Source organism: Tenrec ecaudatus, chromosome 13, assembly GCF_050624435.1.
Source record: "Tenrec ecaudatus isolate mTenEca1 chromosome 13, mTenEca1.hap1, whole genome shotgun sequence".
Classification (NCBI taxonomy): Eukaryota; Metazoa; Chordata; class Mammalia; order Afrosoricida; family Tenrecidae; genus Tenrec; species Tenrec ecaudatus.
In genome coordinates, this window is record NC_134542.1 from 14277238 (window position 1) to 14406245 (window position 129008).

The window sequence follows — 129008 nt, forward strand, 5'->3', positions numbered from 1 at the left end:
ATCAATGGATGGTCCTTCTGAATTCTGGAGAGGCTAGGACAGTGCAGGCAATAGTAGTCGGTGTTCACACCAGTTGCTGTGGGGATGATCCTGACTCATGGTGACATCATAGGTGTCAGAGTAGAAGCAGCTGATTTTTCAGTCGTCGGGTCACCAGACTTTTCTTTTAAGGCCCCTCAGGTTGACCTTTCTCGTGAGCGTGTTAAGCATTTGCTCTACACTTGAACTCCTCTATGAACAGACAGAGTTCATCAACAGCCGACGTGTATGGACCCCCTGATACTTGCTTGCTTGTTTCGAGACTGTTTGTGGGACAGAAGCTGACAGCGCTCACCAGAGAGACATGAGAGTCCTCAGTCCTCCGGGCAGGCCTGTGTGGAATTATTGTCATCAAGTGACAATGAGCCTCCGCGTCCCGTATCATTTAATCATTGGCTTCTGTTCTTGAATATGCACCAGAAGTCTTTCTCTTGGGTTCTCCTAAAGATGGGCCATCATGATCCCTACTAAATCCAAAATGGTGTGCAAGAGGAGGTGATCAATGGAAGCAGATGAGAGAAGTGGGGCACAGGGTCCTTCCCCACAACTGAAAGTCTGGTGACCTAGAAGTGGGAGACACATTGCTCTACAGAAGTGTGAGAAACAGCACACGTCGGTGACTGTCCTGTACCCAGCATGGAACTGCTGATGCAGCCTATGCTTTGGGTTTGTGTTTAACTTAGATGCTATCTTGGGAGTTTAAAGTTTAAGACAGGTTGCCTTCACTCTGTAATCTGAGCAAGATTTGACGATCCCTCCCCTCTATTTTCGAGCCAGAAGCCTCAGGACACTTCTCATTGTCAGCTCCCCCTGAACCTGCTCCCTGAGAACTGGAAAGGTCAATGACAAATGCCACTATGTCTGGATTCAGCAACGAGGGAGGCATTTGCAAAAGGCATTTGAATGAAATGCCAAGGTCGGGAGGGCTCCTATAGGGCAGTCCCAAAGCAAGCTGGACTGCAGACGATCAACAGTGTGCTTCAAGAACCCCAGGAGTAATATGGGTCACCTGCTTTGGACCTTATCGTGGTTTCACCTGAATTATGATACTTGTTTCACACAACAATCCTCCAACAGGCACTCTACTCTGTTACTCCTCTCCACTTATTTATGTATCATAGAGACCCCTTCATTGAGTCTTAAACAGGACAAAAAGAAGAAAAAGACAAAAATGAATCATCCAGATGAGAGAGGGCATCAGCATGGGGCCATAATGGTGTTTGAAGGATTTGGAGTAACATAGCCAAATTGCAAGGGATGCAAAACAAAGGAAATCCATCATGAAGTCATGATTCATCTTGAATTCATCCCAGTTGCCAGAAGGACTGCGGCAGTGGGGACATGGGCCGTGGCTCAGCTGTGTTCACCACTGCAGAGAAAGGAAAACTGCTTAGCACTAGTTCTGGACACCTTGACCAAGACATGGCATGACCACGGGCCCTGGGACTCAAATTTCCACTCAAGACATCCCTCACTGACCCATATCACTATGAGAGACAACATTGGAGGCACAGTGTGGGAATTGTGCCCAATCTGACCCCACCAAATGGGGGTGAAAGGCTAAGGACATGCAACAGGGCAGCAAGGATAGCAAAGCAATGAAGGCCCGGGGAATACCAAAAACAGACTTTGGGGTCAGGGCATGGCACCCCATCAGACTCAACTGGAAAACACTCCTAAAGGTCAGCAAACAGACCTGTAACTATTTATAGACTAGTCTTTCTTTCTTTTTTGTTTGTTTGTTTTGGTTTGCTCTGTTCTTGTTTTTGTGCTTATTATTGTCTCTGCATGTCTATCTAGATGTGGTAGGTAGGTGGGATAAACAATCCAAGGCAGAAAACAATGGGTCTAATGGTTCCAGGTGGGGGGGGGGGGGGCAGGGGAGAGGAAGTGGGTGTTAACAAACCCAGGGACAAGGGAACAACAAGTGACTTAAAATCAATGGGAGGAGGATGTAGTATGCCTGATAGGACTTGATCAAGGGCATTGTAGCAGAGAGGAATTACTAAAACCTGAAAGTAAAAGGAAATAGAGGAAAGAACTAGGAGGCAAAGGACATTTATAGAGATCTAAATACAGGTATGTACATATGTAAATATATTTATATGTGGCGATAGGGAAATAGATCTATGTGCATATGTTTAGTAGTTTAGTACTAAGGTAGCAGATGGACATTGGGCCTCTATTCAAGTACTCCCTCAATGCAAGAATGCTTTGTTCTAAGAACCTGGCATTTCATGATGCTCACCTTCCCGACACAATCTCTGAAAACAAAATGGGTGCATAGCAAATGTGGTGAAAAAAGCAGATAGTGCCCAGCTATCAAAAGATATAGCACTTGGGGGTCTTAAAGGCTTGAAGACAAGCATGCGGCCATGTACCTGAGAAGCACCAAAGCCCACGTGGAGGGAGGAAGCACACCAGCCTGTGAGATCACTAGGTGTCGATGGCATCAGGTATCAGGCATCAAAGACCCAGAAAAAAATCATATCATTGTGAATGAGAGGGAGCACGGAGTGCTCCAAAGCCATCCTTCCGTAGACAATTGGACATCCCCTTACAGAAGGATCTCGGAGAGGAAACGAGTCAGTCATGGTACAGTGTGGCACCGATGAAACATAGAACTCTCCTCTATTTCTCTAATGCTTCCTCCCCACCCCCACTATCATGTTCCCAATTCTACCCAAAAAATCTGGCTAGACCACAGCATGTACACAGGTACAGATAAGAACTGGAACCACAGGGAGTCCAGGAGAGATCCCTCAGAACCAAGATTGGCAGTAGTGATCCCTGCAGGGGAAGGGGAAGGTGAGGGGGAGAAGGGGGAAACCGGTCACAAGGATCTACATATAACCCACTCCCTGGGAGATGGACAACAGCAAAGTGCATGAAGGGAGACAGTAGGTGAGCATGCTACCAAAAACCAACAAACAAAAGAAAAAAGAATAATTTATAAATTATCAAGGTTAGTGAGAGAGGGGAAGTAGGGGAGGGAGGTGGGAAAAATGAGGAGCTGGTACCAAGGGCTCAAGTAGAAAGAAAATGTTTTGAAAATGGTGATGGCAACAAAAATACAAATGTGCTCGATACATTGGATGCATGCATGTATCGTGATAAGAGCGGTATGAGCCCCCAATAAAACAATATTTTAAAAAGCACAAGACTGTCTCTCCCTGGGCTGGCTAGTGCAGTCATAGTAAATGAACATGGTAATAACAACAAAACTTTGCCATGGAGTGAATTATGATACATCGTTACCCTGCATAGGTTTTCTGAAGCTGTAAATCTATATAAAAGCAGACAGCCTCATCTTTGTCCTGCAGAGTGGCTAGTGGATTTGAACCAACAACCTAGAGGTTAATGCCCCAAAACATAACCCACTACACAACCAGGGCACCATGGGAGTTATAGTAATCCCTTTCAAACATACTCTGACTGAGGGCAAATGTTTTTACGTTGCTGATTAATAGTTTAAAAAAATTCAATGGAGGATAAATTTGTCAAGACCCAAATTGGATTTAGGGCTTGCACTGTAAACCTCAGCCTTTAAAGAAGCGAATGGTTAGAATTTAGGCTCTGATGCATTCCCTCCTCTGATCGTGGCTTTATTTAATAGTGTGTGATCACACAAAAGTTGGTATGCTTTCATCTGCATGGACTGGTTAATGATCCCTCAAGAGGCCACTTCATTTAGGACACGGGCTTCAAGACTCCAGACACTATCCTTACTGATAACTGAGAACCAATGGTTTCCTTCACCCAGTTTTATTAGAGCTTCCAAGTCAAGTCATCCGAGATCTCCGCAGGAGGGTACTGTTAGGCACTGCTAAGTAGATTCGGACCCATTTGCACAGTAGATGGAACCCTGCCCGGTCCTGCACTGTCCTCACAGTGGTTCCTATGTTTGAGCCCATCGATGCAGCCACGGTGTCCATGCATCTTGTCGAGGGTGTTACTGGTTTTCACTGCTCCTCTACTCTGCCGAACACGAGGTCTTTCTTCAGGGATTAGTCTCTCCTGATAACATGTCCAAAATGTGTGAGATGCAAAATATGCCATGCCTGCCTCTTAAGGAGCACTCTGGCTACACTTCTTCCAAGACAGATTCTTTGTCAGGTTATTTCTCCTCTGATAGACAAGAGGACACTGCAGCCCGGCAGACTCCAATAGCTTTCTCCAGATGACGATGCAGAAATGAGACAGGAACCCAGGTTAACAGACTTACTGTTTCTGGGCTTCTGAGTTCTGTTCAACAGACAGGGCTCTGTAGAACAGGAGGTAGAAGTCTGAGGATAGACAGGGGGGATCAAAAAGTACATGAAAAAAAGGAATTTAGAGGTAATGAAAAATTGCCACCAACGTTTAAAATACTGCCCACTCACTCCCATCCTCCTATAAGAAAGAGCTAAAGCAGGCAAAGTTGCCCGTGTGCCAACCCACATTTGTTCTTTCAATGTCTGCCACCTTTGGGGGAAAGTAATTCAACCCCCTTTTTCATTTACTTTAAAAAACATTCTTTTTTTAAAAAACAATTTATTAGGGGCTCATACAACTCTCATCACAGTCCATACATATACATACATCAATTGTATAAAGCATATCTGTACATTCTTTTCCCTAATAATTTTCTTTTTTTCTCCTGTTTTCTCTTTTTACATTTTATCAGGGACTCATACAACTCCCATCACAATCCACACATACACATACATCAGCTGTATAAAGCACATCCATACATTTCCTGCCCCAATCATTCTCAAAGCATTTGCTCTCCACCCAAGCCCTTTGCATCAGGTCCTCTTTTTTTTCCCCTCCCTCCCCGCTCCCCCCTCCCTCATGTGCCCTTGGTAATTTATACATCGTTATTTTGTCATATCTTGCCCTATCCGGAGTCTCCCTTCCCCCCCTTCCCTGCCGTCCCTCTCCCAAGGAGGAGGTCACATGTGGATCCTTGTAATCAGTTCCCCCTTTCCAACCCACTCACCCTCCACTCTCCCAGCATCGCCCCTCACACCCTTGGTCCTGAAGGTATCATCCACCCTGGATTCCCTGTGCCTCCAGCCCTCATATGTACCAGTGTACAACCTCTGCCTATCCAACCCTGCAAGGTAGAATTCGGATCATGGTAGTTGGGGGGAGGAAGCATCCAGGATCTGGGGGAAAGCTGTGTTCTTCATCGGTACTACCTTGCACCCTGATTGACCCATCTCCTCTCCTAAACCCCTCTATGAGGGGATCTCCAGTGGCTGACACTTGGGCCTTGGGTCTCCACTCTGCACTTCCCCCTTCATTCAATATGGTATATATATATACACATATATCTTTTTTTTTTGCATGATGCCTTATACCTGGTCCCTTTGGCATCTTGTGATCGCACTGGCTGGTGTGCTTCTTCCATGTGGGCTTTTTTGCTTCTGAGCTAGATGGCCGCTTGTTCACCTTCAAGCCTAAAAAGCATTCTTATAGCCCTCTCTGTGCAAAGACCTTAACCATTCACTAAACATGGTACTTTATTTAACTGGAGGACAGTAAACAAATAAACAAAAGTCACTGCCATCGGGTTGATGCTGACACATAGCGACCCTGTAGGACAGGATAGAACAGCGTCGGTGAGTTTCGGAGACTATAACTCTTTACAGAAGTTAGGGCCTCGTCTTTGTAACCAAGGTCTCAAACTGCACATCTTTCAGATTGAGGGCTAATTTGTAACCACTATACCAGCTGGGCTCCTCTGAGGACGGAATGTAACCCAAAGCCTAGCGACCAAGGTGAGCTGTAATCGTGTGATGTAAGCAGTGCTGTCTAGGAGTTGAAGGAATGCTGAAAGAGGAGAGACCAACGCTGGCTGGGGTGGGTAGAAGGCATTGTGAAGAATGGCATTTATTTCAATTGCGGTGGTCGGTGGCTGTCAGTTGGCTGGTTATGGGATGCATAAAAACGTATTTCTTTGTCTTAGTGGCTGAGATGGCGACCATTCCCATAAAGTACTTAAGGAGTCCAGGAGGAATAACTGATCTGGGAAGGAAGAGAATAAATTTGGTGTTGGACTTGTTAGTTGGAAAATGATGCTGGACTATTAAGTGAACGTGACTGCCAGGCACCAGAACTTACGTAACTGGGACGTTGGAATCAAGGTCATGTCTAGCTGTAGGCTTGGATTTCACCCAGAAGACATGATCCCAAACTTAGTTGGCCTACTGGCCCCTTTTCAGAAAAAAAAAATATTAGTCAGATTCCACCTGGAAATTAAAAAACAAAGCTATCCTATAGCCTAGAATCCAGAATAAAGTGTAGGTATCTGTTTTTGCAGCCCCTCTCCCCATCATTCCACCACCCCCTCCAAGAGACAGTACCGCCCACTATGGGAAATACTAATGAAGAACTAGGCAAGCGTCTCACACTTCTAAGGGGTGTCGGTGAGAGGTACTTGGTTGTAAAAGCAACCTCAACCGCTCACCAACAGAAAAGGCTCACATTAGCAAAGGTTAGTGGTGGATGTCCACTCAGGAAGGTTAGGGACTGTGGACGCTCTGGGGATCCAGACAGGAAGAAATTATTATGTCATGAGTCATCTCCACCTTCCCCACTCCCTTTAAGACTCCAAATCCTAGAGGTTCACTTAGTCATTTGCCTATCCCTTAGCCAGAGGCAACGAGGGTGACTTGACTTTCCCTCCCAACTAATGCTCCAAAAGAAAGAGGTGACTCTCCAAAGGGAACCAGCTTCTGCTACGAAAAGACAAGGAGAAGCAATACTTGCCGATGCTGCGTGGCGCCCCCGACAGTGTTCCGTCCATCAGAAGATAGAGGGTGGAAAAGGTAATTGTGTGACTATTGCATTTGGAGGATACAGAACCAATCATAACCATTTTATCAGGGTGAGGAAAAGACAGGCGAAGACATTGGAGATGAGCTGGAATAAGCAAAGGAGTTTCTGAGATGGGCGAGACAACAGGATGAAATGCTGCCAAGAAACGGGTGATTAAGAATGATGAAAAGCCACTGGTTGGCATGAAGAGATTATCGGCAGCCTTTGAGGGAGAGAGAAGGAAGACAAAATCGGGGCGCGTGCAAGGATGGGAGTTGAAGATGGATTTAAGAGGCGAAGGAACTGAAGTTGGCAACATTGATTATTTGGCAACTAAAGGAGGAGAACCAGGGGGCTGTTCAAAGGGATCAGGGTTACAGTTCTCAGAAGCTAGGGCTTTCTGTCCCCTTGGTCAAATAGAAGTAGAAAATAACACCCAGTTTAGCACTTAGTAATGTCTGTTTTCTGAAGCTACTGGGGAAAAAAAGAGAGATGACAAGGGGTTAGTGCAAATTGATGCTCTGGTTTAATCTGGGTTTTCTCTTTCTTTTGAAAAGTTACAGAAAGAGGAAATTGGATTTATTTGAAGGCTAAGTCTAAAGGGAACTAAAAAGATGAATGATTTTTCAAAGCTAAAAAAATTATTTCCAATGTAACTGTCCCAGAAACTCACTGTATAGGTAAATCTTCATAACCAGTGAGTCGCCTTTTCCCAGATGGAAGAGATCTTACACAACAGCATTTGCATCTATAACGCTGTTTAACAAACAGTGCTCGGTGTCATCTATTGTACAGCAGGGTTAAACAGGCAAGGCGCTGCTGTGATTATCGCCGCATCAGTCATTCTTACAGACACAACACCCGCACCCATTGGGAGCTGAGGACAGCTTTTTACTTAAATAAAAGGTCATCCTGTTTGGGTGCCCAGGGGAGTGGGGAGAGATGCACCAAGTAGGGGAGTTTTCATCTTCTTCCAAGGTTCTCAACATTGGACTTCTTCCAAGAGAGGAAACAAGACTAAATAGATCATTTGTTTTATTCTGTTTGGGTATTTCTTGTGTTTCTCCCAACTGTGGTTTATGGACACAAAGCCAAACTCCGAGCCTGGCTGGAGCTGGAAAAACTCCAGTTCGTTTCTTTTGTCAGGAATAAACAATCTGAAGCTCTAGTTGAGGATTGAGACAGGCTACACAATGGAGGGACGCAATGGCCTTCTGCGATGAACGTGAAGCTGTGAAGAAAGAGCCAGGGCTGGGTGCTGTCGAGGCGATTCTGGCTCATAGCAACCCTCTGGACCGCAGAATGGAGCACTGCCCAGACCTACACCGTCCTCACCAATGTCAGAGGTTTTTTGTCCCTGTAGACCTGGACAGTGTCACCCAGGCCTCTCGAAAGTGTCACTCCAGGCACAGTGAAACCATACGATTGTCTGGTTCCGAATGGTCCGCGTCCTTCCGTTTCTACTCGCTCGTGCGCAGGATGTCGATTTTAGAAGAAGCCCACTCGTTTTCGACGACTTCCCGTGTCACAGATGCACACCTCACACGGTCCACGTTTTCATGGTTAGCCGTTGTGTGCCGCCCTTTCTTCACGTTTTGAGCCAGGCCCCATCAGTAAGCGAAGGTGTCCAAAACTTCGCTGCGTTCACGCCATTGAAGGTCACTCGATTTGAGAGGCGACAGTCGCCCCCATCATATTTTGAGTGTCTTCCAGCTTGAGGGGATCATCTCCCAACATTATATCAGACAATGCTCACTCTGATTCATAAGGTGTTGGGGGTGGGGGGCTAATGTTTCAGAAACGGACCGCCTTTTCCTTCCTCCCAGTCTGTGCCCCGTGTGCAAACTCCACTGAAACCCATTAACGGTGAGGACCCTGAAGACGGGGAAATACGAACGGAGTAGTTTACAGCATCACCACCAGCCGCCACGGTGCAAGAAACAAAGTTACTAGGAAAGCTCTGCGATTTGAGCTTCTGAACAAGAATGAGGTAGGGGTGGTGGGGGAAGTGTCGAGCGGTATTCCATGCCCATGACTGAAATAACTAAATCACTTTAAACAGAGTCAAACACCAGAAGAGGGGCGGTTCGTCCTGGACACCCACTCAGGTAGGACCTCATGGTCTTTGGGACAGCAGCCTAACGACTGGAGTCCACATTCCTGTTCACCGGACACCATTTATGTCACAGCAAGAGTAGCTTGCTTCTTGCTTCTGTGGCCAGCTTTCAGAAGGCCAGTCAACACCAGCCCGACACACTCAGTGGGGAGCAGAGTTGGTATCCCTGCAAATCCCACGGGCCCAATGGGTCTTTGTCTGCCACCTCTTCCCTTTGGGAGTGGCTCAACGGGAGACTCATCCACTGTTCAAGGGCAGAGACAGGCATGTTCTTGATTGGACTTCATTTAGCCTGTTAATTAACACTGCGTCCTGTCGGGTGGTGGCACTGACTAATCACGGACAGGAATGCTCACAATGTCCCTTCCACAGGACTGGGGAGAACAGGGGTGGGCAATAGGCTTCAGTAAAATGGAAACAAGAGAGGTGAGTCCACGGACTTCGGCAAGCATTTCTCTGAAGAAGACTCCCGATGGTAATCATGTTCTTGCTGTGCAAACACAGGATGTTTCTTTATTGTTGTTTTTCTGCAAAACATCACCTCAAACCCAGAGACTGTGACGCTTGACACGGAAATGCGTGCATTTCTCTCAAAACTGGTTTCACTTCAGAGCGTTATTACTGGGGAGGGGGAGGGAGGAACTGGGCAATGTCTGTATTCTTTCTAACAGCTGCATATCAACCTATAATTACTTCAATTAAAATCTCAATTTAAAAGAAAAAGTGGACTGCGATCGAATTGGATATGAAATCAAGCCAGCTTTTACAATCTAGCTTCACTCACTCTCCCCAGTTCCACTCCTACCCACTACCCCTCAGACTGGCTCATGCTGTTTCCCAGAGGCATTCCCACCTCTGGGCCTTCTTCTCCAGTTCCCACCACTCGGGTTCATCCGAGTTCTTCCCAGCACCGCGCAGGCAGTCGCTTGGCATTGTCTACTTGTCGCTTGGCATTTGTTCATCCATCAGTGAACAAATATTGATTGAGCAACTAGGTTAGGGATGAGTTGGCAACAGTGTTGCACGAGTTTCTTTCCCCCAAATCTTGCACCTGCGAGCGCATGTTTTAGTGATGGAGGGTGAAAGAAAGCTAGCCAGAAACAAGTAAAAAAACAAACAAACCCCAAAATACACACACAAAAATCACGTCTTAACAACAACAAACATTGATTGCTGTTGAGCTGATTCTGATTCCTGGGAAACCTCAGTATGTCAGAGCAAAATTGTGCTCCATAGCCATAGGGTTTTTCGATGGTTGGTTTTTATGGGACTAGATCGCCAGGCCTTTATTCCAAAGCACCTCTGGCTGGACTTTGACCTTTTGGCTGGCGGTGGGGTGTCTTCATTGTGGCATTATTGAACTCCAAGTGACGCAGATGACTGGGAAAAAAGCGACAGGGTGGACCAAGAGAAGATTCTGGGGCAAGTGTCTCAGGCGAAGGACACAAGGGAAACGGATTTATGGGTTGCCCAGGGACCCAACATATTCAGTTAGGTTCTGCACAATAATGAAATAGGCTTTCTGTTGTGGCTGGCAATTTCTTCTTATTTTCAGACTTTCTATAGCTTCTTTTCCTTTCCCCCCTATATTTAGTAGCTATACCATTTGTGATATATAGAATCTTTTATATATAAGATTATTCATTTTTGATGAATAAAGGAATTTGTTTTGTTTTGTAGTAAGTCATTTTATTGGGGGCTCATCCAGCTCTTATCACAAGCCACACATGCATCCATTGTGTCAAGCACATTTGTACATATGTTCCCATCATTACCCTCAAAACATTCTCTTTCTCCTTGAGTCCTTGGTATCAGCTCATTCCCTGCCCCCTCCCCACCCTGCTCATGAACCCTTGATAATTTATAAATTATTATTTTTTCACGTCTTACACTGATCGATGTCTCCCTTCACCCACTTTTCTGTTGTACATCCGCCTGAGAGATTATATATATATACATATATATATATATATATATATGTATATATATATATACATATATCACTGTGATCCGTTCCCCCTTACTCCTCCCCTCCTCCCCTTACCCTTCTGGTATCATTACTCTTATTATGGGTCCTGAGGGGTTTATCTGTCCTGGATTCCCTGTGTTTTCAGTTCTTCTCTGTACCTGTGTACATACTCTGGTCTAGCCAGATTTGTAAGGCAGAATTGGAGTCATGGCAGTGGGGGAGAGAAAGCATTAAAGAAGTAAAGTTGTATGTTTCATCGGTGCTATACTGCACCCAGACTGGCTCATCTCTTCCATGTGACCCTTCTGTAAGGGGATGTCCAATTGTCTACAAATGAGCTTTGGATCTTATTTTGTTGTGAGCTGTGGAGTCCATTCTGACTCTTAGTGACCCAATATGATGTCAAAGTTTCCCACAGCATTTTCTCAGACAGCGTGGGCTGGCAGATTCCAACCTGCCACCTTGTCCTCAGCAGCTGTAGGCTGACACTTTTGTTCAACGAAGGGGCTCCTTTGAATGGCATTCAACTCACACTCCATTACCAGTGGAGTCCATTCTGAAAAACTATCATCTAGCGCATTCTGATTCATAAAGGCCCTGCAGAGCAAGTAGAACTGCCTCCTTTGGGGTTTCAGAGACTAGAAATCTTTATAGGCAGAAAAATCTTCATTTTTCTCTACAGAAGAGGCTGGAGACCAGGCGTAACTCAGCAGTCCAACGCTTAAGCCACTCTGCCACCACCAGGGCTTACTGATCAACCCTTAGCCTGGCCCAATTTCCCACTTCTGGAAGCACCATCACACACACACACACACACACAGTCTCCCATGGTCAATGCGAATGGATCCATCATCCAAGTTGCTATAACTGGTAGTCAGCTGTATTTGAAGGCATGGGGACGGGACTTAGATGCCTGATAGCTGGGTGCGTGGCCTGCTGGGTGTGAGCTGCGACTGCCACGGGGTCGATCTTGACTCCTAGCACCTGTATAGGGCAAGGTTGAGCTGACCTCTGAGCTTCTGAGGCTGGAAATCATTATGGGAGTAGAAAGCTTCCTCTTACGAACTGACATTCTTGATCCGGGCAGCCCATCACATAATTCCTATGTCAGCAGGGCCCTCCACACTGACCCCAAGACTCATAAAACTCACCCAAGACTCATAAAACTAAGCCATCCAAGTGCCAAACTCACTGCCGTGGCTTGATGCCAATTCCTAACCGAGCTGGATGCAAAGGAACCAGGCGATTTAGGTTGAAGAACTCGCGGGCAGCTGCACAGTCATCCTCACCCTCTGGGTTTCTGAACTTCTGGATGGCACACGGGATCCCCGAAATCGAGTTACTAGTTTGGGGTGGGTGGGGCGCTGTGTTCCTTAGACTCTGTGGGACCCTCGTGCTCTCAGACCCCCAGCGAAGAATCTAGTTTTCTGGGTTCCCTGCCATCTGCCTAAGGCAACCTGCCGCCCTTCTCTGGTCCCAGAGGCAGCTCTGTGTTACCCTGCTAAGCGCCTTGCGAAGGGCGATCTACCCTCCCAGTCCGCAACCTGGTACCGTTATCCTCATCAGCCAGACTGATGCCCACTATCTCGGGGCGCCCTCTTCTCTCTCCCAGGGGGCATCCAAGACGGTTTGCCTCCAGTCCCAGGGACGCGCCACGAGCGCCACCACGGCTCCCGGCGACCCACGTGTAGCTAAGGCCAGCGGGCGCCGCACCTCGGGGTCCACGAGTGCCCGGGTCCTTTTGGAGCGCCACCCCCCAGGCGGCGGCCGCAGCGGGGGCGCCCCGGAGTCGGGCGCGGGGGCGCAGCGGGCGGCCGGCACACAAAGGCGGCGGCGGCGGGAAGGCGGGGCGGGCCGGGGGGGCGGGGCGGCCGGGCGGGGGCGACAGGAAGGGGCGGCGGCGGCGGCGGCGATAAAGCCCCGGGCGCCCGGCCGCCGGCTCACTGCGCGGGACCACAGCGCTTAGCCCGGCTGCGCGCTCCGCTTTCGGGCCGCGACCCTCCTCGCCCAGCCTTCCTCCCGGCCCGCCGAGAGCCGGCTCCGGGGATCGCCGGGCATCGCCAGCCAGGCCGGTGAGTCCGGGCTGCGCGCCCCGCGGCTGAGCGCGGGGGTCGGGGCAGGGGGTGGGGCGGGGATCGGGGGTCCGGAGGGGACGTCCCCGGGGCTCCGCGCGTCGCAGGCTCCGGGCCACGACCTGGTGTCCGGCTGGGGGCCGCAAGGCGCCGCCGTCCAGGCGGAGGGAACTTTCTCGCCTCCCCAGACTGTCTTGGCCCAGGCGGGGCGCGCGCCCGCTGTGTTGGGGAGCCCGGGGGTGCGGGGGACCCTGAGCGGTCGGGCGGCCAGCTGTGCAGTCCAGGGGTGCCTTCCGCGGGCAGCCTCCGGCTTCGTTCCCGCATCCCCGCCGGGCGCTGGGGACCCCCTTCATCCGAGGTCCCTGCCGGGTCCTTAGCGTGTGCGTCGCGGGAGAGAGGGACAGGCAAAGGCATGGCTGTCACCTCTACCTGAGCGTGTTGGAAGTGGCCCGCGATTTCAGGGAGAGCCCTGACCACAGACTGCAGCCCAGGGTGCAGGGCTGGGCTGGTTCCATCCGCTGTAGAAATGGAGATGGTGGGGCGGGGGGTGACCACAGGTCAAGTCCGAGGGCTCCGAAATCGCCGAGCGGAATCCAACGTTGAATTTGCCTGCACCCTGAGCAGGGCGGGAGGGATGCGGTTACATAAGACAGCGCTCCACCTAACGCTGTGCACGATCCTGTGGAAGGTGTTCGTCTTCATGAAAGGAAAGTCGTCCTCGTCGGTGTCTCTCTGGAGAAATCTCGGATGCTACCGGGGCTTGCTGGGACGACTTTGAATAGAACCAGTCTTTCATTTAGCACCAACATTGCAAAAAAAAAAAAAGTGTTTGAAGGTTTGACAACCTCTTTCAAAGCCAGGAAGCAGTTCACATCTCTCTGAACTGTTCTGGAACATTTAGCATGTTAATTTTGTACTTTGGGAGATTTTTATAGCCAACAGTTGAACACTGATACCGGGAAGAAATAAATGTAAGCCTTGCTGATTCATGGATCTGAAAGAGAGAGAGAGGAAAAAAAGATAGTTTAAACCTCATCTGCATATCTCAATTACTAGTTAAGTAATTAACTAGTTACAATATTTCTGCAAAAAATTTTTTTGCTGCTGCTTTGGAAAGGAAGGTCTTAGCCTAAATTATCTAAGGTTCCTGTCAACTCCCAAGTTCCCATTTTATGCTTTCTTAAAGATAATATTTGGAAATATCCCGAAGTGCAGGGTAATTACAGAAGGCCATGAAGATGCTATTTGTCTCTTTTCCCCGAAAAATGTACATCTATGCCGGAAATTTCTACCTCCCGTGATCTTCACATATTAGTGTAATTTTTTAAAAGACGACAGCTACTCAGTCCTCAAAGGAATTTAATTTTCAGTCCCCCACAAGAGTGATTACATAGTGGTTAGAGATTGTTTGAAGTGGTAAAGTTAGAAATGAGCATGTGACTTAGCCAACCAGTCATTCTCCATAGACTATGAGGCTTTGACGGGCTTTCTTCATGGGGTTCCAAAGCCTGTCTGGATGGTTATGCTAGATTTTTTCTTCATGGACCATCTCAGACCCAGCTCATTTCCTCCGAATTAATCCTTTTTACTCCTCTACAGCTGAGGCCCCCAAGCATACTCAGTTTCTGAAATGTAAATTCCAGCGTCTTCGTCACTGTAAACGTGGCTCAACCTTCCTAATGCTGCGACCCTTTAATACAGTTCCTCATGTGGTGGTGACCCCCCCCCCCCACTCAACCATAAAATTATTTTTGTTGCTACTTCATCACTGTAATTTTGCTACTGTGGTGAATCGGGCAACCCTGTGAAAGGGTCGTTTGACCCCTAAAGGGCTCACGACCTACAGGTTGAGAACCACTGCTCTAAACCATGATCTCCTATCCTTTGAGGTTGACAGCATATACTTTTCTCCCAGGCAGAGCATCTCCAAGCCCTTGATTACCCTTTTCTTTCCGTTCTTCACATTCATAGTCTACCCGGTCTACAGAAAGCAGGCCACCCAGACTGAAGGTTTTGCATGTCCTCTCCGTTCCCTGAGACAAGCTTTCTCTGCTTTGAATCAGTCAGTTGATGAGTGTTTCTATGCATCTGCTCTGAGCTAAGTATTTTGCTAGGCCATGATAATTTGGTAAATATAGAAATCCCTGCTCACTTGGAACTAGGAGAAAGAGACAATTTAAAAGTAAATAAAAATATACAATGTCTAATTATTATTATTATTATTTTGAATGAGCCAAGATCAAGTTGAGGTGGGGAACTTTGAGAAGGTTGGAGAGAGGATCCTCTCAGTGGCAGTAAATAATGTTCCAGCTGTGTCCTGAACCCCAACATCTCTCTCTCTCTCTTTCTCAGAAATCAGCCCTTCTCTCATGTTTCTCTCCTGTTGATCCCTGGGGATGGTTTTCCACTTTTAGCAGTTCTTACAGCCTTACCCCCACCCCCTGTATTCCTGCATCCCTTCATCTCATCTTCAGGTACCAAGTGTCTTCACACAAGTCTTAAGGGAGTTAACTCTTCCCCAATCTCCCTTTCATCCTCCGCTCTCTGCCAAACTGCTTTCTGCTCCCACTTCTCACAGGATGGCTCCTGTGGTTTCTAGAACTGGTCACCTTGGAGAGACACTCTTGGCCTCTCTGTGGCATTCGCTGTGAATCAGATCCTTTTACTGATTCTTCTGGAGTCCTCGTCGTCTTGACCTCTCCACTTCCTCCTGAGGTCACGTGGGGCTCTGGTTCTGTCCCTCTTCTCCCTCAACACAATCCCATAGCCTCAACAGCCATCAAGAAGAGCTCATCCCACATTGGTCTCCAAGCGCAGAGCATTCTCTGGAGTTCCAAATTCATTTCCTACAATGTAGTAGACTTGTCCATTTTCTAGAGGCAATAAATAATGATAAATCCAAAACCAATTTTCATTCCCACTGTTCCCTCCATACCCACTCTGCTCTTAGGTACAATTTGTTCTTTATTTTCTCTTTCTTTCTTCCCTTTTTGGCTCCACCATTCACCAAGATCTTATTTTGTTTGTTTTTGTCTTATTTTGTTTGCTTTTGTTTTTAAATCATTTTATTGGGGGCTCATACAATTCTCATCACAATCCATACATACATACATTGTGTCAAGCACATTTATACATTTGTTGCCATCATCATTCTCAAAACATATGCTTTTTACTTGAGCCCTTAATATCAGCTCTTCATTTCCCCCCTCCCTCACCCTTCCCTCCTCCCTCATGAACCCTTGATAATTTATAAATTATTATTATTTTGTCATATCTTACACTGTCCGATGTCTCCCTTCACCGACTTTTCCGTTGTTTATCCCCCAGGGAGGAGGTTATATATAGATCCTTGTAATCGGTTCCCCCTTTCTACCCCTCCTTCTCTACCCTCCAGGAATCGCCACTCTCACCACTGGTCATGAAGGGGTCACTCATCCTGGATTCCCTGTGTTTCCAGTTCCTATCTCTACCAGTGTACATCCTCTGGTTTAGCCAGATTTGTAAGGTAGAATTGGGATCATGATAGTGAGGGGAGGAAGCATTTAAGAAGTAGAGGAAAGTTGTATGTTCCATTGTTGTCACCCTGAAAACTGACTGGCTCGTCTCCTCCCCACAACCCTTCAGTAAGGGGTGTCCAGTGGTCTACAGATGGGCTTTGGGTTTCCACTCTGTACTCACCCGCATTTACAATGATATGATTTTTTTGTTCTTTGATGCTTGATACCTGATCCCTTTGACACCTCGTGGTCACACAAGCCAGTGTGCTTCTTCCATGTGAATTATGTTGCTTCTGAGCTAGATGGCCACTTGTTTATCTTCTGACCTTTAAGACTCCAGACTCTATCTTTTGATAGCCGGGCACCATCAGCTTTCTTCACCACATTTGCTTACACACACGTTTGTCTTCTGCGGTCGTGTCAGGAAGGTGTGTATCATTCACCAAGATCTTAAAGCAGGAACCCTAACCTTAAATTCACCCATACTACCCACAGCCAATGCCATTCCATTTAAGAAGGAGCTATATCAGAAACAGGAATGGGGAATCCCACAACTATACCCCCCAGAAGAGCCACCAACTGAGTGCTTGTGAGATCCTTGCATGAAGTGGCGAAAACAGCAGAAGGCCCAGAGGCCACAGCACTGAAACCCTGAGACGGAGCGAAGGAACCATTGCAAGACGATGAGATGGAGTGGTGGGCTGTGTTAAATTGGGCTACCCAGAGACACACAAGGAGCGACACTTCTACATGCATACACAGAGGGAAGTTCCTATCAAGAGTGTTGCCCACACAGCCACAGAGTGAGCCAAACCAGTCCATCTTAAGGTCACGAGTGAGATGCTACTCTGGGGGCCCGTACCAACTCACATAAGAATATGAACTAGAGGCTTTTCTTGATTTGAAAGGTTGCTGGGCCAGGGAATCCAGGAAGGAGGAAACAAACCCAGAGGCAGAAAAGCAAAGTTTGAAACTTATGGCTGGTCGATGCAGAGACTAAATGGCAGATCAGATGTTGCTGATAGCTCCCAGGACTGACAGACAATATAGTGGACAGCCAGCCCGTGCCCCGTGATACCAGACGCAGGATCCAGGCCAGCCGGGAGAATAGGAAGAGGAGGGCAGTCAGTCATTCTGTCTCCTTTGTGGATATCAGATAGACTACGCGCCTACGGAGACATCATCAGGCGGTGCCATGCGTGAGAGGGTGCCTTGCTCCATAGACCAGGCTGGAATTGTTTATAATACGTTGGGTCTGCTGAGGATCCTGGGCCAGGCAAATTGATAGAAAACAGATGGACTTCCTGGCCCACCGAACAAGGCAGAAGTCAAGGGATAGTAGCTTGGCTGAGAGGCTGAGCACTAGAGAGAGAGAGAGATTGCTGCTCCCGTGGCTAAGAGGCTCTGCTGTAGCCAAAGGACTAAATCATTAATGTTTTCTGATTCTGATTTTTGATAACCTACTAGCTTCCCTAGGAAAACCCCACCACATTGAGTGTTGTCTGTGAGTTCTGTGTGCCACTACAGGGGATTATCGAACCTACAAGGGAAGTCAGTACCATGGGAAGGATGGTTGTTAAAACAGTAAAGAATGTTTGAAGGTGGAGGCATGTGTGCCCTCTGCCTCATGGGAATCAACCATGGATAGATGTAGAATTGGAATTTTCCTTTCCCTATTGAGGGCAGAGAGAGTCCGACATGTTTCTCATGCCATTTAGTCAGTCATTGCACATCTAGACCTCAATTACACTATCTATTCAATGGGAATGCTGCCTTAAATAATCTCAAAAATGAAGTATATATATAATATAGTTGATATATAATATATATTATATCATTTAAGCTGAGTTAGTGTATCCAGTGGTGTCGTCTGGGAAGGTTCTCTGTGGTCAGTGAATGTTTCCATAAAAGCAATTTGACTCGAAGCTCGGTTTTTGTGGTGGCCAATTTAAGAGAACAGCATGCAGCTGTGCAATTTCATTTCCTGCTTGAGAAAAATGTTGCAGAAACTTTTGTGATGTTGAACACAGCTTACAAGGACAGCGCTATGGGAAAACTCTAGTGCACAAGTGATTTTCTCCTTTCAAAAGAGGTGAAATGTTGCTGGATGGCAAACCTCGTTCTGGACACCTGCCAACTTACCAAATGAGCGAAAATGTTGACTTGTAGTACATTTAGAGTGTGTTCCACCAAGTCAGACTGTTAATCAAGCTTTCTATTTAGAGGTTCTGAAAAATATCAGCGTACCAGTGTGCAACAACATAAAAGCCTGATTTGTGACAGACGATGCACTGGTTTTCCCAACACGACAGTGCACCTGCCCACACAGCATGTCAGTGTGCCAGTTTGGGGTAAAAGCACAGCATTCCTCTTGCCCCATGCTCCTTACTTCCATGTCTTCACTCTGTGAAACTTACTTTTGTTTCCCCTAATGCAGAGGGGCATGAAAGGACAGGGATTTGATAACACAGAAGAGGTGAAGAGAAAAACAAGGGAGGTGCTATCAGCCATCCAAACAGATGAGTTTGAAAATGTTTCTAAGAATGGAATCACAGATGTGATGAATGTATTCAGTGTAATGGAGTGCACGGGAAGGTGATAAGTTTGTTTTGTAAAAAAATTTAGCTCTGAAAAAAAAAATCCAGGCTTGGGAGATACCCCTCATATATCACACTTACTGATTTATTTTCCTTTCTGGTCCCTCTTTCACAAAAATATCCGATTCGGCTGTTTTGTTTTGTTTTTCTTAAATACATTGTTCTGTGTTTGTTTACCACAAAGTTCTTGACTCTCTCTTACTGCCCTGTGAAATTATTCTTTCATTAATCTCTGTTCACCTGGCACTTTGTGACGCAGGAGGGCATTGAAGGCCAATGGGAAGGTTTAATTTGTATTCCCACAGAAGCCATATATTTAAAATGTTAAATAAATGTGGCCCCATTGTTCTCTGGCCTCCTTTGTAAGTCACTGTCCTCTACCCAGAAATGTACCCATCTTTTCTTTCCAAAACATCTTTCCTCGTGAGTGGATTTCATGCTGAGCTGAACACTGAGGTTGGGTGTTTTGAAATCCCCTTCGGTGTGGAATGAAAATGGCAAATGCAGTGAACCCCACCTTGTGCGAACCACTTATGTCTTATCCACGGGCTCACAATTTGGCTCAACACACCGGGAGATTATTGTTTTTAGTTGCCTCTGAGTCAATTCGGACTCGTGGCAACCCTTTTTGTGATTTGCTTTTGCTCTTGAGTAGTGATACCTTGTATCTACAGAGTCTCCTGCCTTGAGAGGACTAGTCTGGAAGTCAGCCCAGGCCAGGGAACTCATCCTTCTGTCCTTGGCTGTTTGTGGACAGGAATGGCCACTGAGTCTCAGCAGTGCTCCAGCTGTGTGCATTCTGCTGTGTGTGTTGTTTTCTGCTGTGTCATTCTGTTGTGTCCTGGGGTTCTTTCAGATGTTGGTCAAAATCAGATCAGGAGCAACTTGTCATCTTGCCTTCGTTTGGCCGGAGACTTTGTCCTTTGGTTTGGAAGAGAATTTGAGAATTAGAAGCTACCATGTGTCTTTCTATCATCCTCACTTAATTCTTGGGAGGAAGATAATGTGGAGGAGATTTTCATGTGAAAACAAAAAGAAAAGTCCTCTGAGAATGGTGAAAGGATTTTTTTTTATAGAGGCTGCAAAGCTTGGTAAATATACTTGGGTTTTGCTTCGTGTTTTCTTTCTCAATGGCGACTTGGGGAAATTCTCTCAAGAGCGTACCAAAAATAGCACCGTTCCCCCTCCTCTCCCCTGCTTCCCTCCTACATGGAGTGCCAGCTCGTATAAATATAGAAAAGCCACAACCACTTGTTTTTATCCCAAGTTTTCATGGGCCAAATCTTGGAGACGTGTGTGGGGATGGGTATGTGAGAGAGTTCAACACCAAAAACAAAGCCCATTCGAAAATGACTACAGTGACAGCGAATGAAATGTATTTTTCTACCTTTTTTTTTTTTTGTAGGAGCTATAAAGGATGGCCGTGTTGGCTTTTCCCACTAAAATTGCACTTTTCCCCTTTTGTGTTTAAATAAGGACTCCCCCAGGGAAGACATTCTTTTCAGTGAGGTTATGGTCACTGTTCAGATTGTATCATCTATTAATGACTACAGTATCTTGTGGTTACAAGTGCAAAAACCAACTCAGAATAACCCAGGCTTACCTTGGTCCGGGGCAGCAAGGGCTCTAGCCCTGAGGATGGCTGGAGCCAGACTGGGGCCCTGGGGGCTTCCTTCTCATTCTCTGTGCCTCTCATCCCTGCTTCTCTCTGATTGGCTGAATTTGGGTCATGAGTCCTGGCCTGCTCCAAGGATTGTACACGGGAGAATGAGATCCTATGATTGGCCAAGTTGGGGCCTGTGTTTGACCCTGTGATTAAGACAGGGAAGAAGTATTTGAAGTTGTGTGCTGGGGCAGACAAATATCCCAACTGCCGTTGGTGTTTAGTTTCTTTTGCCTGAAGCTCAATGGTTTCTCTTTTTGCCTCCTACCTGCCTGGAGAGCAGGTGCTAATATCATGCCCACTCATACAGGTGGGGAAATAAGGGTACAGGGCAGCCATTGTGTCCATGGCCACGTAACCTGTGTTAGTGCCAGTGCCTGAACTCGGGTCTGGAAACGTGTGAACTGTGAGCTCACACCATGAATTTCCAAAGATTGCTATCCCATCGGTGTGTATACCTTCTTAAAAGGAATTCCCATCAAACAACATGTCTCCTTTCAGACCATCTTCTCACTGGCATGCGTAATGTAATCCTCTTCGGAAACACAACCAAACCATGTGAGACAGAAAGAGCCCAGGATATTTCTGTGCTGATCGAAGGGGCGCTATCCCCCCACTCTGCCCCCAGTTCTTTCATTGGCCTCTTGTTCTTTTCTGGAGGATGGAATCTAAACTTGGGACTAACCTTGGGCATGAAAAAGGCACATTGGCCCAGCTTCCCAGGAAATGAACTTACACTTAAGTGGATAAAAATCAGTATGAGCAAACAACAAGTGAGACATGAATTTAAAAAGATATCCCAGAGAACTCCACAGATGTAGGGCGATTTTGCTCGGAATCATGCTTGAAGTTTCACTTTTCTTTCTTTTTTTTTTTTAAGGCATTTTATCGGGGGCTTGTACCGGTCTTATCACAGTCCATACATCCATCCATTGTGTCAAGCACATTGGTACATTTGTTGCCATCATCCTCTAAACATTTTCTTTCTACTTGAGCCCTTGGTATGGGCTCCTAAATTTTCCCCTCCCTTTCCCACACCGCCTCCCTCATGACTCCTTGATAATTTATAAATTACTATTATTTTTTCATGTCTTGCACTGACCCATGTCTCCCTTCACCCACCTTTCTATTGTCTGTCCTCCTGGGAGGGGATTATATGTAGATCATTGTGATTGGTTCCTCAGTTCTCCTCCCACCTTCCTCTTCCCCTCTTGGTATAGCTACTCTCATTATTGGTCCTAAGAGGGGTTATCTGTCCTGGACTCCCCGTGTTTCCAGCTCTTCCCTTTACCTGTGTGCATGCTCTGGTCTAGCTGGAGTTGTAAGGTAGAGTTGGGATCATGATAGTTGGGGGGAGGAAGCATTAATGAACTAGAGGAAAGCTTTATGTGTCATTGGTGCTGTACTGCACCCTGACTGGCTCATCTCTCCCTGTGACCCTTCTGTAAGGGGATGTCCAATTGTCTACAGATGGGCTTGGGTTTCCATTCCACAGTCCCTCCCTCATTCACATCAATATGATTTTTTGTTCTGAGTCTTTGATGGCTGATACCTGATGCCATCGACACCTCATGGTCACACAGACTGGTGTGCTTCTTCCATGTGGGCTTTGTTGCTTTCAGCTAGATGGCTGCTTGTTTATCTTCAAGCCTTTAAGGCCCCTGACGCGCTCTATCTTTTGATAGCCAGGCATCATCAGCTTTCTTCTTGCTTATGCACTCATTTTGTCTTCAGCTATCATGTTAGGAAAGTGAGCATCATAGAATGCCATGTTATTAGAACAAAGTGTTCTTGCGTTGAGGGAGTACTTGAGTAGAGACCCAATGTGTCTGATAACTTTGTACTTAACATATAAATATATGTACATAGATCTATTTCCCTATGGTTATATATAAATATGTTTACTTGTGGACATGCCTGTATTTAGACCTCTATAAATGCCCATTTGCCTTCCTAATTCTTTAGTTAACCCTTATTTTGAAATGTGGCATTTGTAAATAGTAGAGGTTGGTCCTTGTCATTTTTCTTACAGTTATATATTCTCATTCTCTCTCTCTCTCTCTCTCTCTCTCTCTCTCTCTCTCTCTCTCTCTCTCTCTCTCTCTCTCTCTCTCTCTCTCTCTCATAGCTGTTTTGTAGTAGTTCAGCATGTGGAGGATTTGGAGTCCATTGACTTTGGCTTGAATCTAGAGTCTACCAATGACTTCACTGGAGGGCAGGAGGTCAAAGGCAAGTTACTCCACTTCTCCAGGCCCCTGCCTCTTCAACTGCAATTTGGGCACAATGGCACCCAGCTCCAAGCTCTTGTGAGGATGTAGCAGGGAGTAGCCCTTAGCTGCTAAACACAGTGGTTCATAAAAGCTGGCTCGCAGGGCATGAGCGAGCTCCCGTGTTGTTATAATATGGGCACAGGTGAGCAGTTCATGCCGCCTAGTTGAGTGCTTTTGTTGTGTTCTTTGACCTGGTGGATAAACTACTGCTGGTGCATTTCCCGACCTTACTCACGGGTCTGCCTTACTCTCTGGAGGCAGAGCTCCTGGTGGCCAGCTGGTCAGCTGTCCTGCAGACAGGCTTCAGGCTCTTACAAACTGACCCTGGAGCAAAGAATACCCCTTTGGTGAAATGGCCTCTCTGCGACTCTGCCCTTGCTTTTGTGCAAAGTTCTGCTAATGAGAGGTTCTCGGGGCCACTGCACATTGCAGGTGAGCCCCGTCAGGGTGCATGCTTTTACTCATCTTTCATGGGATAGTTTTGAAGGAGGACCCGCTATCTAAGGTGAACTATTTGGTTTAATATTTAGGTCTTTTCAAGGGTAGCATCCAGAGTCTTCTCTCTCTCTCCTTGCTTCGCGACTGTGTCAGTCACTCCGTTAGAGCCAAGGTTATCTACACACCCAAAGTAAGCATTTTAAACACATGCTGAATGTATTTAAACTATATGCTCATTCTTGGTGACTTGATTCCCTCACTTTATAAAAAGAGTTCTATGAAGGTTGAATTAACCTCAGCAAAGGTTCCCAGGTAGGAAATGGCTCTCTGCTGCTGTTCCTGTGAATGTTTAGGAATCCGCCAGCAAAGATCCACATGGAGCTCCCTGCAGCCTCAAATCCGTGGCCACAGCTGGAATGGAGCTTCGAATGAGGGGTGCCAGGCTATTTATCCTGTGTGATGATTTAGTTGGAAGAAGACGCCTTTCCTAAAGGTGTGGATTTTCGCTCTGATATTGATTCATGAAAAGACTCATAGCCGCTGATGTCAACCTGGTGTTAATTTGTTAATTACAGATTAGTTACAATAGCAATTTGGAGGATTGGGTGAAGATGGTAATGCACTTATAACGAACCTGTCCTCGTGCAGCAAGATGATAAATTGTGCATATCAAGATGCTAATCAGACTAACTCGAATTAATTCAGCAAGCACCGAGAGCACGGTCGTTCCTGTGTACCCGTTATCACCGAAAACGAGTCCATCTTTTTCCAGGCTCAGGGGGAAATCGATGCCCTTGTGTACAGTCTGTGAAGCATGCAAACAGCATGATGAAAAAGTTAGAAATGTGAGAATTACCAATATGTGACCCAGACAGAACGGTGCCTACCTGGTCTCTTGTGGTCAGGTTGCCACAAACATTCTGTTTAGTTTTCTGTTTGCTTGGTTTTAAGACAGGGTGAAGCACCATGCAGCGGGGTCTGCCTGTGTCTGTGTGTCTGTATGTCTCAGCTGCCCCAATAAGAACCCTCAAGTACTTCATCGTCCCAGGCTTTCCATGATTCAACAGGAGCTGGATTTTATTTTCCCCGTGTTAGTTGCTGTGTGGCTTAGGGCTACGAATTCCCTCTCTATACTCAAGAATGGAGATGATCATGGTGTTACTACTGTCCCCATAGGCAAATGTCGTTTCCTTTTTTACAGTCTTGGGAATGAGAAAAACAGTGACTAAAGTCACTGGGCCACGTCAGGGATGCAGCAGGTGGAGAACGCACCTCTGTCACCTCTGTAGGCGTCGAGTTTCTGTTCTGCTTGATGACAGAACCGCCATCCTAGTCACCCGTCCTCCTGGTTCCCTGCTGACCTGGGGACTGTCGTCATTCATCTCCCAGAGGCACTTTGCTGATTCCTGCTTCTTCTCTTGCCTCGTCGGTCCCCTGTTCCAGGAGAGAGCAAACGAGATGCCACATGATCGGTTGCTGACGAGTCGGTCCCACACAGCACTTCCAGGGTGGACAAAGGTGGGCACAGCCCTATTGCCTCGGGAGTGCATGTAAGAGCAGTGGTTCTCAACCTTCCTCATGCCACGATCCTTTCATACAGTTCCTCATGTGGTGGTGACCCCCAACCATAAATTATTTTCATTGCTACTTCATCATTGTCATTTTGCTACTGTGATGAATTGGATGACCCCTGTGAATGGGTCCTTTGACCCCTCCCCCCCAAGGGGTCCCGCCCCCCAGGTTGAGAACCGCTGTTTGAGAGCTTGTGTGGAGGCCGTACCCTGCAGTGGGGGCAGCAGGAGTGCTCGTGTGGCTTGCGTGTTGCTAGGAAGAGGTTTCAGCAGACCTTCTTTGGAAGACTAGAGAGAGTCTTGGCCGGAAGGCTTAGAAGTCAATTCAGAAACAAAGAACATGGAGGAAGCCTGTGGATCCCAGTGGTCCAATCACAGTGCACCCGAGGCCCCATCCATGAGTCGGAGGCAGCTGATAACAGCAGCTACGCTGCAGTTTGTGATCTGAAAGGCGCCCACGTGCCCGTGGAACGTAAACATACAAAACAGCATCGAGCTTGCTCTCTTCTGCCTTCACCCAAGCCTTTGAGGACGGTATCTCTATTTAAATTGAAGGGCTCTATCTGTGACACGTTGACAGTTGGAGATAGGACACAGACTACCGACTGCCACAGGCAGTGGGGATCCCCAGGCAGTAGTGGGTATGCTGTCTCCGGGGTGCTCAAAAGTCGTAAGGACATTTCTTCAATGTTCCAAACTCCAAATTCATTGCCACTGAGTGGATTCCAGTTCTCAGAAACCCGATAGGACCGGGTGGAACTGCCCCTGTGGGTTCCTGAGACCGTAACTCTTTACAGGAATAGAAAGTCTCATCTTTCTCCCTCGGAGCGGCTGGTGGTTTTGAAAGGCTGACCTTGCCGTTGGCAGCGTTTTTATTATCTTCATGAATTATACCGTGCCCAACCTACTGCCTTCATATGGACCCCGTAGAACAGAGTCGGATCTTTCTGGATGCAGATCCCCTGAGGCGTGGTGGGTTCAAGCTGCTGACCTATTTGGACTCCCATAGCCCATGGGGCTAAAGTCTGTTTCCCGAGAGAGGACCAGTCCTGGCCCCCGTGCCCACCTGCTCGGCACCCCGTGGGTCCATACCCAGGGCCCTGATGAGGAAGTTGGAGGGCCCACTGGCAGTGAGTGGTCTTGGGTTCTGAGATGGTTGCGGAAGGGGAAAGACAAGTACACTCGTGACTATCGTCTCATGGTTCCGTGAGGACCCCGAGAGAGCAGTCCGTGACGGAGCAGTCACTGCCGCCAGAGCGAGCTGGCAGTGTTCTGCGGGCATTCCCCCACTGCCCCTTCAGCAGCCCCCAAAAGGGGATAACCCAAGCTCAGCCTGTGGTGGAGCCCTCTAGAGGCTCCTCAAGGAAACAACATGGCAAAGGGATCCACTGTCCCAGACCTCAGCTTCCTGCTGTGTGAGCACAGCACAATCAATCATGCCTGGTACCCCGGGGAAGGCGGAGACTCATAGATGCCAACACGAAAGCATCCATGGCCTTTGCTCAAACCTCAGTTTCAGACTAATCACCTGTGCAAGAGGCAAGTGTCCATGCTGCCAGCTGTCATGTGGCTGATAAGGCAGCACGGCAGCAGCCATCCCTGGTAAGGCCATCCTCGTTTGTATTCTTTGGCTTTACTCGCCACAAGCCCTTTTAGCTCTAAGTGTTGTAGAATTGCTATTTATTGATTTTTATCAGCTTGGAGCTGGCCATTATTCCGTTACTGCTTTCTGTGACTGAACACCCCAGGTGCTTCTCTGCATTGGAGAAATGTGTGCTCTTGTTGACCACCCCACCCGGGCCATCACTTCCAACGCAGATTCCATGTGACAGAGTAGACCTGCTCCTTAGGGTTTGCGAAACCTTCACTCTTTACAGGGACAAATAGCCTTCTCTTGGACCCGTGAAGCAGCTGGTGGGTTCGAATCACAGACCTTGACATTAGCAGTCCAGCACTGAACCAACCCCCTGCTCCACCGAAGCTCCTGCCCGTGAAACGGAAGATGACATTGCAATGGACAGTGTTGGCAGATTGTAAAACAGTGGCCGCTGTAACTTTACCCAATACCCTTTCATTAAATACTTAGGGTTACAAGACACCAGAGCACACCAACGTGCATTCGGGAAGGCGTGGTCTCTCTGGGTCAGGCTTTCAAGCCTAAGTGGTACCTTTTAAGTCATGAAAGGGCAGTAAAATGGAAGATGTTGCCCAAGTGTAAAACCCTGACCTTGAACATGCAGGGTCAAGACTAATTCCTCAAAATTATTCCTCAGGGAAAAAAGCACCTGCAACATATTAGAGTCCACCTGAACCTTATGTCCCAAAAGGTGGGACAAGTTCACGAGTTAAGAGTTCACAAAAAGGGCTGAATGGATAAAACCCTGGAGTGCTTGGTCAAGAACAAGTCAAGAAGGTACATTGGCCTGAAAGCCCTGTAGTCAGGACGTGTGGTAGATGCTTGCAGAGATGGTATGATGAAAAGGCGTTTAAACAACAAGCAAAGGTGTTTAACACAGATTTAGCCATTCTTCCTGTGGCGTCATTCCTTCACATGTGACAGATGTTGAATGTTAGATAAAGCTGAAGCTAGTTATGATAACAAGCTAAAACAATGTTGTTGTAGGTGCCGCCGCGTCTGTTCCAACCCATAGCAACCCTTTGTACAAACAGAACAAAATACTACCGTGTCCTGTGCCATCCTCACAATTGTTCTTTGCTTTGAACCCATGATTGCACCCACATGGTCACTCCATCTTCTTCAGGGTCTTCCTCTATGTTGATGCTCCTGTTTTTTGTTTTTTTTTTACTTTCTTTTTTTTTAACGTTTTATTAGGGGCTCATACAACTCTTATCACAGTCCATACATATACATACGTCAATTGTATAAAGCACATCTGTACATTCTTTGCCCTCATCATTTTCTTTTCTTTCTTTCTTTTTTTACATTTTATTAGGGACTCATACAACTCTTATCACAATCCATACATATACAAGTTGTATAAAGCACATCCATACATTCCCCGCCCCAATCATTCTCAAAGCATTTGCTTTCCACTTAAGCCCTTTGCATCAGGTCCTCTTTTTTTTTCCCCCTCCCTTCCCGCTCCCCCCTCCCAATGTGCCCTTTGTAATTTATACATCGTTATTTTGTCATATCTTGCTCTATCCGGAGTCTCCCTTCCCCCCCTTCTCTGCCGTCCCTCTCCCAAGGAGGAGGTCACATGTGGATCCCTGTAATCAGTTCCCCCTTTCCAACCCACTCACCCTCCACTCTCCCAGCATCGCCCCTCATACCCTTGGTCCTGAAGGTATCATCCACCCTGGATTCCCTGTGCCTCCAGCCCTCATATGTACCAGTGTACAACTTCTGCCCTATCCAGCCCTGCAAGGTAGAATTCGGATCATGGTAGTTGGGGGGAGGAAGCATCCAGGATCTGGGGGAAAGCTGTGCTCTTCGTCGGTACTACCTTGCACCCTGACTGACCCATCTCCTCTCCTAAACCCCTCTATGAGGGGATCTCCAGTGGCCGACACTTGGGCCTTGGGTCTCCACTCTGCACTTCCCCCTTCATTCAATGTGGTATATATATATATATATATATATATATATATATATATATATATATATATATATATACACACATATATATACACACACATATTCTTTTTTTTTTTTTGCACGATGCCTTATACCTGGTCCCTCTGGCACCTCGTGATCGCACTGGCTGGTGTGCTTCTTCCATGTGGGCTTTTTTGCTTCTGAGCTAGATGGCCGCTTGTTTATCTTCAAGCTTTTAAGACCCCAGACACTATCTCTTTTGATGATGCTCCTGTTTTTGACGAGTCCAATACCCATCAAGGACTGCTCTCTCCTGCTAACATGTGCAAAGTGACCTTGAGATGAGATCCCACTGCCCTGCCCGCTAGGAGCATTCTGATAGCTGGACTTCTTCCATTACAGATGTACTTGCTCGTTGGCAGTCCCTGGTACTTCCAGTATTGTTTTCCAGCACCATAATTCAAGTGCTTTGATTCCTCTTCAGTCTTTTTTAAAAAGATTTTAAAAATAAATCATTTTATTGAGGGCTCTTACATCTCTTACAACAATCCATACATCCATCGTGTCAAGCACATTTGTACATATGTTGCCATCAACATTTCCAAAACATTTTCTTTCTACTTGAGCCCTTGGTGTCAGCTCCTCTTTTTAACCCCTCGCTCCCCCACCCTCCCATTCTTGTGAACCCTTGATAATTTATAATATTTTTTAATTTTCATATTTTACACCATCCACTGTCTCCCTTCACCTACATTCATCTCCCTGGGGGCAGGGGCGGGTTGTACATTGATCATTGCGATCAATTCCCCCTTTCTCCCTACCTTCCCACTACCCTCATGGTATTGCTACTCTCATTATTGGCCCTGAAGGGGTTATCTGTCCTGGATTCTGTGTGTCGAGAGCTCTTATCTATACCAGTGTACATGCTCTGGTCTAGCCAGATTTTTAAGATACAACTTGGGTCATGATCGTGGGGGAGGAAGCACCAAAGAACTAGAGGAATGTTGGATATTTCATCAGTGCTATACTGTACCCTTGCTGGTTCATCCCTTCCTTGTGGCCCTTCTGTGAGGGGATACCCAGTTGTCTACAGATGGGATTTGAGTCTCCATTCTGAACCCGTTTGCATTAAAATGGTTGTTTGTTTGGCGTCTTCTGATGCCTGAACCCATTGACACCTCATGATCACATGGGTTGGTGTGCTTCTTCCATGTGGGCTTTGATTCTTCCTTGCCAGATAACTGCTTGTTTAACTTCGAGCCTTTAAACCCCTAGATGCTATATCTTGTAATAGCCGGGCACCATCAGCTTTCTTCACCACATTAGCTTATGCACCCATGTTGTGTTCAGTGATCGTGTCAGGAAGGTGAGCACCACAGAATGCCAGGTTATTAGAACAAAGTATTCTTGCATTGAGGGAAGACTTCAATAGAGACCCAATGTCCATCTGCTACCTTAATACTTAACCTTTAAATATATGTACATAGACCTATATCCCTATCATATATTAATTATCCTCATATGTATGTGCCTATGGTTATACCTCTTAAATGTCTTTTGCCTCCTATTTCTTTTGTCTCTTTCCTTTTACATTCCTCCTGTCCCGCTGTCATATTCAGCCGTCCTTCGGCTCTCTGTACATCGTTACTCAGTGTACAACTTTCGCATACATAGGAGGTGAATGACAATACCATGGCTTGGGTCAGGCACCCCTGAGTCCTCAGAGTCACATATTTGCTTTTCAATACTTTAAAGAGGTCTTGGACAGCAGATTTGCCCAATTCAATGCATCATTCGGTCTCGTGACGGCTGCTTCCATGAGCATTGATTGTGGATCCAAGCAAGATGAAATCTTTGACAGCGTCAACCTTTCCTCCATGTCTCATGATGCTCCCTATTGGTCCAGGTAGGACTGTTTGGGTCTTTCTTACATTGAGTTGGAATGTGCACTGAAGGCTGTGATCCTTGCTCTTCATCAGCACGTGCTGCGCATCCTCCCTTTCCACGAGCATGGCTGTGCCATCTGCATATCGCAGCTTGTCGATGCCTCCCTCCAATCCCGATGCCACATTCTTCTCCATCTAGTCCAGCTCCTCTAATGACGTGCTCAGCAGACAGATTGAACAAAACAAAATAATAAGAATGGCATAAACATGAAAAAAAAAAGTCGAACCAAGCCGATTGTCAGTGCGCTGATTCCAACTCCTAGTGGGTGGTGCTTTAGCAGGGGGTAGGACGACTTCATGAAACTTCTGAGGCTGTAAAGCTTTGTGAGTTACCGTCAGCTAGATGGCAGTGAGTTTGTTTTTTGGTTTAAACCTTTATAGAAACAAGACTGTCACATCTTTCTCCCACAGAGGGGCTGGCAGGTTCGCACTGGCGCCAGCCTTTCGTTTAGAAGTCGGACACTACGGAGTCTGCCGGTTGGAATGTGACAGGGACAGGGATGTAAAGCCCGCACTCTGTGTGACTCTAACACAGGTGCTGAGTTCATGCCCCAGCCTCCTTCCAGCTGTGGCTCCACCGTGTTCAACAGGCAGTTGCTAAGGTCATGCATGGTGCTTGTCAGCACCCAGCTGGCGGAAGCAGGAAGATGGTGCAGGATTACCTAGGGGAGTCTCCTGGGCCAGGCCTGGGAGTGACATGTCCCTTTCAGTCATGGTTCATTAGTGACAGTTCAGTTGGCTACAAATCTTATGACCACTCCCACCAGCAGCCAAGCCTGGGACACGTAGTTGTTGGTGGCAACGCAGGTGGTAGGACAGAGGGTTCTTTCACCTCTTCCTCTCCAGCCTCTGCATCTGTCGCCAAGCCTGAGGGGCTCGTGTGAGAGTGTGGGCAGAGGCCACGTTGTGCAGGTGACGTTCTCTGTTTGCTCCCCATCTCCTGCGCCCCATCCTCTCCCCGCAAAATGTGGCTTTGTGAGGGAGAAAACGAAGCCCCCTCTCATCAGTAAGGATTCCTCCGTGCGGCTTCTCATACCAGAGGTGAGAGAGAGGTGAAAAGGGGACATTTCATTAAGTTAGTGATTTTTTTATTCCAGAATTATTGGCTCTTCTCTGTCCCTTTGAATTGATATCCTAATATCGAATCCATATTTTTTATTAGAACTAATTTTGGACACGAGTTCCATGAGGAAACGTCCCACGGAGCCTGCCAGGTCTCAGGTCACTTTCCCACAGAGTAGCTCTGGTCCCCGCAGCAGCTTGCTGAGGTGCAGCGTGGGCGACGGGGCATCTGATTGCATAGCGGAGGAAACTGAGTCACAGACAGGTGGCCTTTCCCAGGTGGGCCGCCTGGGACTAGACAACAGGCCTGTCTTACCGTGGTCTCAGAGTGGACACAGGCTTCTTCAAGAAAACAACCAAACTTTTCCCTTCCTCCATCCCTCAGATTTCCTTTGGTGCCAAGCTGGAAACTCTTCTGAAATGATGGAAAGGGGGATTCCAAACTTGGCTTTAATCACTCAAGTTGGTAGGCACTTCCTTGGGTCTGACTCAGTTTCCACTGCTGCTGTGTGCTCAAATAATCCCCAAAGGGACATTGCTAGGGGCCATCTACTTGGTGGTGGCTCATGGCAACCTTGGTGCCTCAGAAGGGCCTGCCGCCCAGTTCTGCCCTGTTGTCACCATGGTCCTTACGTGTGAGCCCCTTGTTGCAGCCACTGTGTCCGTCAATCTTCTCAAGGACCCTCCTCCTTTTTGCTGCCTTCTACTTTACCGAGCAGGACGTCCTTCTCCAGGGACTGCGCTCTCTAGAATACATGTGCAAAGTACGTGAAATGAAGTCTGCGCACCCTTGTCTCTAAGGAGCATTCCTAAGAGGCCTTATTCCGATACAGACTTATTTGTTCTTTTTGCCCATGATGTCTGCAACTTTCTTCGCCAGCACCGTAAATCAAATGCATCCGTTCTTCGGTGTTCCTTATTCAGTGTCCAATTTCACATGCATAGGAGGCCACTGAAAATTGATGTCTGTATATCCCCACTCAAGGGGAACAAATGACAGGATTGTAGGTGAACCGATACATTGGATTCTGTAAGATAGGGCGATAGATAGATAGATTGATTGATTTCCCTTGGGGGGTTGGGTGGAGGAGGGAGGGGATAAACGGGAGCTGATATCAAAGAGTTCAAGAAGAAAGAAAATGTTCTGAAACTGATGGTGGAAGCAATTGTACATTTATGCTCAATGTAATTGAATTATGGATTGTTATAATACCAGTAAGAGCTCCCAATAAAATGATTAATTAAAAAAGGAAAAAGAAAACACCATGACTTGGGTCAGGGACACCTTAGTCCTCGAAGTAATTCTCTTGCTTTTCAACACTTTAAAGAGGTCTTGTCCAGCAGATTTACCCAGCGAATGCTTCGCAGGATCACCTGACTGCTGCTTGCATGAACATCGATGGTGCATTCACACAAGACGAAATCCCTGACAGTTTCATGCCTCTCTCCATTTGTCATGATGTTTCCATTTGTGGGGATTTTATTCTGCTTTATGGTGAGTCATAATCCATACCACAGGCTTCAGTCCTTGGCCTTCAACCACAAGTGCTTCAAATCCTCCTCACTTTCAGCAAGCAAGGTTGTGTCGTGGGCATATCTCAGGTTGTTAATAAACCTCCCTCCAATCCTGATGTCACCTTCTTCGTATAGACCAGCTTCTCTGATGATTTGCTCTGCTACAGATTGAAGAAGTGTGGTGAGAGGTTACAACTCATTCACCTTTCCTGATTCTAAACCATGCAGAATTCCCTTGTTTTGTTCCCACAACTGCCTCTTAATCCATGCCCAGGTTTCCCCATGGTCACAATGAGGTGTTCTGGACTTCCCATTCTTCCCAAGGTTGTCCATAGTTTGTTACATTCCACATAATCAAATGCCTTTGCGTTTTCAATGTAATGCAATTAAACTTCGTCCTGGTGTTCTCTGCTTTGAGCCAACATCCCCGGACATGAGCAATGATGTTCCCTCTTCCGTGTCCTCTTCTGAATCTGGCGTGAGCTGGTAGCTCCCTACCATTGTACTGCTGCAACTCTTGTGGGATGATCTTCAGCAGACTTTTACTTGCCTGTGATGTCAATGATATTGTTTGACATCTTGAGCATTCTGTTGGGCTACCTTTCTCTGGAAAGATTGCAACTCTGAATCTCTTCCAGTCAGTTGTCCAAGTAGATGTCTTCCAAATTCCCTGACATAGACCAGTGAGTGCTTCCAGCGTGCTTCATCAGCTCGTTGAAGCATTTCAACTGGCGTTCCATCCATTCCTGGAGCTTTGTTTTTGGCTAATGCATTCAGTGCAGCTCGAACTTCTCCCGTCAGCACCACTGCTCCTTGCTCATATGCTGAAATGGAATGTCTACCTTTTGGTAGAGCGAGTCTATGTATTCTTTCCATCTTCTTTTGATGCTTTCTGCATCATTTAATGTTTTGTCCATGAAAACTTTTATACCAAACTTGATTTTTTTTCTTTAGGTTTTCGGTTTAATATATGCCCAGAGTCCTGTTCTCTCTCTTTTTTTTTTATGTTCTAACTCCCGGTGTTTGCAAATTTCATTATAATGTTTGACTTTGTCTTCTCAACCTACCCTTTGAAATTTTCTGTTCAACTCTGACTTCATCATTCTTTTCCATGTGCCTTAGCTACTCTGGGACTAAAAGGAAGCGCCAGAGTCTCTTCTGACATCCTCTTTAGTCTTTTCTTTCTTTCCAGTCTCTTTAATGACCTTTAGCTTTCTTCATGGATGGTGTTCTGAATGTCCTCCCACAGCTCATCAGATCTTCCGTCATCAGTGTTCAGTCACTCAAACCTGGTCTTGATATTGAAGTGGGATGTACTCAAAGAAGTGTTCTGGCTTTTGTGGGCTGGTTTTCATTTCCTTGAGCTTCAACCAGACATACACAGGAGCAATTGATGGTCTGTTTCACTGTCAGCTCCTGGCCTGGTTTTAGCTGCTGATCCAGAGCTTTTCCATCGTTTTTTACCACAGAGGTAGTCAATTTTATTTCTGTGTATTCCATGTGTATAATTGCCGTTTGTGTTGTTGAAGAAAGGTATTTGGTATAAATAAGTCATTGGTCTTGCAAAATTTTTCTCGTGATCTCCCACTTCATTTAGATCACTAAGACTATTTTCCATCTACTCTTCCTTCGTCTTTGTTTCCAACTTTTGTATTCCAATTGCCAATGATTATCAATGCATTTTGATAGCATGTTTAATCAATGACAAACTGAAGAGGTCAGTAAAATTCTTCAATTTCTGTATCACTAGCTTTTGTGTTGGTGCATTTTATTTACTTGAAGGTGAATCGATATAATTCTATCCCAGAGAGCATTGTGCTTTAAAGTAGATCTTGAAATGTCCTTTTCGATGATGAAGCCATGCCATTCCTCTTGATTGTGTCATTCCCAGCATAATCAATGATATGATTTTCTGATCCAGAATGTCCAATACCAGTCTAGTTAAGCTCACTAACACCTAGAATATCGATCTTCATGCATTCCATTCCATTTTTTGAAAACTTCCCATTTTGCTAGATTCTTCCCAAGTTCTGATTAGTAGTCGATTTTTACAGCTGTTTCTTCTCGTTTTGACTCAGGTCCCATTAGCAAATGAAAGCTTGACTTTGTTCATGTCGTGTGGTTGATTCTACTCTGTGAATGCGGCCCTTTCTTAGTCATCTGTTGAGTGCCTTCTAACCAGAGGGGCTCGTCTTCCGCCAGTATTTTTGACAATGTTTTGCTTCTGTTCATCAGGCCTTCAGTATCTAACAATGGTTGCTAGGCTAAGGTTTTCGGTGGCAGATTCCTCCAAAGTGGACAGCTGATTATTCCTTCTTCATAGTCTGTTTGTAGCTGAGAAGCTCTACTGAAACCTGTCCACTGTAAGTGACCCCGCTGGTGTTTGAAATACTAGTGACGTCTCTTCCAGCGTCACAGCAACACCCAAGCCACCAAAATATGACAAACCGACGAGCAAACGGTGGTTATTCCTTGGGGATTTTATTTGTTTATAAACTCTTTGTACTGAAATAAAAGACTAAAGAATCTTAGACAGAAGCCCTTTCTAAAGGGGAAGTTACTAACCAACTTCTCATCTCTCCCCTTTCCTCTGTGTCCAGTGTTTCCTGTGCCTATAGATACAGATATTCCTATTTATATGCTTTAAGTTATTTTAGAAGTTGTTTCATATATAATTTCCCCCCAGAAGTTAAAAGGAAGGAACCAGGGATGATTTACTTTTTGTAGTCAGTCCAAACTTCTTCTGAGTCACAATTTTACTTGTAATAACTAGTTGTTACCCAGTCAACTCAATACTCGAAGACACCCTGAGTGTGTTAGAGTATAACTGTGCGCCACAAGGTGTGATTTTTCGGAAGTAGAACACCAGGCCTTTCTTCTGAGATGCTTCTGGGTGGACCTGAACCTTCAGCCTTTTGGTGAGCAACTGTGAGCATGTGTTACCCATTTGCAACTTCCAAGGACCCCACTTTTAATACAGGACAAAACGCATGCTGATGGATTGGGATGTGCCAAGCCTATTTGGGTGTGTTGGGCCAAGGCTGGGTTAGAAAGGAGATTTGATTACTGAATTTGATTAAGAACTTGATTACTGAACTTGATTAAGAACTGGCATGAGAAACCGAAAAAGAAAAGATAAACACACTCTCAGGCATCATAGGATTCCTTCTGTCGATGTCAAAACTTCTCTCAAAGTAGGTTCAAAGTCACTAAAAAAACTTCAAAACAAATGGTTCCGTGTTTATTAGTAGGATTTATGTTTGTGTCGGTGTGTGTATGAGTGCACAAAATTAATAGATTTGGAGAGAGGGGAGGAAAGGTATTGCTCATCTATTTTTTCAGAATCTTTTTTTATTTCTGAACTGTATAAAGTCTGGGCAAAAACTAAGGAAGACCGAAGGATCGGGGTATTGACAAAGAATAGTGAGTAGACTTTGGCCTGCCAGAAGATGAACAAAACTGTCTTGGAAGAAGTACCGCCAGAATGCCTAGAAATGAGGATGGGGAGGCTTCCTCTTATGCACTTTGGACATGTGACCAGGAAGGCCCAGTCCCCACAGAAACCCCTCATGCGTGGTACAGGAAGGTAAGCAGTATCCCGGTTCATCTCAGAGAAGACCCTCACTGAGAAGAACGGACAGCAGCTGCAACAGTGGGTTCCAGCATAACAACAGTCGAGAGCATGGTGCGGGAACTTTCAGTCGGGTGTGCACAGGGTCACTATCAGTCAGAATTGACTCGATGGCATCCATTCACCAACCTTCCTAGAGACACGGGTATATGAGGAAGCTGTTTCACCTGCATTTCTCAGTTTCGGTCACACGAGCTCAGCACTTGCCTGCATTTTCTCTATTCCCCTCTAAATAAATAATGGTGCCAAAGGAAGAAGAAAGGAATGTGGGATGGGCCAGCCAGTGGAACTGCCTTTTCTTCATGTAACATTGGAGAAGCCGACTCTCAGCCATGGACGGGCAACACCACGGGTGAAGGCCAGCAATAAGCACGGAGGAGAGACTCAGATTTTGTCAGGGCACCCATGGCCATTGCGGCTCAGAGGGATGGCCTCACAAATGACCCCTCAGAGGGTCCTTGGTCAAGTACATATCTCTGATCTTAACGAAAAACACAGGAAGCCGAGGGGGTAGTCCTAGTGAGCAAGAGCACAGAAGCTTTATCGAAACAGCCAAGTGGCCCCGAATGCTACGAGCGCCTGAGATTGCAGATGGTATAAAACACCAGCCCCTGGGGGTGGGCGATGGCGGTGGGTGCTCTCTAATTATTTCTCATTCTGGTTCTTCGGTAGAACAAAGGGTTAAAGGGTCACTTACCAGAGGGTTGGCATGAAGTGATTTCGTGTACTCTCTAAATAGTTGTATGACTTTACTGTAAGGTTTTATCCTCTCCAGCCCTTCCCTCGTGGGGCCGTCTTTTGGGGATGGCTCCCATGGCTGCTCACTGTCTCGCCGTGGCTGCTGGGGAAGGTGTGTCTTCTGGCTTTCACTCCCGTCTTCCCACGGTCTCCTCCCACCGGGAGGCTGTAATCAAACTTACTATGTCGGCAGCTAAAGTTCAAGGCAATCGGTGCCTTCGTCTTGTCACTCAGTTCTTCATACTCCCTGTCACTTGCTCCCACCTTTCCAAGTCCTTTGACTACTTCTTCTATTGTTCTGGATGTCATTTGTGTCAGGGGCCCCTTTGTCTGTGGTGTCGTTGACGTAGCTAGGCTTGTTGCGATTTCCTTAACGGCAGCCTCCCCTTCAGCACAGGGGGCCCTTGTCCAGTCTGCGTCATCCTCCCAATCACAGGCTTGCGCGTGTCCATCGTCCTAGCCATGAGGTCACTCCATCTCACTGAGGGTCTCCCCACGCTCGACGGCCATCTCCTTCACAAAACACCACGTCCCCCACCAGAGATTGAGCCTTTCTGCTGATACAGCCAAAGCAACCAAGCCAGACCGGGTTTCTGTTGCTATCTGTTAGGTTCCATTGCCCCGATTTCAGAAGTAGAAGGCTAGATCTTTCTTCCTTCTCTGCCTTAGTCTGGAAGATGCGCTGAAACCTATCCAGTAGGAGGGGCCGTCCTGGTCTGTGAAATCCCAGTGACATAACTACCATCACCACCGCCACACACAAGACACCACAATACTGTGAACTGCCAGTATCGTTAGCTAGGAAAATCCATGTGCTCCCTGTACAACCTCTGAACACTCTTAAACACTGAGCGCGATCTTGACTCTAGTTACTTCCTGTCTGTTCCAGACCCCTGGCATGTTGGCGTTCTGCCTTGAACCCTTGTTGCTTCTTCCTCACCACGCACTCTGCCAACATCTCGGGTTTCTGTGTTTCCATCCAGAAGGCAGAAGCGTTCTTCCCAGCTCCAGGCCAGTGGCTGGGGGACTTCTAGAAGTCGCAGTTTTCGCTCCTGGATGGACGATGTTCGGGCGCCGGCCCTTCCTCCTCCTTGCTGCTCTTGTGGAGGTGGTCTGTGTGCCGCAGGTCCTGGACTGTGGGTTTTCCGGGGGAAGCCGCCCTATGAAAGCCATTGTTCTCACAGTCACCAGGAGTGGTTACAAAAAACCTCAGGTCATCACTCCTCGGTATTAATATTTAGGAGCGATTGGGGTTTCCGGCAAGCAATATTGAATTAAGTGTGGGGAGCCCTTTAACACAGCATTTGATTGTACGTCTTAAAATAGAGACTGCAAATTGAAATTCCTCCTGGGTGCTTTAAATCATGCATTACATGTGCAGTATTTTCAATTAGCTTCAGGGGAAAAATAGGTTCAGTGTGGCTCTATTTTTACAGCTGGGAATTGCTCTGAACACACAATTGACTGTTTCATATATGTGAGATTTATTTAAATGACTGGTGGGGCATTTGCTGTTTAGCCAGTAATTGGAATTAGGGTTGCAGCATGGCAGGGACACCGGGAAGCCACTAGCATCAGCTTAGTCGTGGGGACATGGGGTTGGATGAGTCCTGGGAGCCAGGCCTTCACGTTTCGTTCCCGGACTGTGCCACTGCGCCGAGAGGAAGAGAAGGATCGGTTGCCTGGGGACTCTGGGAACGGTGTTCTCAGTTCTTATCCTTTGTCTCTACTTTCTCTTAGGGGCCAGACAGCAAATGGGTGGTCAAACAGGCATGAGGAGCCCTTTCTTCCCCCCCACTTCCTGGCCCCCTGTTCGTTTCCCAACGTTAACCTGGGTGGGACACTGGGTTACATTGTTTGGACCCAGAAGCTACTCTGAGGGTGAAAGAGGAGACAGTCCACTCCAGGTTAAGATTTACAGTTTGGCAATCATATCGATGTGAACAGTGGGGATTGGAGTGGAGACTCTAAGCCCATCTGTAGACAATTGGACATCCCCTCACAGAGGGTTGCAAGGAATGGACAAGCCAGCCAAGGTGCAATGTAGCACCAATGAAACACACAACATTCCTCTAGTTCTTTAATGCTTTCTCTCCCTCACTATCATGACCCCAGTTCTAGTCCAAGCCCATAAGTATAATATTAGCCCATATTCCGATTCCAATCTTTAAAGGCCTCTTCAGATTCACGAAACACATGCAATGACATGGAATGCAGGGTGATCACAGGCCAGCGGGTAGAAAGTCTTTGGATCCTGTGGCAGTGTACGCATCTCAGCGCTGTCAGGGGTCTGTACGTGGCTTCTCCAGCTTCAGAGGTCTGGCTGCATCAGGGTAGTAGGTCCATGTGGCTTCTCCAGCTCTGGGCACTAGCATAGTTCCATGTGTCTTGGCAGCTGCAATGTCTCCCAGGGAGTGAGAGGTGTCTTCTGTCTCCAAGGAGGAAAATACAGGAATACCCAGAATCCTCAGGGGAAGGCCATGCCCACACCGAGGCCTCATTGGCTATAACCCGATTGACAGACTGGACTCCACCCCTTCACTCTTAATCCTCTCCAGTCCCAAATTGACACCACATTATGTAACTACTACAGCCTCAATCAAATGATTTATAAAAAAATAAAAATAAGATTTATAGTTTACAAACCCTCTAGACAGTTGTTATGAATCAGACTGGACATGATGGCAGTGGGTTTGGCTTGCTTCATTCATTCCCTAGGGCCAGTGGTGATAGACTTCTTGCCTTTATGTAGGACACCCCAGGTTCGATTCCCAGCAATGCACCTCATGCACCAAACAAACAAACAAACTCACTTCCCATCATGTTGACTGCAACACATAGCTACCCTTTGGTCAAGGTGGAACTGCCCCTGTGGGTTTCTGAGGCTGCAGCTATATTCAAAGTAAGAAACCCTTGTCTTTCGCCCGAGGGGTGAGTGGTTTCAAACTACTGGCCTCTTTGGTTAGCATTCCAATACGTAACAAGGGCTCGGACCTCCTACACAGCCACAGCATGTTTGTCATTGGAGGCTTGTGTGTTTCTAAGATGCTGAACAGGATTTAGAAGAGTTTACACACCAAGATGGGCTAGGAAGAAAGGTCTGGTGATCTACTTCTTAAAATCGGACAACGAAACCCCCATGGATGACAATGGCCCAATCTGCCATGGGTCATGGGGATGACACGGGACTGGGCAGTGCTTTATTCCATCATGCATGGGATCCCGTGTTTCTGTGTCGCTCATTTCACGTCATACATCACCCAGAGTCCTGATGTGATTCATGGAGCGAAGTCTCAAAAGGGATCAGGCAGTTACTCCAAGGTTGCTCTTAAACCTTACTGGGAATTTGGGAGAGACACGCCCACTGAAATGACCTTACTGGGAATCTGGGAGCGACACGCCCACTGAAATGGCAGTGGTTAGGGGACACTGTCATACAAATTACTAGCCATTATTTTCTCACTACCACCCCTGACTGGAACGGTGGTTCTCAGCCTGATGCCTCTCCTCGCCTTCTGAACATGGGTCAGTGCCAGGGCGCATTGGCACAGCCGACATCCGGTGAGGAGAAGCCAGAGCTGTTGTTAAATCTCCTACGGCACACAGGTCAGCTTCCCTAGCCAAGAGTTATCCGGCTCAATTATCAGTAGTGCCAAGGTTGTGAAGTCTGCACTAGAACAGTGGTTCTCAACCTTCCTGATGCCGCGACTGTTTCATACAGTTCCTCGTGCAGCCATAACATTATTTCCGTTGCTACTTCATCGCTGTCATTTTGCTACTGTGATGAACCAGGCGACTCCTGTGAGAGGGTCGTTCCACCCCCAAAGGGGTTGAAACCCACAGGTTGAGAACCGCTGCTCTGGACTATAAGCTGTGTTCTTTCATTGGGGGGGTAGATGACTTCAAACTACTTTAGCCTGCAGCCTGTTTTTAAAAGACCGCCGCTGTGACAGCTGTGTGCTGTCGAGTCGAGTGGAGCACAGGCAGGCGCCCTGTCGAATCAAGTCGGGCTGCCCTGTGAAAGTGGTAAGGCTATGATTTTCGCAGGAACTGATCAATGGCCCTCCCACGGAGCTTCTGGTTGAACCTCGGACCATTTGGGTCGCAGCGGCCTCCTCTCAATGCCTGTCCACAGTGCGTGCGCACGTCATTGCAGGTCTGACCTTTGCATCAAGCAGCTCAGGGTCCTGGGGACCGTGTTTGGCTCGGCAGTGCAGTGGTGAGCAGGACAGTCAAGTTCCCTCCAGAGGGGATGAGTGTGTAGGGACCTGAGGGCTGGAATGAGCCTGGCAGGTCCTAAGAACTGCAAGAAGGCCCCTAGATGGGAAAAGGAGGGCGGGTTCCCAGCCCATGGGAGAGGGCTTGGGTTTATGGGAAGCTGTGCCACGGGGGATGGTGTGGAACCAACGGGATCACATACCTGTCAGCATGGCCACTGGGTGCAGAGCAGGCAGTCAGCTGGGCATCGCACATGAAGGTCCTCTTCCAGAAGTGGTGGCGGTGTGGTGCAGGCTGGGGGGCCGAGGCAGGGACACGGGGAGAAAGAGGGAGACGCTCTGGGAGGTGGAAGGATGGGGAGTCAGCAGTAAGATATCGGATTCCCAATCCTCCCAGCGGATGTTCAGAGGGGTGGATGGCTGGTGACGCCACTTACTGGGACGTGGAGCCTGGCGACCTGCAGACTGGGGAAGATTTCGTCCTTCTGCTCACATTGTGAGGACAACCAATGAGTGGACTGACTTCTCTTTCTCCTTCTGGCTGGTGCAAGGCTTCCCCCGCTTGGCTGGTAACTGAGAGGCTGGTCACCGCAGGGCAGGCAGAGGCTCCATGGAAGAAAGGGCTGCGGGGACACTTCTGGAACAGATCTGGACATGGGCCTCAGGGTGCTTTGTCACATGTGCGTTTTGCTATGAGTCGGAACCGACTGGACAGGAAGTGGTTTTTTTGTTTGTTTGTTTTTAAGTATTTATGTCTATTTCTACTTTAAAAAAATAAGGAAACACTGTATTTAGGGTCTGCTTGCTAAAAATTTGCATTTTCTTCTGGTTTTCATCTTCTCCCTAGTTAGGACGACCGGAGGCTTCCTGAGGTAGCTCAGAATTATTTCTAAATAGCCTCTTCAGGCCATCAGCAGGCACTTTCGGGATTTGGAATGTGCTTCATCTAAGCAGATCCACTCGCCATGATGAGCATGGGTTTATGGTCCCTCCTCCTCCATCACAAGAGGGCTCATCTGCTTTTGCCACCTGGACTATTTTTTAAAATTACTTCTGTCTTAACCGGACCTGTCTCTGTTGGGGCTGGTAGAAAACTACTTTTCCTTATCCATGAACTCGGCAGCCTTGGAAAGAACATGAAGAGTCGGAGGCCCATTCCCTAAGGTGGCCGTGGGTGTTGGCATCTTCGGGTGCCCCATGTAGACTTTTCAGGGTGGCTACCTGAGGCCGGGCTGCAGTGGGGCCGACCACCACACCGGGGGACACAGCCGCTGAGCTCAACTTCTGCAGACTCACACCAGACATGGAGCTCTGATACGGTCACACCCCAGCCCCTTAGCTGGGTGCTGTGCAGGGAGAACTGCCTCAAGGGTTTTCTTAGGGTGTGTCCTGATCGTGGGAGCAGATCATCGGGCCTTCTTCCCACCCAGCTGCTGGGGGACCTTGAACCACCTTTGGGTTAGCAGCCAAGGGCTCATGGCATGCTAGTTCCCTGAGCCCCCGGTAAAACAAGGAAACAAAGAAAACGCCCCCAGTTGAGCTATCACTACTGGTGAGCCGAGAAGGTGGCTTCTCAAATTCCTTTGGACTTTGAGATCGCAGGCGACTTGTGCATTTTGGTGTTGAGAAGAATGTCCAGATGGGCAGTGGAAACCATCCCGGGCCCCAGCTTAGATGTAGTGCTGGTGCATCATGGGTCAAGTCCACCACCCACTGCCTGGGATGAAGACGAGGCCGTCAGCTTCAGTAAAGAGTTCCTGTCCTGCGGGTTCTATGAATCCATTTTGACTCGCCAGCTGTGGGCTCTTCATAGCAAATAGTGTTGGACATACTATTTTAGGGAGTTGTCTATTTGTGTCTTGTGTCCATTTTTAATAGGTTTGGTTGCACCTTGTGTTGCGTGTTAAGGGTTCATTCGGTAGTTGGGATACTAGTCCTTTGTCCGGTGTGTGGTTTGCAAACACAGCTTCTTCGCCTAGAGTTCTTTTCATCATCTGCACTGGGACTTCGGCAGAGCAAATATTTTGCATTTTGATGAAGTCCCGTCGATCCGTTTTACCTTCTATGGTATGGCCCGTGCTTTCGGGACCTGGCTTAAGAAGGATAAAGGTGTGTGGCTCCAGCCTCATCTGATGCCCAGAGGCTGCTGAGTGAGAGGAAAGACAGCGGAGCAGGGTCGTCATTGAGGTTTCTGTCCAGTGCGTCCTGTCCCATGGTGCCACGGTTGACCTTATCCCACAAGCGTTGTAAGATGTTGATGATGGTGGTGATGGTGCGAGAAGAAAAGTATTTCCAGAATCTTCGTTTCCAGAATGATGTGTCTTCCTTGCTAACACGAGGCTTTGTGGTTGTTGCATTTGAGAGCCTCTGTCTAGAACATTCTTCCCTGCCCACACCTCCCTAATCCACTTATAGGCAGCTCATCCTGCCCCCTCTCTGCTGGGTCCCCATTCAAGGTCCCTATTCCCTGTGCCCTGCCCAACCCTACCCCTCAGGTGTGCCTTGCTTCCTTTGTTGCACATTCCACTAGCTTCCAGAGCACCTGGACGGAAGTGTCAATATCAGTTTAGTAATATGCTTATTAGATAAAAGCCCATTTCCCCTGACAACCAGGGTTCCTGAGGCATAGTACCCCTTAGGGCTGGATAATCCATCCTTGCAGGGGCCACCCTGTACGTCGGAGGATGGTGAACAACTTCCCTGGCCCCTACACACTAGATACCAGTAGCTCCCATCCTCAAATGTAACATCAGAAGTATTTCCAGATGTTGCCAAATGTCCCCCGAGGGACAGGATCACCCTGGATTGCGAATGGTTGGTGTCTGGTTAGCTCTGCGCTCCCCTAATAGTTCGGGTCTAAATGGATAGAGGACCCATGCTTCTTAATACGGGCTCTGCTTTACCTGGCAGCCTGGGGCAATGCCACCCACCCTCCTCTCAAAGGGGTGAAGTGAGTTTTAGTGGCGGAGTTGAGCCCTGGAAATCTGGAGTGCTCTCTACCAGCATGAATACGGTTTCCTCACCCCTTCTCCCCAGGCAGCTGAAATGAGGGTGCATGAGCCTTCGGGTTCCTGCCTGATTAAAGCCCACATCCTCTGGGAAGGCTTCGGGAAAGGAGGCCTCCTGCTGACGCCGTGCTCTCCTCCGAAGAAGACACGGGCATCCCTGCAGATGGCACAGGATCCCTCAGGTGGCATTTCTAGGGTAATTTGCACAGGTCAAGCTGAGTGACCCCAATTCTGCATTCACCTGCTGAGCCTCCTCTCTCTCTAGCAGCCCCGGCTGCCTTTCCATGAGGGACGGGAGGAAGAAAAGCAGGCGTTTGGGCTCAGTGTTGCTTAGGCAAGCATGCGACTGCATATAATTGGTTTGGAAAGTTCCCAGAGAGTAAACACAGTGGTTGGAAGAATCATTTGAGGCAGTGTGTGTGTGTACATTTACATTTTCTCTGTGTACCTTACAGTTCTGTTTCTGAAACCTGCATGATAGCGCCTGCATCCGTCCATCAAATAAAGAGCCAGCGGGGAGAGTCTTGCTTGCAGCTGGAAGGGGAAGATGATGGCTGGGGATGTTGGCCAGGTCTCCCTGGTGATGCTTCCCTGGGGAAGAATATCCTGTGGGGGCATGGGAAGGAGCCGGGATTTTGTGGTACCCAGTGTCTCAGCCTGCTGCCAGTTCAAGGTCATAACTGAAGCCTGCCCTCTGGAGCCCAGCGGTGACATGAGTGGTTGATGGGCTTGGCTGCCAGCCAAAGAGGTTACAGGCTTCAAACCACCCATGAAAAAAATGCTTAGAGATCTGCTTCCCAAAACACAGCCATTGAAAACCCTGTGGGGCATAGTTCTGCTCCAACACACTCGGGGTGAGTGGATCAGAGTGACCTCAACCACAACTGGTGATCCTTACCTTGGAGCAGGCCGCTGAGGACGTCAGCTGATCAGTGCGATAGGAGGGGTTGGTGGGCCTACACTTCAGTGACTGATAGCGCAAGCCTTCCTTTCTAGGACGCGCAGAAGCAATTGGCTGGTTCCTTCACAGGGAGCCAAACACAGGGAAGAGGGTTGGAGATTTCCGTGAGACCCTGTCAATTGGTGTTGGTGCAGGTGTGGCTTCGACAAAGAGCCTGTGACTCCAGACGGAGACCTGGAATCGAAATTAAGAACCATCAGTGACATCCTCGTGTGACGCTCTGGGTCGCAGGGTGGTGCACAGTATGCGTGCTTCTGCCTAGAGCAGGCTTTCTCGGTCTTGATGCTACTGATGGCAGGCTGGATCCTAGCTCTTTGTGAGCGGAAGGAGCTCTCCTGTGCATTGTGGGAAGGTCAATAGTGACCTCTGCCCCTGGATGCCCGGAGAACCCCCCTCAACACACAGACACACACACACACACAGACACACACACACACACACCCCACTCGTGACAACCGAGAAAGTCTGGAGACTTTGCCTTATGGCCCAGGGCCTGGCTGACCATCGCAGCTCTAGAGTGGCAGCCGTGGGGTTTACTTCGTCTTGCGGTGGTTGCTACTTAAAACATTTGGTTTTACGCTTTAAGCAGGGGACAAGGGAAGAGAGCATGAGCAGTACGTCCTCATTTCTTGCTGGGTTGACCCTCTGAGCTCCCTCCACAAGGCAGCACGAGGAGCATGACTATTGACTTTGAGGCGGTAGACCCTCTCTCCACCCACCAGCTGTGCCTTCTGGGCAGGTTATTTGCATGTTCTCGACCTTCGTGCTTAACCATTGCTCCACCAGGACTCTGTATAGGGAGCCAGAAGTCAAGATTCTGGGCACAGGCTGTCGGGGACGGCTTTGTCTCTCTGCCACCGCTGAGGAACGCAAGGTTCTTGTCTCTGCTCAGCTTCTGTTCCTTGACAGTCTTTAGGGGCGTGGCATCTGTGCTCTCTGCTTCGTTCTGTGCCCACCCTGCTCTTGTTTTTTCTCACAAATGATTGGCTTAATGCACACTCTACCCAGAGAAGACTTCATTAATGTAACAAAGCCAACCTTATCCCAGTGGGATCGCGTCCACGGCTATCGGAGTTAGGATCCCGACACGTGTGTTGGTGAGACAATCCAATCCATAACACAAGCAGTTAGACTACTCAGGTTTGATTTGAGCACAAGCAATGACCCACGGCTGAAGAGTCAGCCCCGACTCCTGTCAACCCAGCCTGTAAATCTTTATGGAGGAGTGAGTTCGTCTTTCTCCTGGGGAGCAGCTAGTGGGGCTGAACTGCCCACCTGGCGTTTACAGCCACCAAAGCTACCTAGATATGAGTTCAGACTGAATACATGCTAGATCCACATTGGAAACGTATTGACATGCTTTTATAGATGGAGATAGTTTGCCTTTCATTAAATGTTAATGAATTCGTTGTGGTTTTTATCATGTATTTTTCTCAGTCCTAAAACTATTAGTCTCTTTTCTGCAATACTTTTCTTATTGTGGTAAAACATGATATATACATTCACATATATAGATGGATACACACACACACCCCTCATGGAACTCAATGCCATTGGGTTGATCCCAACTCACAGTGACTGTATAAGACAGGGTAGAACTGCCTCTGTGGGTTTCTGAGACTGTATTGAACAGTATCATTAACATCTCCATGAGAATAGAAAGGATCATCCTTCTCCCATGGAGCCGCCCCAGATAGCAACCTAGAGTGTAACCCCCACACTACCAGGGCTCAAATGTCATTTCCCATCAGCCATTGTAACGTGGCCGACTCTGTCACCGTGACATTTGCTGTCTTATGCAACCATCATCACTAGCCATTTTCAGCCATTTTTCATTTCCGTAAACAAAAGCAGTTCCTCTCTGGACACCCACGACTAAACTTCTGCTTCATACATGTGCCTTGTCCGTTTCAGACAGTGATGACGGCGTGTCTGCCCTTTTGTGCCGCCTCTATTTTCCTTAGCATGAGGTTTGCACGGTTCTTCCCCGCCGTGACCTGTATCAGAACTTAATTTCTCTCTGGGGCTGTGTAACATCCCATTGTTTGCCTTTATCACAGCATAGCCATGCCTCTGCAGGATGACACGGGGGGGGGGGGGGGGGTTGGGATATTTCCATCTTGATCTTTAAAGGCAAGGGGGGGGGTCCTTTTGTTTTTTAAAAGTTGGAAGTCCCTGGTCGATATCATTATAACATCTTGGATAATCATCTCTTGGCTTTGGGATGCGGACTTCACACATTTGAACTGTCTAGGGGACTTGATACCCTGATTAAGATTTAATGACCAGATTCAGCAGACGGATAAACTTTATCCTGGAATAATGAACTGCTCGTTTGTTTTGGTTTGGGGTGTGTCCATCTAACCCTTTTGTAGTTCAGCCCATTCGCCCTCTAATAGGGATCAGGTAGCTCTAGCAAGAGTCTCTTGGTTCACTATTATTTAGTCAAGAAGGGGAGCTGTAAGGCCCAAAGAGCTTTAGGGAGGTGAAAAGGTGGTGTTGGAGCATCAGAGCTGCTGAAATAAGAATCTTGGTGTTTGGGGCCTTGAGCACCGAGGCAGGGAGCTGATGTCAATCAATTAAGCACCAATTCTAAGCCACGTCTCTTATTTATTATTCTGTTTATGCTTATTTAATTTCTGAGGCTGCCCAATGAGATACGGTTTGTAATGTGGAAGCTGAAGCAGATACACACTTGGGGGCTTCCGTGGATCGCTTGACTGGTAAATGGTAGAATCGAGATCTGAAACTTAACTGAATTTTCCTTAGAGAAAAGTCGAATAAATGGCCCATCATTTTCCAAGTCAGACAACTAGACTTTCTGGAGCCATCAAGGCTCAACGAACCCTTGAAACTATTGCCCTGAGATCATCTTTAAACCTTAAACCAAAATAGCCCCAGGAATCTTCTGACAACTAAACCATAGTTTGATTGAACTCGCCAAGGAGTCTGTCTTGAGGTCTTTCAAGAACGATGTGTATTGAATTAAGGAGACAATTGCAACAGCAAAGAACAGATCAGAACTGCAGGGACATTGCATTTGTATTGGGGAAGGAGGAGCAGCTCAGAAAAGGAAGATGTGAAGGGTTAAACAAACGGGGGGGGGGGTGTCACCATGTCACCCAGTGCTGCCTGTAAAAACTATTGAATTATTGAATTGCGGTATGTTATGCTTTGTTTGCTCAACAACAGCAATAAATAAATGGCAACCAACAAAGCTTCAATTATCCCTCTCCTCCTAGCCAGCCAGCTTCCCTGCAAAAAAAAAAAAAAAAGATTTTAAAATGAATGATACATAGATGAAAAGCCTGGGGTGGGTGTATGTCCCTAGACCACCCCTTCTGATTAAAAAAAAAAAGCCTGGGGTGTCAGTATACTTAATAATGACGGTTAAGCGCCTCCACTGAAGAGCCTTTCAGGCCGAGTAGCCACACATTTGAGTGGATGATGATTTGTGCAGTTGCCTTCTTAAGCATTGTTGGGTTTCCTTTTTGGCCAAGTAATTTAGGGTCGTGGAAAGACTGCTTAGAAGTAAAAACAAAGCCAAGAAAGCTTCAAAGAGGACACTACATCTATCCCTTGCGATCAGAGAATACTTACAACTTCCAAGCTACCAAGCCACTGGCTCATTTGAACCTTTGTTATTTCCTGTTGGCCTTTGACGTTGTCAAGATGCTGACTCATTTCTCACTTTGACAACACTGCACATTCCCCCGGGGTCTCAAAGATCTGATTTCGCTTGGCTCCTTTGTCTAATTTGTCATCCTAAGAGCACGTGGTATCTGATTTGCGAACTAAATATAAGTTTTGGCGAATGAACATAACTTCAGTGGTGTCCCTAGAGGTTTGAGAGGCCTGGGACCTTGTTTCTCTAGCCATTGTAGGGACTACTTAACTGAACATTGATAACTGCTGTCACTTGCAGACGCAGCTGAAATCTCCCTAGGTCAAATTCGGAAGTGTCTCTAGAGTGCTTTCTTGCTAAGCATCCTTAAGAATTGGGCCTTGGTCTCTTGGCAGAGTATTAGTGAGAAATATTTGGCCTAACTCTCGAACACCACTATTACTGAAGGCGACTTCAGCAGCCTCAGTTTGGCTGACAATATATTTTCTGCATGTATTTCTTTTGGGAGCTGTTATAAATAAGACTAAAATGTCGTGATGGATGCTGCTTCCTGTAGCCCTCTAGGAGACATGGCAAGCCTAGGCAGATTGACAGAGACCTTAGAATCCAAGGACCAGAAACACGGGCACCACACGGATAGTACCCCTTTCTCAAGGCCTGAGAAAATATCAACGGACAGAGAAAAGACTGACTGCTAGCCTTTCCCACCTGAAAAGAAATTGGGGTTGTTTTCTTGTCTGCTGTGTATCAGTGGTTCATTCTGGGCTCCTGCGCTGTTGCTGTCCCAGCTCTCAGGAAGGGTTTGATTTTTCAACTCTTTGCATTACCATGAGGATGAGTGAGAACACAGTGTGGGGGCCACAGCTGACCTCCTTTGCTGTATAAGAGAGGAGGAATATCGCTCCCCACACCAGTCCAAGGCCAGTGGCCATGAGGAAGAGATCTGCCTCTACCCTCCATTTTTCTTGACCTATTCCGACATCAACCATTTCTCCCACCCCACTCTTCTCCTCGGTTCAACAGTCTGCTGCAATGACCACACCGTGCTCACAGACAACACACACACAATTATGGGAGTGTATTAGGAAATTAACAGGTCCACACAAGTCAGGATCAGAAAATATGGTGACCTGCAGATTGGGACGAGAAGCAGCATATCATGCCCACACAGAAGCAAACCAAGAAGGAAAAAGAGAAAGGGACGGGCTAGACCCCAGATCAGCACACCAAGCCCAGAGGACAACATCCCAGCACGGAACGGCTAAGGCACAGGGAGGACTGTAGGGCCGACAACAGCTCAAGACATGTTGTCCCCTCACCAGAGCACACTGTGACAGAGGACAACACTGGGGACACGGCGGGGAGTGAGTCCAGTCTGAACCCCCTGCAGTGGGGCGAACAAAGAAGGAAGCATAACAGATCAGCAACGGGAGCAAATCCAAGCCACAAAGCCCCTAAGGAGCCCCCAAAATAGACTTCAGGCTAGCTGGGGCAGCTCCCGGAATTCCCCCAGGACCAGTGGAAAGACAGTCATAAAGTTCAGCAGACAGACCTGGGATTATGTATGTTGGTTTTTTGTGGGGCTTTTTTCCCAACCTTTTGTTTTCTTTTTGTTTGGTCTCTGCTATTGTTGGTTTGCCTTCTTACATAAGCTAGGCCTGGGAAGCGAGCTCGAGGAGAAAGCAGCAGGACTGATCAGCATGGAGGGACTTGGGGGAGAAAGAGGCAGGGGCAAGGGCGCGATGAGCAAACAACGCCACAGACAGGGGAATAACTAGGGAATTAAAATCAACAACAAGCACATAGAGATCCTGGGGGTGTTAGCAATAGCAGTCTAGCTGAGAGGAATTACTAAGAGGCAGAAGTAGGGCAAGCATGATGATGAGTTAGCAGGGAAGGTAAAAGAGAGAAATGATCTAGGAAGCAAAGCTATGGATAGAAGTATGAGCATAGGTGTGTACATATGGAAATACATCAATTCACAAAAATAGAGGTCTTGGCTTAGGTACATATATTTATATGGTAATACAATGAGGTAATGGACGGACTTCGGCCCTCTGCTCATATCCTCCCTCAATGCAAGAACACTTTATTCTAACAACCTGGCATTCTGTGATGCTCACCATCCCGGCATAATCGCTGAAGGAAAAATGGGTGCATAAGCAAATGTAGTGAAGAAAGCTGATGGTACCCAGCTATCAAAAGCTGTAGCATCTGTGGTCTTAAACGCTTGCAGTTAAATAAGCGGCCATCTAGCAGAGAAGCAACAAGCCCACATGGAAGAAGCACACCAGCCTGTGCAATCATGAGGTATTGTTGGGATCGGGTAACAGGCATCAGAAGACCCCAACAAACAAACAAACAAAACATATTGTTGAGAACAAGGGGGTCAAAACAGAGACCCAAAAACCACCTGTAGACAATGGGGCATCCCCTCACAGAAGGGTCACAAAGAAGGGATGAGTCAACCAGGGTGCAGTCAAACACCCATGAAATATACAATAATCCTCTGGTTCCTTGAGGCTTCCTCACACCCCCCCCCCACTATCATGACTCCCATACTACTTTTCACTGTGGGCTAGACTGGAGCATGTACACAGGTACAGATAAGAGATAAGAGCTCACAATACACGGAATCCAGGATCAGGAATGGGAGTAGTGATTCCAGAAGGGTAGGGGCAAAGTGGGGAAAGGAGGGGAGGAAAAAGGAACCGATTGCTATGATCGACACATAACCACAGAACACCCCTCCTTCCTAGGGCGACGATCAACAGAAACTGTGGGGGAAGGGAAACAGCAGTCAATGTAAGATATGAAAATAATAATTTATAATTTATCAAGGGGTCATGAGGGTAGGAGGGGAGAGAGGGATAAAAGAGGAGCTGATACCAAGGGTTCAATAGAAGGTAAATGTCTATGAAATAATGTTGGCAACATATTTACAAGTATGCTTGATACAATTGATATATGGATTGTTATAAGAGCTATAAGGGCCCCCAATAAAATGATCTTTTAATTTTTTTTAAAAAAAGAAAGAAAACATGGTGAATGCAGTCATTGGTCTACATCAGGGCCTCTCCTCAACTCAAGTCTTTTTCTGGTCCTCAGACTCTTGGCCACGGTCCTTGGCCTTTGGCTTGTCCCATGGCTCGGGAAGCCCACCCGCTGCCCTGCTTCACAGTAGCATTGTCTCTGCTCCCAGCGGTGCAGCTCCTCTGCTCTGGTGCCTCTGGTGCGGGTGTGGCATGGCCTCTACTGCCTCCCCCACTTCAAATGGATTTCGAATGTGCCTCCGCTGTGCCTCCTCTTCCTTAATAGCTCCACGAATTCTCTCTGCTCCTATTTCTAAGATAGCTCTCTTAGACACAGGGAAGGACTGACAACAAACACTGGCCAGGCCCCTCTCTCACTGTTTTCCCACATCCTGTTGGCATAATCCCAGGCAAGCATTTGGTAAGAGCCACATTGAGAGACTTCTCTCCAGCAGAGTGGGGTACTTCGATGATCCTAGGCCAGAGTTCAATGCCCAGCTGACTTTCCAGAGACCTCCCCTGTCTTTGTGTCCATGAGAGAGGAACCGAAGGACTTAGCGACATCCGTAAGAAGGAAGCCGTCTGCCCTTCATAATTTCAATTTCAATATTTGGCTAGAGTCCGAAGAGTGACAGAATGAATGTTGGATTTTCCGTATTGCTGTTGCCCAGTATTTTCATAGGGAACTAAGAGTTGGGGGCAGTGAGTATGCTCAGATTTTGTGGTCTTTGAATTCTGTTTCCCACCTGAAGGAGCCAGGGCGGTTACGAGAAGTGGCCTTTTCTATCTGAGGCAGGAAATGAACAGAATAAACCGGGACATCTTGTCCAACTGGAAACAAGGAAGCTGTCAAGACAATAGGGCTGAGAGCCAACCAGAAGAGGCCCCTTTTGAACTTCAATAAAAATGATATTTTCAGTGGATTAGGACTCTCAAAATAATGTTAAAAAGCATACGTTCATAATAATACTCAAAGACAAACAGAAACCTCTATCCAACTCCGAATGCTCATTGACCAGCTCTATCTGTATTTTGAGAAGTGATACAGAGGGAACTACACCTCCTGCCTTTGCTCTATTCAAAGTGCACCACCAGGTGACCAAATAGCGATGGAGGATATCTTCTGAGAGACATATTCCAACTAATACACCATGGAGGAAAGTCAAGATTTCAATGGCACCATAGGTGTCAGAACCTAACAACAGCAAGTTGGCAACTGAATAGATCCCTAGGCAAGTTTGAAATCTCCAGCCACTCTGTGAAATATGAGGTTTTCTATTCCTATAAAAAGTTAGTCTTTAAGACCCCAGACACTATATCTTTTGATCGCCGGGCACCATCAGCTTTCTTCACCACATTTGCTTATGCACACATTTTTCTTCAGCAATCGTGTCGGGAAGGTGTGCATCATAGAATGCCAGTTTAATAGAACAACATGTTCTTGCATTGAGTAAGTACTTGAGTGGAGGCCCAATGTCCATCTGCTGTCTCAATACTAAACCTATAAATATATACACGTAGATCTATTTCACCACCCTCCTATATAAATATATTTACATATGTACATGCCAGTATTTAGACCTCTATAAATACCCTTTGTCACCTAGTTCTTTCCTCTAGACATTTAAAAAAAGAAAAAGAGTTACAGTCTTGGATTTCTACTGTCACAAAAGAGTTACAGGGGCAGTTCTTCCCTGTCCAATAGTCTTGCTGTGATTTGCAATTGGCTCGGCAGCAGTGAGATTGCATGAAGATTGGAATAAAGCCATGCAGAGAGACTGTTGAACATTGTATCTCTGGGTTCCACCAACCTGGAAACAACCCAATGAATTATCTTGCTAAAAAAGAAGGAAAGAAAGTTGAATTTAAACCTGAAAAAACCTCTAGAACAGTGTTTGGCAACTTTCCTTGTGAAGATCCAGAATGTGTTTGACTTTGGATGTCATGGGGGTATTGTCATGGGGCATCTGTTGCCGCCAGATAACTCTGCAACTAAATTGGCTTACATAGCAGCCTGATTGCTGCCATAGACAAAGCATATGTGTACAGGAATAGCCAGGTATGGCTGTAATTTGAGGAACTCTGCTCTAGATCTAACTAGGAATTTCTGAACACAGGAACTTGTTAAACAGCAGGACTGGGATGCAATTAGAAAAATCTAGACTGTGGGAAACTGTGGAACAAATGACCTGGTTTCTTCAACAAGTAAATTTTGAGGAAAAAAATTAAAATCAAGCAAGTAGGGGAAGATTAAAGATCAATAAGAGACTGCAGGAGATATATCAACTTCATGGAGTAACATATGAACCTTAGGTTTTGATTCAAATAAATTTTAAAAATTTAACAATCAGGAAGTCAAAACAATTGCTAGTTATTTAACATATTTGGGAATTACTCATTTTAGAGCATAATAATAATGTGAACATATATATTTCTAAGCCCTTTAAAGCATGTGGCAATATAGTTGGAATGATACACTTGCATGATTTCCTAGATTTGCTACAAAATCATCTTTTTTGCATTTAGAAGAAATAGAATAAACCATAAACCATGAGTTGATCACTGTCTCATCTACTATGATTTTTAATATACAGTCATATGCCACATAGCGTAAATTGGGGCCATTTCCTATCCCATAAGGTTCTGACCAGACTCAAACTCACTACCATCGAGGAGATGCTGACTCATAGCAGCAACCTGTGGGGCAGAGTAGAACTGTCCACCTGGGTTTCTGAGACCATAACTCTTCCGAGTTAAGTTATGAGACTAGAAAGCTTCACGTTTCTCCCTCAGACCAGCTGGTGGTTTTGAACTGCTGATGTTGCGATTAACAGCCGAATTCATAACCCACTAGGCCAGCAGGACTCCTAAGGTTACAGTAGAGTTGTAATAGAGTTGGAGATGGAGATGCAGCAGAGGGAACCAGTCATACTGAAAAGAGCCGTGTCCACACATGTATCCTATGCCTCTTGCCTGTGAGTGATTGTGCTGCCACGCCTTCAAGCAGGATTTTAAAAGTTCACGGAAATTCATGGAGTTAAAAGATAATGTGATTAGTCCATGAACTTTTTGGAGACCCCCTCATACATCTGTTTTTTTAAGAAAACAACTTTATATGGTGAATTGGATGTTGGTCTAGAATAAACCATCATTTTACATTCAACAATTCGTACACATTTTCTTTCATCTCATTCTCTGTAGGTCCCTCCATGTACCCTCACTTAGCCCTCATCCTCCCTCGTTTCCTGCTCCCATCCTCCTTCATCCCTGGCCCTTCTGAACTTTGTCCTTTGGTCTCAAATTTTGCCCTTTGGGTCTCAAATGTTTGATTAAGGTGAGGGGAACGCATTCAAGTTCTTGTTCCCCATATAGCCCTGACAGTCATTATAAACACCTTTGGCGGGTGTCTGTACTGTACTTCTATCACTATTTTTCTATTATTAATCATTTTATTGTGGGGGGGGCTCTTACAAATCTTGTAACAATCCATCATTCAGTTGTATTAAGCACACTTGTACATGCTGCCATCAACATTTCCAAAACAGTTTCTTTCTACTTTAGCCCTTGTATTCAGCTCCTCTTTCCCCCCTCCCCCCTCATAAATCCGTGATCAATTATAAATTAATTTTGTTACTTCATGTCTTACACTGCCCATTGTTTCCCTTCATCCACATTTCTTATTATTTGTTCTCCCGAGTGGTGGGCTATATGTCCAACCTTATGCCGGGTTCCCCCTTTCTCTCCTTCCCCCCCAACCCCACCCTCCCCTTTACACTCATGATATGACATCACTACTCCCACTACTGTTCCTGAGGGTTTTATCTGTTCTCAATTCCATGTGTCTAAAGCTCTTATCTGTACCAATGAGTGTACTTCAGTCTAGCTGGATTTGTAAGATAGAACTGAGTCATGGTAGTGTGGGGAGGAAGCATTCAAGAACTAGAGGAATGATGTGTGTTTCCTCAGTGCTATACTGTACCCTGGGTGAATTGTCCCTTCCTTGTAACCATTCTGTGGGGGATGTCCAGTTGTCCATAGATGGGCTTTGGGTCTCTACTCCAACCCCTCTGCCCTCTTTCACATCAATATAATTGTTTGCTTTGGATCTTTTGATACCTGATCCCGACGACACCTCATGATCACACAGGCTGGTGTGCTTCTTCCATGTGGGATTATTTGCTTCCCTGCTGGATGACTACTTGTTTAACTTCAGGCCTTTAAGACCCCAGATGCTATATCTTTTGATAGCCAGGCACCATCCACTTTCTTCAGCACATTTTCTTATACACCCATTTTGTCTTTAGTGATCATGTTGGGAAGGTGAGTATCAAAGGGTGCCAGATTACTATAACAAAGTGTTCTTGTGTTTAGGGAGGCCTTGAGTAGAGGCCCAAAGTCTGTCTGCTATCTTAATATTTAATATAAATATATGTACATTGACCTCTATCCCTTTCATTATAAATGAATATATTTACATATATACATGCCTATAGTTTTACCTCTATAAATAGCTTTTGCCTCCTACTTCTTTCCTCTGTTTCCTTTCACCTTCCTCCTGTCCCACTATTATGCTCACCCTCCATTCAGTTTTCAGTAATTCCTCTTGGATACATTGCACTTGATTAACCCCCACCAGGCATTATACCTCTCCTCCCATCTCTTGTTGTTCCCTTATCCCTGAGTTTGTTGGCTCCCCAGAGCCCCTCTCCTCCACCTCCTCTTCTGTGCCCTCCCTACCCCCAGGACCTCTGGTCACATAGTTTTCTCCTTGGTATTGTTTGCCCTGCCTATCTTATATAGATAGACACAGGATGACAGGGGAAAAAATAGATAGATAGATAGATAGATAGATAGATAGATAGATAGATAGATAGATAGATAGATCCAGGTCTGTCTGCTTGTCATTCTCTCTCTCTCTCTCTCTCTCTCTCTCTCTCTCTCTCCCTCCCTCCCTCCCTCCCTCCCTCCCTCCCTCTTTCCCTTTTAGTTCACACCCATGTGGTCTGAACGGTGAGAACAGCACTGAGGATATAGTCGGGGGGAGAGTGGCAGGTCTGTCTATCACTATTTTAATAAGAACTTTTCCTACTTACAAATAAAAAGTGTACTTTATAGCAGTGTCTTCTTTAGGTCAGAGGCATCGTATCTATCACACATCTCTTGAGTGTGGTGCCATTGTGTCTAACTTTGCCTGCAAAGTATTACCATGCAGTGTGCTATGGTTCCCCAAAGCATCACACCCAGGGCTAATGATAGAGGCAAAGAGAAATGTTGATGTGGAAGGGAAGCAATGGGTTATTAAATAATACAAAGGTGGAAAATACGTGAAAGTTATTACTCAAGATTTAGGCGTATCTCTTTGCTAAGTATTGGCATAGTGGTTACGCGTTGGGCCGCTAACTTTGAGGTCAGCAGTTCAAAACCACCAGACAAGCCACTCTGTGAAAGACAAGGCTTTCTCGCCCCTTGAAGCAGTGGTTCTCAACCTATGGGTCGCGACCCCTTTGGGGGCAAACAACCCTTTCACAGTGGTCGCCTAAGACCATCTGAAAACACATAAATATTACGCAATATATAATTACATATTGTTTTGTGATTAATCACTATGCTTTAATTATGTTTAATTATGTTCAGTTTGTAAGAATGAAAATAAATCTTACATATCAGATATTTACATTACAATTCATAACAGCAGCAAAATTACAGTTATGAAGTAACACCGAAAATAATTTGATGGTTGGGGGGTTACCACAACATGAGGAACTGTATTAAAGGGTCGCAGCATGAGGAAGGTTGAGAACCACTAAGAGTTACAGTCTCAAAAACTCACAGGGGCAGTTCTACCCCATCCTGTAGACTCGCTATGAGTTGGCATCCACTCGATTTAAAATTAGGTAGTAAGGTGTTTGACCAGTGTCCAAATCACACAATGCTCTATTTCACAGAAAGTTTCTTGGATGATAAGTGAAGTCGATTTTGTAGAATTCATTCCTTTAAAAAAAACTTTTTAAGAGGATGGAACCTTTTCCTTTTGGTGAGATATTCTTGAGTCCTTCTAACTGGGAGCTTTGATAGTACAATGGTTAAGCGCTCAGCTGCTAACCAAAGGTAAGGGTTTGAACGCACCAGCTGCTCTGTGGGACAAGATGTGACAGTCTGTTGCTATGAAATTGTACAGGTGGCAGACCCTATGGAGCAGTCTCCCTGAGCCCTACGGGCTTGCTCTGAGTCAGATCCACTCAGCACTAGATTGCGCCGGAGCTGGTTGCTGTGCAGTGCTCACCGTGGTACGGAAGGCCCACCACTTTTAAAATTCGGGTTCTGTGTCATGTTTTCCAGAGAATCCCTCTAGGTGTAGATCTGCGTGTCATGTCTCCTGATCGTTACTGACAATATTTGAGAGCACGCTGACCCTGAGGCGCCTTGGGAGACGGGCCTGCAAGTGTGCTTCTGAAAAGGCAGATCCCTGAAGATCTTGTGGTGCATACTCCTCCGATGCACACGGGTCCCGGGAGTCGGAATCCACGGGAAGGCAGCTGACGACAACATTGTCGTCCGAACCACAAACACTTGATCGGCTGGATCAAGCTCAACCTCTGATTTGGTATCCATCAATGGGCAAGACCCAGGAATAGACCCTGTGGGCACTGGCATTCTAAAGTCTCGTGGCCCTGCTTTCTAAGAGCTTCCAGTCTACCTGGGAAGGGAAAAGGGAAAAGAAAACAACTGAAATGAGAGGCGCTATGGCAACCAAGAGCGGGGATGGGTAACCCCATGTAACCTTCTCATCGCCAGGGAAAGGACTTCGGTGAAGTGTCAGCTGTCGACAATTGGGGAATGAGGTGAGAAGACACACCAGGCAGGGGCCATGAGGAAGCACGGGTGCGGGCATGGGAAAGACCCGGGTGTGGCAATAAAATATGTACCCAGAGCATTGTAGATATGCCTGAGTAGGAAGTCTGCATAGCCACCGACAGAGCGGGTGTTCTACATCGTTTATTGTTCAGAACAATCAGAAACAACAACAACAAAAAACAGGCAGTGAGGAGTTGAAGATGTGACACAAAAACCCTGGAAGAGTTTGGAGGATATGGACCAATCTGGGCAGACATGGCGTGGGAGCCTTTGAGTCTGTAGAGCCTGCTCACCTCTCATGTCTCTGCCTTTGGCACGTGGGGCAGCCCTCAGCATGGAGATGTGTTTGGAGTCTGGCATCTGCAAAACTGTCAACCCACTGTTAACTCTAGGAGGTCTCCCTTAGACCCCAGAGCTTTACCAGGTTACTTACAGGAGCATTCCCCGCACTGGGAAAGGGGCAGATCTGCAAGAACTAGAAGTACCGGGAAAAGAGAACATCAACATTTGGAAGGAAATACCTGTGGAGCTGGCTTTTGGGACATGTTTCTGATTTCCCTCCAAATGTGGCCTAAGCTGGAGACATTTTTTTCCCTGTGGCGAAAACATTATTCAAGAAATGAAAACATTTTTAACAGATGTATGATTCTGTGTAGGGATGCTACCCAACGCACTTGGACCACGCCTGTATTCCTACCGCCCGATATGAGAGATGCTGCTCTTAAAACCAACGGGCATTACAGTGTTCGTCCGGTGGGGAAAAATAGGCTTGATGAACGTATTTTGAAAGCTGATCACCCTGCAAATATTTGACACTAAAGATGATCCGTGTTGAAGGCTCTTGATGGCAAAGCCCCAAATCCATTTGCAGAGGTGAAGCTGCCATTGAAGTCCCATCTCTGACCAGGGGTGTGAGTAACCTTTGCCTCAGACCGAGTGCATCCGAAATTGAATGACAACGCGCTTGTGGTGTTTCCCTTTCCCGTTTGACCATGTTTACCTTGTTCCGTTGTTATCATTTTCTGCTTTCTTTGGGGTCGAGGTTTGCCTGTGTGTTATTTTCTTGTTGGGGAGGGAGTGGTTACATGATTTTCCTTCAATGAACTTCAGAAAAGGGAAATCTTTGGAGACAGTAGCTAGATTAATAGTTTAGGAGGAGTAAGACAGGGGAGGTTGGGGGAAAATAGGAAGCTGAGAGCCGTGATCACAAAAAGTGAAGAAGAAATTGATTGTGGAGATAATTACATAATTCTTTTTCAAAAACTCAAACCATTGAATACTAATGCTCTGTGAGCTATAGGTCAATAAAACTTTTTTAAATTTAATGAAAATGATCTATGTAGACATGGCACATGTCAAATTAGGAATGTCATAAGCCTAAAGTGACTTCAGAGCCGTGTTTGGGGTAATGGATGACACATGGGCCTGCCAACCTCAAGGTCAGCAGTCGGAAACCCTTGGCTGCTGTGCAGGAGAAAGGGATGACTCTCGATAACTGGATAGAGTCTGGGAAACAAGCGGCAGTTCTACCCTGCCCTGGAGGGTCCCCCTGTATCTGACAACCTGATGGCTAGGAGAGAAAGAAAATTATTTATGTCTACTTTGAAAAGAAGTGAAAGCTTCGGCCAGGACAGCGGTTCTCAGCCTGTGGGTTGAGACCCCTTTGGGGTTCAAGCGACCCTTTCACAGGGATTGCCTAAGACCATCTGAAAACACATAAATATTTCACAATGTATCATTTCATACTGTTTTGTGATTAATCACTATGCTTTAATTATGTGTAATTGTGTTCATTTTGTAACAATGAAAATATATCCTGCATATCAGATATTTACATGACGATTCATAACAGTAGCAACATTACAGTTATGAAGTAGCAACGAAAATAATGTGATGGTTGGGGGTCACCACAACATGAGGAACTGCATGAAAGGGTCACAGCATTAGGAAGGTTGAGAACCACTGGCCTAGGACATTTACATAGGCAGGCGGCTTTAGACCACTGGTCATTATGACCTAGAAAACTGAATCCAAGAAATTATGCCCACAATATTAATCAAAAACAGCTTTAATTCCAAGTTTCTGCCCCACGCTTAAGAATATCCCAGTGTACTGTTAGAAACTGCAGATAGACATCTTCCAAAAACTTCCCCAAGTCCCTGAAGCTAAGAAAACACCTCTGTCAGCCTTCCCTCCTGCTTCACAATGGAGCTGTTCTTTGAGCAGAAATTCATAACCCAGCAGAATCCTGCCCAATAAGGTGGCTGTTGCTTTCTGAGCCTGCCCTTCCTCGAGATGTTGGAGCTGTGAGATTCCTTTCTGCTACTCATCTCTCGATTGTATCAGGCTGAATCAACTTTGAAGACATCAGGCAAAGCCAGTTGCATCCCTTGTGAGTGTGCAGATTCCAATGCTTGGTCAGATCTGCCCTAACCCAGAAATTTTCTTTGGGAAGATGGGCAAGTGTAGATGATGGTGTGCCGAAACCAGGCGCCCGCATGGATGATAATGCAAAAGTCACGAATTCTGATTGATGGAGTCGGTGCTAGCTCCTGGATTTTGACCAGTTGGAGCAAAAACTGTACAAATGATTTGATACTTATGAAGCCTTTGTACAGTATTAAAGAAGGTATTTCTTTTCTGAGAGAGGGGGAGGAAGGACAGACACAATTCCTGGTTTTTAAATGAAGTTAGTAAAGCTTCCATAGTCAGGATTTGGAAGCTCTCCAGGATCCAACAACCTCAATGAAACTCAAGAGGATACTTTTAGTATTCAAGCCAGTCCTGGTGCCAAAGTCCAAATAGGCCGTGCTGGGAAGGAGCGTATGTGGGTCACTTACATGTCTTGAATTTAGACAGGCTGAGTTTACATAATTTTCTTACAATGAAGTCCAGGAGAAACCCTGACTGCTCCATTTGCTTTTAATGTGCTCCTTGATGGAGAGAAAATTACACCATCCATTTGAAGGATCGTGAGGCAGGCCAACTCACCATGAGACCCTGTTTGCACGTGTGAGCCACACTGCCCCACTCCTCAGCCCAACGCTTTTGGCTTGCCGAGGAAAGTGGGTTGAGCTAGCAGTGAGGTTGGGAACTCAATGCAGTCATTGTCTTCGTCGAACTCAATAAAGCTAGGTTGCTATAGATGATTAAGAAGTTAATCAAATAAGAAAACTCCTAAGCCCGACCTGATGCCAGTGCATCCAATTTATTCTGACGCATCGGGAGCCTATAGAACAGACCGGAGGGACTCCCCCACCTCTCTCTTGGGGTCTGGTTTCTGCTGTCAGTCCTTGGCGTTTCTTGGCTCGCAAACAGATTTGCAAGTGCCACCTCCCCTCCACATCTCTTACCCTCCTTCTGCCTCCGTTGCTCGGTTTTTCCAGACATCGCTCAGAAGGGAGTCAAATAGGGCTCATCCAAGTCGGGAGTGACTTTGTCCACTGAACGCATCTAAAAAGAAAAACCTGGATTTTCCCAAACAAGGTCACATTCAATGGCTCGGGGCTGGGACCTCAACTTATCCTTGCAGAGGGGATGCATCCGATGCATAACACCCTTCTTACAATCCTCTCACTGCATGATCTCGTCCCCAGAGTCCCTGAGTGGCTCAAATGGTTAAGCACTCCACTGTGAGCCAAGAGGCTGCTAGTTTGAACTCACCCACGTGATTTGCTTCCAGAAGGCCACAGCCTTGGCGACCGGGTGTAGCAATCTTATAATACCCGCATCTGGTCACTGTGAATTGAAACCCATCGGACAGACAGTGACTGGCACAGCATTAAAATTCCCGAGAACAGTAACTCTGATCTCAAAAGCACACCCACGACCATCGAGTTGTCTCTGGTTCAGAGCAACCCTGGAGGACGGAAGAGAATTGCCCCACTGGGTTTCCAAGGCTGTGATGCTTTACCGAAGCAAACTGCCTCATCTTTGTCTTAGGAGCAGCTGGTGGGGTTCGAACGACTGACCTTTTGGTTAGCAGCGGGAAGCTTAACCACTGTCCCACCAGCACAGCTTAAATCATCCCTAGCTGAGTATCCCCAAAGGGTGTTCTATGAGTATCATTAAGAGATTGTTTTTAATCTTATTTTTCAGGTCGCTCTCACGGGAAGGAGCCATGGATTGGCATTTCCTGCTCTCTCTCTTGGCCACAGCGACTCTGCCCCTGGCCTGCTCCCCGTTCAACCCCCTGCCTCTCGAGGAGCTCGGCTCCAACACGGGCATCCAGGTTTTCAATCAGATCATCAAGTCCCGGCCTCATGAGAACATTGTCGTTTCCCCCCATGGGATCGCCTCAGTCCTGGGGATGCTGCAGCTGGGGGCGGACGGCAGGACGAAGAAGCAGCTCACCACGATGATGCGATACGGTGTCAACCGTACGTGTGCTCTCACCTCACACCTGGGGGCTTTCGTGGGGGGACAGCACAGCAAGGCTCTCTACTTGGTCATAGATTCTGGCCCGAGAACCCAAGCAGGCTGGCTTTGGGGTGGAGTGGTGCTGGCGCAGGGGACTTGGGGGCCAGTGTTGAGGTGATCGTGGTGAAAATGATGGCACTCTGGTCTCTGGGGCAGGGCTCTGCCTCTTTGGATCAGTCACTTGATCGTACAAAGTCTAGTTTCGACTCTTATCTAAAGAAATGCTTTCCCACTGACCCACCTCGGTGGGAGGTGCTGGCTACAATAGACATTCTGTTGTGAATGTGATCTTAGTGTAAGTTCTCCAAAGGAACAGAGCTGGTGAAACATATAAATATGTGTATGCATAGAAGACAGGTGGATGGGGAGTACGTCTAGGGCTGGGCTAAGGCGGTTGTGAGGATGGGCAAAGGAGAGAGATCATTCTGCCCAGGTATAGGTGTCCATTTCTAAGTTGAAGGAAGATCACTCCCTAAGGAAGCTTCCCTTTTAGCTGACAGATTGATTGCATTACGTTAGATTACGATATGTAAAGTGGTGACATTGTATTAGACTAGCTTGCATTACGGAGCAGCAGCTCGTGGGCTTTTGGCAAAACCACTGGGAAGCAAAGCCTAGCCAAGTTGGCACATAATATTTACCATCTCCGTTAGGCCAGGTTGACTGGAGAAACAAATTCAGTGACACTCATCTAGATGTGTGTGTGTGTGTGTGTGTGTAAGAGAGCTTTATATTAAGAAGTAATCACATATCAAACAAACATCCCAACCCAGTCCAGATCAAGTCCATCTGTCCAGTGGTAGTCCTTAAGTCTGCTACTAGTCTATATAAGTCCCCCTTCATACTCAGGCAACGATGCAGAATGCAGGAACATCACCCGCTGGTGGGTGCAAAGTCTTGTGGATCTAATGACAGTGGCAGGATCACAGGGCTCTAGAACCTTCCATCTTGCCTTTTCAACAGGAAGGGGAAGGCAGAGCGAGGAGAGGGAGGTTCCCAAGACCCTGCTTATGAGGAGGTCACACCACAAGGAGGCACCATCAATATTGACACAAAATTATGTAATTACCACACTATCATACATGTGCTTGGAAAATATATAAGGCAGAGAGGACTGCTCCATAGGGTCTCCAAGGCTGTCATCTTTACAGAATCAGACTGCCACATTTTTCTCTGACAAAGGGGCTGGCAAGTTTGAATCGAAGGCTTTTTCATTGGCAGCCAGGTAACCACTGCACCACTGGACTGCGTTCAACCAGTCCAGGGTCTGCCAAACCACTAAGAGTTATAACCTCGCCAGGTTGACACATATGTTAGCCATTACACTGGGCAAGTCATGTTTCGAATCTTGCCCTTTTTTTTAATCCAACTTCTTCTAACCCTGTTAGAAAAAATTCAGAGACTTTTTAGGTTCATGTGACGACTGCAGATGGAGGAGAAGTGGGGATGCGTGTATGTCAAGGGACCATCTCTTCGTATAACACCCAACTGCCTTCCTGCCCTGCCCCAACTCCAAAAACCAAACTCAACTGCATCCGGTCCATGCCAGCTCATGGTGACCCTGATATCGGGTAGAACCGCCCCTGTGGGTTTCCGCGACTGTAACTTCTTGTGGGACTAGAAAGCCCCACCTTTCTCCCTCAGATCAGCCGGCGGTTTCCATCTGTTAACTGTGGACGTCTAGGAAACATTGAGTGACTTATCACCTGTACAATTTATGGGCTTTCCTAGCTCGAGCCAGGCCCCTTCAAGCAACACACTTCCAAAATAGCAACTGGATGCTTGTTGTTTGTTCTCATGCTGAGCCACAGACAATTTAAGTGAGGATTTCTAATGTGTTGGCAGTTCTGGCCTGTCGGCACCTCTCCACCTGTAACCCTGCCCTGCTCACTCTTTCCTTCTTTCTTCTCTAAAGTAGCAACAAGCAAACTGTAGGTCAGCCTGGTTTGCTTGACAGACTCACCCAGGTGGGTCAAGCATGGTCTGGGCGCAGCCTGGGAGCATTCACGTAGGGATGCTCTTATTGTTGTGGAAGGAGAGGCTAGTTTGGGTCTATGGATCAGGATCTGGCCTAGTACTTTCACTGAAAGACCCTGTAGCTTGTGGAAGCAACAGGTCGGCTAAAAGACTCGGAAGTGTCTTTTAACCTCTGAAAACGGAAGTCCCCTTCCTTCCACCTAGAATAGGATTTCTGGCACTCACTGCGCCCTGTCCCCGTGTGCCATCCCCCTCCCCATCCAGAGCAGATGTGAAGGGTACATTGCAAAGCCCTGTAATGCCCCCAGATCTCTGGCTAGTGCAAACAGTGTATACTTGGTAACCAACAGGTTGATGGTTCAAACCCAACCAGAGGCAGTACCACAGGGAAAGAAGCCCTGGAGTACTACTTTGGTAAGGATTATAGCCATTACAGCTAGGGAACATTTTGATCAAAGAATCCTGATCAAGGGGTGAGAAATCTAGAGTTGAATGTTGACTGCTCACAGATAGCAGATTTGATCTCCTGGAAGAATCTTCTTACACGCAAGTAATAGATTTGCTTCACTTGTAAGTGTGAAGGATGTCAGCCTTAAGCCTTGCGCTCTTTCAAACTCTATGCGATCAAATTGATGACAGCAACTGGGGAGACGGGACAGGACTCGTAGGGCAGAGTGAGTTTATGTTAACGAAGGAGGAGCAGCTCAAAACGGAAGGCGTCCAAGGTCGCACGACCTGAAGGCCACACTCAATGTCACTGCAGTGTGCACAGAAGCCATTGGTGTACATCCGCTGGGCACATTCTCAACCACTGGCACAGAGTGAGCATTTGGAGAGCAAGCACAGCCAGGACAATGCTGTGCAGCTCTCTTCTCTCCAGCAGCTGGGTTGCCATGAGTCGGAAGCAGCTTCACTGCCATGGCTGTTCTGATGCTATGCCACCCTCTCTGGACCTTGGGAAGCCTTGCTTTTCCCTCGGTCGGGAATTCTGAAGCAGGTACAGAGTTTAGAGTGACAGACAGCTAAGTTCAGGAGGCCAGCAGGGTGACCTACAAGACTGTTTGGGAAGAGTGTCATTTTGGAAACACCCCCAAGAGCTTACAAAGGAGGTCCAGTTTGAGCCCCGGGGAAGCACATTTCATTTTTACAATTTATCTTCCACCACCACCGCTCCCCCAAGGGCTCTAAAACCAAATGGGGCAAAAATAAAGGGCTCAGGGCTCATGGGAAATAAAGCTTATGTTGCCATAAAATTAATCTCCTTGCGTTTTTGAGCTTGACTACCAAGCACAGATCACATTGTGCTGGATGATGACACATGACTTTTTATAGCCCGAACCCTCCTTGGAGGTCCCCTGGTGGCATCGTGGTTATGTGTTGAGCACAAGATCAACAGTTTGAAACTACCAGGCACACCAAGGGAGAAAGATGAGACTCTGCTCCCATAGTTACAGTCTCAGAAACCCACAAGGGAAGTTCTACCCTGTCCTGTAGGGTCGCTATGAGCTGTAGTTGGGTTTAATGCTTCTTATTCTTTTTTTTTCCTTTTAAAATAGAAGAAAGCTTTCTGTTAAATCATTGGCAGAAAAGGGGAAAGTGTTTGAGGGATGGGGACAGAGGGGCTGAAGGATCCAATGGATAGATTTCTCCTGGATGGGATGATTAAAGTGCCTTCGTAGGATCCAGAGCCCAGAAGGGCCAGCAGGAGATTGAGACCTAGACGGGGATGGTGGTGAGAATGCCTTGAATGTGTTCATCATAAGGAACCTTGCTAGCTATTTATTTTTAAGCGCTACTTATAATTACAGTTACTTCCTTTTACTTCTCCTGATGCATACTTTTATTTATTTTTTTAAAGAAAAGACCACTGAGAAAGCTAAAGACTTTGTCTCCTCCTATTCCAACTTAACTCGTTGGCATTCGTCTTACTTGCCATGCTCTGAGAGACTGTAAGCTCCCCCGTAGCACGAATGGTTTTGCTAACCTACCGGTTGGCTGTCTGAACACACCCAGCGGGGAAAGGGCTGGCAGTCCGCTTCTGTAACGATTACAGCCAAGAAAGCCCTACAAACTGGTCTACTCTTGACCCATGCGGGGTCCCCGTGAAGCAGCATCGACACGATGGCCACTGGTGCTTGCTTTGTTGTTGCTTTGTCTCGTTTTGTTTTTCTGAGATGAGCCTTGAGGAAAGAAAATTCCTAACTTGTCAAGGTCATGTTGTTGCATGTTCTGCCTTCTCCTTTAGGAGTCGGGAAGGTGTTGAAGAAGATCAACAAGGCCATCGTCTCCAAGAAGAATAAGGACATCGTGACCGTGGCCAACGCGGTGTTTGTGAAGAATGGCTTTAAACTGGAAGTGCCCTTTGTCACGAGGAACAAAGATGTCTTTCAGTGTGAGGTCCGGAATGTGACCTTCCAGGATCCAGCCTCCGCCTGTGACTCCATCAATATGTGGGTGAAAAATGAGACCAGGGGTGAGTGACTACGGGCCCCTGGAAGCCACCCCACTTTGGTGACAAGAGTCTGCTTTTATGACACACACCCCACACACACTCACACAGTTGCTCTTCCTGTACTACGAGATGGCTTGCTTTCCATGCATGTCTTCTCCCATTCAACTGCGCATGTCTCCTGTGAGTGTTTTCCATGTGTACTGTTGTAAACTAGAGATCTACGTAAAGACAATCTTGAGGGGAGGTAGGTCCAGAACTGAGATCCGCAAACTTATTTGACCCACCCCACCCCTCTTTACAGAAACACAATTCTTTAGCACCCCTCTGGTAATTGAAAATGTTTGGACTACAGCCCCCAATCCTACCTTAAAGTGTAGGTATCCACTTGTGTAGCCCCCTAGATCATTCCTTGGCCCACCCTCCACTTCAGTAACTCCTGATCTAGAAGGACAGAGGAAAATGAGGGATAGAAAGACAGAATTCGGAATCATTTTTCATAGAAGGGAAAAAAGTTGAAGGCATGAAAGTTGAAGTTTAAATAAATTCATAAATAGAAGCCCAAGGAAGCCCAGCCTTTCAGGGTGTGCTGCTTCGATGGGATTCCCGGCAGCCCTGCATCCAAGTCCTCCCCAGTGATGACATCACCACCCTTCTAGACATGAGTCTTTGGGAGCCACTGGCGGAACTAGTGATGCCAGAGAGAATGCTCAAGTTTGCAGGTGAGTTTCACCTGCTAATGGCGAGGGCGCTCCACACAGTCTGGTGCTCAGTACAATGGGGAAAAATAGGCAGCAAGCAGTGGAAAGTATGGCACACCAATCCAGGTGCTGATTGGAGGGTTTGCATCATGGGTGTTGAGGGCTGTCTGTGTAGAAGTGATGGCGGAAGCCAGTGGGTCTGTAGTTTCAGCTCCTCTCACTTCTGCCCTGAGCTCGTGGTGCAGGTATAAACCTAGACATGTGTTTTTGAATCTGGCATCTCCACAGACATCAATCCACTGGCTACCAAATTATGCCTCACTTTGAACCCCAAACAGTCCCTGGTTGCTTAGAGGAACACTCCCCACGCGGGAAAAGTACAGGCATTTGAAATAAGAGCAACTAGACAGACAGACCTGGAGAAAGAGCAAACCTACATGTAGGAGGAAATGCTTGTGGACTTGGCTTATCTGTCTTATAAGAAGTACAGCCAGGAGGCTCTTTGGCAAGGAGGATGGTGAGACTGTCTCCCAGACTTCAGACATGTGAGCAGGAGAGACCAGTCCCTGAGAAGTGCACTGTGCTTGCTGTTGGCAGTGCAGAAGGAGACTTGAAAGGAGATGGCTTGACCCAACGGTGGCAGCCGTGGGTTTAAGCAGCAATTATTGGGAGGCTCACACGGGACCAGACTGTGTTTCAGTCTGTTGTGCAGGGGTCGTGATGAGTCGATGCTGACTTGATGGCATCTAACAGGAATAATAACAGAGCCTAAACCAGAGAGATTTTTTATTAGTTGGGATTTAATACATAGATCATTTCAAATTTTAATGAAGTCAAGTAGAATGTACCGTTGCTACCACAATCCATTCCCAAACATTCCTTTTCTACATGCACTCCTTGACTTCGGCTCCCTTTACCCCAACTCCAGCGCTGTACCCCACTTCCCCTGAACTCCTTATTCTACCTGTTACCCCTCAGGGTTCATTGCTCCTGGGTCTCATGTAGGGAAAATGGAAAAGCCTTGAACTCAGCTTCAAGAGGGTGACCTCCATTGACATAACACCAGAGGTATTTTTTAAAGTGTTGTGAAAACATTGCTCAACCCACTGAAACATTTTTAACGGATTTAGGATCCAGCATAGAGATACCAGAGGAGACACAGGGTGTATGGGTGGGTTACATATCGGGCTGCTAAGCCACAAGGGCTGCAGTTCAAACCCATAAGCTGCTCTGCAGGAGGAAGATGAGGCTGTCTGCTCCTGTAAAGATGTACAGCCTTGGAAACCCAAAGGGGGCAGTTCTGCTCTGCCCTGTAGGGTCACTATGAGTCAGCAGTAAACCCATCGCAGTGAATTTGAGGGATGTTGCTGATGCCCACTATATTTGTGGACTGTTTCTTTCTTTTTCTCCCTCATTTGAGAGCCGAAAGATGCTGTTGGTAGCCCTGGGATCCCTTCTCAGCAGGGCCCTGGATCCTGCAGCATTGCAGGCTCCTTTCTGAAGCCTCTGAATGACCAGGTGTCCTGCAAAGGGGAGGGGTTTCAGTGGCTCCCCTGAGGACAGAGGTAGGAAGAGGATGCCACTTGGAACTCTCTCTGTGGCCGTGCGATCGTTTATTGTGTTGAACAGGCTTCTCTAGAGAGACAAAACCAGATTGCTAGTAATTATATATAAATATATTTATAAAGATAGATGTATAACACAAGAAATGAACCGTTAAATTATATACAGATAGATAATACAAGAAATTAAGAGTTAAATTATAAAGCAGTGAGACACTAGCAGTCCCTTAAGTCTTGAGAGCCGCCAGTCATCAGTCCCTTTCTGTAGAGAGAGCTGGGCTATATATTATATATACCCAGGCAGCAAACAGCAAGGCAGGTAGGTCGCCAACTGTCATCAACTGTCGGTCCCCAGCTCCAGAGATGAACATTCCAATCGTGTGGGTTTAAAGGGACCTTAACTTACAGCAACACAGTCCACAGGCTAGGTGTCCCACAGGTAGTGTGCCCCTTTAAATTGAGGCACAGAACAAGCAAGGCAGCTGCACGCAGGTCCAATGATTAAAGAACGAGAGACAAGCAAGGCAAGGCTCACCGAGCCATTTATCTCTCAACCCTTCAATTAATCCTACTTGTGTTTATCGGCCGGGCTGGCACAGTAAACTATCACAGATCATCACCCGACCGTCAACCACCTTCCTCACCCATTGTCGTTGCTGACTCCTCCCTAATTCATGGCGACCCCAAGGGTGTCCCCAAGAGTAGAACTGCCCTCCGGCGGCTGTTTCATGGATGGTACTTCGGATGGCAGGACCTTTTCCCTGCATAACCTTGAACCCCCAGCTTTTGGTTTAGCAGCCTAACGCTTAACCATTCGTGCCACCCAGCGACTCCTCCTGACCTGTAGAATGGGAATGTCAGATCACAGTAGCTTACCCCCCGCTGGCTTTTTTAACATTTAGGAGCATTGTGTCACTTAACATTTACTTCATCTCCGGGGAAAAGAGAGCAGTTCGCCCGAGCCGTGATTTTCTTCCCCCTAATCGGATCCAGTTCTGTTTAAAACAAATTCATCCTCAATAGTACTCTCATGAAATGAAACTCATTGATCATGTAACCTGAGCACCCATACACAAATGTGTTAAAAAAAATTCATATTGTGCCTGGGCTGTAAAACCAAGGCAAAGAATGAGCCCGAGCAGCTCGCTGGGTAAATGCTGAGCATGTCGTGAGAGACATCATGGCCCAAGGATAAGGAGCCCTGGTGGCGCAGTGGTTAAGTGTCCGACGGCTAGCAGTAAGGTTGCAGGTTGGAACCTAGCAGCCGCATGAGAGAAAGAGTGGGCGTCTGCTTCTATAAAGCTCAACCACCTGGGCAACCCTACGGGCAGTTCTCTAACATCACCCTGAGTCCCGGTCAATCCAAAGACAATAGGTTTGGGTTCCTTAGAATAACTGGGAGCTGACAGCTACAAAAGCGAGCCAGCCAGGTGTGTTCTACTGGTCACACTGAGAGCACAACCTGCACCACCGGGCCTGAGGCTGTTGCTCTGACACAGGGCACGAGTCTCGGTCAATTCCCGGAGCAGAACACAAACTGCTGGCTTCATGGGATTTGAGCGGCGGGGGCATTACTGGCAAATTCCACCTAATGAAAAGCATGTTTATCTGAGAAGTAACTGATGAAATCACAAGAAAGGAAAAGCATGCAGAAATGCAAGGAATCGTTTTCTATGCGTTGACCTGCAAAAGGAAGTGAGTTTCTAGGCTCCCTTGGTGACGAGCAGGTTCTTCATCAAGGTAAATATCCAGCAGATGGTTTCAGCATCAGGCAGGAAGAAGCACCATTCGTGCATGTGCAGGACATGGAGTTTTGAAAGTTATAGGACGTGGAACAACTCTGACTCTGGCCCCCACCCAGTGACACATTCCCTTCCAGCGAAGTGCTTGGCCACATGATGGGGCTCAGCAGAGTCCTAGAAATCACTGTATGGGTCCAGAAGGTTGCCAAGCCCACTTCCTGCAGATAACAAGAGCCCTGTGGCACGGAGGCTAAAGCACACCGCTGTTCATCAGAAGGTCAGCGGTTCGAGCCCACCAGCCACTCCAGGGAAGAAAGATAAGGCATTCATCTTCTTATGAGGTAGTCCTGCTCCATCCTATCAAGTTGCTGAGCCAGAGCCTAGTCAACAACAGTGGGTTTGGGTTACAGATCAAATACAAAGGCCCATGCTAGTGTGCCAGTGACATCTCCGTGGACTACATATTCCAGCCACCCTGGCCTCCTGCAATCCCGACTCCCTGTCTCAATGATGTCACAGCCCTCCATGGCTTGGAAGGCTCTCCCTTCTCCTAGTCCTTGTTACTATTTGAGATTTCACACCATCAAATCAGATGCCAGGAGGCCGTGCAGATTGTCAAATTTGAATCATAGTCTTGTCCTTCACTAGCTATGTGACCTTGGCCACGTTAAATAGCCTCAGGTTCCTCACCTGAAAAATGGAAGCATAATAGTGAGATTTACTAGAATAAGTATGGCACTTATGCTAGTGTCCACTAGTGACCACTCACCGCCAGCCAGTCAATTGTGGGTCACGGCAACCCTACAGGACGGAGGAGAACTGCCCCATAGGGTTTCCAAGGCTGTCATCTTTTCAAGAAGCAACTTCATCTTTAAAATTAAAAAAAAAATTTTTAAGTTCATTCCAAATGATAGTGACCCTAGAGGACAGTCTTCTCCATGAAGTGTTGGTGGACTCAGACGACTGACCCTATGGTTCTCTGCCAACCAGGACTCAAAACTGTGAAACAGATAAAAAAGAAACTCACTGTCAATTTCCATGGACCTAGGCTGTTAAGAGGCTATAAATAGCCCATGTAAAGCAAGGCGCCCTCTGCCTGATTCTTAGTAAACACTCAAGTGTGAGCTATTTTCAAACACTAGTGTAACTAGCACTCTCTCCAGGACCTCGTCCATCCATGAACGCCATGACCAGATCCAATCCCCTGATACTTGCCCTCATAGCCTGAGGCCCTTCCACTTGAAGGCATCGGTCACGGTCCCCGCCATGGATGATGTCAGCCTCTGTCTCAGATCCATCGGTAGCTCTTTGAGGCAGAGTTCGTTTCTGTTTATTACCTAGAAGAGGGCCTGCTCCGTGGTAGGCTTCTGAGAATGAGCAGGTGGGTGGGTGGATGGATGGATGGATGGATGGACGGACGGACAGATGGAGATTGTTGGTGACAGATCCCCCTGTGACCCCTTGCCTCGCTAAACAATGTCTTATCTTTCTTGGTCCTCTTTCACTCTTTAGTCCAACCTGCCCCCTTATTCTATCTTCGTCCTACTACCAGTGCCAGCCGGAAGCATTTTTTGCTTCTGCAGAGAAAGTCTGCTGAACTTGGTGGCTTCCAGTCCGTTCCTGACTCACAGCGACCCCATGGGACAGAGTGACACTGTGCCACCAGCTTTGGTAGCCTGTGTTCTTTATGGGAGCAGCTTTCTGGCTTGTTCTCCTGGAGAGCACTGGGTGGGCTTTTGAAGCAGCTAGCCTTCGGGTGGGTAGCCCAGCACCCACTGAGCTGGGTGCCAGAGTGATAAACACAGAATAGCCGGGTTCTTGCTCTCGTGAGATACCGCGTTGCGCTGGAGGAGACAGACGCTCGCTGACTAGCATCAAGTGGTGCTGAGCTTGGGGCTCGGTGCCCATGGAAAGGGAGGTCTGTCCTGGGAGATGAGTTGAGAGTCAAAGGGGGTTAGAGGAAACGAGAAAAGGGTATGGGTCTTTGAATCAAAGGAGGGAGTGGACAGGGTCAAGTTGCAAGGCCCCAGACAGACATTCCCTGTTGGGAAACCACTGCAGAGGGCCTCTGTCCCGGGGAACAGCGTCTGCCTGCAGAGATGGCCTTCCGGTCACTGTGGCTGTTTGACAATGGGCGTCAGTCTCTGGACAGTCCTGCTCGTTAGTGGGCTCACTTGCTAACCAAAAGGCTGGAAGTTTGAGTCCATCCGCTACTGCTGTTAGAGAAAAAAGGCCTGGCTTTTGACCTCAGAAAGCTCCCCCCCCTGAAAAGCCTGTTTGTTAGGCACAGACTACTTTGACATCCTGGGGGCACCCTGAGTCGGAATCACCTTTAAGAAACAGGGGTTACTTCATCACTCACAGGTTTTGGATATCCTGGACAGCGGTGGCCTCAATGCCCTCTTGAGTGAGTAGCAAGCAGGGACGAAACTGTCCTGCTCGGCACCAAGTCAATGCCAACTCATAGCAACTATAGGACAGAGCAGAACTTCCCCTGAGAGTTACCGAGACGATTATGGCTTTTTACAAAAGTGGAAATCCCTGTCTTCCTCCCTTGGAGCAGGTGGTGGTTTGAACGGCTGAGCTTGAAGATGGCAGGCCAACACAATGCCGCTATACTGCGAGGGCGCCTGGTTTGTTTACACTGCACCAGAGTCTTCTGTTGGTCTCATCCAATGGGACGGAAAGCCTTGCTGATGCTCTGCTGAACAAACAACACACCCTTCCTCCCCAGAAACGGTTGTGTTTATTCTCTGTTTAAAGGGTCACTTGCATTTATAGCTTTTTGCACACTATAGAAATGATCCCTGAAAGTATAGTCTTGCATTTATAACTTTTTAAAAATATATTTGGGCTCAAAGCTATACTAGATTAGCTTTAAGTATGTAAGTGGTCCCCATTCCAAAAAAACCAAAACACTGCTGAATCTTCAAAGACCAAGTAATCCCATGACAGTGAGTTCAACCCACAGAGCAGCTGGTGATTTCAACCCACTGACTTTTCAGCTAGCATCTGAGAGTTTATCTGCCTAACCAAAAGGTGCCACGGGGGTTTCTTTAGGACCAAGCAACAAAAAGCCTAAAGAATAACCAAAGCTTCTGCCAGCGATAGCACTTTCAGAAGAATGGGGGGGGGGGCTGACTTGAGCATCCTGAAAGTATCTGCCAGTGAAGAACCTGTTCAACCCTAAATTAGGAGTTCTTCCAGAGCCCTGGTGGTGTAGTGGATCACATGCAGGCTGTTCCCCACAAGGTCCGCTGTTCATGGGAGAAAGATGAGGCTCTCTGCACCCACAATGCTGCGCAGCCTTGGAAACCAAAGGGGCAGCACTACTGGGGTCGCTAGGAGTCAGAATTGCCTCGGTGGCAGGGTTTCCTAGGAGCCACCCTACTTCTCTGCATCCCTGCAGTGTCAGCGCCCTGCTCAATGTCTAGCCCAGAAGTACAGACACCACTTTCTAGTCTCAGTTCTTGTAAGTAGCTCTGGGGTCTGTGGTTGCCTGAGATACCAAACTAGCGCTCGGTAGCTCAGAACCCTTCAGAGAAACGGTGCATTGACCAGGCATAACATTGCAGGGGCCGAAGGGATGATGAAATCAATTCAGCTGTCCAGAAGAAAACGAAGCAAAAACCAGCTTATAGGCTGACCCCAGAGCCTTCCTGATCCCTGCCATGGGTTGGCCTTGAGAGTTTACATGTCCGTTATCAAAAATTGAGGCATTCGTTAATAATTATTACTTCGACAGAATTAGCCATGGAAGAATCTCTCAGTGAGAAGTTTGGAAACCCTGATGACAACATTGGTAAAGTGTTTTCCCAAATCTCTGGTTTTTAATGTCTTTTTAACTCTCTTCTTTTAACAGGAGGGGAGCAAATATAAACGTGTTTTGGTTTTGTTCTTGTGATTGTGGGTTGGTTTCCAAAAGGGCTTCTTCTTAAGATCTCTCCCACCACCGCCTTTGGTTTTCCATTTTGCGTGACCAGCCGCTGCCTCTTCTTCCCCCTCCAACTGGCTTCTTCTTTCTTTCTGGCTCTGCAGGTATGATGGACAGCATCCTGTCCCCGAACATGCTCTCTGGCGGGCTCACCAGGCTGGTCCTCGTCAACGCCATATACTTTAAGGGTCTGTGGAAATCACGGTTCCAACCCGAGAACACAAAGAAACGAACCTTTCTGGCTGCTGATGGCATGACCTACCAGGTGCCCATGCTGGCCCAGCTCTCTGTGTTCCGCAGCGGTGAGTTCGGGCCTGGGGAGGCCTGGCGCAAAAGGGCAGCCAACCGAAAGCAGCTGGAGCGCTTTGACTTAACTCCGAGGAAATAAATGGTGGAGGGAGGGAGGAAAGTGGGATTAAAAAACATGTATGTGTGGGTATATATATAGTCTTTGTATGACAGTTTAAGTATGAATACTTAACGTATATAAGCTTTTAGAATGAACACTTAAAGATGAAAAGAATGATTCATCAAAGAAGAAATGTAAGAGGGTCTGAACCTATGAAAGCACTTTCAAATCTTCTCTTACCAAATTAAAAATCAAAGTAGAAAACAGTAGGCTTCTCCCCCCCCCACCCCCCCACCGAGCACGTTAGCAAACATGACAAAGATGGCCAAAGCCCAGCCCTGGCTCTTGTGTGGAGGAAGCGGGCGCCCTGGAGACCTGCTGGGCCCTGGGAGCTTTGCTGGAGTAAGATGTCCTCAGAGTTCTGGAGCCGGCAGGCCCGCCCTGAGGAATTCACTCTGTGAAGCTAATCACACCCTGGCTGGTCAAAGAGGAGCCACGCGGGCAGAATGTGAAGCACTCAGCTGCTAGCCAAAAGGCTGGCAGTTCAAACCCACGGAACATCTCTGTGACTGACAGACTTGGCAGTCGACGCCTATAAAGATGACCAAAAAACCCAAACACATCTCATGGCCATCGTCAATTCTGACTCATAGGCACCCTTGGTAGGGTCCCCGGTGCTATGAGTCTTCACAGGTGCATCTGCCTCAGAGCAACTGGTAGACATGAACCGTGAGAACAGCTGGTAGGTTTGAACCGCCAACTCTGCAGTTAAAGGCCCCATGCCACCAGAGCGCCTCTTGTAGAGATGACAGCCTAGGCAGTGCTCTGGGAAGATCCACCTGTCATGTGGGACCATGGTGAGTCAACATTGAATCCACAGCACTTGAAAGCAACAGTAAACAAGTAAATGGAAAGCCAACATGTTTCTACCTACCAGTTGCCATTAAGTCCTTACTGACGGCTCTGGCCATGCCTGTGTCTGGGCTAGGACGTATGTAGTGACTGGATTTAAATTTACTCCTGCAGAAAGATAGGTCCTCTACGAGGTTGGGTTTAGGCAGCAAGGCACAGACTGACTGATGCCAATCCACCTCATTGACATCAAATAGGATATACCCACGCATCGAGTGATGTATCTCAGAGGAGGCCCAGTCAGATGTTAGCGGGGAACATATTCCAAACAAATGATCTGAATTTGAGCTTTCATTTGTTTATCATGAGCATATGTGGGTTTTACTTCGGAGGGGTGTGACTAATTTCGATAGCTTGCATAATTCTGTTTTATATGCCTACCTTCATTGAAGTACCTGTGTTTCAAGCTAAATTTATCCTTTTCCTTCAGTATAATTTTCTCTCTCTAATCTCCACCAGGATGTGTGGGTTGTGAATGCTGACTGTCTTTGCATAGTCAGTGGGCGGGAGCCAGATGGAGCTGTGGCTAGAGGTCGGCAGTGGGAACCTTGGCTATTCCTTAGGAGGAAGATGTGGCAGTCTGCTTCTTTGAATACGACAGCCTTAACCTTAAGGCTGCTGCCCTATGATGATACCCTTCTAATGTGGAATGCCGTCTACTTCCAGAGGTCACCTTTCAGCCAAAGGAGACACTGAGTTTATAATATACACTTACTTCCCAGTGATGTGGTCCTTGGAGACCACAGGGCACCTGCACACCTGTCCGCCTAAAGCTGATAAGGGTGCCCATCGTTTGCAGGCTCCAGAATGACCCCTGGGCGTTTCTCTGTCCTCTGATGTTGCTGAGTGCCGCTGGGTGTTCTCCGGCTCATCACAACCTTACGTACAACAGGACAAGACACCGCCGGATCCTGCGCCATCCTCACGGCCATTACCTTGGAGACCACTGCCGCAGCCACTGTGTCAAACTGTGCCCTGCCTCCTTTTCTCTGGCCCCATACTGGGCTGGATATCCTTTTCCGGGCACTGATCTCTCTGGATAACGTGTCCAATGTGTGGGAAATGCAGTCTCTCCATTTGTAATGACAGGATGCTGTGGGTGTCCTTGTAAGACACATTTTTGGTTCTTTTGGCAGTCCATGCGATTTTCAATATTCTTCACCGACACCACCGATGCAATGCACCCTTTCTTCACTGCCCTTCCTTATTCGCTGTCCCGCCTCTGCGCGCTTTATACACACGGAGCTCCCGTATCAGTTCAACTTAGATGATCCCATCTGATGGCCTTTTTCTGGCCAGACTATGGGTGTCGGAACCTTGTCCCCGCCATGCTCAGTCCCCCACTTGGAAATGCTGTCAGCAGTTTGCTTTCATCCTCAAGCCTTTCTTGTGACACCTGCTAATTGGGTCATTACTGAGTAACTGGAGTCAGAACTTCTCCCATGGGCCAAGTGTCAGGGACGGAGTGTTGCCAGGTCTCAACTTCCCAGCCTTTGCCGATTTCCAAGCTGATTTCCACAGCACAGGAGGCTGCTTTTGTAAAGAAGGCCAAGCTGCCTGCAGTGGCCTTGAGCAAACATTTATTTCCAAGAGTGCTGAGCCCATCAGCCTTCTGGTGCCTGTCTTCACACACCGGACCAGACGGAGCCTCAGCCTGTCCTCAGTGTGGTCACAAAGTTCCTACACAGACTCATCCTGCCTGGGGGCCTGAGCCAAGCTGACTGCTATGGTCTGTTTGCCGAAATGTTCTCATTCCATTTTTGTCTGGACTTTCTCCCCACGATGTCACCAAACACTCCGAGAGTATCCCTTCGTGACACGAACCAAGTGAGGGAAATAGGAATAAGTAACCCTTGAGACCTAGCACCTCGTGGCTAGAAACTTTTCTATGTTAAAAAAGGAGGGTGTCTCAGATGTATTTTGTCACTGGGGTGACCCTCCTGAATTTTTGCTACAGGTTGTTCTGTTTTTCAGTGTATGAAACTGAGGATTGATGAACCGATAGAGACAGCACATAGACTGAAGGTTCCTGGGGGTTACGGCGGGGGGAGGGGGAGGGAGGGAGGACTAAAGGCCAGCTGAGGTCAAGGAGTTCAGGAAAGAAGAGAATGTTTTGAAACTGATTGTGGCTGCAATTATAAAATATTGCTTGATGTGATTGAACTGTGGAAGGAAATGATATCTGTATTAGATCCCAATAAAATGTTTGTGGGGGAACAATGTGTCAGCCAAAAAATATTGATGCATTTAAAAAAATGGTAGGTGGGGGACCACTTTAAAACTGGGGGGGGGGATCCAGTGTATTATTTTTTTAAGTCCTTAAAATCTTTTTTCATAGAAATGTTGTTGGATTTTTTTGCTCATTTCACAATCTTCTACTCCAACAGAAAGTAAAAGTTCTCTATAATCTCACTTCCCCTATTAAGTTCTTTTTTTCCCCCCTATTAAGTTCTAAAGGAGCCTTGGTGGTTCAGTGGTTAAGCACCTAGCAGCCAACAGAAAGGGCAGCGGTTCAAACCCACCAGTTGCTCTGCAAGAGAAACACGTTACAGTTTGCTTCCCAAAAGACGTACAGGCTTGGATAACCTATTGGGAAGTTGTACTCTGGCCTATAGGGTGGCTGTCAGTTGGAATTGACAGTGGAAGTAGGTTTCGTTTGGTTGTATTTAGCTCTATGTTTCCAACCTTTTTTGGGATATCTTAAAAATATACCCATGAAACTGGATACACATTGGGCTACACTGTAAACTCCCTTCTATAATTTTTGTTTATTGGACAGTCTGCCATGCAAGTCTGTGTTGGTTCATGTGAACCTATTGATCCTTTTATCAAGCTGAATCGTAGTTCAAGGTATAAATGTACAGTGACATCCTGTGATGGCCATTGACGGTTTCCTTCTGGCAACACGGGGTGCATATTCTTGCATGTGAATCTTTTGATACTTGTTATTAATACTTATAAAAATAACAATTTCCTTGCGTAGGATTGGCTGAGCCACAATGGTTAAGAATTTCATTTATGGCCGTGGAATTATATATTAGAGGCTTGTTTTCTTTTGAAAATTATCAAAAGTCTTTCCAAATTAATGATTTCTGTATACCTCTCTCCCTGAGCATCCTCCCTCAGACTTGTCTTCCCGGGACTTCGTTTCTGGTTTGACCATTACATTCTGGCTCCATCCAGATCCTTTACTGCCATTGACTCTGACTCAATGATCTCATAGACAGGCTAGAGCTGCTCTTTGGGTTTCTGAGACATTCGATCTTTACGGGAACAGACAGCCTCATCTTTCTCCCAAGGAAGCGGCTGATAGGCTTGAACCACTGGCCTTGGGGGTTGCCATTCAATGTGTAATCCACTGTGCCAGCTCATCCTACTTTCACAGACTCAACAGAGTGTTGCTCTCGAGAGCAAGACTCCTAATTCTCCCCTCAGTGCCTCTCAGCTCAGCAGATGAACCAGTCCCCACCCAGTTACTTAAGTAATACCTTCTTCCCAGCCAACTCTCGGCTTTGCACACTCTCAACTTTAGGTGAGCTCCTACAATGGTATCTCGTCCTGAGTTCTTTGGTTGCTGCTTTGTACATGTCTGCGTTGAAGTGCCGCCTGAGCAGCGGCTTAAGAGCTCATGAAATTCATAAAGCAACTTGTAGTAGAGCATAATTAGGACTTTCCTCCCAAAGATCCATTCTCCCTGTTCCTACAAGCCAAGAAGCGTGCTCACTGGCGCTTTCGAGAGCCCCTGCCTTCCTCCTTTGTCAGAAGGAGAGGGGGCACCAGGGCCCTTGGGGACGGGGGACATTCCAGAAAAAGCGGTCTCAGCAAAAGTCCTAGGTCTGCTCTCTGTTTTCCCTACTTGCGTGATTCTTCACCAACTACTTGCCAGGCGAGGTTCTGTGGGACACCATTCACTTCCGAGAAAACCTTCCTTTCTTCCTTCGGTCTCTGCCCTTTTCAGAATGGGCCTGCTTCCCACTTGCGTAGACTGGGGAAATGTTCCTCATAAGGCAGCACTGGGTCCGCTTCTAGCAGGCTGGGCGGAGCAGGTCTTTGAAGGTCCAGAAGGAGAGTGAGCTCCTGCGTGCACTTGCCCTTCGTGGCGCTTCCTGCAGCGGAGCCCACTGCAGCAGGTGTGGCTTCCCATCTGCCAAATGGAGACGTTTTCATTCAAGAATGGAAACCTTTCCCAAAGCTTCGAGTAGCGGCAGATGAACGCTCATGCTGTGTGTGTGTGTGTGTGTGTGTGTGTGTGTGTGTGTGTGCGCGCGCGCCAGGCTCCGTGGTGTGCCCTGGGAGTGAATTCTCTCCTGTCATTTTCACAACTCAGTGGGGCGGGGTCTTGTCACTGCCTCATTTTAGAAATGAAGAAACCAAGACTTGGGAGTGAAGAAATGGGCCCAACTCCACAGTTAGAGTCCCTCCAGCCAGGCGTTGACTCTACAAAGGGTGTCTGTCACCTAAGGGAGCATGAGCCCCTGGCCGCACAGTGGTTAGTGGTCATGACGGCTTTTCCCAGGAGGATGGCACGAGCCACCTAGTGACCTGTCCAGGCGGCAGGAGTGAAGCAGGACAAGTAGAAGGCGTCTCTGCGCCTCTTCTGCACCCTGCTTCATCACTCATCATCCAGCTAAGGATTGGCCTAAGACCATGCCCCAGGACAGTCATTGATGAACTGCTTCCCAGACGTCCACGCGTCTGAAAGCGAGGCCCGGGAGACCAGGGACCGAATGTTTTCTTGGAACACTTGGTGTCGTCTGTGTCGTGGATTTGGTTCTAGCGCATGGCAACCCCGGTAACAGGCCTGCCCCATGGAGTTCCTGGGCTGTAGTCTCTACAGAATCAGATTACCAGGTCTTTCTACTGAAGACTCCTCCCCTTTACACACACACACATTGGGGGGCAAGGTGACAGAGAGGAAGGCTCCTCCAAAGGAATGATTCTAAGAGAAGGATTTGTTAAATCCTGCTCCACAGACTAAATTGGATTTCAGTGATGCCCAAAGTTAGACGGTTATGACCAATACATCTTCTCGGGGAAGAAAGAAACGTGGCTTATCTCGTTTCCCTTCTAAGGAAGCTATTTTTGGAAAAGGCAAGTTCCCGGGTGAAACTTCTCTCTTCTCCCTGAAAGCTCTGTTGGCCAGCTGCTGCTCGTGCCACCTCTGGGAGTTCCTGAGGCCACATTGACGTGCCTTCTGATTTCTTTAGGGTCCACAAGCACCCCCAACGACGTGTGGTACAACTTCATCGAGCTGCCCTACCACGGAGAAAGCATCAGCATGCTGATTGCGCTGCCGACCGAAAGCTCAACGCCCCTGTCGGCCATCATCCCCCACATCAGCACCAAGACCATCGACAGCTGGATGAGCATCATGGTGCCCAAGAGGGTGCAGGTGGTCCTGCCCAAGTAAGTACCGTTGACCTCGAGGAGAGAGCCCCAGGTCTGTCCACCAGGATGGACTATGTCAGGGAATTGACAACGTGTGGCAAAAACGTGGCCTATCACGAAGCCCCTTCTGCAGAAGCCACGTGATGCCTGTGCCACGCTGTGCCTGTGGGAAAGCTCTCTTTGGGACGCCGGTGCCTTTTGTCTGGCAGGATAATGATGATGGGAAAGGAATAGCAGGGCCTTGTTTTCTGAAACTCACAAGACCCAAGCTCCTCCTGGTCCTCCTAATTCATTCTGCTCAAAAGACGGATTCGCACATGCAGAACACCACGTGCCGTGGTGGAAGTAAAGTTGTCTGCCCTGTGAGCTTTCCTAAACTCAACGCATCGGCAAGTCGGATCTGACTCACAGTGATCCGATAGGAGAGGTTAGAACTGCCCCCGTGCGTATCTGAGAAGGTAACTCTTTATGGTAGTAGTAAGCTTCATCTTTCTCTCAGAGAGCACTTGGCGGTTTCAGTCTATTGACCTTGAGGCTAGCAGCCCAACACATCATAACCCACTGTGCCACCAGAGCTTACTAGAAATTTCTGGAAACCATGGCCAAAATAGAGGTGGTAAAGATATATCTTGAATCCACCCAAGAAAAATGTTTACGTGAACATGTGGGGCAGTGTTCCTATTACATCCTAAACGTGTGATACAAATGGAATTTGATCTCTGAGGAAGTAAAGTTCACTGCTGTTGAGTTGATTCTGGCTCATGGCAACCCCGTAGGACAGAGAGAACTGCCACTGTGGGTTTCTGAGACTGTAACTCTTTGAAAGAGTGAAAAGCCTCGTCTTTCTCCCATGGAGCAGCTGGTGGTTTAGAACCATCAACCTTGGAGTCAGCAACCTAAGGTGTCATGTGCTACACCATCAGGACTCCATTTGCCACCAGGACTCAAGGAGACTTCATTCCGCATTATGCCGAAGCTTGCATTTCTAATAGGTTAGAAACCAGTTTACCCAAATCTTTGAAGGAAGCCGTGAATATTGTCCCCTTTTTTCTGAATGTTTCAGCATAACTATTCTGCCAGCACCTTTCTTCCAAGGGGCCTCTGGATAAAGTCAAGCAGCACATTATCTGCATATAGCCCCCAGGGACTCCACATTCATCTATTGAGTGCTAGTTCTTTATTGGAGATTAAATCTTGGAGTCGGCAGTACTCTTATACATGAACAATATGGTGGTATCACAGGCCTGGGTGGGCCAAGAGCAGGTAGTTCTTTACAGCCCATCAGTCATGGGGATCTACTCACCTCGCTGGTTGCTCTTCCATCAGGTTAGGTTAGAGCTGATGAAACATCTTCTCAGTGGAGTACGAGTTGAAACCTGGAAGCACTTTAAACCATCAACTGTCGTGAGACCACCACCACCTTTTATCCAGATGTAACGATCACCTCTTGCTTTTAACCATGAAACGCTTTCAGAGTCTCGGTGTGAACTAGACTGCTCCTGGAGGCCCCATGGCTTAAGCCTCATCGGGCTGCTTGCGGCCACTCTGGAGAACCAGGAGGCCCTCGGCTCCTGTGAAGACGTGCAGTCTCAGAAACCTTTTGAAGCAGTTCGACTCTGTCTTGTAGAATAACTAAAAACCAAACAGAACAAAGCAAACAACCCCAAACGCACTGCCATCGAGTCAATGCCAACTCTTCGCGACCCTGTGAGACAGGGTAGAACTGCCCCTGTGGGTGTCCAGGACTAGCATCTCTGTCCTGGAGTAGAAAGCCCCATCATACTGTGGCGGAGCAGCTGGTAGTTCCAAACTAATGACCTTGTGGTTAACAGCCCAGCATTTAATACTTACCCCATAGGGTCACTAGGCATCAGAACTGACGCAAAGGCAGTGAGTTTGGCCATTCGCAATAAGGACAGCGGGCTCTTTAGTTGGATGTGGGGAAGAACAGTAATGCCCTGCATCTGCACACCAGCTCAAATGAAGGCACTTTGGTAGCTCTTCCTCAGCCCTGGGGAGGGGCACCTGCTGTACCTGTCGGGGAGAGGGCTCCCTTGCTCTCAAGAGGGACTGTCCATTTTGCCCGCTAAGTGTGTGAGAGATGGAATGCTCTCTCTCCACATGGTCGTTGAATCTGGGGATGAAAGCGTGTGGAGCGTTTTAGAGGGGTGTTCACATCCTTCTTAAGAATCGGTTTTGTGCCCATTCTCCCTCCACCACTGAAGAGACTTGTGTCTTCTGCCTTCTGTCTTCTGCCAGGTTCACAGCTGAAGCCCAAACAGATTTGAAGGAGCCGCTGAAAGTTCTTGGTATTACCGATATGTTTGAACCATCAAAGGCGAATTTTGCAAAAATAACAAGTATGTTTGATTTAAAACTTATTCTTAATCTTTGAAGAAAATGTTAGGACTGGCATCTCTGATTTTGCTTGGGGGCATGGGGGGCATGAACGTGACATTTGAGAATGAGTTGCCCCTCCGCTGTCCGCTGTTGGAGTTGCTACATCACTAAATGATGCTATTGTCTGTTGGGCGTTTCCGTGCCAGGACTCCATGCCTCCTCACATTTCACTTGTACGTTTCATGTGAAACAGCTGATCCCACACAGTCAAGGAAACATTTCAGACATGGTCTCTGTGACCTGACATGACTCTTAATTGGAGATCTGCTTTAACTTTCTGTGACATTGTTTATAGGCTTTGCAATATATCTTTTCCAAATTATTCCATCATGATTAACATAAACTCACTCCCCGCCCCTGCTGCTCATCTAACCTTTCGAGGGGCTCTTTTCCATTTGATCCCGCGTAGATAAAGACTTAACAGAGCAGAATGCCCAAGGCAGACGTAACTTCACCAATTCCTCTGAATTATGGTTTGGAACTCTAAGCAGACTTCCAGCAAAGCTTTTGGTTGAAGGGCTTGATTCAGGTGCTTGTCTGGTTCTATTTGAATGTATCCTTCTGTGCCTCCCCATCCCCGCTTTGATCAGGATTCTTGTGCAGAATCTTAGATCTGTGGGTATTCCTGATGCCCTTACACCCCTTCCTGTTCAAAAACCTGATCTCCAGCAGTGTTGTCATCATCGGGAACTTGCTTAAAGTGCTCAGCTTGGGTCTGACCCAGACCTACTGAATCAGAATCTCTCCCTTAAAGAGATTCTTCAGCCCAGCACAGCTTGAGAAGCACAATTTTGACAGAGCACGCACCTTTACAGTGACCCTTGGTTGTCCAGACATGTGGTATTGACGGGGGAGGACCAGCTGCCCAGATTCCCCTGGGAAGCACCGAGAAGCCCAGGGGCTTGGTGTCACGGTCAGTCGTGGTGGAGCCAAGCATCACTAGGCGATGTAAAACCAGATGGCATGGAAAGCACCTTGCTCCTTTGACATCCACACCTCTGTCCCAAAAAGGCTAACATTAATTTCGGTTCAGAATCTTCTTAGAAGCTACACCCCTTGGGTGTTGCGGGGGTGTGAAGATTTGCGGGTGAGGGAAGGGAGTTGGCTAGCAGGATCCTAGCGCACAGCCGTCTTTGGGACCTGGTTCTCCAGGAGAGCCAGGCGCGTCTCCCAGTCTACACCGCCTGTGCGCGCTTCCTCCCACACGCTCTTCCGCACCCTCGCGCTTTCTCTCCCTCCAACGTGCCTCAGAGCGGAGCAGCTTCTGGAATGAAAAAGCAGTAACTACTTCACCGGTGCCTGACAGTGTGGTTTGCAGACAAATTTCTGAACATTCTGGGCCTCCGTTTCCTTGCCTGTATATGCAACCTGCAGTCCTTGCTGGGATACCAGCGTTCCCAACATTCCCAGAAAAATGCTCCTTTGGGATGTCTGGGCTTGCTTTTGAAAGTTTTTTCATTGTTGTGGTTTTATTTTTATTTACCTATGTAGAAATGTGTGTGTGTGTGTGTGTGTGTGTGTGTGTGTGTCATTGTTAATGAACTGAATTGAATGGATTCAGGCACTAAAGCATTTGGGGCCTGGGCCTCAGGGATGGTAATAAACCAGAATAGAAAGAGATCACGCCTGCCACCTTCCAAGAGTTGGGATTTGGAAGGAAAGCTGGAGGTTACGCTCCAAGCGTTGTTTTTCTTTTTCCTTTTTGGAAAACAGGGTCGGAAGGCCTCCACGTGTCTCACATCTTGCAAAAAGCGAAAATTGAAGTCAGTGAAGACGGAACCAAGGCTTCAGCAGTGACCAGTAAGCACGGGGTCCTGGGCGGGTGATGAGCCTCCAGGGCCCTCAAGCACACACACCCCCGCTCCTTCGTGGGGCCGGCATGCCCCATACAGTTATAGGCTGCTGTGGTGGCTATTCTAACTCATGGGGACCCCAGGGCACCCACAGAGTACCGCTGCTCCCATCGGATCTTCAAGGCTCTGAAATTTTGGAAGTGGATCACCAGACCTGTCTTCCGAGTTACCTCTGGGTGGGTCCAAAACTGCCAACCTTCCAGCTCACGGTAAAGCCCTTAACCATTGATGCCATCCAGGAAAAGAGGTAGTGAGCCCTGTTTGAGACTGGCACTGTGGGTTCCCCCTGGGTCCACAGCGGTGAGTAGGCACAGGTCAGGACATGTCCCCAGGAGACTAGGATGGAGTCTGTTGAGTTAAAGAAACGCATCTCCCTGAGGACGGAGTGAACAGACATTTTCTCTCCAGAGCTGGAGAGCAAGCACATGGTTTCAGCTCTGTGCGCCATACGGCCGCTGTCATAACATCACAGTTCAGCATCGCAGCAAGAAATAGCAGCCCATCAGCGACAGAGCGAAATGGGTACAGCTGGCTTCCTATAAAACTTTATTGACCAACACTGGATTTGGCCCCACGTGTTTGGCCCATGAGCAGGGGGTTGCTCATTCTGACATCTTCTTAGTCACAAACACCATTCTTCGGACGGCAGCAGAACATCACGAAACCCGGTGTCCAGAGGACGGACTGAAGCATCAGCTGCCGTCTGCCAACTGACAGTAGCCTTCCTCGATCAGGACAGCACCCACAGATGCTTTCCCTCAGTGAGAAAAGATAACAGAACAACCTGACGTTGTTTTTCTCCCTCCTAATTATCCATACGAGCTGGGAGGAATCGATTTGCCTAACATCTCAGAGCTCTCTTTAGCTACACTTGCAGCTTGGCTGACTCTATGTGATCATTATAAGGTACATTTACACTCGCGGCAGACCCTTTATTATCTTTCCTGCATGAGCATCGATGTTTTATTACTTGAAAACAAAGGCGCACAACAAGAGGGCATGGATATTTAAGAGGCCTTCTTTTTTTCTAGGCAAAATACAAGCCACGTCAAGAGTTGGCCTAACGAGAGTAAACTGTTTCGCCAACCAGTGTAGCTATGAGGACTAGCTACATCATGTGTCCAAACACAGCAGTTAGTGGGTGGATGGTGCAGGACAGGGCAGTGTTTATGTTGTGCTTAGGCTCGCTGAGAAGACAACACCTAACAACAACATAATATGCAGGGCCCAGCGCAGAGTGAAAATGCAGAGTCCCTCGTCAGAAACTTCGTTAGACTTTCAAGAAGCTAAAAACAGTGGACTAGACTGAATGGGGGACCCTTGTGATTACTGGGCCAGTGCCCTTGAAGCCAGCCTGGCTCAGTATTAATATGTTCTGAAGAACCCGGGTTGAGTGGCTTACCCTGGCAAAGCTACATCTGTTTCCTTCGTAACATACATCATGGATACTTCCTCGGGGGCTGTCTTCGCAGGCGCAGAGCAGGACTGATCACACCATGCACCCACCGAAGCATCCCTTTCTCTTCCAGTTGCCAGCGAGCCCACTCTGACTCGTGTGTGTGTCAGAATAGAATATGCTCCATAGGACTGCCAATGGCTGAATCCTCAAAAGGGTGTTGCCAGACCTTTCTTCCAAGGCACCTCTGGATGGGCTTAAGAGTTGCTCACCTTTTAGTTAGTACCTAAAAGCCATTGGTACCACCCAGGCACCATCACTATCAAAGGATGATAAAGCAGAAGTCGCCGTGAGGAAGCATGGCAGAATAAGTCAATCGGAGACCCAGGAACCTGAATGAGTTGGCTTAGGGGGTCTGGTAACTACACGTGATGAGTTGAACCATAACATAAGGTACCAGGTCCCCAATGAGGGCTCCCCACAGGCAGTGCAAAGGAACCCCGGGTGCGGTTCTGGGATAGCCAGAGTTGAAGGCACACCAGTCTTTAGTCAGCCGAAAAGACCGGAGCCTTCATCAGCAGGACACAAGGAGCAAATGAAAGCCAGCTAATGACAGTGGCGAGCAGGCCCTGGGCACTCGTGACATGGAAACACTGTGACATGGTAGCTGACATTCCGTCTGCATAGAAATCCCAGGAAGAGCTTGCACCTTTCATAAAGAAGTTACCACTGGTGTAAAGTAAATGAAGCGGTGCGTGTGACAGACTCAGCTTGTGTGGGTGCTAGCAATGGGGACCACGGAGCCTGCTGCAACTAGTGTCTGCGGGGCCGGGGGCTGTTGTGTCTTGAAAGCTCAGTGTTTGAGGATGGCCTGAGCAAACCACGTGCCCGACCAGGCCTTGTGTGTTACATCCTTCTCCTTCTCCCCGTAGCTGCCGTTCTGATTGCGAGGTCCTCGCCGCCCTGGTTTATCGTAGACAGGCCCTTTCTCTTCTTCATCCGACATAACCCTACAGGTAAGAGAGTCTCCTCTTCTGCTACTTGTTGGGATTCAGAAATGTTCTAATCAACAGCGTTGGTCTTAATTCCTCTCTCTGTGCCCACAATTGCAACACTGCGTAATGTATAAACGCTCATCTTTGGTTGGTGTGGTGGTAATATAGACAGCAAAATGCACAGCAAGCCAACGTTTCTCCTTGTACGGTTCAGTGGCATTGATTCGTCCTTAGCGATTCTGCTTTCATTAGCATAAGTTCACACACACACACACACACACACACACACAAAGAGCCCTCTGTCAAGTTACTGTCACCACTTGCATCCCATGTAGAACATTCTTAAATGAGTCGCATGCTTAAGCTATTTTCCATGACTTAAAGCTGAATCGGTGTTTGCGTTAAGAAGACGTCAGCAGATGTTTTCCATAACCATCCGCGGTGCAGAGACAGGAGAATCAAGGCTGTGTGTTCAGACACATGCAGGATCTTGGAAACACTGCAGGATTTTAGGTTTGGGGTGGTTAGGTCTGGGACCCTGTCTGTCTGGAGTTTTAATAAATGCAGTCGTGCCTCTGTGCAAGTAGCTGCATGTCTTCGGCTTTGGGCTGTTGTTCTCACCCGGGAACTGCTCGTTCAGTTGATCCTGACTTTCCGAGTCATGGGTTAAAATCTGGCTCTGTCCCTTAGCTTCCTCTTTAAAATGATTCCAATAACTTCTACTTCTTAGTACAATTATGGGGAATCAACAAGATGGCCCAAGGAGAGACTTTGACTTCATGTTGGTACAGGGTAGGCACTTAATGCATTTTAGCTTTTATGTTGTTTTTTTACTTTTTTTTTAATATCGTTTTATTAGGAGCTCATACAACTCTTATCACTATCCATACATACATCAATTATGTAAAGCATATTTGTACATTCGTTGCCCTCATCATTCTCAAAACATTTGCTCTCAACCTAGGCCCCTGGCATCAGGTCCTCATTTTCCCCTTCCCTCCCCGCTACCCCTCCCTCATGAACCCTTGATAATTTATAAATTATTATTTTGTCATATCTTGTACTGTCTGACGTCTCTCTCACCCACTTTTCTGTTGTCCATCCCCCAGGGAGGAGGTCACATGCAGATCCTTGTAATCAGTTCCCCCTTTCCAACCAACCCTACCTCTGCCCTCCCAGTATCACAACTCACACCACTGGTCCTGAAGGGATCATCCGCCCTGGATTCCCTGTGTTTCCAGTTCCTATCTGTACCAGTCAGTGTACATCCTCTGGGCTAGCCAGATTTGTTAGGTGGAATTGGGATCGTGATAGTGGTGGGGTGGGGGAGGAAGCATTTAGGAACTAGAGGTAAGAGCAGCCCCACAGTGCCACCCAGGCGCCCTCACGTGTCACTAGCGACTCCCAAACCGGGCAGCAGACAGACAGGAGGCCCTTCCTATCATGGCAAAAAGTCCTCTCAGTCAGTGCTGCTGGAGAGTAAGAGGTTCCCAGTGCCTGAACTATGAAACCTTTAGCCCCCCTTGCGGAGCGTGCTGTCTCAGTTCCACACTGTTTCGGTTTCCTTCTGCAGGTGCTATCTTGTTCATGGGGCAGATCAACAAACCTTGAGGCAATGTGGAAGAAAACCTGAGCGAAGGCGGCTTGCCTCTGAAGACACCTTTCCTTGTTGTGTTACCCGTTTCGGTGCATCGCTTCTTTCTTCAAAAGCAGTTCTTAGGAGCAGACTCCGTGACACTGGCATTTCTGTTCTGGGATGTGTTTTACGGGGAAAGCAGGCCAAGAGGGCTGGAATGCTGTGCTGAGAAACGAATAGAACCATTTCGAAATGTCTCCAAGATCCTTTCAACTACTGTATGGCGATGTAAGCTAACAACTCTCGGGAGTATCGACTGGCCGGTTCAGGGTGTTTATGTGGTTTTTATGTGCGGCTTCCCAGAACAAATTTAATCAGTGTGGCAGGAAATAAAAAGGACATTTTATGGTAGCTTCAATGTTTTTATGGAAGAAATATATTATTTGCCTTAAAAAAAAAAAAAAGGTTTGTTTTGGGTTTTCGTTGCCCCATCCAAAGCCGTGACGGCATGTGTTGTTTTGCAGATCAGAGCCTCTCACTTCTGTGGTCGTCGTTTTCTATATGTCTTATATCCACTCAAATAAAAGCTCAAAAGCTAATGTCTTGCTAGACAAGGTTTGCTGTTGCGCAGTCTGCCTGTCGTGACCAGTGTGTGCTCTGAGGGCTTGCATTTTTTGTATTTTGTACAAAGTAAAAAATAAAGCGTTATGAGTAGTAAAAACAAAAAAGTCATTTCTCTTTGATTTAGAAAATCCTTCTCTCACATAATTGCTGAAGATGAAAGTGTGCATAAGCAAGTGTGGTGAAGAAGGCTGATGGTGCCCGGCTACTGAGAGATATAGCGTCTGGGGACTTAAAGGCTTGAAAGCAAACAAGCAGCCATCTAGCCCAGAAGGAACCAAGCCCACACAGAAGCAGCACACCACCATGGGTGATCGTGAAGGAAAGAGGAGACCAGGTCTCAAACAACAAAGGCAGGGTGGTGGTGAGAATCACATCACTGTGAATGAGGGGGACCCAATGCCCATCTGTAGACAGCTGGACATCCCTTTCAGAGGGGTAGTGAGGAGGAGATGAGTCACTCAGGGTTCAGTGTAGCAACAATGAAACGCAAAACCTTCCTCTAGTTCCTGAACGCTTCCTCCCCTCCCAGTTATCATGACCCCAATTCTACCTTGCGGACCTGGTTATACCAGAGGATGTACAGCAGTGCAGTAGGGATCTGGAAATACAGGGAATCTAGGACAGACGAACCCCTCAACACCCACGGTAGGAGTGGCGACACCGGGAGGGAAGGGGGTGTAGAAAGGGAGAACCAAACTTGGAGATCTGTGTATAACCTCCTCTCTGGGAGATGGGCAATGGGGAGGGGGGTGAGGGGAGACGCCGGGAGTGTAAAATAAGATATAATAATTATTTATAAACTATCAAGGGACCAGGGGGAAGGGGAGGAGCGGGGAGGGAGGAGGGGGAGAAAAAGGGAAACCTTGCTGATTCCAGGAACCCAAGTGGAAGGTGAATTTTGAGACTGACGAGTGCAACAAATGTATAAGGGTGCTTTGCTCAATTGATGTATGTACGGATTGTGATAAGAGCTTTATGAGCCCCAATAAAAAGATTTATTAATTAAAAAAAAGAAAATCCTTCTAAAAACTGCTTTGACCTCTTCGAAGAAGTGTTTGCACTAACACTAAAAAAGCCCAAGCTGCTGAGCTTCTCCAGCCTTTTTTCTCGGAGCCAGACAACCACCTGGTCTCTTCTGCGCGTCTGCTTCTCGGAGTAGTTGTCGCTTCAGAGAAGCCGCTTGTCTGGTACAGCCAGCTCCAACCGCAGCTGCATTTGACTTCTCACACGGTGGCTGACTGTGCTCAGCCGACGGCATGGACCTGGCACTGATGGACTGTGGAACTAGACGTGAATGACTGCCTCTTTGGGGTGACGGGTTGGAGTGTGTGTTTCTGGAAATGACAAGGGTTTTTGTTTGTGGAAGAAGAAGGCTATGCTGCATGGAACTCAGAAGCAATCGTCTACAAATAGAGCACTGTCACGTTCTGAATGGCCTGATTTTCATTTTCACTCAGTTATCAAGGCATGAACTGTACCTATTAGGTCCCATTGAGGTGGTTCCGGCCCATAGCGACACACAGCAGTGTCACGCGCTGCCCGGTCCGGTGCCACCCACATCGTTGTTCCTGTGCTTGAGTTCGGGGTTGCACCCACAGTATCAGTCCATCTCCTGCAGGGCCTTCCTCTTTGTCACTGCCCTTCTACCAAGCATGAGCCCTTCTCCAGGGCCTGGTCTCTCCTGACAACATGTCCAAAGGAGGGAAGAGGACGACTCACCATCCTTGCCACTAAGGAGCACTCTGGCCACACTTCTTAATGAAATCAAAATAGTTCAACATACTTCTTTTTCTTCTTTTTTCTTTTTTATAGTGGTGGGGGAGCATTTAAGAAATAGAGCAAAGTTGTGTGTTTAATCATTGCTACCCTGCACCCTGACCGGCTCGTCTCCTCCCTGCGACCCTTCTGAAAGGGGATGTCCAGTTGCCTACAGATGGCCTTTGGGTCCCCACTCTGCATTCCCCCTCATTCACAATGATTTTTTTTGTTCTGATGATGCCTGATACCTGATCCCTTCGACATTTCATGATCACACAGGCTGTTGTGCTTTTTCCATGTGGGCTTTGTTGCTTCGGAGCTAGATGATTGTTTGTTTACCTTCAAGCCTTTAAGACCCCAGATGCTATATCTTTTGATAGCCGGGCATCATCAGCTTTCTTCACCACATTTGCTATGCACACATTTGTCTTCAGCAATCATGCCGGGAAGGTGAGCATCATGAAATGCCAATTTAACAGAACAAAGTGTTCTTGCATTGAGTAAGTACTTGAGTGGAGGTCCAAAGTCCGTCTGCTACCTTATTACTAAACCTATATACACATAGATCTATTTCCCCATCATCATATATAAATATATTTATATATGTACATGCCTATATTTGGACCCCTATAAATGCCCTTTGCTGCCTAGTTCTTTCCTCTATTTCCTTTTACTTTCCTCTTGTCCCACTATCATGCTCAGCCTTCATTTGGGTTTCAGTAATTCCTCTCCGTTACATTGCCCTCAATCAAGCCCTACCAGGCCTCTTACACCCTCCTTGCCACTGATTTTGGATCACTTGTTGTTCCCTTGTCCCTAGGTTGGTTAACACCACTTCCTTTCCCCGCACCTCCCCTCTCCCATGTCGAGTTGAACATGCTTCTTATCAAAACCTAAACCCTTGCTGCCCCACTCTAGCCATGACTAAAACTCGCATGCACTCTTCAAAGGAGCATGAGCTCTCCGAGTGGGAGAATTGGGATTGGGAAGCTTGGCTGCACGGGGCCACCAGACCTTGAGAAGCATGTCATTTGAACAAACAGAGCACACTGCAGTTTATGTCGGGGGCATCCCTTAGCTGAAACCGCTGGTAGCTGTGGAGACACTGCACAGGTCTCCTGCTGCAGGTGCCTGGCCGAAGGCCAGCCCCCGCCCTCTGGCTCTTTGACGGTGTGAATTTAAGCCACATTTCACCTGAACCACTCCCAGCCCCTACGTGCACCCAGTGGGGTCACTAGCGCAGGACAACTGCAGGCAGCGGGGGTTCCTAAGACACGGCTCTAACTTGAGGACTCCCCTTCAGCCTGCCCAGAGTTTACTTAGAAGCATCATCTGAGACCTCCATCCTGACATCCGTCTTTCTCCACAACATTTCACAGGTGTCAGACCCCCACGGTGGTCTGCAGAGTCTCCCTACCCCTCTGTATCCTTCACACGCTTTTTGCCTCGGAAGTCTTTGGCTTGTCTGATCCTGTGGGGCACCTGCCTCTCCAAGGATCGGAGCTAACACCCAACCCCTCCCACTCTAACGGGGTCCTTTGTATCTTTGGAAGCATAATCATCAGGAAATGGTATGCCTATACTTTTATGAATGAAACTGTGCTCCCGATAAACTACGCAAACCCCCTCACATTCAATCTGCCGCCAATTTGCCATGTACAGTTTGGTCCTGGTGGGAGGAGCTTGGCTGCTGGTGAGGAGCGTATACGTTGGTGGATCGAGAAAGAAAGGAACGGGAGATGCTTCGCCCTCTTTCAGAGGGCTGTCTCCCTCAGACCACTTGTTTTTGAGAAACCATGCTAGTAGGTACCAATGGCTTTGAGAGCCTGCTTTACTGGGCCCGATTCGGTTAAGTTATTTGGGAAAGTTTAAAATAGAAGAATCCCCGAATGACACGCTCCATTCATTCGGCCATGCAGCTTGTAGCCCCACACATAAGTGAATACATGCTTTCCCTAAGAAACTCAGACCTGGAAAGGAGACACTTGCCACGAACAGCTCAGGGACAGGTGTATTTACAGCATGGAAGTGAGACAAAGTGGGTCAGAGTGGAAGGTAGCTGTCAAAGTGGCTGCAGAGACAAGGCTGGCTTCCAGGGCCCTGACTTCTGCAGAGCTCAGTCCTGAAGAAACGAGTTTGCTTCACTTGGTCTGTTTAGGGAACTATCCTTTCCCAGAGACACTGCAGTGCAGTGAATTACTTCCGTATGACTCTGGTAGCTAGGGATTTGTAAATCCCACAGAATAATCGAGACTGTGCATTTTGACGATGGGTCCGTGAAAAAGAGGAAGACTTCATGAGCTGAGTCGATACAGTGGCTGCAAGGACGGGCTTCAACACCCAACAGTAGCGAGAAGTGGGCAAGGACGGGCTTCAACACCCAACAGTAGCGAGAAGCGGGCAAGGATGGGCTTCAACACCCAACAGTAGTGAGAAGCGGGCACTACTTCCTTCTGTTGCCCACAGCGTCACTATGGGTCAGCGCCGACACTGGCACCTAACAACCTGCAAATACTGTGACTCATGGAGGAGGGGAAGAGTTCTGCTAATGTGCATAATGTTCGTGGACCCCTTGTACGAGAAGAACGATGCCAACCAGTTCCGTGGAGCCTTTCTTGGGGGTCAGTCAGCCTTGCCATCTGACTGGGCTTAAAGAGAATGAATCTGCCAGGCTGGAGGGGAACCTCAGTCCCATCAAGAATAAGAGTCAAGAGTCAAGCACATCCTTCTGATATGGTCGCTACGAAGACAATGTCCTATACCCGTGAGTCTCAGGTGTGACTCGTAAGACAGCACTGCACTGCCTGAGACCAGCCCAGGACCAGCAGCCGAGGGTCCCAGACTAAGGGAGAGAGTTGGGTGCCTTCAGACAGGACGGTCCTGCCTGAGTCGCTTGCCTCCACTTATCAGAGGAACTAAAGAGCTTTAGAGCTTGCTCAAACAGAAGGTGAAGGGCTGGGGCTGAGAGACCTGCCTGAGGGTTGACTTAGAAGAAGCTGCCCTGATGGAAGAACTGTCTGCTGAGTCATTCCTGTTACTTCCAAGTTGATCCAATTGTAACCTGTTACTTCCCTTGATAAACACCTTAACAGTGTGCTTAGATCTGTGAGGCCGTTATAGGGAAGTGCTGAAGCCAGCAGAAGAGTAGAGGGAGCGGTGGGAAGGATGGCTGGTTTGGGAGGCTGCACTATGCCTGACCTCTACCTCATAGTAATCACCTTGGGCTGGGTTTGATCTTGATTTTCTAACCCCCTTCCTGAAGTTAGATGACCTCAGTAGCCACACTATTTTTATAGATTATGAAGGAGCTGCTTTCCAAGAGTATCAATTGATCATGTTTCATCAGATACATTACATCTTCACGGATCGGGTCATTTGGGGAATTTTGCTTTATAGATCGCAACATTTCAAATTTATGATATACATCATAAATTGATCTATCATGAGAAAAGTCATAATGTCAAGGTCTTAAACCATACACTCTGTAAAATCTATGTGACCCAACCTACTTCTCGTTCCCCTTTCCCAGCCCTTCCCACACAACACCCAGATTCTGACCACAGCTGACTGTTGAAGCAAGGTTATACTCTCTGGATGGAGAAACAAGTGTCTCTCAAAATAAATATTTGTATGTCATTCATTGTTTGACTTTTTTGATACACTCGAGTCATCAGAGTCCGTAGGCCTTGCCTTAAATCAGAAAGATCCATCTATGAATGCTCTCCTTGAGGGGGCGCTAAAGTAAATCCAAGATGAGGAGATTGGCCATCGAAGTTACAGGCTTGTTGTGGAAAACCAATTCTACTCTGTTTGAGCAAACAATGGATCCTACAGATTAGCTGTTACACTTGGTTCCAACAGAAGAAGACAGAATGCAGTTCCCCCAAAGAGACAAAATGGTAGATTTCGGAGGAAACAGGACCACTACCAGCAATTGGTTCTTTCCATTTTGCCTGAGACATCATGGAAAACACAAGAAATGGGCATGGACCCAACTACGTTAAAAGCCTTATCCCCCTTGGCCTTTGAGTCTTCGTTCTGGAAAGATGGTACACCAAATGTCTGGATAGTGGGAATATCCAACTAATCAGAACTTTAGGAAAAGACCCCACGGAGTGAATTTTGTACCAGGTACACTTTGCTTTCCTAAGAATGAAAATTGAAAGATACATAAGCTTTACCAAAAAGGGGTCTGGCCAATTGAAGAAATGTGCTCAGAGGCACTTGTGGCTGCTGATTGATAGGTGAGCACTGGGCACGTTTGGCTGATGACTCCTGGGTCCTGGACCTCTCGAGGATGGTTCAGTGGAAGCACACCGCCTTTCAGTGTCTGGACAGACAGTCCAATTTGGGAGGACAACCTATTTCGTTGGAGATAACTCAAGCCGCCCCGTTGGCAGCCCCCCTCCCTCCTGATGAAAAGGATGTGTTATTTAAAAGGAGCGCCGGAGGTGTAGCAGTGAAGCGTGCAACTGCTAACGGAAAGGGTAGTGATTTTTACCCACCAGCACCTCCATGAGCGAAAGATGTAGAAATAAATCAGTCTCCATAAAAATGGATAGCAGTGGTTCTCAACCTTCCTCACGCTGCAACCCTGCCATACAGCTCCTCGTGTGGTGGTGACCCATCCGACCATAACATTATTTTCGTTGCTACTTCATCACTGTCATTTTGCTACTGTTGTGAATCGGGTGACTCCTGTGAAAGGGTCATTTGACCCCAAAGGGGTCGTGACCCACAGGTTGAGAATCACTGATAGATAGCTTTTGCAACCCCGTGGAGTAGCTCTGCTCTCTCTGCTACGGTCACTGCATTGGAGTCCACAGACAATGAGATATTGAGGTTTATGCTTTCATTGTACTGCACACCACGAACATTATTACTCTTGGGGTGTTAAATTAGTAAGGACTCCTCACTGCTATGAATCGATGCTGACTCATGGTGACCCTGCAGGACAGGGGAGACCTGCCCCTGTGGGCTGTCGAGACTGTAACTGTTTATGGGAGTAGAATGCCCCGTCTTTCTCCCGAGGAGCAGCGAGTGGTTTCCAACTTAGGACCTTTCGGATAGCAGCCCAAAGCACGGTCACCACGCTGCCAGGGCTCCTCTTCATAAGGAACCGGTAGAAAAAGCAGGATCCCTGGTGGGGCTGTGAGCTGGGCATTGGACAGAGGTGCTAGTTGGCTGCTCTAACCCATCAGCTCCTTTGAGGAAGAAAGAGGAGGCTGTCAGCTTCTGTAAGGATTCAGTGTTGGGACGCTCTGCAGAGTCACTGTGATGTGGAGGTCACTCAGTGCCAAGGAGTATGCGTTGACTCCTCCGTCTGACGTTCATGAGGGGCTTCTAAAAGTTCTTGGCAAAACGCCACTCCTTTCATGCCACAGACTTGTTGAAGCCCCTCGTCTATTCTAGCCATTTAAGGGAGAAAGAAGAGCAGGAGGTCTTCACACCTGCCCTGGCAAGAAAAGCAGACAATCAGGACTGAAGACAATCTAGTGGCAGACCATCAGGAGCCCCATAGACGTCACTGTCAAGTCAGTTGATCTGATGCCGGTCAGCGGCGGTTGGGCTATACTGATGAATTGCATAATCTGCTTGCCCTCGCATTCGAGGGGCTTTTTAAAGCTTGTGGACAACTTCTATTGTCTCTTCATTCCTTTTTGAAATCCCCTTCATATTATCTTGGTGTACAGATGTTGGCAGCATTAATTTATGTAGAAGAAGGCACAACGGTTAATGGTATGTGTCAGCTTGGCTAGGCCATGATTCCTTATGGTTAGGCATCATAATGGAAGCCTCCTGCATTTGCGATCAGTTCAAAAGGGAGTTTCCTTAGGGACCTGCCCTACATCACACTTACGGATGTTCTTACAAAGCTTAAGTGCTCTTTCTGTTCCTGCTTCCATCTAGTCATCTTCTGACCTCTGGGTCTTGGCATGTAAGTAGCCTTCCGGCGGCTGCCTGGCTGCAGATTTTGGATTCACCAGTTCTGGCAAACCCTTGAGCCAGCAGCCTGTCACCTGACCTGTAGAATACGGATTCAACAGCCCTGCAACCATATTAATCAGGAGAAGACATCAGCCTGCCACCTGACTTGTCAACATCCACAATTGCATGAGGCACTTCCTTGAAGAAAAAATATATGTGTGTGTATAACACCTATAAAGGGGTTTATTTGTGTTATATATATAAATCCCTTTATATATATTACACATAATATAATATATGCATAATTATAGGGAGTACCCCAAAAAACCAAAAATGGATTTTTTTTGTTGTTTTCAAAGCTATGTATTTAAATCTTTTTTTTTTTCAAACAAAACAACTTTATCACCTTCAAAGTACTCTCCATTACACTTAATACATTTGTTGAATCTGCAATTCCATCCTTGGAAACATTTTTCAAACTCAACTGTTTGGATGGCTGACAGCACCTCCCTCATTTTTTTCTTCGCCTCTTCTATGTCATCAAATCACTGCCCTAAAAGAGCCCCTCTGCATTCATGGGGGGGGAAAAAAGAAGAGTCAGAAGGATTGAGGTCAGGTGAGTAAGGTGTGTGGGGCAGAAAGGCATGCTGGTTTTTGCCCAAAACGGGCATGCTAAGATGGTGGTGTGCGTGGGTGCATTGTCATGGTGGTAACCAGTCCTCCGTCTGCCACCAGTCTGGCCTTTTTGGTCACACAGTTATGTAATCTTTTCAGAACCTCTAACTAGAAAGCTTGATGAACTGGTCTGACCTGGTGGAATGAACTCCAAATGCACTGTCTCTCTCACAACAGGGATCTCTTTCCCAGTTTTGTGGGTACCCCCTCATATGCTTATAAAAGTTTGTAGGAAATTTACACTATCTTTTCATCTCATTTCCCCACAAACTCCTTGAAGTACCTTCCAATACACACGAGGATTTCAAAGGCTCCTGAACAAACTCCCTTCTGATTTCATTCAATTTATCATCAGCGTTTTAAAGCACTCCTCGTGTACATTTACACAGTGACATGCCATTTAAAAGAAAGGAAAAGGGGTAGGCTAGTGGCTTAAACCGGATCCGAAGCTGATGATCTGAAACGTAAACCCCTACGTAACAACAAACTGTTATAACTACAACACCACTGACTGTCAGAAGAGACTCTACAGCTTGCTCTTGACCCCAGGGAAGCTGAAAGAAATGGTAAAGAGCTCAACACAAGATGTCAAAGAAGAGCTCGAGGAGACTATGAAATAGGTGAAGACCTGGAGTTGGAAAGCCACAAAGGGAGAACACATTTGGCATTTCTAATGGTGAAACAACCGAAGGGAAAACACATGCCTTGAGTTACAATATTGATGGATTGTATAATCGAAATATTGAATGATGCAGAAGCATCCAACGAAAATGGAAAGAATGCAGAGAGTCACGGTACCAAGGAAAAATGGTCTACACTTACCATTTCCAGAAGTGGCATAAAATCAAGAGCCTTTTGTATTAGAGATCGAAGTCCAAACTGCACTGCAGGGACTGGAAAGTAGGGGAAAAATCAGCTCTAGGGATTGACAGAATGAATGCCCACTGAAGGGTGACGGCCAACGGATGCAGTGTTGGAAGGGCTCCCTCACCTATGCCAAGGTGTTTCAAAGGCAGCTGCCTGGAGGAGAGTCACATTTAATGTCCTCTTAAAAGAAAGGTGATCCAGCAGAATGTACAATTACTGAACAATATCACGGATATCACGTATTCGTAAGCTTTCGCTCAAGGCAATTCCAAAATAGTTTGAAAATTCAAAAGCCATGCATTGATAACCAGCTGTCAAAAATTCCAGGCAGATTCAGAAGAGGCAGGAGAGAGACCGCTGCTCGTGTCAAATGGATCTTGACCGAAAGCAGAGAATGCCAGAAAAAGATGATTACTTGTGTTTTTTTGTTTGTTTTAAACGTTTTATTAGGGCCTCATACAACTCTTATCACAATCCATACATATACATACATCAATTGTATAAAGCACATCTGTACATTCTTTGCCCTAATCATTTTCTTTTCTTTCTTTCTTTTTTTTTCCTTTTCTTTTTTTACATTTTATTAGGGACTCATACAACTCTTATCACAATCCATACATATACGCCGGCGGGCGCTGCCCGGCCTGGCGGAGCTTCCGCGGCGCCCGCGGGAGGAAGAGATGGCGCGGGCAGGTGCTTGTCCTCGCGGCAGGAGGATGGAGAGCTAGCCCTCAGCAATCAGGGGTTCCGGGAACCCCGCCTGCTGGCGCCATGGCTGTCCCAGGTTGCAACAAGGACAGTGTCAGAGCAGGCTGTAAAAAATGTGGCTACCCTGGTCACCTGACTTTTGAATGCCGCAATTTCCTCCGAGTAGACCCTAAAAGGGACATCGTTTTGGACGTTAGCAGCACAAGCAGTGAGGATACTGATGAAGAGAATGAAGAATTAAATAAATTACAGGCATTACAAGAAAAAAGAATAAATGAAGACGAGGAGAGGAAAACAAAAGGCAAAGAAAAAAATCAAATTGAAAAAAAAAAAGGAAAAGGTCCTACTCATCCACTTCTACTGAAGAGGATACTTCAAAAGAGAAAAAGCAAAAATCTCAGAAGAAAGAAAGAGAGAAAAACAAGGCAGAAAAAGCAAAATATCATAAGAAGGAAAAAAAGAAGAGAAAAAAGGAAAAACATTCTTCTGCGTCCAATAGCCCTGACATCTCCAAGAAGTAACTGTGACTTTGGCCTAAACCACTGCATTTTCAAACTTGTTTTTAAAAATTATTTGACCATGGGCTTTACTATATAATAATTCTTTGCAATAAATCATGGTCCTTTCCAAAAAAAATCCATACATATACATACATCAATTGTATAAAGCACATCCATACATTCCCCGCCCCAATCATTCTCAAAGCATTTGCTCTCCACTTAAGCCCTTTACATCAGGTCCTCTTTTTTTTTCCCCTCCCTTCCCGCTCCCCCCTCCCAATGTGCCCTTTGTAATTTATACATCGTTATTTTGTCATATCTTGCTCTATCCGGAGTCTCCCTTCCCCCTCTTCTCTGCCGTCCCTCTCCCAGGGAGGAGGTCACATGTGGATCCCTGTAATCAGTTCCCCCTTTCCAACCCACTCACCCTCCACTCTCCCAGCATCGCCCCTCACACCCTTGGTCCTGAAGGTATCATCCACCCTGGATTCCCTGTGCCTCCAGCTCTCATATGTACCAGTGTACAACCTCTGCCCTATCCAGCCCTGCAAGGTAGAATTCGGATCATGGTAGTTGGGGGGAAGAAGCATCCAGGATCTGGGGGAAAGCTGTGCTCTTCATCGATACTACCTCGCACCCTGACTGACCCATCTCCTCTCCTAAACCCCTCTATGAGGGGATCTCCAGTGGCCGACACTTGTGTTTTATTGACTATGTAAAGACATGTAATTATGTGAGCTATAGCAGATTCTGGATAACCTTGTGAAGAATGTGCATTCCAGAACACGTAATTGTGCTTAGGCAGAACCTGAGCACAGATCGAGAGGTAGTAGTTCAAACAAAGCAAGGGGATGCTTCATGGCTTAAAACCAGGAAAGATGTGTATCAGGGTTGTATTTTTCAGCACGCTTATTTAACCGGTAGGCTGAGCAAATCATCCTGAAGAGCTATATTATAGGAAGAGTGTGACATTGGAATTGGAGGAAACCTCATTAACAACCTGAGATATACCGATGAAACAACCTTGCTTGCTGACAATGAAGAGGGATTGAAGCATTTACCATCAGTATTAAAAAACAAACAAACAATAAAACTATAGCTTTCAGGGTGGATTACACCTCAATATAAAACAAAATCCTCACAATTGGGCCAGTAAAGCAATATCAGGGTAAACAGAGACAGAGTTGAATTTGTCAATTAATTCATTTTATTTAAGCCCACAAGCAACCCTCGTAGAAGTAGTCAAGAAATCCAGCAACGAATGGGACACATTTGACCTCGTTTCAATCTGGCCCTGGGTGACCCAGGCTGTGTGCCATAAACCCCTGGAAATTTAGACAGCATTCCATTGGGGAGCATAACGTGCTTCTTAGGCCACACCAGCAGGACTCGATGTGGAAGTGTCACTGCGGGCACTGGGCTTTACCTCAAGCTCCTCTGTAGCCCTTGGATCCAAAGCTAAAGCACCTTAGTGTGCAAAGATGCAGCCGGCTGCCATTCCAAGGTCAAAGAACTGGTGCTTGTTGGGCTTTGGTTTAGATCTCTTACCTTGAGGGTGCCCAGTGAAGGGTGACCCAGGACTACCATATACCAACTCTGTCAATGCCCTCCTTGTCTTATTATGACATGTCTTAATCTGGTAGGCTAGGTTCAGCCGGTGTAAGTGAATTATTCAAAGTTTTCAGTTCTCATTGTTTGTGTAAATTGTGTCCGGTCACTTTAGAGTTTAATCCTTACACGTTAACAATTCATTTGTTGTGGCTCTTAGCTGTCCTAAATTTGTATCGTTCCTTTTAAAACGGTGTTTTAAATTCTATACCACTGGCTAAATTAATCTATAGAATTACCACAAGTCCCAGGAGGATAATTGATAACACTCTGTAATTTAAAATGGCAATTACATCTCTAATGTGAAACCGGAGACCTATATAAACCATAGATATATGAATAGATTTGTGGCTTACACTTAAGACCAGCCCTAATCTAAGAACAATTAGTTCTGTGACATGGCCCTACCTGATGCTTGCCCTCATGATCACTCTAGCAAAGTATGGCAAAGAAAGTAGATGGTGCCCAGCTATCAGAAAGAATAACATACTGGGTCTTAAAGGCTCATCTTCAAACAAGCAGCCATCTAAGAGAGGCATCAACTAAGTCTACCTGGGAGAAGCATACCCGCCAGTGCGATCCAAGGACTGTGAATAATAAAATCCAAATCTGAAGGAGGGAATGAGATCAGACCTTAAATTGTGAACACGTAGTTTTCAGAAGGCTATGAATAACAGTGGATACCTAAAACCATTTGCAGTGTCCACACATGGAGTAAGCCTCCAGCCACTCTTTCTGAATGTAACGGAGATGTCGATAGCCTTGTTATCAGACAGAGAACATTGTAACATTGATGGTGCCAGATGTACTTGGATTGCAATGTATTATCATTTGATCTCCCTTTGACCCATGACAAAATTGTTTCCATTTTAAAAAAATTAAAGGGGTGAAATGGGAATAGCAATACCAGGAGGGTATGGGGAAGATGGGGAGAGGAGGGAGGAAGAAGTCACAGGGGAAGGGAGACAGTGGTCAGGGTAAGATGTGAAAATAATAATAATTTATGATTTACCAAGGGGTCACAAAGGTGAGTGGGGAGGGAGGGAAAAAATAGGAGCTGATACCAAGGACTCAAATGTTTAGAAAAGAATTATGGCAACATATGTACAAATTTGCTTGATACAATTGATATATGAATTGTTATAAGAGTTATATGAGCCCCCAATAAAATGATCTTTAAAAAAATGAAAGGGGAAATGCACATAGATTAGGCCTCTGGTGAATCCATGCCCTCTGACCCTAGGACAGGCATGTGAGAAGCCCTGCGATTGGAAAGTGGGTTATTGACGATACACTTTGGCTAAAATTTAACACCTTATCATTTGATCTCCCTTTTGACTCACTTTAAATTTGTTCCACTTTTTGACAGATATGAAAATATAATAATTTATAATTTATCAAGGGTTCATGAAGGTGGGAGAGTGGGAGAGGGAGGGGGAAAATGAGGAGCTGATACCAAGGGCTCAAGTAAAAAGAAACTGTTTTGAAAATGATGATGGCAACCAATGTACAAATGTGCTTGATATAATGAATGGATATATGGCTTGTGATAAGAGCCCCAATAAAATTATTTAAAAATGTGTGTTTTGTTCTTCTTTTTAATATTTTCTGCTTTCTTTTCAATGAGGGTTTTTTCTGTCTTACTTTGTTATTGTTGTTGGTTTTTTAAAGTGTTGGGTTTTTTTGGGGGGGCAGAGGGTTTGTACGTTGTTCTTTATATGAAATCCAGAATAGAGATTTCTGGCAAGATGGTGCCCAGGTAAGCAGTTTGCATTGATAGCTTTGTGGTGATCAGCAAATTCACCAATTAGGAGACCAAGTGGGGGATACAGAAAAGGGAGAGAGGGACCAGACTTTAACCTGGTGCACCAAGCCTTGAGGACAACATACTGGCTCGGGGAGAGTGGCAGGTCTTCCCAGACCACATGGTAACAAACTAAAAGGGAGAGCGAGAACAGCATCCTGGCTAACCAAGCTTCTAGGACGACATTCCCGCTCGGAGCTGCGAATGCACAGAGAGGACCATGAGGGTCGACCTCACCATAAGACACCATGTCCCCCTTACTGACTCACAGTGTTGCGGGGGGCAGCATCAGAGACACAGTGCAGGAATTGGGCCCGGTATGACACGCCCCCCCCCACACACACACCAGGGCATAACGTGAAGGGAGTGCAACAAAGCAGCAAGGGAGCAAAGCAACAAAGTCCCCAAGGAATTCTGAAAATAGACTTCAGACTCAGAAGGCAGGGCTTGGCACTGCATCAGACTCAATTGGGAAAAAAAATGTATAAGGGTCAGCAGACAGACCAGGAATTATTCATAAGCTATTTTTTTCATGTCTATCTATATAACATAGGCAGGATAAACAATCCTGGGGAGAAAACAATGGGACCAATGTTTCTAGGAATACAGAGGAGTGGAGGAGGCGGGGCAAAAGAAGGGGGAACCAGCAAACCCTGAGATAAGGGAACAATAAGAGATCTAAAATGAGGAGCATGCTCGGTGGGATTCAATCAAGTGCAATGTAACTGAGAGGAAGTACAGAATTGAATGAAGGTTGAACATGAGAGTAAGACAGGAGGAAAGTAGAAGGAAATAGAGGAAAAGAACTAGGAGGCAAAAGACATTTATAGAGGTATAACATAGGCGTGTACATATGTAAATATATTAATATATAATTATAGGGATATAGGTCTATGTACATACATTTGAAGGTTAAATATTAAAGTACCAGATAGACAGTGTGCCTCTACTCAAGTCCTCCCTCAACGGAAGAATTCTTTGCTCTTATAACCTGGCATTCTGTGATGTTCACCTTTCTAACATGATCACTGAAGACAAAATAGGTGCATAAGCAAATGTGGTGAAGAAAGCTGATGGTGCCTGGCTATTAAAAAAGATAGCTAGGTCTTAAAATCTTGAAGGTAAACAAGTGGTATCTAGCAGGAAGCATCAAAGCCCACATGGAACAAGCACAGTAACCAGTGTGATCATGAGGTGTCCAGGGATCGGGTATCAGTCATCAAAAGACCCAAAACTGGCTCATGCAGAAAGAAAACATTTTGAGAATGATGAGGGCAGCACATGTACAAATGTTCTTGACACAATGGATGTATGTCTGGATTGTGATAAGAATTGCACGAGCCCCCAATAAAATGATTTTTTTTTAAAACCCAAAACACAATGATTTTTTAATGTGAAAGAGGTGGGGGTCATAATGGAGACCCAAAGCCCATCTGTAGACATTTGGATATCCCCTCACAGAAGGGTCACAAGGAAGAGACAAGTCAGCCAGGGAGCAGCATAGCACAGACAAAACGCACAACATTCCTCTAGTTCTTTAATGCTTCCCCCACCACCACTATCATGATCCCAATTGTATTTCACAAATCTGGTTACACCACAGCATGTACACTGATACAGATAAGAGCTCTCAACCCACAGATTCCAGAACAGATAAACCCCTCAACACCAATAATGAGAGTAGCGATACCATGAACGCAGGGAAAGTTGCCATGAAGGTAGGGAAGGTGCGGAGAAGAAGGGAGAGAAAACGGGAACAGATTGCAATGATCAATGTACACCCCACCCTCCTCGGGGACAAATGACAGAAACATGGATGAAGGAAAGCCAGCGGGTGGTATACAATATGAAAATGACAATAATTTATAAATTATCAAGGATCCACGAGGGTGTGAGAGTTGGGGAAGGAGGACAGGAGAAAAGGGGCTGATACCAAGGGCTCAAGTAAAAAGAAACTGTTTATAAATGTTGATAGCAACATATCTACAAATGTGATGATACAATTGATATATGGATTGTTATATGAGCTGTAAGAGCCCGCAATAACATGATGTATTAAGATTTTTTTAAGAAAGAAATCCAGGATAGAGACAGTAACTGGATTAATGTTTTCTTGGGGCGTGGCAGGGAGGCTCAGGGGGGACAGGAATGAATATAAAAATGATTTAAATGTCCTAACACTCATTGTGATAATGATGATACAACTCTGCTTAGTACGATTGCACTACCGGATTCTATGATAGGCAAGTTACTGTATATGCCAATAAAACTGCTGTTTTTAAAAAGGAATCCAGTAACGTATTGCCTTGAGTAAATCTGCTGCGAAAGACCTTGATTGAAGGGTTAAAAAGTCAAACCGCCACTCTGAAGACCAAGCTGCGCCTGGTCTATGCCACAGCATTTCCAAGCGTGTCGTACGCATGTGCAAAGCGGACAGTGGATGCTTAGGACTGACGATGGATGTACCTGAATTATTGTGTCGGGGAAGAACAATGGCGGTGCCCTGGATGGCGGGCGAAAAAACCAAGTTGTCTTGGAAGGAGTCAAGTAGAAGCCTGGATGGCAAGACTTGGTCTCACACAATTTGTACAGTCTCAGAGGAGAGCAGGTCAGGAAGCTGGCTCGCAGGTCAGCCAGCAAAAGGAAGGCCCTTCATGAGGCGATGGACACAGTGGCTGCAGCTGCGGGCTCAAGCTTAGCACCGATTGCGAGCATGGCGCAGGATCCGGCAACGTCGTGTTCTATTGGATATCGAGGGTCACTGTGAGCCCAAACCCATCGGATGGCCCCTCACAGCGTCTGTGTGCTGCAGGAATTTCCTCCTCGAGGCGCCCAGGATAAGGTCGAGGTGCTAGCGAGCAGCTAGGCAAACCTTTCCTTTGACTAGGATCCATTTCTGAACATTAGCTCCCTGCTCTTCTACAAAAAGAGGATGAGAGAGAACAGGAGTGTCCGTTAAGAAGGTGTCCTGCAAATGACCGAGTAGTGGTGTTCGTCACCTACAGGATGAAGTGACTCTTTTCCCTGGTCTCTATTGTTTTTCTCCCAGACGTGTCTCTGCGATGGGTAGTGTTCTGTTGTTGGCCGGTGCTCACAAGCACCAGAGAAATGACAGTGAACGCGTGTTCATGGAAGGGACCCAAGGCAGGGTCTGGGCAGCTCTTGTTCTAAGAGCACGTGTGATTTTTTGGCTGCATGCATTTCCTCCTGGAAAAACTCTCATGAGTTCGAAAGGGCAGGCTGACTCACCATCAGGAAGAGCTGCTTTTCTCAAGGCCTCTGGTGCCCAGAGAAGCTGCAGGCATAGTGCTAGACCAGATGTTCTCAACCTGTGGGTCGCGACCCCTTTGGGGGTCCAACAACCCTTTCACAGGGGTCGCCCAATTTGTAACAGTAGCAAAATGACAGTGATGAAGTAAGAATGAAAATAATTTTATGGCTTAATTTTAGGGTCACCACAACATAAGGAGTGGTATTAAAGGGTCATAACATCGGGAAGGTAGAGAACGACTGCTCTAGACCCTAAGGGAACAATGACCAGATGGTCTGTAGAAACTCAGATTTGGAGGACAAAGATCAGCTGAGGACACTAAACCAAGTGGATGGAGGCATACAGGATGTGGGCAGCAGGGCATCGCCTTTTAGTGGCCACCTCCTCTCCATTCCCTGTGGCCAATGCTGTTGACTGGAATGTGCACACAGAAGGGTCATGGGTATAAGACACTCATGCCGAAAGGAGCCCCAGGAACCAGCAGAGGTCCTGAGTGGGCTGAGCAGGGCAGGAAGGGGTAGCACTGAGACCTTCAGTAAGAACTTCACATCCAACCTGCTGCCTCTTAAGCAGCGGTGCATCCACCTGGGGAAGAAGCCTTCTGTGTTAGTCTGGGCAGACTAGAGAAACAAATTCATAGATGCTCATATGTGTATAAGAGAGTTTTATATAAGAGAGGAATCGTATATTAAAAAACCTCCCAGCCCAGTCCAGATCAAGTCCATACATTCGATATTAGCCCATATGTCTGATACCAGTCTGTAAATTCCTCTTCAGACTCATGCAACACATGCAATAATGCCGAATGCAGGAAGATATCAGGCCAGTGGGTGGAAGTTCTTGTGGATCCAGTGGTGGTGGAAGCACCTCAGCACTGGCGTGTGTCTCCACGTGGCTCCTCCAGCCCCAGGGCTCTGGCTCCATCAGTGTAGCTCCATGTGGCTTGTCCGCAGCAATGTCTTGCAGGGACAGGCAGAGAAAGTGTGTCTGGCCTCCAGGGAGCTATTTATCTCCATAGCGCCTCCAAATGAGGTCATCAAGCTGTGACCCGATTGACAGGTTAAACTCCACCCCTTCACTCTGAATAGTCTCAAGTTGACACCAGATTATGTAACGACCACACGCTCCAAGAGCAGCAAGTGTGCCCAGGCCTTCAGGCAGAGCTCATCCTGGGCTGCACAAGTGCGGCCCAGCCTTCTGCTGAAGGCACCACGGATCAGAACACCCCAAGGGCGAGTCACCCTGCCGTGCGCAAGGATTTCAGCAGCTGGCTCCCTTCTGGACACAGCGGAGCCACGGACTGGAGCTCTAGAGGACTCACCAGAGGACCCACAGCATAGGAGGTGAGGCGGCTGGGCAAGGGTGGCGAGGGCACGGGCTAACGGCAAGGCTCCTGACCACCCGCCTGTCCAGTTCTGCTTGGCCTGCCTGTGCCCATAAGAAATGCTTCCTGGTTACTGGGGTGGGGGTGGGGGGTACAAGACTTAAATGGGACCACTGATGGTGGCTAGGCAGTTGGATGTCAGAATGGATGTTAAATGGCCCATCTTTGTAGTTTAATGGGGGGGAACGAACAAGGTGTCTTTTACTTCCATTGCGTCACGCAGCCAATGCGCCTTTTACTTCCATTGCGTCACGCAGCCAATGCGCCTGTGTTCTTTCCCGTGTCGGCAGAGAAAGATGGGCTTTCTCAGCTTGCAGAGTCTCGCAGCACCGCAGGGCAGTTAGACTGGGGTCACCAGTCCGCAACACCTCAATGGCAGTGAATGTGGTTGGTTTTGGGTGTGGGCAGAACATCTTGTTCGCGGTGGCCTTGTGCATATTACTTAAGGGTGAGGCAGGATTAGATCCCCACCTGGTGGCAGAGATTTGTAATGCAACGGTAAATCAGGACAGCCCCTATTGTTCCATTCTGTCATACAGCACTTCCAGAATCATGTTCCCTAGTTCAGACACGCAGAGTGAAAGTAAATGTATTTTTACGACCACATCCCAGATCTTACCCACACAATGTTCAAAGGACCATGGTTTACACCACTGAGCATACAGACAGCAATCTTAGAGGTTAGGCTAAGAGGCAGTTATCCTGTAGGCTCAGAGGAGCCGCGTGGGGAAAGGTGGCAAAGGGTATCAGACTAGAAAATTACTCTGGTGCCAACCCAAGTTCAAGTCTCAATCTTTTGCATCCCAGCAACTTCCAAGTGATAGCGGCGTTCTTATTGCCATACGTTACCCGTCGGTCAAAGAGCCAGCCAGCTCTCTAGGCGGTCACTCAATGCCCGGGGCTCTACACCCCATTTGCCAACATCGTGTAGCATGTTTTCCCTACCCCCTCATCAGACTCACTCATCATACCCGCCCCCACACACACACACTACACCACTGACCTCGAGTCCATTTGACCTAGAATCTCCCTGTGGAGGATTGCTACAGCTTTGTGATTTGTTGTTGTTGTTGTTCAATTTGGTGTATTTTTTAATGGGATGCTTTGTGCCTCTTTCTGGGAAGGCAGCCTCATCGTTTTCCCATGAGGCAGCTTGTGGGAAACTGAGCCCTGGGGTAAGAGTATGTGCAAATTCTTTATTCTCATAATTAAGAAGCCTGGGAGGCCAGAATTCTGAGTGGAGGAAGGCCTTCCCATCAGTGAATCGGAGAAGGGTCCCAGTCGCATTCTCATAATTAAAAACAATCTCCACAATAGTCTCCCGTAGTAGTGCTGCCTTAAGGTTATGTCTTGCAAGCACGTGGCAGATTGCTACCTGACCGGCAGCTTTATCCAGAGGAGCAGACATGTTGCTATTGCTCTCTCTGCTCAGGGGACAGTCACTCCCCCTTCCCTGCTCCCAGCACTGGTGTTCGGTTACTCCCCCAAAGAGCAAAGGGGTCTCTAGGGTTAAGTTACTGCCCACTTTGTTACATACGTGGTTACATGTAATTAGGGGGCTTGCATACCCAGAGACTATGCAAATTGGTGTAAGAATATAATCTCTCTCTCTCCGACTCAGGCCTGGTACCTGATACCATGGAGCTGAGCACCCCAAAACCTTTGTCTGCCTCTGAATCTCTTCCTTTCAATTATACAACCCTTACAACCCTTCTGGATGTGGGCTGGATCCCACAGGAGCTAGTGGGTGTGAGCCACCAAGCCCGGGGCTAGCATCCAATGCTCACCCATCACGGTCACTAGGGTTCGCTCCTTCACATATCCCCCAAAACCAAAAAACATCCAAACTCACTTCTGTCAAGTCCATTTCATTCACAGCGACCCTGAAGGACAGTTTAGAACTGCCCTAGTGGATTGCCCAGACTGCAACTCTTTATGGGAGTAGAAAGCCCCACCCCTCTTCTGAGGATCAGCTTCAAACGGCTGGCCTTGAAGTAGCAGCCCAACGTGTAACCTCTATCCTGACTTAGCCCAGAGGCTGGTTCCAAGTTTCAAGCAGCTTCACGCGGAACTACAAAAGAGCATGACTAGCTCTCCCTGCATGGCAATCCGCTTTATCATCACCCTGATGCTTCTTAGAAAGCATGACAGCAGTTGACCTTGAAAGACCTAGCAACGTCTTGAGATCATACTCTCACTGAGAAATCCAGATCTCACTTGCAATGATACAGCCAAAGGCATTTGAGGGTCAGAAACTTGTAAACCTGCCAAGCAGGACCACTACTTTCCGGCTGGGGGCAGAGAAATTGGGGGTCACATTATCAGCAATAATTTGGGGTGAGGAGGGATGACTGGATTTGCAATTGGATTCTCTCAAGATCTTTCGAAACAATGATGACTGATAAAGGAAACAACCGGGCACCAGCACTCTGACTCCTAGTGACCCTACAGGGCAGGGTAGACCTGCGCCTGGAAATTCTGAGACTAAATCTTCTCAGGAGTAGAAAGCCTCATCTTTCTCCCTCGGAGCAGATGGCAGTTTTGAACGGCTGACCTTGTGGTTATCAGCCTCTTACAAATGCTGTGAGGGTATAGTGATGAGAGGGTGCTCACTGGGTCCTACTCTTCTCAGAAAGTCCTGTTGTCTCTTTGGGATCCGTGCGATGCTGATCAATGTCTACTTGTAGACACACATAAATTAAGGTGATCAGATGTTCCGCTTTTGGCGGGACAGTCCCAATTTTTAACAATTTGTCCTGTGCCCCGTCGCATTTTTAAAAAGTCCTGATTTTTGGAAAGAATGCACAAGTTAAGGAACGGCGGGAGAACGGGAAGGGAGCGTACAGTTTTCGTCTGCCATGTGGCTATTTCGCCAGGATATGAGTTTTATATTATTTCTGTTTTTATAATGTTAAACTTTAAGAATAACAAATAATTGTTGAGAACTGATTATCGAGAACTGCTTATTAAAGTTCGCATTGTCCATCAGTCATTAGAATTCAACCAGCATTGTTTGGACTTAATGAACGATGGCATTTTTTGGCATTGGCAACGACGAAAACATTTTGTACCTGTCTCCCAGACGATACACATCGTACTGCGTGCTAGTGCTAGTTAAACAGGGGATGTCAACAAATCAGCTATTCTGCTAATGCTGATTTATTTTCTTCATCTCCATAAGTTGTTTTCCAAAAAAATTCCTGTATTTTGGAGGAAGATGCAGCAGTATTTAAATATCTTTTTTATGTTTCTGTGTCTCCAGGTGCTTTGAAATATCATTTTTCCCGCCGTGCAAAAATCATTCAATCATATTACTCAAAATTTCCCATATAGTAATATTTCCTAAAATGATCTTTTTAATGAGGTATCGTTATTAAAAATATGTATTGATAAGGAAAAGGTTAACTCTTGGGCACCAGTAAAATTCGCAATAGAGAACAAATGGTTAGAAATATTTCATCATTTTGAAACAAACCATGTTCCATACAATAATGCACTAGAAATTGTGAAATATGCGCTGTCCTTACCAGGAACTAATGCTGCGACTGAACGCGTTTTTTCTACAGTAAATTAAGTGTGGACATCAGAAAAGTCACAATCAAGTGTTGAGACTTTGAAAGCCATTTTATGTGTGAAATATAATTTAACAAATTCTTGTGAAAAATTTCATGACCTTTTAAATGACAGCGATCTATTAAAAAATTCACTGAAATGAGAAATATGCCAAAGAATAAAATAATGCTGTACATAATTTTTAATGCATTATATTTGTAAATTGTACTTATGTTGAAATTTTAAAAATATATTGCATACTATTTTTGCTTTCTATGAAAATTTTTGTTGCTCCATACAGATCAAATTTTTAATCAAGAACACCCCCCACTCCCCTTCGTCAATGGCTTTACCAATGTTAAAATCTGGTCACCTTAACATAAATGGCACTTGACTGCTGGATTTGACCTTATCTGTGTTCAGCTTTTAGGACTTGGGGTAATGTCCACAGGCAGTCTGTTTTACCTGTGATGGCTTGAAACCTTCTTGTGTGTGACAGGCCTGAACCCCCGCCACGCCCATCTGTCCCGGGAAAGGAATTTCAAAGATCCTGAAATGCGTTCCTTCATCTTCAGTGCTAAGACTTCTCGCGCAACACGCTGTCTGGTTATTAACATTCCACCTTTTGTTCTCTGTTCTCAACTCCCAAGTCCCGCCTTTCTCTTCACCTGAGAGTGACTATGGGCAGATGGAAACATCTCTTTACTGCAGCCAGTTAAAAAGAAATCACCGAAAAATGGGCTGTGAAGGGTGACTGACATGGATGGACACAAAGGATTAAAGAGCCAGGCCCCCTTGGTCAGGTCCTCCACGGAATCAGATGCATTTATCCCAATAAAACACACTCGCAACCGTGCTCAGGAGATAGTACTCGTTATGAGGATCACCGAATGACTAATTCAACTCGTGAAGAGATGTTATTTTTCCAACAACAAATCTGCATTAAATCTACTGCTGCTGAATTGGCTTTGACTGGCAGCAGCTCTGTGAACCCAGAGTAGCCCTGTCCCTCCGTCCCCAAGACTGTAGTCCCCAAGACGGCCAACTGGCCCATCTCTCTCTGAGGGGGTGACTGACTGGTGGGGTCAGACCAGCGGTCTCTCAGTTAGCGGGTCTGTTTAAACATGAAGCCCCCAGCGCTTCTTAAACCTACACAAGTCCAGTATGTTGGCCTCGGGTTGAATATCTTCTTACCAAAACATTTAACGCTTCTGCCAAGTCTCTATTTTATAGAAATTGAAATATCTACAAAATGTACTAGAAATTCACATAATTACAAAGCTAGCTAGAATTTAGGGCCAACATACCCGTTAGCATCTGCAACTTATCTAGAAATGAGCTATACTCTTACTCTTTAATACTATATCCGGAGAGGCAATGCTCATCAGCTTAACATTTCCTGGGCACACCAGATTAAATGGCAATACAGGATCTGGAGAAAGAGCCCTTTTATTGGTTATTAAAGCAACCTTCCCATGAACCACATATTCAGATTCCAATGCCTCACTGTACAAGTTCTAGCGCCCTGGCTTCACAGTGGTTAAAGCATTTGGCTGCTAACTGTACGGTGAATCCAGCAGCCACTCTGTGGGAGGAAGGTGGGACAGGCTGCCTCCACAAAAACTTCTTACTCAAACCAGGAGGCAAAGGGCATTTAGAGAGGTCTAAAAACAGGCATGTACATATGTAAATATATTTATATATGATGGGGAAATAGGGCTATGTGCATATATTTATAGATTTACTATTAAGGAAGCAGATAGCCATTGGGTACTCCCCTAGTTCCATTAAACCGGCATTCCATGATGCTTACCTTCTGAACACAATCGCTGATGACAAAGCTGGTGCATGAGCAAATGTGAAGAAAGCTGATGGTGTCCAGCTACCAAAAGATAAAAAAGTGTCTGGGGTCTTAAAGGCTTCGCGATAAACAAGTGGCCACCTAGCTGAGAAGCAACAAGACCCACATGGAAGAAGTATACCAGCCTGTGTGATCACAAGGTGTCCAGAGGATCAGGTACCACTCATCAAAGAACCAAAAATCATAACACTGTGAATGAGGGAGTGCAGAGTAGGGACTCAAAGTCCATCTGTAGGCAACAACTGGATATTCCCTTACAGAAGGGTCGCAGGGAGATGAACCAGTCAGTGTGCAGTGTAGCAATGATGAAACACACAGGTTTCCTCTAGTTCTTTAATGTTTCCTCCTGCTATCATGATCCCAATTCTACCTTACAAATCCAGTTCGACCACAGGGTGTACACTGGTACAGATAGGAACCAGAAACACAGGGAATCCAGAACAGATAATCCCTTCAGGACCAGTGGTGAGAATGGTGATACCAGAATGGAGGGAAGGTGGGGTAAAAAGGGGGAACTAATTACAAGAATCTACATATAACCCCCTCCCTGGGGGACAGACAATAGAAAAGTGGGCAAAGGGAGACGTTGGACAGTGTAAGAAATGACAAAATAAGAATAATAATTTATAAATTATCAAGGGTTCATGAAGGAGGGAGAAGGGAGAAAATGAGGAGCTGATACCAAGGTCTCAAGTAGAAAGAAAGTTTTGAGAATGACAACAAATGTACAAATGTGCTTGACACAATGGATGGATGTATGGATTGTGATAAGAGTTGTACAAGCCCCCAGTAAAATGATTTAAAACAAAACGAACTTCATACTGACTGCTGACTCATAGCAACCCTATGGGACAGAGCAGAATTGCCCCAATGGATTTCCAAGACTGAAACTCTGTATACGAGTAGAAAGCCTTGTCTTTCCCCCCTAGAGTAGCTGCAGCCCAACCTGTAACTCACTACCTCACCATGGCTCCTTCCTTAAAGACTTACCACCTTGGGAACCCTCTGGGGCAGTTTTACTCTGGCCTACAGGATGGATTGTCAGTCAGAATTGTCCCCAAGGCAGTGGCTTTGGTTGAAGTATAAATTACAAACAAGAATCAAATAGAGAGCTTCAGGTAACAGTTCTTGAAAGGAGTTAAAAATGTTTTGACAAGAAATGATCAATGGAAAAAAAAAAATTCAAAACCACTCAAAACACACTGGTTTGTTCTGGAGTCGATTCAGATCCAGAGTGACATGATTAGCATTTATTTAAGAACACCAGGTGGAGAAACAGACATACTTCTTTACAACATAAAGCACGTCTAGCTCAGGACATCACTGATGTTTGCCTCCTTGTCTCCCTCAGCAATGGTAAGCTCCACGTCTCGGCCGTTAGCTGGCAGCGATGGACTTCTCCGCTCTCGGTTTTCCTTGGGGCCTGGAGTAGTCCCAGGGGCGCCTGTTCTCCGTGAATCCAAACAGCTTCCGGAGTGCCACCCGAGCAGCTTCTTCCTCTGCCACCAACACTGTTTCCCCAGGTCCTTCCGCAATCAACTTCTTATCACTAGCAAGAAACCAGCAGAGGCCTTTAGTTACATGGTGCAGCACCACACCCGGCACAAGAATCGGGAATGCCTTCTCCATCTTATTGGGGGCAAGGACCACCAGACACAGCACAATGTGTTTGAGCAGAGTATCCTTTGGATTTCATCCAATTCGGTTGCAAATTCATTATATATAGATTTTATAGAGAATTTACATTTATAAAAAGAATAAACAAACCACGCCCAACATTTTTTCATCACAAAAGCAAGGCATGCCGATGTATGTATGTTTGTTGCTATTTTGCTTTGTTTTTAATTGCTGATGGAAGAATTCAAAGGACAAACATTTTGCTCTAAGAATATGAAATTATTGTAAATATTCCTAGGAAGTATGATTATTTAGTTGTTTTGTTGTGGGGTTAGTGGCGGTGGTTTCTGTGTTTTGTTTGGAATCTGTGATACAACTTGAATAAATATCTGGTTGTGGGGCGGAGGGGAAGTGCCTTTCAGAATGTCGTCTAAGCTGGAAAACTAGTATGTAACCACTGCTACATTGTACATTAAGAGCTATACATCCTAAAACCTTACTGGGTTTAAGGGGGACATGGGGGAATACATTTATTGTGCATATTAATGACTCACACTCATTTGTTTTCAGGAGCTACTAAGGTAGCTCAGTAGGCACTTACTGAATGCTATCAGGGTTCTCCGAGGATAACTAAGTAAAACAAAATGAGAACCCCTCTGCTTCACTGATAACTAACAGATTCTTCTTTGAACATGTACAACTGTTTCTGCAAGGGAGGAAATGATGCGCCCTTTCAACAACAATAACAGCCTGCTAGTTTACAAGGATGGAACGGACGTGCTGCATTTTACACCAATCTACTTGCTGGAAGCACCGTGGCCCACAGTGTGTCTCAGTCGATGTTTCTATTCTGACACTTTAAGCCCACTGAAGTCAGCCTAGGGCAGGCCTACTTTTCCCCACAGCAAACAAGCTCTCAATCCAGTTGGTTTAGATATTGTAGTGGACAAGAAGCCATTTGTAGTTCTGGGCTCAGCTGAGGCTGTTGACAGCTTGGGTTGGGGTCACATCTAGGAAATGTGTGATCCCAACTCATTCTTTCTACAGAAAAGCTGAGGTTCTGTTCACGGACTCCCCCAAGCTCTGCCGTGAACAGATAGATGGCTAGCAAAACCTCGGGCTTCCTCACCTTCTCCTAAGCATGACATTCAGCAAGGAAGTGGTACACAAATAACCATGGGGGTGGGGGTGGGGGGATTAAAAACGATCCTTTTGAATTCGATTACAGTTACATTAAGGAACTGAGGGAAGTCTATTTCCCAGGCTGTCCGTCAACACAGTGGCATTTCACCAACCAGTATAAACCGACGAAGTACAGAGGCACGGCTGTGCTGCTTCCCGACTGCCGAGTCAGTCTGGATTCGGGGGCAGGCGTCTTCCTTTTCTTCAGCTCCTCCACCAGGAGCCCCATGGGGTCGACGAGCTGCCACATCTCAAAGAGCTCTTTGCCAGTCAACTGCGTTATTAAAAAGTCCTGGAATATAAAAGCAGAATATGTGCTTTTAAACTAGTACAAAGAAAAGCAGGACCATGACTTAAAGTATATTTTTAACAGAAATGAAAAACTTAACGGGAAAGAGGAAGGCATTCACTATTCTTTTTTATATTGTTTCTTCTTGTAATAAAAATGTTGTTTATTGACTTGGTCCAAAAGGCATTGAATTAAAAAAAAGGACTTCAATGTCTGACAAAACTGTCCACTTCCAGCAACATTCACACCAAAATTCTACAGAACTCCAAACCCTATTTTACAATTTAGATATATATTTTATCAGTAGAGGAAAATAATTTTTTAAGCTGGTTTAACTTGTGGCCAAAACTCATGTAAAAATCACTTGGGGTCTCTAGACATTAGAACTTCATTATCAAAGTCAGTATTTTTAAAAATCACTCAGAGCAGTGGTTCTGAACCTTCCTCATGCTGTGACCCTTTCCTACAGTTCCTCATGTGGTGGTGACCCCCCATCCATAAAATTTTTGTTGCTACTTTCTTTATAAGTGAAATTTTGCTACTGTTATGAATCGGGGGACCCATGAAAGGGTCGTTTGACCTCCCCAAAGGGGTCTCGACCCACAGGTTGAGAACCGCTGATTTAGAGAACAATTAGTTCCTTTAAGATTGCTTTAGCTAAGATTTGAATATACTCCGGGCTTCAGTCCATCAGACTGTCATCCTCCCAATCAAAAAAAAAAAAAAAAAGATTGCTTATGATTTGAGAATACTTTGAAAGAGTTCAAAAAACACTCAAAACAACAGAAGGAAATTAATTTTAACAATTTTAAAACTGCATCTGTGCTGTACACAAATGCAGAAACTAAGATTTCCATAGCAACGTATATATTGTAATTAACCCATGTTAACAAATAGATTGATATGCTAACAGGATGCAGGAGAAATTTTAAAACATCGCTAAATTTCATGAAATAGTCAATTTCATTAAACACTCCCTCAAGAACAACAATAAGCTATTTCAGCTTCATTAGTTAAAACTCTTCTTCAGTCCGTTCTCAGTTGGGGATTTGAGATTTTTTAATGTATAGCAATAAAGACACCTTATGAGACACAATCTACCATATATGCTCGAGTCTAAGCTGTTTTTTCAGCACATTTTTAATGCTGAAAAAAAAGCCCCCCAGTTTTTTGTGGTAAAATTAGGTGCCTTGGCTTATACTCGCGTATATACGGTATGTATGTATCCCTGGACTGTCATTTACAATATACGATAACCCACTACAGAGAAGAGAGTCTTTTCCAATGCCTAGAAATAGTAGGAATACAGAAAGATCTCATTTATTCGGGGGATTACCTACACCCCCTTCTATTGTGTTTCCTATTGGCACCTGTTAGGAATTCATCACTACACCTTTCAACGAGGTATGGGTTGACCATGTCCAACCTCGTCCCCGCAGAGGAAGAAGGCAAATGACAAAAGAACTGACATTTCTCTTTCTAAACTGCACACTTAATCATGAACCTTAACATGCTTCTCCAGGATCTTCAAACAGAACAAGAATGGGCTGAGGTTAACAGTGCGGCTCTAATTCCCAATGCAAAGGGATCACCTGAGAGCTCGCCCCTCCAGACCCCGGGACTCTGTGCCTAGAGTCTGATTCGTGATTTGGTCCTGTCCGAGGCCTGCATTGCTAACAGGCTCTCCAGGGATGCTGATGCTACCAATGATTAGGCCACACTCCACGCCTAGAAGACTTCATGTCCATGGATCCTTAAACTACAGATTCATCCCTCCAATCACCCCCTCCTACTCCAAGTAACAGGCCCCAGGCACATGAAAGTATTTGTCGTTCCACAGCTTTCGTGAATACTTCTTTCCCAAAGGCTCCTTTTGGGGCAGGGGCCACCTGTGTGCTATGTGATCACATGCCACCTACTAATGAGCTCTGGAAGGAAGCGCGCCCTCTGTCTCCGGCCTCAGAACACCGCGGTGCCTGGCCCAGAGCAGACGTTCAAATGTTAGTTCCATGAGTACAAGAAGTGGAGACCGTTCAAGTCAGTGAATTCTCCGATGTGGAGACCGTTCAAGTCAGTGAATTCTCCGATGGGAGACGTGCAGAAGGAGACAGGGAAATCTTGATTTGGGAATCACATCGATGAATTATGGATCAAAAACAGGCGCCCTGGTGGCTTGCTCAGTGGCTAAGGGCTCGGCTGCTTACTGGAAAGTTAGCGGCTCTGAGCCCCTGGGGTCCACGGAGAACAGGCCTGCGGATCCGCTCCTACAGACGACAGCCGAGGAGACCGCCAGGATGGAGACGGGGCACTCGGCTCGAAGACAGAGTTGGTTTGGGGCCTGCCTGATCATGGGACTTGGGACTGTCAACAAAGACACTGTCAGGGGCTCTGAACCTTCCTCGTGCCGCGACCCCTTAATACAGCTCCTCATGTGGTGGTGACCCCCAACCATCAAATTACTTCTGTTGCTACTTCATCACTGTCATTTTGCTGCTGTGATGAATCGGGCAACCCCAAAGGGGTTGCGACCTACAGGTTGAGAACCGTTACACTAAGTGATGATAAAAATTTCCAACATGTCTGCTAACTCCTTTGTGGCAAATCTCAATGAGATGCCTCTGATTGGTTACAGTTCTGAACTACCCAGAGTATAGACGACTTTGTAAGAATTTCTTTGAAAAATGTGCTGTAACTCACTCGGGGTGGAGCTGGGGAAGGACAGTGTGCCCTATCACCATAAGCCTTGCAGGCTTCTGAGGGTCTACACCCACCCCTGGATTCTGAGGCGAGGGGTGTATCCCTGGCTGTCAGCCCACCTACCTGGGGGAGTCTAAAGGCAAGAGGCTGGCATAAGCCACCTGCAAGAGAGGGGTCACACACACCCTCAGTGCCACTGAGGAACTCTGACTTGCAGTGACCCTCTAGGGCAGAGTAGAACAGCCCCAGGTGGGGTTCCGAGACTGTACATCTTCATGGGAGCAGAAAGTCTCATCTTTCTCCCTTTCTCACTATGAGTTGGCAGCACGAGTATGTTTTGGGAGTTTTTGATGGGCATACATCACAGGAGGCCTGTATTGAGCTGATAACCACCAGGTCCAGAAGTCACTTCATGGGCTAAAGACAAGATTGCCTAGTGCCATAAAGATATAAGTCTCAGAAATCCAAAGGGGAAGTTCTATTCTGTTCTACAGGGTCACATGCGTCGGAATCGACTCAGTGGCCATGGGGTATGTTTTACATCCTAGGGGCTTAGAAGTCTGACTTTATCATTTGGAAGAGTAGACCAGCAGCTGGTACTCTCAGCGCAATGCTCCCTGACCACACTAGGCTCTGACACTGTGCCTTTGGCCTCGTTCATTCATCAAACCTCTCCTGAGGGTCTGTGACGTAAGCACTACTCTTGGTATGCAGTCCTGATGAACTCACAGTGGGGACATTCACCCCAGAAGTTGGACTCAGTGAAGACCCTATCACACAGTATGCGTGCAGCAACTACACCACTTAAATCACAATGCCAAAAGGCCGTAGGGGGCCTGGAATTCACAATTACCAAAGGTTTGGGGAGGCAGAAAATGCACACGCAATTTCAAAGTTGATATAACACAGAGGTGAATCACGATTTTTTTGTTTAAACCTGTGCCCACTTCGCACACAGTAGAGGGAGTGTGATTACAAACGACCTACCCTGATGAAGAGGGCGGCCCTCTGGGGCCCGCTGCTCTGCAGCAGGGCGCCAATTACTGCAAAGAAAGTCTGCTTCAGGACTGGCGGGGGCACTGGGAATTCTGCGCTTAGGGTTAACTGCTCCACAGCCAAGTTTCTAGCCACATGGCACACGACTTCCTCGCCAGTGAGAAAGTCGACGAGACTGCTGACGCCCTCCGTAGGCATATCTGGGAAGGCATCTTCAAGGAACCGCGTCAGGCACGCTTGTGAAAAAGATGCCCCTTGTTCGGACAGCTCCTGATTATCTTTAAGATTCAGAAGAACGGCTTCTTTCTCTATCCCAAGCTTTTGGCGCCTGGCCTCCTCACTTTTAATGTAGCAGCCATTAACAAACGCAGTCTTGAGAAGGTCCAAGGAAAAGGTTTCCTGTAACCGATGTCCGAATGCTTGTATTTCAGCATGATAGTCCCAATTGGGCTTCTCTGAACTGAAAATATGAAAGACAATAACAGGTGGTAAGAACATGTTACAAGTTCACATTTTCCCACTGTGCTGTAATTTCATTAAGTTATATTTAAAAAAAAACAACAACTACATTTCTTCCTATGACCCAATACCGACAACTTGAAATTTAAGACTCAAGCCAGATAATTACTGTCAGTTGCTATATTCTAGACATGTGGTTGGATTACTCTTTGAGCCAGGGTTTCCAGGACTGTGAACTTTCAGGAGTAAGCTTCAGCCTGGTCTTCCGAAGTGCCTCTGTGCGGGTTTGAACTTGCAACCTTCTGGCTAGTAGAGCATCTATATTTCTACCCCCACCACTCTTATACTTAAGTATTGTTGCTAGGTGCTGGGACCTTGGCTTTGACTCAAGCACCACTACATACAACAGAACGACACACTGCCTTGTCCTACAGCATCTTCACTGTTATTTACACCCACTGCGACAATCCAGCAATGCACAAGCCACCAGAGTACCAGCAAAACGACAAACAAGTAAGAGTATACCTTAGTATATAAATTGTAACTTCACTGATCTGTCCATGAGCAATAACTGTATTATACTTAGTTTGCATTTAGTTAATTTAAGTTTTGGGAATATTTATTGAAATGAGCATTTAAAAAATCTGGTACTGAAATATACGATTTATAGGAAGGAATCAGAAGATTTGGAGGGCAACAAAAACAAGTCTAAAGGAAAATCTTTTTAAGTAAGGAACTGGGCTCAAAGTCACAAAATAAATGTCATCCCTAAAACATTATCCAACTTTGAAAGTCTGAAATGTCTAACATCATAAAAATCAGAGAAAAGTGACTCAAGAGATCAGTTTTGTTTTGTTTTTGTCAACTGGGGGTGGGGGCGGTATTCTGTTTGGAAGAGTGCATGAATACGAAACACCTCCTGGTGGGGTATAATCAACACTTTTTGAGGACAAAACAAAATCAGCTATCGAAATTTCAAAATTATATATACATTCTCGGAAGTTATGATAAATTCAAGTAGTTTCATATCACATTCGTTACAGGAGCAGTTAACAAGGAATCCAAACGTCATAAGCCGGGGTACAACTCAAAACAATGGACACGCTGCCGCATAAAGGGACGAGCTGTCTTACTGGCTAGGCTGCACACGCTGTCCAGGGTGAGTGAGCAAGGACAAATTGCAGAACCACGTGTACAGCACGATCTCATGTGCAGCTATATAAAGCCTGTGCCTCTTGAGGCCAGACTGCATAGGACTGGAACAAGATTATGTTAAGCATCTAACAGTAAACTTAAAAAGCAAACCAAAAAAGACTTCCGGACAGGATGGCTGCAGAAGCTTTCTTGTTTCTCATTCCCATCCGAGCAATTTTCAAGCATTTAAAACGGTTCTCTGCCTGCCTGCCCTCCCATATTGCAGAAGGCTGCAAGCAGGGCTCTACCGCAGAATGCTGGGGTTTGAACGTTCGGGCAGCACGGCTCGACTGCGCGCCGCCGGAACCCTCCGGCCCCGCGCCCGTGTCCCACGCTGCTAAGATCGCAGGCCTCCTGGGTTCGAGGCAGGAGCACGAAAGGCGACGAGCCAGTGTCCCGGCCGCCGGGCCGAAGACGCAGCAGTCCAAGGCCAAGAATCCTCACTGCCATCCCGACCCCTCCCGGGCCGGCTCCTACCGGCGCACTGGCGGCGGCGGGTTCCGGAGCAAGCGCCACCGTTCCAACTCCTTCTGGAAGCGGAACGCGGCGCGGAATCCTTTTTTCACGCCCCGAGCCGGCGGGGCCAAAATGGGGATAGCGGGAGCCGGGAGGCGGCGAGGCGCTCCCAAGAAGAGCCTCACCAACCCAGCTGCCATTGCAGGGAAGCCAGGGGCCGGCGGAAGGAAGAGTGCCGGGTGCGTGTCTCAGTAACACAGGTCCCCCTGGAACATGGGGTGGGGGTGGCGGAAAGGAGCCGGGGTAGGACGGGCGAGAGGCCGGCGTGCAGGGGGCGGGGCCAACAGGCGATGGTGGGCGGGGCCAACATGCGAGGGGTGGGGCGGCTGCGCGTGCGCACGGGGGGCTTCCTTTATATAAGGGACTCAAACTAGCGGGGTGCGCTGTGAGTCCAGGAATTTAAGGGAGAGGGCGCTGCGGCCTCTCATTTGTTTTATCCTTTCCTTGCTCTTTAAAGCAAAAACAAAACACAAACTGCTCAAAGGAAACATATTCTCAAAGAGAGGAACACCTTTCTTGTCTTCCAGTTCCACATCATCCATCTTGCCAATATTTATTGAACAAATATGTACTAAGATGATACTTTTCACCTGTCACTCCTATACAAAACCCTACTGACTAAACCCAAATGTAATTATTTTAAGTAAAAATCCAACAGTACCAAGTGGCAGCAAGATAAATTTAAAGATTAGGAATCAAGGAAAAGACATTTATTTAATAATAGCTACCATACATAATCTGTGCTTTCTAAATCACCAATAGAAGGTAATTTTTGTTTGTTTGTTTCCACCGTCTCGTATAGGGGCCATCAAGTTGGTTCCAACACATAAATAGGTTGCGTGTACAGCAGAGGGAAACACTGCCCAGGCTTGTGGAATCGGTACAATCACTGCTGTGTCTGAGCAACCGCTACATCAATCGGACTTACTGACCCTCTATCTAGGGACTGGTAGCCCTAGGGAAATGAACAGTCTCCGATCTTCTGAAGAATACTCTGGCTGTAGTTCTTCCGAGGCAGACTTGTGTCTTCCTCTTCCATTATTGCTAGGTGCCACTGAGTACGTTCTGATCCACTTGACTGTTCACAATGAAACCCAGCCTGGTCCTGTGCCAGCCTCACAGCTGTTCCTGTGCTTGAGCCCATTGTTGCAGCCACTGTGTCCATCCACCTCGTAGCATACTGAAAAATTCTTCATCACCACCACCATTTGAAGTCTTCAGTTCTTCGGTTATCTTTATTGTCTGTCTCTCACATGCACATGAAACGATCGAAAGTACCAGGACTTAGACCAGGTGCACCCTAGACATCGAAGTAACATCTTTGCTCTTTAACATTTTTAAAAGGTCTGTTGCTATGCAGCAGATTTGCCCAGTGCAACACATCATTTGACTTCTTCTCTGCTGCTTCTGTGGGCCTTAACTGTGAAGTCAAGCAAAATGAAATCCTTGATAAGTTCAATCTTTTTTCTACCCTAATCATCGTGATCTCGCTCATTGGTCCATTTTGCGAGAACTTTTGTTTCTGTTAAAGTGTAGCCCTTATTGAATACTGTTGTCTTTGAGCTTCATCCATATAGTGCTTCACCCCCCCCATCTAATTTACAGTAATAATTGTTTTTTAAATAGGTGCTTCAAGCTCTCTTTGCTTTTAGCAAGCAAGGTTTTGTCTTCTGCATATTCCAGGTTGTTAATAAATCTTCTTCCAAGCCGGATGCTGAGAGTCTGCTGCTTAGAGCCCATCTTCTCAGAGTATTTGCTCAAATGCAAATTGAATTAAGTGTGGGGAAAGGGTACAGCCCCGATAGACACATTTCCTTATTTTAAGCCATACAATACCCCCATGAGGAGCCCTAGTGGCACAGTGGGTTAAGCATCGGGGTACTAAGAGTGTCAGCTCAAACCCACCGGATACGCTGCAAGAGAAAGAGAGGCGGTCTGCTTCAGTAAAGATTTACAGCCTCAGAAACCTCATGAGGCAGTTCTCCCTGGTCCTATCGGGTCTCTGAGACTCAAACGAGGTAAGTGTGGTCTCCCAGTGCTCTGTTCAAATGACTGTCTCTTGATCTGTATGCAAATTCTGCACAGTGATGTCACTGCAGGAATGTAGGGGGGGGGTGCAGACCACACTAGATGATACTGTCAAAAAGTCCCATGAAAATGACCTCTGAGTTATGCAGCGTTTCAAAAGAAATGCATATTTAATACATATATTCCTGTAGCAAGTTATAACAAATATTTTTCGTAAGCTCAACATACATGTTCCATTTTACTTACAAGACCCATACTCTCTGCTAATTTATTTGTTCAGGCTTCTAATGTGCTCAGGACAGAGGTGCCATAATTACCCAACTATAACAACACTTCAAATCATGTATTTTTTTTGTTGCTGATGGTGTTTTTATACTTCCTGATTTGGGCAACTTTTCTGGTATTTTAGCTACAATGTTGTGGCAATGATAATATTTGTGAACTTATAGCAAACACTTTTTTAAAAGAAGAAAACTTAAAAAGTACTCTGGTCAGTTCTTAAAGGAGCCCTGGTGGTGTAGTCGTGATTTATTGGGCTGTTAACTGCAAGGTCAGCAGTTGGAAGCCACCAGCCCCTCCAAGGAAGGAAAATGAGGCTATGACCCCTACAAGGAGTGATCGTCTTGGAAATTCACGGGCAGTTCTACCCTGTCCTGTAGGCATTGACTCGATGGCACTGAATTGATTTTGAATATATTTGAATTTGGGGGGCTTTTCTTTCTAAAACAAAATTCGACCCAGATTCAGAAGAGGATATTGAACTAGAAATATCACTGCTGATGTCAGATAGATCGTGTCTCAAAGAAGAGTACATGAGAAAGATATTTACATGCTTTATTGGCTATGCAAAGGTAGTCAACAGCATGTTACAACAAACCATGGATTACATAGCAAAGAATGGGAATTACAGAATGCTACATTGTGTTCATGGGGACAGTTATTCAAAAATAACAAGGGACTACTTCTGAAAGTGTCACTGAAAGCCCATGTCTCATAATTCTCTATGACCCACATGGGGTCACCTTGATTCAGATTCTTAGATGATCAGCATACAGATTCACTAAGTATAGTGAAAGGGTTCCTGATTGTAAACCATGAAGCATTCCCATGTTCTGCTCCAAAGCCTGCCTCTTAATCCATGTACAGGTTCAGAATGAGTATAATGAACCAAAAAAAAAAAAAAACCCTCACTGACTGAGATAGTTTATTGTGCCAGCCTGGCAGATAAACACATCTGGGATTAATTGAAGGGCAGAGAGATAAATGGCTCGGAGAGCCTCACCTTTCTTGTCTCTTGCTCTTTGATAATCGGACCAGTGTGTGGCTGCCTTGCTTGTTCTTTGCCTCAATTTGCAAGCTACACTACCTGTGGGACACCTAACCTGTGTACTGTGTCCCTGTAATTTGATGTCCCTTTAAGACCTGCCTCACCACACAATTGGATTTTACATCTCTTGATTAATAATAATTTACATCCCATATTGATTGAGTGGGGACTGATTGTTGGTGACCTGGCTAACTGTTGGTGACCTGCCTTGCTATTTGCTGCCTGTGCTTAGATAGCCGGAATTCTCTCTACAGAGGACTACCTGGCAGCCCTCAAGACTTGAAGGACTGCCAGTGTCTACAACTGTCTCACAGGAGTGAGTTGCACTAAGTCATTTGTACTGCTTTATAATTTAACTGTTCCTTTCTTGTGCTATATCTTATCTTATCTTATCACACTGCCATAGAGTGGATGCTGGCTCATAGCAACCCTATAGGACAGGGGTGACTGCCTCTACGACAGTGGGTTCTCAACCTTCCTAATGCCGCGATCCTTTCATACAGTTCCTCATGTTGTGGTGACCCCCCAACCATAAAATTATTTTTGTTGCTACTTCATCACTGTCATTGTGCTACTGTTATGAATCAGGTGAGCCCTGTGAAAAGGGTCATTCGACCCCCAAGTTGAGAACCGCTGCTCTAAGCGACTCCAAGACTGTCACTCTAGACGGGAGTAGAAAGCCCGTCTGTCTCACTTGGAGCAGCTGACTGGTGGCTTCCCACAGCTGCCCAGCAGCTAAAGGTCCAAGGTGAAATCACTAGGTCATGGGGTCTCCTTTTGGTCACGAGAAAGTAGTTCGAACTCCCTTTCTTCTCCAGGAGAGCCATTTGTTGGGATCCACATAATTGGACAGCTATTTTGCCCAGAGAATCTTTTCAGATCGCAACTCATGACATTTCCAAATTTTCTAGATTCATACTTCATACATCCCATATTGCTTCGCAATTTGAGTGGTGCCCCATCAGCAAATGAAGGTCCTGAAGGCTTGATTCCCAAAGGCTCTCCTTCATCCACATCATTATGAGTGACTCTTCTTTGAGTAGGCTGCTAGCTCCTCTTCCCCCCACATTCCCCTCATGTGCCTTCCACCCTGAGAGGCACCTCTCCCAGCAGCAGATCTCTGTGACCCACATGGTTGTCAGTGGCCGGTCCCTCCGGAGTGGACAGGTATTCCTTCTTCACAGTCTGTTCTTAGGCAAGCCCTGTTGAAACCTGGTCATCAGCAAGGGTGTCCCTGCTGGTATTTGAAATACCAGTGACATAACTTCCAGCATTATGGCAACACACAAGCCCCCACAGAGAAAACACACAGACAGGCACGTGCT

The 129008-nt window shown here is 46.7% G+C and overlaps 2 protein-coding genes across 2 annotated transcripts; one reads left to right on the forward strand and one right to left on the reverse strand.

Annotated features, from left to right (window-relative positions):
• Positions 1 to 12843: 12843 nt before the first annotated feature.
• Positions 12844 to 91424, forward strand: SERPINE2 (serpin family E member 2). The gene is made up of 9 exons (XM_075529550.1): positions 12844 to 13000; positions 63284 to 63564; positions 67827 to 68054; positions 76074 to 76271; positions 82438 to 82636; positions 84878 to 84978; positions 86732 to 86818; positions 89200 to 89283; positions 90836 to 91424. Exons 2-9 carry the CDS (start codon positions 63306 to 63308, stop codon positions 90871 to 90873), a joined length of 1194 nt encoding a protein of 397 aa, XP_075385665.1. The 5' UTR covers positions 12844 to 13000; positions 63284 to 63305; the 3' UTR covers positions 90874 to 91424.
• Positions 91425 to 116613: 25189 nt separating this feature from the next.
• Positions 116614 to 124513, reverse strand: MRPL44 (mitochondrial ribosomal protein L44). Its single transcript, XM_075529517.1, has 4 exons — positions 124290 to 124513; positions 122151 to 122619; positions 118291 to 118469; positions 116614 to 116927 (listed from the first exon to the last, which is right to left on the reverse strand). Exons 1-4 carry the CDS (start codon positions 124466 to 124468, stop codon positions 116756 to 116758), a joined length of 999 nt encoding a protein of 332 aa, XP_075385632.1. The 5' UTR covers positions 124469 to 124513; the 3' UTR covers positions 116614 to 116755.
• Between the last annotated feature and the right edge of the window lie 4495 nt (positions 124514 to 129008).

Excerpts from the sequence above, each read along its gene's own strand:
- SERPINE2 (XM_075529550.1), top strand. The coding sequence starts at position 63,306 with ATGGATTGGCATTTCCTGCTCTCTCTCTTGGCCACAGCGACTCTGCCC. Across the intron at positions 82,637-84,877 it reads GTGCAGGTGGTCCTGCCCAA|GTTCACAGCTGAAGCCCAAA; the intron begins GTAAGTACCGTT and ends GTCTTCTGCCAG. Across the intron at positions 84,979-86,731 it reads GAATTTTGCAAAAATAACAA|GGTCGGAAGGCCTCCACGTG; the intron begins GTATGTTTGATT and ends TTTGGAAAACAG.
- MRPL44 (XM_075529517.1), bottom strand. The coding sequence starts at position 124,468 with ATGGCAGCTGGGTTGGTGAGGCTCTTCTTGGGAGCGCCTCGCCGCCTC. Across the intron at positions 118,470-122,150 it reads GGGCCGCCCTCTTCATCAGG|GACTTTTTAATAACGCAGTT; the intron begins GTAGGTCGTTTG and ends TTTATATTCCAG. Across the intron at positions 116,928-118,290 it reads TACTTCGTCGGTTTATACTG|TGATAAGAAGTTGATTGCGG; the intron begins GTTGGTGAAATG and ends GTTTCTTGCTAG.